The sequence below is a fragment of the Sarcophilus harrisii genome, chromosome 1 (genome assembly GCF_902635505.1).
Source record: "Sarcophilus harrisii chromosome 1, mSarHar1.11, whole genome shotgun sequence".
In the NCBI taxonomy this organism is placed as follows: domain Eukaryota; kingdom Metazoa; phylum Chordata; class Mammalia; order Dasyuromorphia; family Dasyuridae; genus Sarcophilus; species Sarcophilus harrisii.
In genome coordinates this window covers 414,010,382-414,154,560 of record NC_045426.1, presented here as the reverse complement: position 1 = coordinate 414,154,560, position 144,179 = coordinate 414,010,382, and the positions used below count along the sequence as shown (strand labels likewise).

At 32.5% G+C, this 144,179-nt stretch overlaps 1 pseudogene; it reads right to left on the bottom strand.

The window, feature by feature from the left end:
- Window positions 1-60,303: 60,303 nt before the first annotated feature.
- LOC111719558 lies at window positions 60,304-112,526 on the bottom strand (annotated as a pseudogene).
- Between the last annotated feature and the right edge of the window lie 31,653 nt (window positions 112,527-144,179).

Genomic DNA, 144,179 nt, shown 5'->3' with positions numbered 1-144,179 from the left:
CAGGAATGCAAGGCTGGTTTAATATTAGGAAAACTATTAGAAAAAATGACTGTTTCAATAACCAAATTATCAAAAACCATATAGTTAGTCATCTCAATAGATGCAGAAAAACATTTGATAAAATTCAACATCCATTCCTAATAACACTTGAGAGTATAGAAATAAATGGATTTTTGCTTAAAATAATCAGTAACATCTATTTAAAACCACCAGTAAGCATCATATGTAATGGGGATAAACTGGAACCATTCCCAATAAGATCAGGAGTGAAATAAGTTTGCCCACTATTATCATTGCTATTAAATATTGTATTAGAAATGCTAGCTTCATCAGTAAGAGTTAAGAAAGAGATCAAAGGAATTAGAGTAGGTAAAGAGGAAACAAAATTATCACTCTTTGCAGATGATATGATGGTATTCTTAGAGAACCCCAAAAATTCTACAGAAAAGCTATGAGAAATAATCCACAACTTTAGCAAAATTCCAGGATACAAAATAAATCTACATAAATCATCAATTTGTGACAAAAGAAGAACTAGAGATCATTATTGATTTCAAAAAAGAAAATTTTGATTATATCAAGTTAAAGTTTTTTGTTCAAATAAAACCAATGCAGTCAGATTAGAAAGGAAGCAATAATCTAGCAAAACATTTCTATAGTCAAAGGTTCTGATAAAGGCCTCATTTCTAAAATATATAAAGAATTGACTCTAATTTATAAGATATCAATCCATTCTCCAATTGATAATGGTCAAAGGATATGAAGAGACAATTTTCAGATGAAAAAATTGAAACTGTTTCTAACCATATGAAAAGATGCTCCAAATCACTATTGATCAGAGAAATGCAAATTAAGACATCTCTGAGATACCACTACCACCTCTCAGATTGATTAGGATGGCAGAAAAGATAATGATGAATGTTGGAGGGTATGTGGGAAAACTGGGACACTGATATATTATAGCAGGAAGTGTGAACGCATCCAAATATTCTGCAGAACAATTTGGTACTATGCTCAAAAAGTTATCAAACTGTGCATACATTTTGATCCAGCAGTGTTACCACTAGGTTTATACCCTAAAGAGATTGTAAAGAAGGGAAAGAGACCCTTATGTGAACAAATATTTGTGGCAATCCTATCTGTAGTGGCTAGAAACTGGAAATTGAATATATACTTATCAATTAGAGAATGGCTGAATAAATTGTGGTATATGAATGTTATAGAATATAATTGTTATGTAATTAATGACCAGCAGGATGATTTCAGAGTGGCTTGGGGAGACCTACATGTTTTAATGCCAGGTTTAAATCAGAAACTATGTTCACAAGTTCATTCCTGCCATTGTATATTCTGGTAGTAGACAAATCAATTTACCAATTAAGAAAAAATCTAAATTAGTGCACTAAATTCTACTCTGTAAATTTTTAAGCCTATTGGATACACTCATTCAGCAACAGGACTATAGCACCATAGTAAATATTATATATAACATACATGGTATCATCTAATCGATGAACTGAAAACTCATAATAAATCACAGCTTCTAGATGGCCCAGGAGATAGAGTATGTGCCTAGAGTCAGGGAAGAAAGGATTTCAAATTCATTCATACCTCTGGACAAATCACTAATTTCTATTTGCTTCAATTTCCTCATCTGTAAAATGGGGATAATGAAATGGCATTGTTTTGAGCAACAAATGAGATAATAATTTTAAAGTATTTTACAGAGTACCTAGTGCATTGTAGGAATTACTACAAAAAGGGGAAAAAATGGTAATGATAAATATTCAGATTTGAATTTGCAAAATCTAAGTTATTTTTGTTAGTGCTTAATTGAACAGGTTTTGATAGAAACAGATTATCTCAAAGGTCTTTTTTTTCCTACAATAAAAAATAAGATCATGGAATTGGAAGACACTTCCAAAAATAATCTATTTATCTTCAAGTGTCTCAAATTTATAAACCAGTCCAAAAGAGATAACCATATAATATACTTGAAGTTATAAATAATAAATTTCCATATCTAAATGAACTACCCATCCTTTTTATTAAAAATAAAGCTATCTTATCATTCTTTAAAAAATAAAAAAAGGAGAAGAGCTGATCACATTTCTTTATTAGCAGAATGTTTCCTTGTCTGAATATGGCAACGCATAATAGGACTATAGCTCAAAACACTCATTCAAGGAATAATATATAAATGTACTGCATAAACTCTGTAATAAGTCAGTTAAAAATGATTTTCATCAGTTTCTCATTTTGGGAAGGAATTATTTCTTGTCTATATCTGTGTTATTCAGTATTAACATCAGTAAAACATTGATGTATTCCAATTATTCCAAAAGCATTCTTTATTTGGAAAGATTAATCCTGAAAATTGTAACACAAGTACATTTCAGGAAAACAGTTTGGCTCATTTCAGTCTTCAGTGCACAGCCAATCATGTTTCATGTGGATAGCTGGTGATTGAATTGCTTAGAACACCTCTCAGGTTTTAACTACTAGTAAATAGTCTTTGCACTCTGTCCTTCTAGTAGTCAGCATGTTTTTACTTACTCCTGCTACATTAAAGTCCTGTGCTAAAGTTGTTATATGATTTTCTATAAGCTGTTATTTGATATCCAAAACATTCCTCATCATTTTTTATTATTCAATTGAATTAGTTATTTAGCTTCATTGAATTCATAATAATTTTTAGTGTTCCTTTGGCAGTGCTTATTTATGCACATTCTCCTTGATCTTGCCACTGAGCACTTTAATATTGCTATCTGTCATTGGAGCATATCAATCAGATGTTAAATACTGGGTAATTAATTTCAAAATCCTTTACCATAACACATGCAATAGGGTATTGGATATATGTTGTAGGTTTATCAAGAGAAGATAATGATAATTAGGACAGATTTTGCTTCACTCTGTTCCTACAGTTCAACCAGCTTTTTCAAATTGCCTGATTAGTATACAGTACTAATCATCAATATCAATTTCCAAGGGACCCATTTTAACCTGCAAATAGAAACAAAGAAACAGGAATGAAAAAATCTGGCTAATATTAGCATGGCTAATTTCATAAGGCATATTGTGTGTTTGTACATGTATAGGTTTATTTTATGTTATTTTTTTTCTCCTGTGGAAAATCTGAGGACTTTTTTTGGAGGTAATCTTGAGACCTTAGAAACACTAGGGCTTTGTCTATACTATATAATATATACCAGGTATGGAACCCTTAAATATTTTATTTTATTGAAACAGATATCCATGAATCCAAAGCAAACTTATAGGCTTGTAATATCATTGTTTAATCAGTTAGATAATGTTTGGAATACCTATCACCACTTCACTTTATTCTTTGTAAGTATAAGCCACAACAGCTCACCATAGGTCCCATCTTGGTGAAATTACTGTAAAACTCACAATTAAATGAATACTTTCACATTTGACAATTGATAACTTTTATGAACTAGTTAAGAAATATCGAAGGTAGGAAAGATCAGTTGTGAAACATTCAATTATAATTTGTTATATAAATCTACTACATTCCACCAAAATACTGATGTCCCCTTTTAAGGCTGTAAATCATCCTCTTTATCTTTTTCCTTAGTGGTTTTATCTCATGCTTTGTTTTAAAGTATAATCTCCATGTAATTTATCCCAAAATCCTTGTGTCTCTTCCTACATTTTATTCTGACTACCCTTCTACATCTTGAATTGAGTATTCAATATGAACCCAAAGTTCAACTTTTCAAAAATGAAACATTATTTATTCTCCAAACTGAATCTTCTTCCTAGCCTAACATTTTTATTTTGAGGGTACCACTGTTTTTTTGTTTTGTTTTGTTTTGTTTTTTTGCTCTCAAAGCTTTACTCTTTTCTCTCCCTCATAGTTCACACATCCACTACTCAGTCAGTTGTCAAATCTTGTTGATTCTTTTTTAAATGTCTATCTTGTCTGACTCATTCTTTTCATATACTCCTGACTACCAACATAGTTGTGAAATTCACTGCCTCTAGCCCAGAAATTTCAATAGCCTCTTCTTCTGACTTTGTACTTCTAGATACTTCCCATGCCAATACATTTGCTGCGCAGTTATCAAAATCATTATTATCCAAAGTTACTAATCATCTGAAGTCATTAATCACTCTCTGTATAAAAACTTTTAGTATTTCCCACTGTCTCTAGTATGAAGTAAACCTCCAGCAAGGCTTTTGAGACATTCTATAACATTTCTCCAATTTATTTTAGCAGTCTAATTTTATATTATGCTCTTCATACCAGGATTTTATCAAACTTGACTACTAGATACTCTCCAGACTCAATGATCTACCTTCCTCTCCATTCTGATTTACATTTACATATATTGGAAAAAAGTATTATCTATGTTTAGAATGAATTTATATCATCACTTTTGGTTCGTAGAATTTTAAACTTTCTTAAAATTTTCCTCCAGGTACAAGCTTCTGAAAGCTCTACTATAATAAAAAAATATTTATTCAATGTCTGCCATGTGGACAGGTTATGATGGTATACACTTGTACATGAGAAGGTCAATGCCTCTTGTTTACTTGACTTCAGTAGTTCTGAGCCTCATGGAGATGAATGTATATGAAAATTTCACACCAAGTCCAGCACAAATATTAAATTAAAGTGTTAATGAATATTAAGAAAGCCCATAAATGGTCACTGTAATTCTAGCCTATACAAGATAAGAAAGCCCAGCCCAAAAACAAAACAAAACAAAACAAAAACAAAAAAAAAAACCAAACATACAAACAAAATAAAAACCTGTCTTTAAAAGGTAGAAGAAGTTTTGTTTCGGACTTCTGGCCAAAATGGCAGAGAGGACTTAAGTGCCGTCTTTTCTCTCAGAATAATTTATCTCATGAAAAGCCTCAGAATTGATGCTTGACTAAAAACAAATTACCAAGAGATGATATCCTCAAAATTTCCAAGAAAAAGTCTGGTTTTGCTCGTGGGTGGGGACAGCTAGATCTGCTGACAAACTGCAGGCAGGCAGTGGCAGCACAGCAGACAAAGTAAGGCTTGCAGCTCTGTGGTGAGAGCTTTAACATAGTGTTGGCTACTTTGCCCTGGGAGCAAGGCAAGAAACAAGCAGAGAAGCTAAAAACACAGAGGGTGAAGATAACACCGAAAAGCTAGGGTTTCTTGGAACCTGGACACACCTACCTGGAGTGTCTCAGCATGCTCTCAGAGTCTCAGAGCACAGATGCAGCACAGCCATTGCTGTCCTGCTAGTGCCTCACTGCCATCCCCTTCAGTCAGTAGAGGAAGCTGGGTACTACCATCCAGCCCCTCCCCCCAAAAAAAATAGACTGCATTTGTTTTTCTTATTAGTTTGTTTTCTGTGACTCTCCTTTGACAAAATGAGCAAAAAATTTAAATGAACTCTATTGATAGCTTCTATATGAATAGAAAGCAGATTTGAAACTCTGAGGAGACTAAAAACAGACTGTCTCCAGATGAATCCCCAAAGGAAGATATAATCTGGTCCTCAACACAGATGACTCTCATAGAAGAAATTAAAAAGGCTTTCATAAGAGAGCAAGAAGAAAAATGGGAAAAGGAAAGGGAGGCTTGGCAAGAGAGTCTGGATAACTCATCCCGCTCATTTAAAAATAGAGTGGATAAAGAAATCAAATCCTTGAAAAACAGAATTAGTGAGTTGGAAAAAGAAAATAGCTCTTTAAAAATAAAATGGATGAAATGGAAAAAAAATCCATAGAACAAAACAACTCACATAAAAATGCAATTGGACGATTAGAAAAAGATATAAAAAAGTGAGTGAAGAAAATAACTCATTAAAAATCAGAATTAAACAAATGGAATTGGATGACTTGAGGAGTCAGCCAAACAAAACCAAAAAAAAAAATGAAAAAATGGAAAATAGATCTAGGAGAGACAATTTGAGAATTATTGGACTTCCTGAAAAGTATGATGAAAAAAAGAGCCTGGACACTATTTTTCAGGAAATTATCAAAGAGAACTGGCCAGATGTTATAGAAACAGAGGGTAAAATAGACATTGAAAGAATTCATCGATCACCTACTGAAGGGGACACTAAAATCAAAACTCCAAGAAATATAGTGACCAAATTCCAGAACTATCAGATGAAGGAAAAAATGCTGCAAGCTGCTAGAAAAAAATCAATTCAAATATAGAGGAGCCACAATAAGGATTACTTAGGATCTAGCAGCATTCACATTGAAGGATGGAAGGACCTGGATTATGATATTCCGAAAGGCTAAGGGACTTGATATGCTGCCAAAAATAACTTACCCAGACAAAATGATCATCTTTTTCAAGGAAAGAAGTGAATTTCATCTATTTTTGACGAAAACACCAGAACTAAAAAAAAAGTTTGATCTACCAATATAGAACTTAAGAGAAACCTAAAATGGTAAAAAGAAGTCTTGGGAACTATATTTCTGCTTTAAAGATATATAAAGAACACATGTATAACTTTGTTCTAAAAACTAGATATGGAAAGGAAATTGAACCTGGAAGGCTAATGTAGGGGTACTACATCTCATAAAGAGGCAAAGGAAACCTATTATATCTGAGAGAAAGAATGGAGGGGGGAGAACATAGTGTATAGCTTTACTGTCATCAGAATTGACTTAAAGAGAAAATTAGACATATTCAGTTTATGGTAAAACTTCTCCCACTTCATTGAAAAGTAGGAGGGGAAAAGTGAAAAGGGAAGGGGTAAGCTAAGCAGAAGGGAATATAGAAATTGTGAGGAAAAGGTGTAAGATAGAGAGAAGACCTCAAAGGTTGAGGGGAGGGATACTAAAAAGGAGGGCTGTGAGAAGCAAGTGGTGCTCACAAATTTAATATTGGGGAAGGGGGTAAGGAGGATGGAAGGGAGAAAAGCATGAACAGGGGTGGACAAGATGGCAAGTAATGCAGAATTGGTCATTTTAACTATAAATGTGAATAGGGTAAACTCCCCGATAAAGGGGAAGCAGTTAGCAGAATAGATTAAAAGCCAGAATCCTACAATATGTTGTTTACAGGTAACACACCTGAAGCTGGGAGATACATACAGAATAAAGATAAAAAGTTGGAAGCAGAATCTACTATGCTTCAGGTGAAGTAAAAAAAAAGCAGGAGTAGCCATCCTGATCTTAGATCAAGCAAAAGCAAAAACTGATCTAATTAAAAGAGATAAGGAAGGGCACTCTATCTTGCTAAAGGGTAGTATAGATAATGAAGGAATTTCAATATTAAAAATATATACACCAAGTGGTGTAGCATCTAAATTCTTAAAGGAGAAATTAAGAGAGCTGCAAGAAGGGACTTCAGGCCAAGATGGCATGGAGGAGGCACACAGCTGTGTAAGCTCCGCATTTTCTCTCAGAATCCATCTAATTACAAGCCTCTGAATTAATGCCTGACTGAAAAAAAAACCCACAAATAGTTACCAAGAGAAGACATCCTTGAGATTCACCAAGAAAGGTCTGTTTTTGCTTGAGGGCGGGATGGTTTTAGATTGGGCACAGGCTGAGGGCAGGGGCAGCAGGAGCTCGGCAGGCAGCTCACAGCTGAGCAGACCAAAGGGGGTTGGGGTGTGATCTCAGCCGTCTCTGCAGGGAGAGCCTCGCTACAGGATTGGATACTTTGCCCTGGCAGCAAGTCAGTAGCCCAGCAGAGAAGCTAAAAACACCGGGGGGTGAAGAATACAACCCCAAACAGCTGGGGTTTCTTGGGACCTGGCCACCCCTCCCCCACAGCATCTCAGCATGCTCTCAGAGTCTCAGAGCACAGGGGCAGCATAGTCCTGCTAGTGCCTCACAGCTGCCCCCGCAGTCTGTAGAGGAAGCTTGGAAACACCACCCAGCCCCTCCCCCAAAAAAGCAGATTCCATTTGGGGTTTTTTCCTTTTTTTTTTCTTTGCTAGTTTGTCTCTGATTCTTCTCTGACAAAATGAGCAAAAAGTTGAAAAGGACCTTAACGATTGACAGCTTTTATACGGACAGAGAGCAGACTCTAAAACCTGAGGAGACTAAAAACAGACTGTCTCCAGGTGAATCCCCACAGGAGGAGATCACCTGTTCCTCAGCACAGATGAATCTCATAGAAGAATTAAAAAGGCTCTCACAAGAGAGCTACAAGAAAAATGGGAAAAGGAGAGGGAGGCTTGGCAAGAGAGTCTGGAGAAGTCATCCCACTCATTTAAAGGCAGAGTGGATAAAGAAATCAAATCCTTGAAAAACAGGAGTAGTGAACTGGAAACAGAAAACAGAGCTCGCTAAAGAATAAAATTGGCAAAATGGAAAAACATTCCATAGAACAAATTGGACAATTAGAAAAAGATATAAAAAAAGTGAGTGAAGAAAACACTTCATTGAAAATAAGAATAGAACAAATGGAATTGAATGACTCAAGTCATTCTTGTCTCAAGGAAACAAGAAGAATCAGGCAAGCAAAACCAAAAAAACCAAACAATGGAGAAAAATGTGAAATACCTTCTGGGAAAAACAACAGACATGGAAAATAGGTCTAGGAGAGACAATTTGAGAATTATTGGACTCCCAGAAAAATACAATGAAAAAAAGAGCCTGGACACTATTTCCAGGAAATTATCAAAGAGAACTGCCCAGAAGTCATAGAAACAGAGGGAAAAATAGACATTGAAAGGTTATCCCGATCACGCACTGAAAGGGATCCTAAAATCAAAACACCAAGAAATATAGTGGCCAAATGCCAGGAACCCTCAAATGAAGGAAAAATACTCCAAGGGCTAGAAAACCCAATTCAAATATAGAGGAGCCACAATAAGGATCACCCAAGATCTAGCAGCATCCACATTAAAAGATCGAAGGGCCTGGAATATGCTATTCTGAAAGGCTAAGGAACCTGCATGTAACCAAAAATAACTTACCCAGCAGAATGAGCATCTTTTCCAGGAAGAAGATGGTGAAAAAAAGAACTTAACAAAGTTTGATCTGCAAATATAGAACCTCAAGAAAACCTAAAAGGTAAAAGAAATCTTGGGAACTATATTTCTGCTGTAAAGTTGTATAAAAATACATGTATACCTTGTTCTAGAAATTAGAGGTGGAAAGGACATTGTATCAGAAAAAGGGTAAAGTGGGGGAACTATATCTCACAAAGAGGCAAAGGAAATCTATTATATCTGAGAGAAAGAATGGAGGGGGATGAATATAGTGGGTATTTTGCTGCCATAAGAATTGACTTTAAGAGAAAAAATTTTGAATATTCAATGTAGGGTGAAACTTCCCCATCTCATTGAAAAGTGAGAAGGAAAAGGAAAGGGAAGGAATAAGTTAAGCAGAGGGAATACAGAAACTGTGAGGAAAGGAGAAGATAGGGAGGAACCTAAGGTGGAGAGGAGGATACTAAAAAGGAGGGCTGTGAGAAGCAAGTGGTCCAACAAGTTTAATACTGGGAAGGGGGGTAAAGGAGAAAGAAGGAGAAAAGCATAAATAGGGGTTACAAGATGGCAAGTAATACAGAATTGGTAATTTTAACCACAAATGTGAAGGGTAAACTCCCCATAAAGAGGAAGGATTAGCAGAACGGATTAAAAGCCAGAATCCTACAATATGTTGTTTACAGGAAACACACCTGAAGCAAGGAGATACATGAGAATAAAGGTAAAAGGATGGAGCAAAATCTACTATGCTTCAGGTGAAGTCAGAAAAGCAGGGGTAGCCATGCTGATCTCAGATCAAGCAAAAACAAAAATTGATCTAATTAAAAGAGATAAGGAAGGACATATCTTGCTAAAGGGTAACATAAATAATGAAGCAATATCAATATTAAACATATAGGCACCAAGTGGTGTAGCATCTAAATTCTTAAAAGAGAAATTAAGAGAGCTGCAAGAAGAAATAGATAGCAAAACTATAATAGTGGGAGATCTCAACCTTGCACTCTCAGAATTAGATAAATCAAACCACAAAATAAATAAGAAAGAAGTCAAAGAAGTAAAAAAAAAAATACTAGAAAAGTTAGAAATGATAGATCTCTGGAGAAAACTAAATGGAGACAGAAAGGAGTACACATTCTTCTTAGCAGTTCATGGAACCTATACAAAAACTGACCATATATTAGAACATAAAAACCTCAAACTTAAATGCAGTAAGGCAAAATTGTAAATGCATCTTTTTCAGGCCACAGTGCAATGGAAATTACATTCAACAAAAAGTCAGGGGAAAATAGACTAAAAAATAATTGGAAACTAAATAATCTCATACTAAAGAATGATTGGGTGAAACAGCAAATCATAGACATAATTAATAACTTCACCCAAGAAAAATGACAATAATGAGACATCATAACAAAATGTGTGGGATGCAGCCAAAGCGGTAATAAGGGGAAATTTCATATTTCTAGAGGCCTACTTGCATAAAATAGAGAAAGAGAAGGTCAACAAATTGGACTTGCAACTAAAATGCTAGAAAAGGAACAAATTAAAAACCCCCAGTCAAACACTAAACTTGAAATTCTAAAAATAAAAGGAGAGATCAATAAAATTGAAAATAAAAAAAACTATTTAATTAATAAAACTAAGAGTTTGTTCTATGAAAAAACCAACAAAATAGACAAACCCTTAGTAAATCTGATTTAAAAAAAGGAAAAAGGAAAATCAAATTGTTAGTCTTAAAAATGAAAAGGGAGAACTCACCACTAACAAAGAGGAAATTAGAGCAATAATAAGGAGTTACTTTGCCCAACTTCATGCCAATAAATCCAGCAACTTAAATGAAATGAAATAAATGAAATGAAATGAAAAATATAGCTTGCCCAGATTAACAGAGGGAGAAATAAATTGGTTAAACAGTCCCATTTTAGAAAAAGAAATAGAACAAGCTATTCATCAAACCCCTAGGAAAAAATCCCCAGGACCAGATGGATTTACATGTGAATTCTACCAAACATTTAAAGAATAATTAACAACAATGCTGTATAATTTATTTGAAAAAAATAGAGACTGAAGGAGTCCTACCAAACTCCTTTTACAACACAGACATGGTACTGATACCTAAACCAGGCAGGCTGAAAACAGAGAAAGAAAATTATAGACCAATCTCCCTAATGAATATCAATGCTAAAATCTTAAATAAAATATTAGCAAAAAGATTACAGAAAATCATCCCCAGGATAATACACTATGACAAAGTAGGATTTACACCAGGAGTGCAGGGCTGGTTAAATATTAGAAAAACTATTGCATAATTGACTATATCAGTAACCAAACTAACAAAAACCATATGATCATCTCAATAGATGCCGAAAAAGCATTTGATAAAATCCAACATCCATTCCTAATAAAAACACTTGAGAGGATAGGAATAAATGAACTTTTCCTTAAAATAGTCAGGAGCATATATTTAAAACCGTCAATAAGCATCATATGCAATGGGGGAAAACTGGAACCTTTCCCAGTAAGATCTGGAGTGAAGCAAGGTTGCCCATTATCACCATTATTATTCAATATTGTATTAGACACACTAGCCTCCACAATAAAAGTTGAGAAAGAGATTAAAGGAATTAGAATAGGTAATGAGGAAACCAAACTATCACTCTTTGCAAATGATATGATGGTATACCTAGAGAACCCCAGAGATTCTACTAAAAAGCTATTAGAAATAATTCATAACTTTCGCAAAGTTGCAGGATACACAATAACTCCACATAAATCCTCAGCATTTTTATACATCACCAACAAAATCCAACAGCAAGAGATACAAAGAGAAATTCCATCCAAAATAACTGGTGACAGCATAAAATATTTGGGAATCTATCTACCAAAGGAAAGTCAGGAATTATATGAGCAAAATTACAAAAAACTTTCCACACAAATAAAGTCAGACATAAATAATTGGAAAAATATTAAGTGCTCCTCGATAGGCCAAGTGAATATAATAAAAATGACAATACTCCCTAAACTAATCTATTTATTTAGTGGTATACCAATCAGACTTCCAAGAACATATTTTAATAATCTAGAAAAAATAACAACAAAATCCATATGGAAGAACAAAAGTTCGAGAATTTCAAGGCAATGAATGGAAAAAAAAATCAAATGAAGAAGGCCTAGCTCCATCTGATCTAAAACTATATTATAAAGCAGCAGTCTCCAAAACCATTTGGTATTGGATAAGAAATAGATTAGTTGATCAGTGGAATAGGTTGGGTTCACAAGACAAAATACTCAACTATAACAATCTAGTGTTTGACAGACCCAAAGATCCTAACTTTTGAGACAAGAATTCATTATTTCACAAAAACTGCTGGGATAACTGGAAATTAGTATTACAGATGTTAGGATGGACTGACACTTAACACCACATACCAAGAGCAAAATGTGTCCATGATTTAGGCATAAAGAGCAAGATTATAAATAAATTAGAGGAACATAGGGTAGTTTATCTCTCAGACTAATGTAGGAAGAAGAAATGTGTGACCAAAGATGAACTAGATATCATTATTGATCACAAAATAGAAAATTTTGATTACATCCAATTAAAAAGCCTTTGTACAAACAAAACTAATGCAAACAAGATTAGAAGGGAAGAAACAAACTGGGAAAATATTTTCACAATTAAAGGTTCTGATAAAAGCCTCATTTCCAAAATATATAGAGAATTTACTCTAATTTATGAGAAATCAAGCCATTCTCCAATTGAGATATGGTCAAATGATATGAACAGACAATTTTCAGATAATGAAATTGAAACTATTTCTACCCATATGAAAAGATGCTCCAAGTCATTATTAATCAGAAAAATGCAAATTTAGACAACTCTGAGATACCACTACACACCTGGCAGATTGGCTAAGATGACAGGAAATGTTGGAGAGATGCGACAAAACTGGGACACTGATGCATTGTTGGTGGAGTTGTGAATTAATCCAACCATTCTGGAGAGCAATCTGGAATTATGCCCAAAAGGTTATCAAACTGTGCATACTCTTTGATCCAGCAGTGTTTCTACTGGGCTTATACCCCAAAGAGATACTAAAGAAGGGAAAGGGACCTGTATGTGCCAAAATGTTTGTGGCAGCCTTATTTGTAGTGGCTAGAAACTGGGAAATGAATGGATGCCCATCAATTGGAGAATGGTTGGGTAAATTCTGGTATATGAATGTTATGGAATATTATTGTTTTGTAAGAAACGACCAGCAGGATGAATACAGAGAGACTTGGAGAGACTTATATGAACTGATGCTAAGTGAAATGAGCAGAACTAGAAGATCATTATATACTTCAACAACTATACTGTATGGTGATGTATTCTGATGGAAGTGATTTTTTTTGACTAAGAGAAGATCTAATTCAGTTTCAATTGATCAACGAGGGACAGAAGCAGCTATACCCAAAGAAAGAACACTGGGAAATGAATGTAAACTTGTTGGCATTTTGGTTCTTCTTCCCAGGTTATTTTTATCTTCTGAATCCAATTCTTCCTGTGCAACAAGAGAACTGTTCAATTCTGCACACATATATTGTATCTAGGATATATTATGACATATCTAACATGTATAGGACTGCTTGCCATGTAGGGGAGAGGGTAGAGGGAGGGAGCAGAAAAGTCGGAAGTGAGTTCAAGGGATAATGTTGCAAAAAATTACCCAGGCATGGGTTCTGTCAATAAAAAAGTTATAATTATTTTAAAAAAGGAAAAAAAAATGTCAGATCTAATCATTTGGGAAAATATCAATTTTTCATGGGTATGCTGAACTAACATAATAAAAATGACAATTCTGCCTAAGTTGATCTATTTTTCAGTGCTCTATCAATCAAACTTCCAAAAATTTATTTTATAGAGCTAGAAAAATTAATAACAATATTCATTTGGAAGAACAAAAAGTCAAGAATATCAAGGAAATTTTTGAAAAATTACAAAGAATAGTGGTTTGGTACCAAATCTAAAACTATATTATAAAGCACCAATCATCCAAACTTTTTGCTACTGACTAAAAAACAGAATGATGATCATTGGGTTGAATTAGTTACACACAACAGAATAATGAAGACATATCCCCAGACTCCAGCTTCTAGAGTAAGAACTCACTATTTTACCAAAATTGTTGAGAAAGTAGGAAAATTATATGTCAGAAACTTTGTATAGACCTACATCTCACAACGCATACCAAAATCGTGTCAAAATGGGCACATGATTTGAGCACAAAAAATGATATCATAAATAAATTTAGAAAGCAAGGGATAATTTACCTATCAGACCTTTGGAGAAAGGAGGGATTTATGACCAAAGTAGAAGTAGAGAACATTATGAAAGGCAAAATGGAAAACTTTAAATTAAAAAAGGTTTCCCACAAACAATACCAAAAAAAAAAAAAAAAAAAAAAAAAAAAAAAAAGCTTAAAAGGGAAAAACAAAGATGGAGAAAAAATCGTTATAGCCAGTGTTTTTGTTAAAGGTTTATTTCTTAAAAATATGAAGAACTTAAATCAAATTTATAAAAATACAAGTCATTCCCAGTTGATAAAGGACCAAATGACATGAAAAGACAATTTTCAGATGATGAAATTAAAGCCATCTACAGCCATTTACAGAAATGGCAATTTAAACAGTTCTGAGCTACCACCTCACATCTCAGATTGGCTAAGATGACAGGGAAATATAATAATAAATATCAGAGGGGATGTAAGAAAACTGGTATACTAATGCATTGTTGGTGGAGTTATGAAACCATTCTATCACTCTGGAGAGCAGTCTAAAAGTATGCTCAAAATGCTACAAAACTGTCTATACTTGGGTCTATATCCCAAGGAAATAATGAAAGAGGAAATGGAACACACATGGGCAAAAATGGGCAAAAATGTCTGTAGCACTTCTTTTTATGTTAACAAAGAATTGGAAATGGAGTGGATACTCATGAATTGGGAAATGGCTGAACAAGCTGTAAACATAATGGAATTTTATTGTTCTATAAAAAAATGATGAGCAAGGGGCAGCTAGTTGGTGTAGTGGATAGAGCACCAGCCCTGAAGTCAGGAAGACCTGAGTTTAAATCTGGCCTCGGAGGAGGCTTAACACTTCCTGGCTGTGTGGCCCCCGGGCAAGTCATTTAGATCCAACTGCCTCTGTAAAAAGAAAGAAAGAAAGAAATGAAGAAAGAAATGAAGAAAGTGATTGTAGAGAAGCCTGGAAATATTTACATGAACTGATGCTGAGTGAAACAAGCAGAACCAGGAATACATTGTACAAAATAATGGCAAGAATGTTTGATGATGGACTATGAAAGCCTTGGTTCTTCTCAGCAGTTCAGTAATCTGCAGCAGGTTTTGGACATAAAATGCTATTTATTTGTATCCAGAAAAAAAAATATCTAAGGAGACTGAATGTAAATCAACACATGCTATGTTCACTTCTTTTTTCTGGTTTTTTTTTTATCTATCCCATTGTTTTCCCTTTTGCTCTGATTTTTTTCTTCCAATCTGATTCATAAAGTAATGTCTATTAAAATAAATAAATTTATTAAGAAAAATAGAGTATATTATGATACCTATGTGTAACCAAAAACATGCCTCTAATGTTTATGAAGAGTTATACATTCCATTTTCAGATTGAGGATTTATTAAAGGATATTTTGAGTGAATCTGACAACTAAAGTCAAAGAAAAATCTGGAATTCATCACATTAATTCATGTTACCCACTATCATATTATTCACAAGAGATCATATCCAGAGGGTCACAAGGTGGCAGCAGGATACAAAAAATGCATATAGAAAATAACATGTAAAAATAGCTAATATTCATGTAGATCTTCAAGGTTTGGAAAGTTCATCACAAACACTACATAATTTTACCTTCTCAACAACCCTGGGAAATAATTAGCTCTTATGATATCTTTTTTTTACAGAAGATAAAACTTAGGTAAATAGATATTAAGTAATTTGTCTAGATACAGTCAGCTATTAAATGTCTTAACCTGGACTTGAACTTAAATCTTTTTGTTTCCAGGTCCAGAACTTTATACATCACCTCACCTACATACTTACAAATACAACAACAAAATGGTGGCCATAGAATGGGGAGAGACTTTTGGCAAATTATTTAACTTTTCTTGGCTTCAGTTCATCTCTTAGAAATGGGTATAGTGATACCTGTGTAAGCAGGAGGTATCATAGTGAAGAATTAGTTTGAATGGCTGGCTAATAAAGAAGAGTTTTCTTTTGCCAATGATTATGCTTAAAGATTCCATATTTGCCATTGTTCTCCCCCCACTTTCTTTATTCTTGCTACAGTCCCTTGACTCAGAAAAGGGAATTTTATCAACCTTACCTATATACAATATATTTTCTCATGTTCGGAGTTAATATACCAGATTCACAAAAATCCCTTCTCTGCTCTTTTGGGGAATTTATAAAATTATTCAAATTAATATATTTTGAAATAGATAGACCCTTAGGCAGCACCACACTATAAAGGATAATTTCTAACCAGTTATACCCTATGAAGCTAAACAATCAAATCATGTCCTACCACACTTTTTGACCATAGTTAAAGATCAATGTCATTTTTCAGCTATAGAAATTTTGATTAAAAATGCTTTTCCCTTCCCCCCTTGAAACAATGAAGAGAAGCTTAAAGTGAAACAGGAAATTTTAGATTTAAATCTTTATTCTTTTGAATGAGAGAGAACAAGAGAAAGAAAAGTAAAATTTGAATGAATTCTCCAGCAGCAGTTTAGTTTTATGACTTGGGAACAGTTCATTAACATAAGGCTTACATGTTCCCTTGACTCTCATTCAAACATTCATGCCTTGGTAAAATCACCCTGCTATGTAAAACTATGATAATTCTGTTGAGATACTAACCACATTTCCCAGGATGCTTAGCTACCATTCAAACTACTTCCCTCATGTCTGTTTGTACTAGGTTAATAAGCTTATTTTATTTGATTAATATTTTGGAGACTTCTATTAATTTTTCAAAAGACCAGTGAAAAAATTTCTATGAATCTGGGACAGTGGTTCTGAATATAACCAGTGTAATATAGCCAGATATATAAAATTTCTAACCCTGATTTTAGAAGAGAGAGAGATAGAGAGAGACACAGACAGAAACAGACAGAGACAGAGACAGGGTGAGAGAGAGAGAGAGAGATGACTGGCAATGTGAACTTCTTAATCAAAATTCCTGCCTCTACCCTAAGAATATGGGATGAGGGAATTGGAGAACAGAGTACATTACCATATGACATCTATATTACCAACTTCATAGGGGCGTTGTAAGGATCAAATGAAACAATACATAGAAATATATTTATAGAAAGAACACCTTGTGAAAGCATACTCCCTCTTTCAGAAATAATAAGAAACAGATATTTCTTCATTTTGAATTCTTCTCCAGACACATATGAAATAAAGAAAACCTTAGCAGTTTTTAATCAAACATCTATAAAAGAAATATCACAAACTGAATTATTTCATGTTGGTTTTTTTCCCAAAGAAGCAGTACTGTTAATAGAGTTAATAGAGGATCTGGGGTCAGAAAGACCAGTTAAAATCTGACGTGTGGAACATACTATCTATGTGAAGCTGAATAAGTCATTTAACATGCCTGCCTAAGTTTTCTCAACTATAAAATGAGGATAATAAAACCTTCCTCTTAAGGCCATTTTAAGACTCAAAGAGGTATTTGTAAAGTGATTAGAACATTGCCTGGTACATAGCAGACACTTAATAAATGTTTATTGATATCTATACATAATATAACCTTTATGTTTTTCATAAACAGTTTATAAAAGGAAGTCTGAGATAACTTTCCTGAATTAATCAGGATAATAGGTAGACTGAGAGAAGGAAGAAGCATTTGTTTACTTTGGTAATTGGAAGTATCTAGTAAATTCCCTTTAAAATGAGGTAAAATAAAATACATAGAGGAAGTGGCTAAAAAAAAAGATGGGGGATTAAATGGTTTTCAGAAAGTGATTTTTTAGGAGATGCTGATACTTTGAGCAACTGTTCTTCTTCAACCACTTCTTTATTTTAATATGATTATGGAATTTTACATTATTTGATAATATTTTAAACTAGAACTCTAAAATAATTGTTTTGGAGATATTTAATTCCACAACTGTCTTAAATAGAGTTTCATATTTACCAGATGCCAAACAGTTGTAAAATGTTATGTTTGGTTTGGAAAAAGATTAAGACATATCCTTGACCATATAAAGGTTAAAGTCCAGAGGAGGGAAGGTTAAGACCCAAACATGGAAAACACACAATAGCACATGAGAAAAACCAAAATAATTTGATTGTTACCTCGATGTTACAATGTTACAAACGTTACCTGAACTCTGAAAGGGGAATTTTTACATACATGACCTTGACCTATTCTCCCTGGGCCTTGATTTTCTTATTTGAAAAATGAGGAGGCTGAATTATGAAGGTTCTTTAAATCTAAATCTAGAATCCTGTGGCCAAATGCTCCCTCTGCTACTACAACTACCAAAATGAAATGATGATGTATTTATAATCCTTTCTAGAATGACCTTGATATATCAAAAGAAAAAAGTATTATGTTTTTGGTTAAAAATATGAAAAGACTCATGATACCAATGGCTAAGAAATTCTTTTAGAAGACCAGAATCAATTCTCTAAGGTATATAATAATGGGATTATGTTAAGGGCAATTACTTAGTTGGCACAATGAATAGAACAATGGGTCTGAAGTCAGGAATTTATATTCCCAAGTACAAATCTGCTTACTTAATAGTATATATATATATATATATATATATATATATACATATAGTTATAGTTGTTATAGTTATATACTTATATACTTCCCTTGGTAAATCATTTAATCTTGTTTGCCTCAGTTATTCATGTACAAAATGAGCTAGAGAAGGAAATGGCAAACTATTCCAGGATTTTTGCCAAGAAAATTCCAAAATAGGGACATGACTGAAATGACTAAACAGTAACTTTAAGGTGGTAGGTACAGTGTGTATATATATATATATATATATATATATACATATATATATATATATACTCTTGCTTGTTTGTTTGTTTGTTTTTGCTGTGGTTATTGGGGTTAAGTGACTTGCCCAGGGCCACATAGCTAGGAAGTGAAGTGTCTGAGACAAAATTTGAACTCAGGTCCTCCTGACTTCAAGGTTGGTGCTCTATCCACTGTACTATCTAGCTTCCCTGTTTATGTATATATTCGAGGAAATGTGATGCACAATGATAATATTGTTTTCTTTGACTTAATGAGTTTGAGTTTCTGTTGAGTTGCACAATTTGAGGTGCAATTTTGCATAGAATCATTCTATTGTAATTACTTCAGTCATTTCAGAGGCCTATTTCTTGCCTCCTAATAACTAATATCATAACAATACTGGCTTTTTATTACATTACTACATTTACTACATAAAGGACTTTTGACTTGAAAAGGAATTGATTTGACATGATCACCCATTTCTGGGTGCTGGACAGGCAACAATTACATTGATTTTTAAAAAATGTAATTCTTTCCAATTGTAACATTTTGAGGCTGTTTATACTAGTAGTAATTTAGTGATGCCTTTGTGTATGATAGCTGACAGTTAAACAACACTTTTATTACAGGTCAGTGCTGATAAATACTTAGCAATCAGCCCTCTAGGGGAAAAAGTTATACATGACATCCTTTTATATTTAATCTTCATTATTAAGATTTTTTATCACTTTCTTAAATATGAACAATAAACAAAATAGTAAATTAATCTCTGATGCATAAATCTGCCAATGTTCAAAGTATAAATGCTCACATTGAAAATGAAACAATCTGCATTCATGAGTCAATTTGAGCTGGCTCTCAGACATCTCCTGATTTTATGATTTACAAAGTACTTCATCTACATTTTCTGATTTTATCCATGCAACAACTTTCTCGGAAAGATATTATAATAATTATTGTTTCCATTTCACAGATGAATAAATTAAGTGTCAGTTAAATTGAAGAAATGGCTCAGAGTTATATATCTAATAAATGCTACACTTAGGTCTTCAATTCAGGTTTCATATGACTGCTTCAAGTCCAATGTTTTTTCCACTGCACCACATTTCCTCCACAAATACCATAATTGGCATTGGTATTGGTATTAATTTTCAAAGATGCTAATCAAAGAGTATCTCAATAGTGAAATAGTTTATTTGTCATATAAAATGAGATTATTTGACAAAAAGATTGATTCAAGTTCAAAAACTCTTGTTTCTAGCTATATATTGAAGAACTTTTCTTAACCAGTTTAATCACTGCATCTAGGATTTCCTATATTCTCTAAACTTGTTCATAAAAAAATAGGAGAAATCTTTAGAAGTATTATAATATATCCTTATGCATATAAAATAAAACTATCTTTAAACTTATTTTGATTAACTTATTGTACTATTATAATTGTTGTTTTTATTTCAAATCTTCAAAAACTATGCCTAAATATGTGTATTATACTCAATTAGTGATTCACAATCCTTATGCTTGAACATTCAATTTTATATTCCTCTTATTTTAATTTTGGTCTATTCTAGTCTCCATTTATTCATTGGACAAAAAGTTTGTCAAAAGTTTGCCATGAACACATACCTGAGTGGGGTAATGTACAGAACATTTGGCGTAAAGTCATGAAAACCTAAGTTCCAATCTAGTTCCAGATAATTAATTAGCTATGTGACTCTTGACAAGTGACTTAATTTGGTTTTCCTCAGATTTTTCCTCTGAAAAATGAGCAGGACAAGGATATGACAAACTACTTCAGTATATTTCTAAAAAGTCTTTAAATGGGGGCACAAAGAGTTGAACATAGCTGAAACAACTAAACAAAATCATAACAACCGTGAAAAATAATGTTATGCTCAGGTTTTAAGGAAATACAAAATTTAGTTAAGACATAATCCCTACCATCATGTAATTTGTATTCTAGATAAAGAAAAGTAAAACACAAATCTACAAAATAATAAAATGCAATATTGCATCAGAAATGCAAAAAAGATAATGATCCGACTTCTGAAAAGGAAGGTTTTTCGTCAGGATAGGAATAAAAAAAAAAAAAGATTCTGGAAACCTGGCATTTGAATTATGCTTTAAAGACAGAGGAGAATGAAAAAGATGAACAAGAAAAATGAGGGAATTTCAAGCGCAATAAATAATGTGGAAAAGTAAAAGAACAGGTCTTGGCCTGATTAAGGAGTATGGTGAATGTAAATGATATATTAAGTAGATGAATTGTAGACAAATTTGACTAATCATATAAGTGTAATAATTTGTGAAAAAGCAGTACAATAAGTTGATTTTCAATTGTAGTAGGATTTGAATATTGTGCAAAGGAGGGTGAATTTTATTTAGCAAAAGATAGTGAAAGCCCAAAATGTTTTAAGAAGAGGAGAAACATGACCAAACTGAGGCTTAAGAAAGTTTACACTGCCAATACTGTTATGAAGAACAGATTGGAGGGAGAGACTGGTGAAGAAAGGTATAGTTAGACAGTTATTGTCATAATACAGTCAAGTAAAAAAATGGGGTCATATTATGTGTTAGGGTCATATCAGTAGAAATCAAGGAAGGCAGATTGAAGTAGAGCTGATTTGTGGATATAACTAACTGAACTTGAGAGATAAAAGAAGTGTATCAGAGATGAACAAAAAGTGGCAAATCTGAGGATGGCATCATAGAGAGAAACAGATGAAGTGAAGAGAAAAATGGGATTTCAGGGGAATGCTAAGAAGTTTGAATTTGAACATGTTGAGTTCTAAGTGCTGATAAAACATCTAAATACTAATATTTCTGAAGGTACATGGATATTCCAATCTGACATTTAGAAGAGAGGTTAAAAAATGTCCTATGAATTTAGGACTCATCTGCATAGAAATGATAGGTAAAAACAATAGAATGGAATGAGATTGACAAAGGTAAAAAGAGTTATTCATGATCACATAATCATTGCATATATGATTCATGAATTCCAGTTTTCCTGGAACATACCAACTATTTTTCAAATTTGATATTGTCTTCAGCTTCTGTGCATGGGAGAAATCCTCCCATTTAACACAATTTCTCACCTCTCCTTTTCTGCCCTTCAGAATGTTTTTTTTTTCCTTTCAAGGCTTAGTTAAGGTGCTATCTCTCTTATGAATCTTTCCTTGATCACTATAGTTTTTAATGTGTTTTTTCTCTTGAAGTCACCTTGTGTATTTTTTAATTGTATGCAGTGTATTGTCAAGATAGCAGTCAGTTGGAATCCCACTTCAATTACATAATTTATTAATGAGTCTCAGTCTCTTCCAATATAGAATTAGAATAATAGGACTTTCTTCACAGGGTTTCTATGAAGATCAAATGAGATTTTTATATGCACATATATTCATTTTATATGCATATATACTATATGTATATATAACATATGCATATACATATAGCTGTGTGTTTACACCCACACACATACACACACACACACATATGTACATACATACAAAACACAATAGCATTTTGTGCCAGTACTATTTATTTATCTAGATATATAATGCTTTACAGACTTTAAAAACTACATTAATGTTATTTGTGCTGATGATGATAATGATGGTGATAAAACTAGTATGTCCTAATTCTTAATAAGATAAACTCTTTAATAGCAGAAACTGAATTATTTTTGCATTTACATTTTCTTTAGCCTTCCTCTTTATCAACATCCTCTGTCCATATTGTCTATGTCATTACAATGAAAATATGCTAATAATTTTATCTTTCTTGATTTTGCCAAACTATTGAAATTGTTCTCAAAATGCATGGATATAAATTCTTCAAAGAATATATTTGTTTATGCTGTTATCTCATGTGGTTTATTTTTTTTTAATTTTTTCAAGCAGTTCAATTAAAAACCAGCTAAGATTTTGAGTTCTTCAGAGGATAGGCACTATGAAAATCTAACAAATCAATGCATATGGTTATCATTCAAACAAGGGAACATATTCAGTAAAAGATCCTCAGAGAAATTCACCAGAAAATGGAGATATTCACTACTTGATACCATGCATATGTTTTAATATAAAAATAGTTCTAGATCACAATGAAACTAAAATTTACCTTTTTTATGATGTCAAACAGTGGAAGAAGTTTGTGTACTTAAGACAGAAACAATTAGTTAGGGTGGAAGCAATTATCTGTAACCCTTATAACTTCTGGAATTATTTATTCAACTTTCTCAGTTATTGGAATCAGCAATCTGGTTACCAATTCTGGTGCCCCAGAGCAAAACTGGTTAGTTACATCCCACCCTGTCTCAAATTTCTTAGGAATACCTTGAATAATACAATTCTCATGCAACAAACTAAAGTTCTGATTCTGGTGTATTCTCCTCATACTAATTGCAAGTTATATTTAATTTCATCCTTATATCATTAACTAGTCCAGTTAATTTAACCAATTTGTTTTAACAAGGAATATTTACTAAGAAGACATAGCAAGAACTGTACTTGTATATTGTACCATACACATTTTCTCTCAGCACTTAAGGATACGCTGTTTTTTTAAAACACCTCAATTTCTTCAGAGTGGACTCAAAGTTAAAGTAGCTATTCCAAGGCATTTGGTTCCACAAAAATCACCTCTGAATGTGGTATAGTTGATAAAAGTTGCTCTTTCAGTTGCTTCAATCCACTGCTATATTGTGTTAGGCAGGTCACTTAGGAATTTCTTCTTCATTGAGCCCAACTATCCACAAACTGTAGCCTAGACTCGTTTCAGAGGTTCTTGTTTGTCCTTTATTCTTGAAGAAGACCATGTAATTGGTAAATATATAGTATAGAAGTTCCACTGTTACTCAGTTCAGGCTCTGCAAGTATTTGCCCTAAAGATGAAACTAAGCCTGGAGATGTAAAAGATTTTAGACTAGACCAGTATATAACCTTGAGACACCTGGCCAGTTCTTTAAGGTGAAAATATCTTGAGTGATTTATCTTCAGTAACCTTGCCAGTTCACTGAAAATAAACAACTTGTGAGGAGGCTGGATATCTGCCTGATGTAGGCACCTGGGAAAATTCAGCTGAGAGCCTTCTTGGTTGGCGATGGTATCTTTTTCTAAAGTAATATATAAGTCCTTTAAGACAGTGTCTCTTTGGAATCTCACCTATAGAGAGGTTCTGCCTGGGACCTTCCCAATAGGGACCCTGAAAGCTATGACCTAGGATTGCCAGCTATTTGACTCAGATATTGCTGCTTCTCTAGATTGGTGATGGTTTTCTTTCAATATTATTACTTTTCTTTTTTCTTTGATATTTTAATTATTTTTTAAATATTACTACTCTGTTGTAACTGTAGGAAGCACTAAAGATGATTATTTATTATTATTATTAATCATTAAACTATCTGAAGAAGCTGAGTAGTGGCAATGAAGGAGCTGATCCAAACCTCATAATTTCTTTCTCAGACACCATGACATCAGGGAGGTGATGCCATGAAATACAAGTGATTTATAATTAAGAGAGAGAGGCTATGTAAGATTAACTGCCTTACTTTTCCATCCAGAGCTATTTGGGTGTAGTGACCAGATATACATCTAGATCACTGGAGATGGCCCTAGATGGCCTTTTTAACCTAAGGTCTTCAATAGGTGTTAGTTTGACTGAGGCTAAACCACTCAGTGATTAAGGCTAGAATTTAGGCAAAGAATCTCCTCTTTCAAGTAGTAAAATAATAATAATAATAATAATTTAAATAAATTAATACTTTTCTAGGCTGGAAGTGTAAGATAAAAGGTAAATGAATCCATTGATCACCTCCTGAGATCCATAAAATCCATAAAATAGTCTCCTTTAACTGGCACTGTGAGAGCCTGCTTTTCAGACATACCATCTATATTACCCACTCATCAAAGAAAGAATAAACAGAACAAAGACAAAAAGAAATAGAGGACCATGATGACCACTATTTAATTACTTACACAAACATCTACAGATGGTTATCAGCAATACTGTGTGTGAAATTCAAGTTTCTTTTGTATCTTTATGTCCTTCATTAAGTTATATAATCTGGATTTTTCCTAATGACAACTTTTATTTTCTAAACATTTTCCTTTCTCTTCCTTCCCTTTACTAGTCTCTTCTTTGTTCAAAAATGTATATAACTTGTTTCCTCTTTTGTAAAGCTATAATCGCCTTATTGAAATGCTAATTTATGCTATTGGTTGCTATTTGATTAAAAGACTTCTGGTCAAATGAAATAAATTTAGGTAAAGTGTTTTGCAAAAGCAAAATGATATCAATTGTTATTTAAAAGTTTTTATTGTTTTCTTCATAACACTTTTTTGGTGATACAATGCTTCCCAAACTAAAATGTGCCTAAGGTTTGGCTGTTGTAGAAACTAAGTCAAATGCAAAAGATATTTAGGACCACTTGATGGTCTTTTAGAGAAGTCCTCCTAAGAGCCAATTTTGCATTGGCTACATAGTGCTCTAGGGCTAACTCTAATTATGAAAAAAGCAAAAGAGGATAATGATCTATCCTTTAAACTTTAAAGTTGATTTGGGGTGGAAATTATGTTTAAATTGCTGTTTAATCAACTAAACATTTTCCAAGCAGAAATAATATAATGATCTTATAACAACACTATGTTGAAAGCTTTTGGATAAAAATAGTGGGGCATTTTTTCTTAGCCAAAAACCTGGCTGAAAATACAAATAATACTCTTCCACAGAGAAATTCACTTGAATGTGTTCATTCAAATAAGATTATAGTGAAAGAATACCTAGCAGTTTACATTAAACAAATCCCTGTTTATAAACAGTTAGAAGCAAAACCTATACTTGCAAAAGAATATTGTATGAATATGATAAAATCTATGCATTACTGCTGACTCACCTTTTCTTTTTTCCCCTATACCATTTTCCTCAGTCATAGAAAAGATATTTGTACTTTGTTGAAAGACTTATGAACAGATTGACAATTGCACATTTTATAATGAAAGCCAAAAGATTGAAGAGGAGTAAAATGAAATTATCCAAAGTATTCATAAAATTAATAGCAAGAAAATAATGTAATTTGAATCTACTCGCATCTTATATATTTAGTTTCTATTTTTATAGAGGTATAAGGAGATGTTTTACACAGAGGTGTCGGTGTCTGTGACAGGAGTTTTTGCACTTTCTCAGAACTTAAAAAAAAAATCTCCTAATCTATGAAATATTCTCTGAGCAGTTATAGCTATGAAATGGAAATTACTTTGTGCATTCTATAGCTTAATTCCATTGTATGTGTTCATCAAATGGATTTCTCACAATACTACATAGAAAGGAGAATTGTTACCATAAGGGTTTGTGAAGAATGTCTATTTACTACTGATAGAACTTGCTCTGACTAGATTCACTGAAATTGTCTGTTGAATGAGATTCAGACTTAAAATTTAGCATTTAACCCTGCTGAAAGGTATTCTTCATATAACACTGTACTGATCTCAGAGGACAACAGAAATTACTGGGATTCAAGATATAGGGAATCATGAAATGTTATAAATTATAAGGATCTTAGAGATAGCCTAGTCCAAATAATTCATTTTATAAATAAGAAAATTGAGTCTAGAGAGACTAAGTGACTTATTTAAAGTCACATTAGGAACCTATGACAGATGTTGACAAAGCACCCACATTTCCTGATTTTAACTCTATTGGTGCATGTCACTTCCAAATTCTCCTAGAAGCCACAGATAAACATGTTGAGAAATCAGAATTCAGTAGGAAAAAATGTTTTCCTCAGAGCCACATATTAAAAAGTGTCAATATTTGTTATATTTTTCTTAGCTTAAAAAAAACTTAGATACACAGATAGTAATGTATTTTTTTATTTTTAGAGTATAATCTCAAAAAGAAGGACAGACTACTAGATTTGTTTTATATGATGAAAAGAAATTACTTAATATCATTTGATTTGATGGAACTATTAGAAAATAACTTTCTTATCAGTTATGACTTAGAAATTCAATGTTAAGCTCAAAGACTAAAAACAAAATGGGTTTGATTTTATATTTTATTTTACTTTTTAATGGTAAAGTGAGAATCTTTATTCTATTTCAACAAAAGACAGTAAAACGAGCTAGTTTACTAAGTAGATTTATATAGATTTTCAGTTTGAGGGTGAGCTTGAGAATAGTATTTTGAGAGGCAACACAATCTAACCATGAACAAACAAATCTGCCTTTTACTTCCCTGAAATCAAGACCAAAGTAGAAGTAGCCTAAACTCCTCTATTCCATTATAAGCTTCTCTATGTTCTTATTTCTTTTGATGTATGTTTTCATTTTTAATTCTTTCTATTATCATAGAGTCACAGAATACTAGAGCTGAAAGAAACTTGAATCACTTCGTATTGTTGTTGATGTTTGAAACTGATTCTCCCTATCTACTTTTCTAGGCTGGAAGTGTAAGATAAAAGGTAAATGAATCCATTGATCACCTCCTGAGATTCCATAATGAAAGCTAGAGGAAATATTATAATCAAAATCCAGAATTCCCAGGTCAAGAAGAAAATAGTGCAAGCAACAAAAATAATTTAAATATCAAATTCAATCTAACACAAATTTAGCAGCTTCTACATTAAAGTATAAAAGGGCTTTGGATATAATATTCTAGAAGGCAAAGGCAACCAAGAATTACCTGCCCAGCAAAACTGAATATAATTCTTCAGGAAAAAGGAATATCCAATGAAATTTTAGTGTTCTTTCAAGAATTCTAAATGAAAAAACCAGAACTATTTGATTTTCAAATACAAGATTCAGGAAAAGCACAAAATGGTAAACAAGAAAAAAATCATATTCAATAAAGAATAATTCCTACATTGAATGATAGTACTTGGAATCCCTAAGAACATTATAATTATTACAAAAGTTAGAAAGAATGTGTGTGTGTGTGTATATATATATATATATATATATATATATAGAGAGAGAGAGAGAGAGAGAGAGAGAGAGAGAAATGGCATGGTATGACTTGAATATGATGAAATGAATGAGATGTATATGAATAAAATTAAGAGGAGAGAAATATATTCTGGGAGAAGAATAAGCCTTTCAGTGGTGTCACTGAGTCAAATGGTATGGAAAGTTTACTGATTTTGGAGGAACTGTTTCATATTTCTTTTCAAAAGTACTGGAGAAATTCATAGCTTCATTGATGTGCCTGTCACCCCCAAATTCATATAGCAATTACCATTTTTATATTTTGTCATCCTTGAAATTTCCCAAATTTGAAAGGCATTTGATATGCATTATAAGAATGATATATTAAAGCTCCACCCAATAGATTCATTTTTCTTTGTTTCCCTTTAAAATGTATTGAAATTGCTCTCAATTCTCAATCTTCCAATCATAGACTGCAACATGACCAATAGAGTCACAAGAAGCCTTCATATACTGATCATTTATATGCTTAAGGAACATTTTTTCCTATTATGCTTGAATAGATATTATATGATGACTGTTAGATGGAGTACATCTCCTTGTTTTTCTGATCCTGAGGTTTCCAAAGAGCTTAGTCAGACATGGACCAATAACACAATAGTTTTTTTTTTTCTTTTATTTAATTTCTTTGACATACTCTTATAATCTTTGTAGTCAAATCATTTTTTTTCTCTTTCTCTTTCTCTTTACTTGTACATCTTGCATAGTTTATGTCTTGACATCTCTGGATCTATAAAATTTCTTTATATTGTTTTTGTTTGGTAGCATCTGCCATGGACATGACCTGCCTTCTTTACTCTTGGAATGGTTAAAACCTATTTTCTGAACTTTATTTTGTGAGTTTCTCTTGCTAGCTTACACCTCTTTTTTGTATATATCTTTATAAAATGTTTGGCCCCTTTGGATCATTCTTAGAGGATTTTAATTTTAGGGTCATCTAATGTTAGGAACCTATTATGTGTAATCCCATTAAAGCTTAATCATTGGAGTATCCCAGGCTGTCTGCCCAATAAGAAAGCACCTCAAACTCTTGGTATCACTAGAGTATCTCTGATAAGAGCAATGGCAGGGAATCAATTTATTTGCTCTATAGTTCTTCTTACTTCTCTAATGCAAGCTCTCTCTTTGTTATGTGGCTATCTTCTTTTGTTACTCCTCTTCCTTTTCTTTCTTCTTTTATTATTTCTTATGAGATACTTGTTAAAGCACATGATGGACAACTGACTTTATTTATGACCTATCATACCGCCATCTAAACTAGAAACCAAATGATATATTTTGAATAAATGATTTGCATTGTGAATATACATAGGCTAGAATTAAATGAGAGTATCAGGTACTGGATTGTACTTTAGTTAATTGCATATTAAATTACCACTCTCTTCAATTATCAGGTGCTTTTTATTAATGAGGGCCGAAGAGCAGGAAATATCAATTCCCTTGGTAGTTGTATACTCAATCCAACAACAGGGAGTGATCAAATATTTCTTTACAATTCTCAGATACCTATTACCTCTGTCTCCTAACTGGGGCCTTTTATGAGTAGCAGTTAGCTTTGCTATTATGTGTGGGAGTATGGACTTAAAAAAAGTAAAAAAGTTATAAAGATAATTAGCCATGCATTTTGCCAGTAAGACACATTGCCCTCTAGGATAACCTATGGAAATTAATTTAAGTAAATCATGTGAATACAATTTAATGTGATCAACTGTAAAGTTGATCATTCACAATCAAATCATTTAAAGTTGTGTGTGTATGTGCAAACATAAATGCATGTTTATGTATACATACTTTATATACAGAGTATTTAGGTAAATGAAATATAGCCATGCATATATATGTCCATGTGCATCTATAAAAAACATGCATTTGTATACCCACACACAAACTCACAGCATGGGCTCCAAGCTTTTAGCTTTTCCTCAATGTGGGTCAAGCAAGCCAGTCTAAAGGTATACTGCAAACTGTCTTCTAGATACAATACATTTGCTTAGGCTTTTCTGCTAGCCTAGCCTTACCACATTTAAAAGTAAATGTTCCAGATCTTGGGTTTAGAAAACTCCTTTAAAGCTTCCTCACTTATAGATTTATTTTTCCTCATTGTCTTTTAAACTCACAAATTTTAAAAGGTCAGGAGTAGGTGGGGGAATTTAGGAACCTGGGCAAATTGACTTGTCATTGACTTTTCCTCAAGGGCAATTATTGGCACTATGTATTCAGCTGCTCACCTCTAGTATCAACTTTTTAGGGACTCAGGGTTTTTCTGTGTTCTGGAGTTGCTATTTCAGTTCATTGTTCTTGGTTCAACTTCCCATAGGGAAGTATTGACTCACATTTTCCATTGTTCTTCAGTGGCCTTAGAGAAACATATTGACATTGTATTATCAATAGACCAATTCTTATCCTCTCAATCTTGTGTTATCTTGTATTTAAATTTTCCATTTTGGTACTCTTTTACACTTTTAAAATATTATTATGGATTCCTTAGCTAGTTTATATTTCAAAGCTATATAGGAGGAATGAACTAAAATATAGGATACATAATTTTTTCATTCATCCTTCCTAACTTCTATTGAAGTATAATAAGGAATGGTTACTGCAAATTATTTTAATAAACATAAGCTTTTCATCCTTAAAAAAGGGGGAGGGGCAGCTATGTGGTGCAGTGGATTGAGCACCAACCCCGAAATCAGGAGGACCTGAGTTCAAATCTGGTCTAAGACACTTAATAATTCCTAGCTCTGTGACCCTGGGCAAATCACTTAACCCCAATTGCCTCAGCAAAAACCAAAAAACCCCAAAACAAACAACACTTCTTTTTTAAACTTTTAAGACCAATATTCCTCTGGTTATGCTATGTCTAAAAGTCACCAAAAGACAATTTTTAAAAGTCTGTATAAAAAACAAATGCAATGTGTTGCTTGAAAGACAAAAAAGTGATAGATTTATTTAATTTCTATATCACCATTGAAAAACTATGAAAGAAAGGTAGAGGTAAGATGGTAAAGTAAAAAGCAGGGACCCATCCCAGCTCTCCTACAAATCCTTCCAAATATTTTAATAAGGTTCATCTATTGATATCCCTACATGAAAAGATGATACCTGTGAATCATTAGAACTTTCCCATTGTTAGGGCAATTAGAAGGAGTATATATGTATATGGAGGGCACAGATAAGAACTGAATATGAAGCTTATATAGTGGAAAGGAAGATAGGGAAGGAGAGGGAATGAGTGAACTTTATTCTTATCAGAAATGAATCAAAGAGGGAATAACATACATATTCAATCTATCTTGCACTTTAGGAAAGTAGGAAGGGAGGGAAGGAAGGTGACAGGAGGATATAGTGGGGAATGGGGTAGTCAAAAACAAAACACTTTTAAGGAAGGACAGAATATAAGAAGAGAGAGAATAAAATAAATTGGAGAGGGAGAATATGATTAGCAACAGTAATTTTGAAAATAATTTAAAAACAAGTTTCTTCAATAAAGGTTTCATTTCTCAAACATATAAGGAACAGTGTGAAATTGTAAAAATAAGAGCTATTCCCCAACTGAAAAATGTCAAAAAATTACAACAAATTTCAGAAGGAACAATAAAGCTTTTCATAGCCATATTTTTAAAAAGATTCTCTGTTGATTGGAGAAATACAAATTAAAACAATTCTGAGATTCCATCTCATATCTGCTAGATTGGCTAATAGGACAGAGAATGAAGCTGACAAGTATTGAAGTGAATGTGGGAAAAAAATAGACATTAATGCATTGTTGGTGGAATTGTGGGCCCAACTAGCACATACCTTTTGACCTCTTTGTGGATATGAATGGTAATTCTTATCACATATCTATTGTAATAGCTTGAATGACCCCATTTTTGAAAAGAGCAAAGTCTATCACAGTTGATCATCTCATAACCTTGTTGGGTTGTGAACTGATCCAAGTATATTGGAGAACAAAATGGAACCACAATCAAAGAGCTATCAAACTGTGTATACTCTTTAATCCAGGATGAATGTGGCTCTTTTCAACAGTGAGGTTATTCAGGCTGGTTCCAGTGTCTTGTGATGGAGAGAGCCATCTGCACGCTAAAGAGAACCACAGAGACTGAATGTGAATCAAAACATAGTTTTTCACTTTTGTGGCTGCTTGCTCACATTTTATTTCTCTATTTTTTTTTTCCTTTTTTGATCTGATTTTTCTTATATATATATGTATGTACAATTCATATATATATATATAGATATAGATATAGATATATAAAACATATATAAGGTTACTTTCCATCTGAGTGGAGGAATGGGGGGAAATGAGGGAGAAAAGAAAATATGGAACACAAGATTAATGTAAAGGTGAATGTTGAAAACTATGCATATATTTTGAAAATAAAAAAAAGTCTTTCATAATTGATAATCGCACATTCTCACTGTTATTGTGTACAATATATTCATAGTTCTGTTTATTTTGCTCAGCATCAGTTAATGTAACTCTTTCCAGACTGTTCTACAATCAGCATGTGCATCATTTTTTATAAAACAATAATATTCCACTATCTTCATAAACCACAACTTCTTCAGCCATTCCCCAATTAATTGGCATCTACTTATTTTCCAATTATTTGTTAGCAAAAAAAATGCTATAAAGATTTTTGCACATCTGGTCCATGTTCTCGTCTTTATTATTTCCTGAAGAATTCCTGTTATGAAACAAATATAATGCTGATACCACAATCAAGAAGAGCCAAGGCAGAAAAAGAGAATTATAGACAAATTTCCCTAATGAATGATGATGCAAAAATTTTAAATAAAATATTAGCAAAGAGATTTCAGCAATTTATCATTAAGATAATATACTATGACCAAGCAGGATTTATACCAGGAATGCAAAGCTAGTTCAACATAAGGAAAACTGTTAGAACAATAGATCATATCAATAATAAAGTAATAATTTTGATTACATTAAATTGAAAAGTATTTTCAGAAGGGAATTCCATGCAGCCAAGATTATAAGAGAAACAAAAAACTGGGGAACAATTTTTACCACAATGTTTTTACAAAAATCTCATTTCTAAGATATGTAGAGAACTGAGATAAATTAATAAAAATGCTAGTCATTCCCAATTGAAAACTGATTAAATGTTATAAATAGAGAAATTTCAGTTGAAGAAATTAAATCTAACTATAGTCATATGAATAAAAAATGCTCCAAACCTTTTTGGATTGGACAAATGAAAATTAAAACAACTCAGAAATACCACCTCACATCTATCAGATTGACTAAGATGATAGTAAAAGGTAATGATTAATGTTGAAAGGAATGTGGCAAAACTGGGACATATTCATTTTTGATCAAGTTGTGAACTGATCAAGCCATTTGGAGAAGCAATTGGAACTGTGCCTAAAGAGTAATGAAACTATACATACCTTTTGATCCAGCAGTGCCTCTAGTGGGCCTGTATCCTCAAGAGAACATAAAAGAAGAAAAGGATTCACATGTACAAAAATGTTCAAAATAGCTCTTTTTGTGATGCTAAGGAATTGGATATTGAGGAAATGCCCATCAAGTAGGGAATGACTGAATAAGTATGTATGTGAATGCAATGAAATGTTATTGTTCCTTAAGAAATAATGAACAGGCAAATTTCAGAAAAACCTGAAAAAAACTTATATAAACTGATAAGTTTAGGAAGCAGAACAAGGAGAACATTGTACACAGTTAACAGCAAGATCATATGATGATCGACTATGATAGACTTAGCACTTCTCAGCAATATGATGATCCCAGATAATTCCAATAGATTTGAGAAGTTTTTTTATTTTTTTATTCCTTCCTTGAGGAAACTGGAGTTAAGTGACTTGTTCAGGATCACACAGATAGGAAGTATTAAATTGTCTGAGTCTGGCTTTGAATTTAAGTGCGCCTGACTTCATTGCTTGTGCTCTAACTGCCCCTCTAAATGCCATCTAACTGCCCCTCTAATAGACATGTTGGAAAACGCCACCCTCATCAAGAGAAAGAAATATGGAGACTGAATGTGAATTGAACCATAATATTTTCACCTTTTTTTTGTTTGTTTGTTTTCTTCCTCATGGTTTTTCCCTTTTCTTCTTTTCTTTCATAATATAACTAATGTGTAAATACATTTAAGGTAATTATACATGTGTAACCTATATCATATTTCTTGCTGTCTTTGGGAGAGGGTGATAAAGGTAGGAGGGAGTAAAAGGGTTTGGAACTCAAAATCTTAAAAAAATAAATGTGGAAAACTTTCATGTAACTGGGAAAAAAATAAAGTACTATGAAATTTAAAAAAAAAAAGACCACCACCAACAACATTGGCTAGGTTGTATGAAAGAAGGGATTAGATTTTATTCTAACCACAGATACAAAAATGATGCAGGAAAAGAGCATGCCTGATTTGTGATCAGTATCCTTGATGGAAGACTTATCAGAAAGATTATCATATAATCCTTAATTAATCATTATGTTGATTATTTTTGAGTATTCTACTATATATCTCAAGAATTATCAAAGACAAGTAAGTAATCCACCCATGAAGAACAAGCTAAGATAATTTAAATATCTTATAGTAAAACTAATAAATTTAGATCCATCGTAAACTAACTGCAAGGTCTCATCCTACCACAAAAGATGTGGAAAAAGCTGCCTCGTACAACTATATTCCCACAATACAAAAATTCACAATAAATATCAATGGAAAGACTCTACAGAAGCTAAGAAATAATTACACCAGAATCAACAGAGTTAAATCTTATAGCTATCATTAGCCGTTATATATTCTGATTCCTGTATTTAACAGATAAAGAAAAAGGCACAGGAAGATTGTGACTTGCCAAAAGTTACATAAAATAAAGTAATAAGGTGTCAAAAGAAATTCATATCAATGTTGTCTGAATCTAAACCCCCACCCCCCTACACACACACAGAGTTTATCTGGCTTAGTAGTCAATTTATGGCAATTTCTGAAAAATAATCAGCTATTGTAACTTAGTAACTTGCAAACAATTGGAATTGAAATAATGTTATTGTATATCAGTCATTATCAGCATTTTGCAGCCATTTGAGAAACTGCTTCTGATTCTGGAAAACTTGGATTCAAGCCCTGTCTCTTAGCCATAGTAATTAAGTGACCTTGGAAAAATTGTTTAGTCAGTGCCTCACACAACTTTCTAAGGCATTAATATACAGAAGTAGTTTGTAGTCTTTATTAGTAGAAGACATTTCCTCATCTAGAGTTCACTGTACCAATAACTTCATAGGTTAAAGGGGAAGGAGGGCAAGTTTGAGGTGTACTTTTTTTTCTTAATAAATGATTTATCTAGATTTATCAAACTATGTTATATTATTGGCCATCTTATGGTTTATTTTAATTTTAGTATTTAAAGAGTTGTATGCAGTTTTAACACAAACAATCCTACACATTGGACAACATCTTGAAAGTGAATATATAATGAAGCAAATGTATTCATAGAATAGGCTAAAGGAAGTTAAGGCTTCAGTATACATGACTTAGTCTAAGTCCTAATACCTAAGTCCACATACCCTAGTTCATCATAGTTTGCTTTTCACAACCGCAAAATTCTAGTCTAAAATTTTGGACATTCTCTTTTATACAATAAATATTTTATTGCATAATACAAATTATATTGTATAATATGTGTATAACAAATTTTATATTGTATAAATATAATTTGTATAATAAATATATTTATTTTTACTATTTAAATATTTAAGTATTACCTGTATTTCTTTGGAAAAGCCTATTATCTCAACTTGCATTATTTTTTCTTCTTTACTTTTTTTCTTGAAATCTAGAGAAATGTTGTATGGTTTCCTTAACCTTTGGCTCATGTAGTTTAATGTTCCATCTGTTACTAATAAAACCACTGTCATGCATGACTTACACAGCAATGAGACATCTGAGTTCACCTGCATTTCTGAGGCCTAACTGAATGATTAGGTTGGCCCAAATTCAGTACAGATTACTTTAGCCAGTTACTCAATTTATTATAACCCTGAGATGGTGTGAGCAAAAGTAGTTGTACTTGAAGATAAACTATTGGCAGTTGCTGGATTGGCTCTATTTTAAAGGGTATTATGTCTGTAATTCTGCATTTTGACATATTACCAAAAAACTATTTCTCTTAAAGAGATTTGGTCTATGTACCCCCATCCTGTTTCTCAAGGTTAAATCTATTATGATGTGTCTATTTGTTGGAAAACCATCAAATCAAAAATCATTGAATTCAGTGCTTTTAATTCTCAAATAATTAATTCAGATACTAGTATTTGTTGACTCAATTATTTCTGCCCTTTAAAATAATAGAAAAACAATTGAATGGTCTGCACAAGAAATAATTTGACGTTTAAATGAAGACACTCTCTTAATCCAAACTAGTGCAACATTTTATACATTTATTAAGAACCCTAAATTCTAATAGTTTTTGCATTTCAGCCTTTATCAGTACCTTATATACTCATACTATAACATTTACTACTACTACTAATAATAATAACTAGGTTTTTATAGTATCTTAAGCTTTGTAAATCACTTCACAAATATATTTCACATTATGTTGAAAATAACTCTGAGAGTTAGGTGTTATTATTATCCCCATTTTGTAACTTAAAAAACAAACAAACTATAATCATAAATGATTCACCCAGGATCACCTGGCTACTAAGTATTTGAAGATCAATTTGAATTCAGTTCTTTCTAGCCCACACTGTGTTTACTATGCTGCTATTTTACCTGGCAGGGAGGTAAACAGAAAGTATCTCATACCTCATTGTATCATCATAATGTATTAATAACATCAGGAACATGGAAAGTCAGAAAGAAGAACTGACTTACTAACATTTAGACCACAACTAAATGTTTGATCCAGGCAAAAGAAGCTGTTCCACATAACAGAAAACTGACCTTGGAATAAAGATGACTTGGGTTCAGGTCCTATCTGTGACATGTTGTTGTTTATTCTTCATTTACAAAGAGAACCATATCATCAGAGAGGTGATGCTATGCAAATATATCAGAATTAAATGAGGGAGGATTGCACAAAGTCATCTGCTTCACTTCATCTCCAGAGCCATGTGAGTCCACTGGCCAGATATAGATCATCATAATTGAAGATATCCCTGAATGCAATGGAAGACGTTGGCCTTTTTAGACTAGTTGTCTTGTCATAGGTAAGTAAATTCTTTGTATCCTACTGGATACAATAATGACAAAAAAAAAGCATTATATTGCAATATTGTACAAAATATGTGCAAAATATGGGAGTTGTTAATTTTTAAAAAAGTCCTAATTCACAAGGAATTTACTTTCTGATAACAGGAGACAACACACACCTATAGGGTATTGTCAGATAATTGTCTGATAAATGTCCTAAAGCAGACATAAAGGACTGGAATGATTGCAAAGGGCTGGAACTCTCAAAACGTGTACTTGAATCTAAGACAGCAGAGTACTTAAGGTTAAGTACCTACTCAATGTGAGACAATGGTTCCGTAAACACATACTTAGAAGATAATTTGATGTGATGGTTCTCCTCACTATTGGTGCCTGCTGAACGTGTGGTGAGGGAAGAATTGGAGGGTTTCTCTGACTCAGCAGGGAAGAGTTTAGGTTCCAGAGTCCAAAGTCCTTTGCCTGACTCCTTCACTTCTCTTCCTAAAGACCAAGGACTTTGATTGATCCTGTCTTGGACTGATCCTGAGGCCCTCCAGAGAGCTTAATCTAGACATTATAAGCAGATGGTAATGTACATTCTTTAACATGATTTTTATTAATTCTACTGTATGCATCATTAAATCATGTTGCAATGACAAATACTCAAAAGTCTTTAATAGCTATTGTTTTTCAGAAACAAGTTGTACACAGGTTACTTTCATGCAGATTTTTTTCCCTGTAGGATAGCTGTAATGTCTGAATGGGAAGCAAGGCTGTGGGAAGTAAGGTGATAGAAATCCTGTTATTCCAAGGGGTGTTGGGCTTATGTCTATAACAGGTTATCATTTGGTAGTATTTGTAGAAGTAGGTATAAATTATGTACTCCTTCTTGGAAAAAAAAATTCTAGAATACTGAGTGTTTCTATTCAGGATATTAAGTTGCAAAAATGTCACTGATCTAAATAGTTTGAGGGAGTTTACATGAAGAAAGTTTTTTTTGTGCTCTTAAGTTTTCTCAATTATATATAAAATATTTTAGTTTTTAAAATTTTAAGTTCCAAATTCTCTCTTTTTCTCTTGCCCCTCCTTTTTCATAAAATATATATATAGAGAGAGAAATATTAAACATGTAATCATGAATAAATATTTTTGTATCATCAATGTTTCAGAAGGAAACACAGACCAAAAATTTTAAAAAGGAAAAATTTTAATATAAAATTTAAAAAGGAGAAAAAGGAGAGAGAGAGAGGAAAAAAGGACAGAAGGAAGGAAGTGATAGAGGTATAGGACAGAAGGAAGGAAGAGAAAGAAGTGAAAGAAGGAAGGAATCAAGTGAAGGAAGGAAGGAAGAAAGAAGGAAGAAAGGAAGGAAGTGAAGGAAGAGAGGGAGGGATGAAGGGAGGAAAGGAGGGATGAAGGAAAGGAAGGAAAAGAAGGAGGGATGGAGGAAGAAAGAAAGAAAGAAAGAAAAAAAAAAGAAAGAAAATGTTGTATTATAGTAAGAATGGCAGAGAAAAGGCAGGAATTCATCTGAGCTCTCCTAAATTTCTCACTAAATAGCTTTAAATAATGCCTCTAGACAAATTGTTTAATGTTGCAAAAATAAATATTGAAAACTAGGTATACATACAATTGGAAAAAATAAGATACTAATAAAATACTTTTTAAATACTAAAAAAAGGGGGGCAGAGCCAAAATGCCAGAGTAAAGGCATGAACTTGCACAAACTCTCCCTCAAACCACTCCAATTTTTTTTAAATACCCTAAACAAATTTTAGAGTATCAAAACATGCAAAAAGATGAAGTAGAATATTTTCCAGCTAAAGACAACTTAGAATAGCTGAAAAGGTTTTTGAGGCCAAAATGGACGTCCATCATGCAGTCCCTGTGTCATGACATCAAGTCCAGAATTAGCCTCAGCCCTCACCTCTGATTCAGCAGCAGCACTGAGGGCATCCAGAAATCTCAACATAGAGACATCAAAGAGGACATGGAAGGTCAGCACAAAAAGTATGTGGAACCAGGTAATGAGCCTAGTGTGCAATCACAGAGCAGAACATGTCAGTACAGCCAAGCCTGTCCCCAGACCCACCCAGACCCCAGCACCAGCAAGGCAGGGCCTCTGAATCAGCAACAGTGCTGAAGGCTTCTCAACCTTTTGGCCAGGGACATCATGGAGGATTTGGAGGATTTGGAGTAGCTTCTACATTAAAAGATCAGAGGGCATGATATACAATAGTCCAGGAAGCAAAAGAGCTGGAATTACAATCAAGAAGAACCTATCCACCAAAATTGAGTATAATGCTACAAGGAAATTCTATTCTATTAAAACAAAACTTTCAAACATTGATGATGAAAACACAAGCTAAATGGAATACTTGATTTTTAAATATAAATTCAAGAGAAGCATAGAAAGATAAATAGGAAAGAAAAGTTATAACAGATTTAAGGTGAATCTGCTACACATAAAGATGATACTTTTAACTTGAAGTAAATTTCTCATTTCTAGGGCAGTTAAAATGGAGTACATAAAAAAAGGGCTTGATTAGAATAATACAGAATGATATCTTACAAAAATAAATTAAATTAAATAGTGAGAAAGAGGAATGCCCTGGGAGAAGGGGGAAGGGAGAAGTAGAATTGGGCAAATTCTTTCACATAAAAGGATATGAAAAACCTTTTGCAGTGGACAGAAACATGGGATAGATGTTAAACTACAGAAATTGAAAAGGGGAAAAGAATAATAAGTGTTGGGGGAGGAATTGCTGATTAGGAGTTTGGGGAAAGCAGTTCAGGGGGGGAAAAAGCCTTTGAGGATCAAAAGGGTAAAAAGAGAAAGAAATGCATAAATAAAGAAAAAAATAAGATTCAGGGAAATTTGTAATCAAATTCCCAAAAACAATTTACAGGACTGATCTCTGATAAAGAACTCATTTCTTACATATATAGACAATTGAGTCAAATTTGTAAAAATAACAGTCATTCCCAAACTGACAAATGGTCAATATATATGAATAGATGGTTTTCAGAAAAAGTAATCAAAGGCATCTATAGTCATGAAAAATTGCTCAAAATCACTATTGATCAGAAAATTTTAGATAAAATAACTCTATAGTGCCATCCCTCACATATTGGCTAATGTGATAGGAAAAAAATGAAAAACGTTGGAGGGGATATGGCGAAATTGGAATATTAATGTACTGTTGTTAAAGGTGTGCAGTGATTCAAGCACTGTTTAAAACAATTTGCAACTATGGTCATAGTTATAACATAAAACTATTCATACCCTTAGATTCAGCAACATCACTTCTAGGTTTATATCTAAAATATTTTTTAAAATGAAAATATGATTAATATGTGTGTATCTAGATCTATCTATAAATAGATAGGCAGATAGATGTATAGATGGATGGATGGATGGATGGATAAATAGATAATTAGGTATTTTAGTAGTGGAAAAGAATTGGTATTCAATGAGTTGCCTATCTATCAAGGCATGGATGATCAAAATATGCTATAGGGATATGAACTGATGCAAAGTGAAGTGAGCTAGGACCAAAATATTTCATTACAGTAACAGAAATATTATGTAATGATTGGATGATGACTTAATAATAGCTCAGTAATAGAAAAAAACCTAAGACAATTCTGAGTAAGTTATGAAGAATTCTATCCATTTCAGGTGGGTGCTGGCCTTCCATTTTTGAAGAGAACAGAAGTGATATCACCATATTAGAATTGAGGTAAAGTGTGTCTAACTGTGGCTAATGAGACCACAATGAGCCTGGAGTGCTCTGCTACAGGTCAGATACAAATAGTCCAAATGAATATTTGGGATAGCTTCTCCAACTTTGCACATTTTGCAGGTCTTCTTTATAATTGGGGAAAATAAAATGTTAAATAAAAAAAATTAAAACTAAATGCATAATTTTTGTTTTTCTTCCCAGGTTATTTTTACCTTCTGAATCCAATTCTTTCTGTGCAACAAGAAAACTGTTTGGTTCTGCACACATATATTATATCTAGGATATACTACTACATATTCAACATATATAGGACTGCTTGCTATCTAGGGGAGGGGTTGGAGGGTGGGAGGGAAAAATCGGAACAGAAATGAGTGCAAGGGATAATGTTGTAAAAAATTACTCTGGCATGGGTTCTGTCAATAAGAAGTTATTATTAAAAAAAAAAAAAAAAAAAACCTAAATGCATAGTTCATTCCATCCTATTTCCTCCTATTTATCTTCACTCAATCTCTTTTTTACACTGACCCCCCTCAAAAATCCATTTTGCCATCAAAGCAAATATGATAGAGAAAAGACATGGAATTACCTGAACCTCCCCCTTGTTTCTCTCAGAAACAACTTTAAATCTAAACTCAGAACATACTCTGTAGTGAAAGAAACTACAGAGGAGTGAAACAATTTTCCAGCATAGGATAGCTTGGATCAACTTCAGGGAAGATCAATCCTTCAGTGAAAAGGTTGTAAAATCAATCGAAGATGGTAGCCAGGCAAGCCACCAAGAAGTTCTGAGCCACAGCACAGACCAGCAATTGAAATACCTCTATCCTGGCACAAAGGGACAGAAGCATAGCAAAAGGAGTAGTGGAGCTTCCAGCCCCAGCACAGAAGGCATATTGGCAACCCTGTTAACCAGACAAGAGGCTCTCCTAAAACAGTATCCTAAAACATTAGCAAGTGACTAAATACTTAACATCAAATTGATCAAATCCAATAATGTTACAGAAGAAACTTGGAAAAGAAGCAAAAGTCAACTATAAAAGATGGGAAATAGGAGGAAATCTGTAAGAAACAAAAACAAATCTTGACCATAGAAATCAACTGAACACATTAAAAATCAAAATACCTTAGTGTTATGGGCCAGAACTCTGTACTTAAAACAAGGATTCTAACAAGCTGTTAAGTCAGTGGAATTGATGAGACAATGGTTATCTAATTTAGCACGGTGATTAATAGTTCTCTAAGTTCGGTATGATTGATTTAATCTTACAAGAAATACTGGTTTTCTAGTGATATAATGATTGGTTTATACAAAGTGTAGAACATATAAACTGGGACAAACTCAGCCAGGGTCAGAGCCATATTCATTCACTTCATCTCACACCACAGTGGTGGGCTGGCCTCCTGTACTTCCCTCACTGAGAACAAGGCAGGTCTGAAAGACTCTCCAGAAAGCTGCCCAGCCCGAGGCAAGGACACAATAAAGAATTTGTTCATTATCCCTGGCTATTCTCATGGTGATTATTGAACTGAAAGAAGGCTGCTCCAAGACCTCCAGGAAGGGAACAAAATGCTTATATGTGCAAATCTCAAAGAGAAATGTGAATTGGTTCCAAGTTCAAAAAGTCTTCTTAGAAGAACCCAAAAAGGATGTTATAAGTCAAATAAATTGGAAAATAAATAATAGGTAGACAAAGAAAAATAGTTTGAGAAACAAAGGACAAAAATTGACTGAAGAAAAAAAAAAATCCTTTAAAAGTAAAATTAGCCAAATGAAAAAGAAGGTACAAAAACTAACTGAAGAGAGTCATCTCTTATAAATTATAATTGGACAAATAGGAACTAATGACTCTACGGCATATCAAGAAGCAGTCAAATAAATTAAAAATAATGAAAAAATGAAAGAAAATATAAAATACCTCATTGGGAAAACAACCAATCTAGAAAACAGATTCAGGAGAGATTATTTAAAAATGATTGAACTACCTGAAAACCATTATTAAAAAAAAAAAAAAAAAAAAAAAAAAAAAAAAAAAAAAAAAAAAAAAAAAAGATCCTGACAGCATCTTTCAAGAAATGAAGAAAAAACTTTTCTGATAACTTAGAATCAAAGGGTAAAATAGCCTTTGAAAGAATCCACCAATCAATTTCTCAAAGAGAACCCAAATTGAAAACTTTTTTTAAAATTTAATTTAATTTTTAAATTTATTATAGCATTTTATTTACAAATTATATGCATGGGGAATTTTCCATCACTGGCAATTGCCAAACCTTTTGTTTCAATTTTTCTCTTCCTTCCTCCCCTCCCTTCCCCCAGATGGCAGGTTGACCAATATGTGTTAAATATGTTAAAGTATAAATTGAATGCAATATTAGTATACATGTCCAAACAGTTATTTTGCTGTTCAAAAAGAATTGGATTTTGAAATAGTGTATCATTAGTCTGTGAAGGAAATCAAAAATGCAGGCAGACAAAAGTAGAGGTATTGGGAATTCTATGTAGTGGTTCATAGTCATCTCCCAGAGTTCTTTCGCTGGGTGTAGCTGGTTCAATTCATTATTGCTCTATTGGAACTGATTTGGTTCATCTCATTGTTGAAGAGGGCCATGCCCATCAGAATTGATTATCATATAGTATTGTTGTTTAAGTACATAATGATCTCCTGGTCCTGCTCATTTCACATAGCATCAGTTCACGTAAGTCTCCCTAGGCCTTTCTGAAATTATCCTGTTGGTCATTTCTTACAGAACAATAATATTCCATAATATTCATATACCACAATTTATTCAGCAATTCTCCAATTGATATATGATTTAATTTTATATTGACTTTCCAAACAAGGACATTTATCATTTTAAAAATGAAAAAAAAAAAAAAAAAACCCTGATACATGATTTTTTAAATGTATGGAATTATTCATGTGAAATTCCCCTTACTTATATGGATAATTAACCCTATAATTTACATAATTAGAGAGCATTCTGGATACACAAACTAAATTCTTTGCCTATGGTTAAAGAATTGCTTATGGGGCTGGAGCTAAGACGACAGGTCTTTATCTCAGCTATTTCTGATTTCCCTTAGATCAACACTATGTCAAACCTCTGAACTAATTTTAGAGTGACAGATTACACAAATATTTGGAGTATTACAAATTTCCAGCATGAAATATTTTGGAAGAACTTCAGAAATGGTCTGTTTAAACTATAGTAATTTAGTGTTTGAGAAACACAAAGACCCGAGCTTCTGGGATAACAATTCACTATTTGACAAAAAATGCTGGGAACACTGGAAAATAGTTTGGCAGAAACCAAGCTTTACCAACACCTAACACCCTATACCAAGATAAGGTCAAAATGGGTTCATGGTTTCTAAATCATGAGTGATATAAAGACCATAAGCAAATTAGAAGAACAAAAGGTAGTCTACCTCTCAGATCAGTGGAGAAGGAAGGAATTTATTGCCAAAGAAGAACTAGAGTACATTACAAAATGCAAAATGGAGAATATTGATTATATTAAATTAGAAATGTTTTGTACAAACAAAACAAATGCAGGCAAAATTGGAAGGGAAGCCAAAAAACTGGGAAAAATATTTACATCCAAGGGTTCTTAATAAAGGCTTCATCTCTAAAATATATAAAGTTGATTGATTTTATCCAGATGTATTGGGCCTCCCAATTCATTGAGTTTAACATGTTTTGAGTTTGAATCATGCTCTAGGATTGACGTTTTTTCTTATTGCTAGCTCATCACCACAAACTAATAACAAAGGTTTGGCTTTAGACTTCAATACAACAACAGAAAGACATTTGTCTTTTTCTCTTGGAAATATCAACACTCTCCATCAAATTTCATTTTCTTTGTAGTTTCAGTTTGTAGGATGTCATACTACATCTATTATATGTGTATAGTGCCACAAATGTGATTATTTTATTTTGATCAATGTTCTAATCCTGTATCTTGGATATAGAATACAGCCTACATTTGTATCATTAACTCAAGGTCTTTCTGTGTACTATAATTTTCTTAATCTTCATCTGAGATTCAATTTTTATGAGGATTGCTGATCATGTTTATGTGGATACAGGTTGGATTGAAGTTATTGTCTGTGATGATAAAGAAGTCTAAAAAGATTATCTTCAGTCATCAGGATCATTTCATCACATCTTGTCTCATCACTGTATCACTATAGTTTCACTGTGGTATTAATACTTTTTCAGCATGTACACTCCCAGACTTCTTAGCATAGACTATCCTCTGAGTAACTGCAATACATGCAATTGAACCATGAACATTTGACAAGAAGCATGTCTATCTATCCCATTGTGTACTTGTATGTGTCCTGTCTATCCTGTAATATCTCTCCAAATTTACATTATTATTAGATTCAATTAATATAAATTTATGTTGCTATGAAAAAGCTCCTAAATTTATTGAATTTCAAGTCCTGCCTGTGGTTGCATTGGCAGGGTCAGATCAAATGATTTCATGGGCTTTATACTGTCCATGGGTTGGACCTTCCCCACTCCTGCTTTAAATTCATAAAAGTGATTAAGAATCCTCCTCCAACTCTTTTGTTTTTATAGCATATAGACTTTTATATTAACTGTTAGAAATTAAATATTTTATATGAAAATAACTTTGAGCTCAAGAATCATGGCATAAAGGTCCCTTGGTGATTCTAACATTCAATTAAAAAAAAGTCATTTATGCCATAGACACAACCATATTCCTGCAAGGAATTTGTCTAATCCATCATTTGTTTTGTAGCCCAAGGGATGAAGAAGTAGACACACTAAGTAGTAATCAATGCTGAAATAAAATAATTAGAAGATCAATTACTACATAGAAAATATCAATCATTTGAAGCTTAATCCACCACTGGATAATATCATCAATAGTTATAACTTCAAATAAAGTTATATAGATACAATCATATAAATAGAATTAGTAATTCTCTATTCTATTTAGTTTGCATATGTAGCTGTAAAGTCTTTCTGCTTTAAAACAAAATCTCTCAAATGCATTATCTATCCTTTATGTAAAAATTATCTACAAATTGCTTTTGTATTTATACCAAAGTCATTTGGCCCCTACATTAACTTAAATAAATAAAAATAAGCAACTCCACCCCCCCCAAAAAAATCTGATACTCTGTCTCAAACTATATACAATAGTGTACACTGGTAAACATTTGTCTCTCTTCTATGAGTGGTACATATAATTTGATTGATTATCTCTTAACAGAGAACTTCAGTGATTTATCAATTATTTGGAATTTTACTTCATTCTAGATAACTTTTTTATTTATATTGTTAAGGTCATATACATATATATGTGTGTAAATGCAAATATGTGTATAATTTTCTTGGTTCTGTATCTTATTGTTTGTCTCAATTTACATATTGTTCTCCAAATTTCTTAGAATTTCTAAATTTCCTCTTTTCTCCTTATACAATGAGATATATTCATATAGCAACTTTTTAAAAAAGAAATAATGCGTGCCTACTTACTCTACAATTCTTTGGTAGCACAAAAGTATAGAAATTAATATTTTATTTCATTTTGGAGTTTTATTTCTAACTTTGACCTCTTTGAGGTATAAAACTAATGGTGTGATTATCAAGTCAAAGGATATGGACAATTTATTCACTTTTATTGCGAAAATCCAAGTTGAAATTTAGAATTACTTCACAATTACTTCACAATGTACCTATCTTCTTCACAGCATTGTTACTTTGTTCCTTCATTTCTTCCCATCTTTGACTATAAAGAGTTCCAAAAACCTTAATAAAGTTCTAAGTTACCAAAAAAGTGCACTGAGACTTTAAAACAAAGGATATTGACTTTTGGAACACCCTGTACTTGTATGTACTTGTACATATTATACAGATGTACATCTGTACTTGTAAATATTAGCAAGTATATGATATGTGAGATGAATGTTAGTTGTATTATATTGCATTTTGCTTCATGTTAGAAATTTGGAGCTTGGTTTCTCATAATTCTTTGTACTTTGAAATTTTAATCTCATATCCTTTGACTATATATCTATTGTGGAATGACTTTTGGTGGTAGAGATATATGCTGATTCTGTGTATGTTTAGATATACTCATTTCAATCTCACTTATTTGCAATATTTCCCCCTCTTATCTTTTCTCTTCCAATTATTTTGTTATTTTATTTATTCTAAAGTTTTAAAATATATAGTCAAAACACTATCTTTTTAATTTATTATATTTCTTATTGCTAATTGAAGAATACTGATCTCATTCTCTTCTAATTTATGTTATTGTATTAAGTTTGAAAGTAATTCTGAGTTAATTATAGAATGTATTATAAATCTTTGAGTTAAATGCAATTTCTACTAAGCTGCTTTCCACTTTTCTGATTAATCTTTGAAAAGAAAGGAGTCCTTTTGACTGTAATTTTTTTGTTCATGGGCTTATGAAACCCTGAATTATAAATATCTATTTTTTCTTCTGTTTCTTATTTATTTGATCTGTTTTACTAATTATCCTTTTTTTTTCTGTTTTCAACAACATTGTTTTCAAAGTGATTACTTGAAAGTATGTAGTTCAATATCTTTTTTATATTTTTTTTATTTTTAAGAGCTTTAATAATTAAAAATTTTTCCTTATGTTGAATAGAGATTTATACTGCCCTACTACTTTTTCCTAATTCTGTTCTTCAAGATGGGATGTCTAGACTTTCAGTTAAAATGACAACAGTTAAGATGACAAAAAAGTTCAACCCTCCCACATGAATTCCAAAAACAAAAAGAGCATCAGATTAAAAATATTCATTAAATTCCAAGAGAAGCAATAGTAAGTTCTGTCATCTAGAGTAGATTTGTCAAAACAACCACCAATTTATAAGCCATGGGCAACAGAAGAGATGAGCCAATAAGTATATAATAAGTGCCAGGCACTATGCCACCTACTGGGAGTACAAAGAAATGCAAAACCCTGTTAAGGTATTGGGGATCATGAGAGAATCAAATTGCAAATAAAAATGATAAACAAGATATATACAATATAAAATGCAATGCTCAGCCTAGGGAAGAATTGAAGGAGGCCTGGAAAAGTTTTTTTTTTTTTTTTTTTTTAAAGCATGACTTTTTATCTGGGTCTTAAAGGTAGCCAAAGAAGTCAGGAGGTAAGAATGAGAAAGGAGAATTTTCCAGACATGAGATAATGCTTAGAGTCTAAAAATGAAGTGTTTTGTGTGAGGAACAGAAAGTAGGTCCCTGAATTTCAGAGTACATGGTGGAGAAGACTGGAACTGAAGAGGGGCAAGGTGCAGGGTTTTTAATGTCACAAGAGGAGATTTTTATATTTGATCTTCATGATGATAGAGAGCCTGATTAGTTTAAGAATTAAGTACGTTTAACTCTGATAATTATAGTTTGTTACAGTATTTGTAAAAATGACCAAATTTCTTTCAAAAAGTTTCTGAATCAATATTTTAAGGATTAATAACATTTTGTTACTTTCCCAAGTAATTTATTGAAGAAGGGGCCAACACAGTCAGATTTCCTTTTTTAGGAATATTAATTTGACAGTGTAGGAGATGGCCTGGAGTGAAGAGAGTCCTGGGCTAAAGATACCAACTAGAAGAAGAATGTAATAGCTCAGGTATGAGGTGATGAGCTGGGAGAGGATTCAGATTCAATATCTTTTGCAGATTTTGGTATGCTTTTTTAAAAAAAAAAGTTAAAAGATCAATCAATATTTCAAAACTTATGGTTTTAAAATATTCACAGTTATTTAGTTGGACCATTTGGATATTCACCAGTATGGAAACATTTTGCAAATTATTCATGATCCCATTATTAGAAGTTATTATATTATATGAAGTCAGAGCTCCAGATCAGATAAATATTAAAAATAATGGCCACATGTCACTCTTGTGAGAGATGGGAAGTAAGATTATGTTCTGAAAAAGTAGGGGCCTTCTCTTTAAGTGTGGAATGGGAAAATGACAGGTTTGTTTCATCATCCAAGTATGGACTCTCATTCAGAATTCATATTGATATTCATATTGGTTTGATACTAGACTTGTAGGAGATAGTTTTCAGCTCGAGCATTAAATTGAAGTTCCATCTGCCTGCCTTTGGAAGTTGCTCAGGATGTTTTAAAAAACCCTCACTACTCTCCTTTAGAAAATGCATATACATATACCTGGTGTCCTGACTGACATTCTCTCTCCTTTCCCTGACTCTGAAACCAAATTATAGATTAATTGACACTAACATGAATGTTCACAGCAGAATACAAAATTTTGCTGAGTGCACAAAGACATCCACAGCTACCTTTCAGAAACATAATGCATTCCTGCAGAAATGCTGTTTTAATGTAGCATAAAATAATACAATTTAATCTCTAAGCAGGTGTGACTGTAATGGGGGAAAGTGTAGTGACAGTTCTATTACATTTGGTTAAAATATCTGTTGCTACTTTGCTTTATGGTAAAATTATTTGTGGATAAGAAAACTAGTTTATTTACTTAAAAAACTTCTAGTAAATTAGAAGTAAACAAAAGTACATGTTTAAAAGCTGGAAAGAAAAACATTTTTCTTCCACAAATTTTTAAACTTTTTTCTATGTAATAGTTGAAATGATAAACTACAAATGACTAGGTCAGATGTCCAAAGATAACCAAGAGAAAGGGATTTATACTGTTAAGCTAGGTTAGTAGCACAAGTGTTAAATTGGCAATATTCCTTATAGGGACATGTAGTAGCAAATAAACTTTCCCCCCTTATTTGCAATACTGTCAGAAATATTTATTATTTGTTTATTTTCTTTTGCTGTCTTTTTTTTTTTCTGGATAAAAGTGTGCCTATATCTACATTGTCAGCATATGTTCCTTATAAGAAGCATAATGCTGTTATTTCCTTTAGGGAAACTTATTATATTAAGTTTCCTTTGTACTCAATTTGTTTCTTTGTTAACCATCTATTGTTACTATAAAATATTTCAAAGTTAATTGAGAACTGAAAATAATGGGAACTGAAAATAATTTCTTCTTTTTACAGTGGTAATTTTTCTCTCCACAGATAGAGAAAATTATATACATTGTCATGTTTTTTTCATTGTGTTTAATTTACTGGAGTGTTTTTCTTTTCTTTTTTTTTCTTTAATTATTTACTTTTTCCTGTATAAGAGATGGCATATACAAAAATATTTGCATAAGGGAAGTGTTAGAGAAAGGAATACAAAAGAAAATGTCAATGTAAAAAAAAGCAATTTTTCAAAAAAATACATATATATGTGTGTACAAATATATCACTCTCTATATATACATGTATACATATACACACACACACACACACACACACACACACATATATATATATATATATATATATATACATATATATATATATATATTCTGAAGGGTTTTAGGTAAAAGGACTTATTGTTAGGAAATTCTAGTCCAGTAAGATTCCAGACACTAAAAGATGCTTGGAAAAGTGAACAAGGTTTATCTGAGAATGAAGCTTTAGAAGGAAAATCAAAGCCAACTCCTTCATTTTCTTGACAAGGAGAGCTGGGATACATAACAAATATTTGATTTTTTTTTTTATCTACCTCTACCTACTATTTCCTTCCACCCCCACCATCCATTCTCTCTATGCCCAGTCTTACCTTGTATCCTGTAAATAATTTACCACTTGATTGCTAACATCACTATAAGATTTTGACACATTATTACATTTCAGACATTTGGAAGGAAGAAGTGAATAATAATGCTCCTCAAATGCCCTACCCATAAAATCATCGGAGGTATGATAGAAGTTGAAATGCCAAAGGTGGAGTTGTTTAACTTTAACTTTGGAAGTTGTACTTCCAAACTTCCTAGGAAGATGAGGAATAGGGTAGAGAGATTCCAGCAGGATAGCACCTCATTAAATGTTTATAAAGTAGTGATATGGTCATAGAAACAATAGAAATATATATATATATTTCTTTTTCCTAATGCAGTGCTCCAAATAGCCATGTATTTGTTAATCTAATTAAATATTCTCTACTTCTTTCTGCCTGCTTGTCTGTCTCTGACTATTTCTATTTCCTCCTGAATTCTGAGTATTTTGATGTTGGAAATGCAACTTTAACCCAGAATTAAGATTTCTCTAATATTTGAAAGTCCAAACCTGAATTTTGGTGAAAATTTTTCTTTTATTTCTATTTCTATTATTCTTTTATTTCTAACATAAAATAGGAGAATCTGCTTTCTAAATTTGCTAACTTGTTTTTGTTAAGCTAAACATTTTATACTTCCTGTAAATTTTAGAGGTTGAAAACACTATTTCCAAAATTAAAGTAGGTATAATTTGTATAATGTTGTGAGGAAAACTACTAAACAACTATATTTTGAAATTTTATTAGTATTCTTAATTTTAGCCAGAAACCACAGGGTTCTTTTTAATATTTATTTTACTAATACTCCACTTGTCCATGCTTAAAAGTAGTGCAAATCAAAAATAACATGATTAAAGAATGGTAAATCCAGAGTTCAAACTATCTAACTCAGCCATGTGCTTTCTGAAACCAACTCTCTGATACAGAGAATCAGTTCTTCAGTTATAAATGTAAGCTCTTTTACCTTCGAAATAGATAAATTCTATAAATCATGTGTTGGCAGATTGAGTTTTTATTGTCTAGGCTTAAGAAAATAATAAAAAAAAATGTAAATTAAACTTAATTGCATTTTATTTCTTTTCCCCTGAATTTTTTTGTCCTAGTCCGTTGCTAAACTCTTACCAGCACGTTCATGACCAGCACATACAACTTTTCTCAATTACATTTTTCAAATAGTTTTTCACCATATACACGCAAAAATAGTGTTTAATGTTCAACTATGCAAAACCTTGTGTTCCAGATTTTTCTCTTTTTCTTCACCCTTCCCCAAAGACAGGAAGCAATCCAATATAAGTTAAATGTGTGTTCTTCTTCTAAACATGTTTTCATATCCATCATGGTGAAATAGGAGAAAATCAGATCAGAAGGATTGGAAAAACACAAGAAAGAAAGGAAAAAAAAAACAAACAAGCAAACAATCACAACACCATCCCAAAAAGTGAAGATACTATGCTTTGATCCACATTCAGTTTTCATAGCTCGCTCTCTCTGGATGTGGATGATAGTTTCCATCACAAATCTATTGGAATTGTTTTGAATTATTTCACTGTTATAAAGAGACAAGTCCATAGCAGTTGATCATCACGCAAGCTTGTTGTTACAAATACAAGCTACAAGTTGTACACACAAATACAACTATATACAACGTTGTCTTGGTTCTGCTTAATTCACTTAGCATCAATTTATATAAATCTTTGTAGGCCTTTTTAAAGTCAGCCTGCTCATTATTTTTCAACAATTATATTCCATTACATCTATATACCATAATTTATTCAGCCATTCCCCAACTAAGAAGCATTCCATTTCCAATCTTTGCCACTACACAAAGGACTGCTACAATCAAGTCATACTTCTTAAAGTACAAACCAACAGTAAAGGAACTAAGGTTTTACACCAAAACAGAATGAGGTTTTCTGCTCTTATTTCTTTCTTAGCCCACTCAGCATTTTTTAATCTTCATTGACCTGTATAGAGTTTAACACAATTATCTTCAGAAAACACTCTACATTGGTGTCAGACACCTTCATTAGATCATATGTATAGTATTTTAATAAAGCTTACATAATAACATTGGATTACATTTTCCTAGAGACAGTAATTTATACTTTTCTGTACTGAAATTAATACATAATATTTAGTCAATGGAAATATTTCAATAAAAATTTTCTCATAAAGAATGCATATGAATTTCAGGCCAAAATGGCAGAGAGGACCCATACATCTACTTAAGCTCTGTGTTTTCTCTCAGAATAATTTAATTCATGACAAGCCTTGGAATTAGTGCTCGACTGAAAAAAAAAAAAAAAAAAAAAAAACATAAATAATTACCAAAAGAAGATATCCTCAAAATTCACCAGAAAAGTTCTGTTTTTGCTCATACATAGGGGATGTGTAGATCAAGCACAAACTTAAGACAGGGCAGTGGGAGCACAGCAGACAGAGTAAGGCAGGCAACTCACAGCTGAGTAGACTAAAGGGGGGTGGGGTGTGCCCTGAGCCATTTCTGTGGAGAGAGCTTTAACACAGTGTTAGTTACTTTGCCCTGTCAGCAAGCCAGTAGACAAGCAGAGAAGCTAAAAACCCAGGGGATGAAGACTATAACTCCAAAAAGCTAGTGTCTCTTGGGACCTGGCCACCCTTCCCCTACAGTGTCTCAGCACACTCTCAGAGGGCAGGCACAGCACAGCCATTGTGGTCCTACTAGTGCCTCATTGCTGTCCCCCTGCAGTCTGTCCAGGAAGCTCAGGAATACCATCCAGCCCCATCTCCCCCCAAAAAACAGACAATTTGTTTTTCTTGTTAGTTTGTTTTCTTTGACAAAAGCAAAAAAAAAAAAAAAAATTAAAGCTCATTCTAACTATTGATAGCTTCTATATGGATACAGAGCAGACTTTAAACCCTGAGGAGACCAAAAACAGATAGTCTCCAGATGAATCCCCAAAGGGGGTTATGATCCGGTCCCTACCACATAAGGCTCTCATAGAAGAAATTAAAAAGGTTCTCACAAGAGAGCTAGAAGAGAAATGGGAAAAAGAGAGGGAGGCTTGGCAAGAGAGTCTGGAGAAGTCATCCCACTCATTTAAAGATAGAGTGGATAAAGAAATCAAATCTTTGAAAAACAGAATTAGTGAACTGGAAAAAGAAAATAGCTCTCTAAAACATAAAATTGGCGAAATGGAAAAAACATTCCATAGAACAAAACAACTCACTTAAAAACTCAATTGGACAATTAGAAAAAAGATATTAAAAAAGTGAGTGAAGAAAATACTTCATTGAAAATCAGAATCAAACAAATGGAATTGAATGACTTGAGGAGATACCAAGAATCAGTCAAGCAAAACCAAAAATATTAAACAATGGAAAAAGTTGTCAAATATCTTCTTGGGAAAACAACAGACCTGGAAAATAGATCTAGGAGAGACAATTTGAGAATTATTTAACTCCCAGAAAAATAGGATGAAAAAAAGAGCCTGGACACTATTTTCTAGGATATCATCAAAGAGAACTGCCCAGATGTTATAGAAACAGAGGGTAAAATAGAAATTGAAAGAATTCATCTATCACCTACTGAAAGGAACCCTAAAATCAAAACTCCAAGAAATATAGTGGGCAAATTCCAGAACTATCAGATGAAGGAAAAAATACTGCAAGCTGCTAGAAAAAATCAATTCAAATATAGAGGAGCCACAATAAGGATTACAAAGGATCTCTCAGCATCCACATTAAAGGATCAAAGGGCCTGGAATAATGAAAACATGAAATAGCCTCATGTATATATGTATGTATGTATGTATATTACATGATCCTTCTTTATATTCTTTTGGACCAAATTAATTGTAACTCTTTCCATTTTTCATAAGGGGATAGTTTGAGAAAGTAGAGGGAATATGAAACATATACACATACACACACACATGATGGCCTTCACTAATATTTCTCATTTCCAAAAGCACATTTTTATATATCTCTCAGCTTTCTTATATTGTAACATTGACATTATTTCCTAGATTAATGTTCACATTATTTACATTTTGAGGTGTTCTTGCTTCTTCCTGACCCTATTATGCTCAGTCTTATTTAAATGAAATTAAGTGGCTACTTGTGACAATTAATTTAATATTGTTTTAAATAATTATGCTAATTAGATACTGGACCAGAGAGTATTTCAAGAAAACAAGGATCATCACTATCTTAAAATAGCACTGTAGCTACCAATTTTGAAGAGGTATGTGTATATGAATATGTGTATAGACACATATGCCTGTACACAACACATGTACAGGTAAGTGTGTATGTATATACACACATACATACACAAACTTTCTGTTTGTATATACCTTTGTATGCATGTATGTATACATGTATAAACCTATATACACATATAAATATGTGCATACACATATATATTTGCATACACACATGTCTATATATTATTTTTATGTTGCTTTAATTTATTTCCTTTATGATTATCACAGATACCCCTCAGTAAAATGTTCATATGTCTCAAAATTACTTTAAAATTTGTTGGGTGATTGCTGTTCTTGATGATAACTAAAATGATATCATTATATTGGAATAAAGATTCAGTATATGCCTGGGGCTGAGCAATAGACATATATAGGTTTGGAAGATTCTATCCTTTCTCAGGCACAAATAGGCCATATGATTTTAATACTACAGTATGACCAACTCAGTCAGGTCACCCCAGGAACCCAGGAGCTCAATCATAAAGGGGCCCAGGAACCCAGTCACTTCAGCTCAGGAATAAGAATTGCAGGAGTAATTTATTGCAGTGACCTACATATATACATCATCCAGGTTTGGTCAAATCACAGTGAAATTTTAAATGATATGATATTACCTCTTTTATATTAGGTAATGTTTACAAATCAAATGTTATGCATGTCTATTACCAGTACTTAGATCAACAGCTGGAGAGAGTATTTTCCCTGAAATCAGGAAGAGCTGAGTTCAAACTGCTTTAAATATTTAAGCTGCCTCCAACACTAATTAGCTGTGTTGCCTTTACCATATCTCTTAGACTCGATTTTCTCATCCTTAAGATGAAGATATTATGTATAGCACCAGGCTGTTGAAAGAATGAAATAAGTTGTAAAGTACTTTTTCAACATCAAAAAGGTATATAATATTACTTATTATATAAATATATTACTTTTAAAATATAAATAATATTACTTATACAAAAACAACAATAGAATACAAGAATTTATCCCAAAATAAAATTAGACATAAAATGGAGATCAAGTTGAATACTCTTAAAGATGATGATTATATAAACTTAATAGAGGGGGAAATTTCCCTTTATGATTATTGTGATAATTGTGTGTTGAAATGCCTATAATGGGGATCTTCTAAATAAACAAGACACAATTTCAGCCAATGCCAATCAAGATGAAGTCTACAGAAATCCAAAACAAAAATAAAATTAGAAAGAAAGGTAAACTTCAATAAAGAACCTGACAACATATAACCAAATCCAGACCTCAATAACTACTTTTCTTGTAAATATCTCTGCCCTCATTTAAGACTTTAGAATTTAGACTTCTCACCACAGCCAAATATTGATTTTCTTCTATAATAATCTCTTTTTTGAAGTTTATTTGGACTCTGGGCACTCAATTTAATTGAGTTAACTTGAATGAAAGCAATATTTAAATTCCTTCATTGAGGAATATAAGCACAAATAAACATATTGATATAAATATAATAAACTAAAATTTGATCAAACATACACAAGGTCACTAAAATATGTCAGTGGTAATTTTCAACTTCTTTTTATTATCTCTTAAAGATATCACTAATATTGAAAACAGAATGATTTCTCCATAACTAAACGGTAGTAGGCATAAGAAAATAATGGAGGGAAGAAATCACAATGATTTAGGATATTATGCTAATGTCCTTCTTTAATATGCCATTAATTATGATGGTAAATCATGTGCATGATATGTCATATGCATTTACCTTGGTATTATCATTTTAATTTTATAATATATTAAAGTCTTCCCTTTCATTTTAGAAAAAGAAATTATTGAAATATGTGTAAATATGCTTGCATTTACATATTTTACATAATATATACATGATATATTACATGTTCATTTATGCAGTGATAATATTAAAAAATGACAATTTTAGAAACTGGAGCAAAACTGTATTTTGTAGAGAAGAAAATACCATTATTTTTCAATTTTTTCCTTTTTGCAGTTAGAAAATAATCAAAATAAGAACATCACTAGTTGATGGTCTATACCTCTTCTCAATTAGCATAAAAACAAATTGAAACTTTTGCTTGAGGGAACCAAAGAAACAGCAAGGAGCTGTTTTCTTCCTGCTGTATTTCCCTCTGTGTCATCTTTGTGGAAACAATCTTTTGAATCCCGGGCTTTTTATTTTCATCCCTTTATGTCAGGGGAAAAAAAATACAAAACATTTTTTTCCTTCTTAGTAATTCTCTGTGTTCTGTTAATGCTACAGGTGAAAATTGTATTCACTGTGGGTAGCTTTAATGTAGATAATTTGCCTTTCACTCAGTCTCCCCCTGTTATCCATCTATGTAGGTGGCCTTTAGTTAGGCATATAACTACATTTCAAGGGCAATGATAAAAAACATGCCAGTGTTGGGCTTTCTTAAGCCTAAAATGCCTTTATTCAGTCTAAAATCTGTTAAATTAAGTGATTTTCAGCTTTAGCACAAACTGTTTGGAAACATTTTGGGAATTTTAGTGTTGGATAAGTGATTCTTTTGTATACATTCATATACACAAACATGTATATGTACAGATCTATGTTTGTGTGTATATGTACATATGCATATATGTATATATGTGTGGGTATCTGTAGATGTATATATACACATATACATGTGGCTAGATCTGCCTGTTTATGTTATATGTGTTTATATGTATATAGAAAGAAAGACAGATATAATCACAGATGTGTGATAAAAGATAACTTACCTGGAATTTGGGGTGCTTTGAAAATTAACATACCAAATATCTAGGAAAAACAATAAAATTGTAACATGGATTTTGTATTCTTAACTCTACTGACTACTAAATAATTGAAAAAGAAGATTCTTTTCTTTTTTGTTTGTTTGGTTTTTATAGAGATAAAAGCTAGCTAGGCTGTAACAGTAATTGGTGCACTTTATTGGATTATACTAGCAAATAATAAGGTTATATGGAAAGTTATTGCATTGTAATGATAAGCCCATTATTATGTAATTAAAGTATAAAAACAGAATGTTGGAGCATTAATCATATTTTGTGACTATGGTTTATTGAAATACTTATATTAAACATTCAAGAATAATTCTGAGAAAGAAACGAGCAACAAATGGTGACAAGGTAGAAACAGGAATTTTTTAAATAGCTCTTAGTCTGACTATTATTACATAAAAATTAGTTTCAGCTTTTTAAAAATTTTAAGTTACAAAGTAATATTTAACATATTCAGGATAGTTACATAAGTACAGTAGCAGAGGAACAGACTATATAGACTTTCTGGATCTTCATTTGAAAAAGAAATGCAGTAAATGCTACTTTAAAATAATTAAATTTTAGATACTAAGAAGATTAAAAATTTCTGCTGGAAAAGGAAGAAAGAAAGAAAGAAAGAAAGAAAGGAAGAGAGGGAGGGAGGAAGGAAGGAAGGAAGGAAAAGAAAGAAAGAGAGAGAGAGAATGAATGAAAGAAAAGGGGGAAAGGGAGGAAAGAAGCAAGGAGGGAGGGAAGGAGGAAGAAGAAGAAAGAAAGAAAAAACATATAAAAAATAATGATCTATTTGGATGCTGAATCATTTTCAGGAGGATTTTCAAGAGTTTTATTCTCTATTTCTATGCCAGATTTTCAGTATATTTATGATACTCTTTTAGAATCATTTGAAGTTAGGTAAGAAATTATATTAGTGGAATAGATGGAATTCTAATGATGCAATGGATAGAGCTATCCTTAGAATTCAAGGTAACAATTTCACAAATACACACACACACACACACACACACACACACAAATAAGGTAAGCGAGTTGACCAGATGCTGAAATCTTCCCCTAGCTTTTGAATATTTTTTAAATAATCAAATCTCACTTCCTTCCAGAGATTTTATACTTGTTCCATGATTTTTAAGTTTTTATACAAAACAACTTACCCATAAACCTGTAGCAGGGTCATTCCAAGAATTGTACTTCCTCTCCCACTGATATTATGTAAGAATGCTGTGAACAACCCCCTTCTTGGGCCCTTCCACTTTTGCTTAAGTACCCTGAAATGCAACTTTACTAAAGATCATAATTTTTTGCTGTTTTGGTGTTCTTTTTAATTCAGGTTGACAAATGGATAAAGAAAAAGATAATAGATAAATTCATAGATAGATAGATAGGCAGATGGATACGATCCTTCCCTAATCTTACACTTATCTATATTTTCAGTTTAATTTCAAACATTAATTTTTTTAATTGACTCTACTTTGCCAGCAAAAATGATCCATTAGGGGCTCTCCAAATTATTTCTTCCACTTTTGTATATTTAAACAGGTGATTCTTCATGCTTAGAATGTATTGCCTCAGAACCCTTAATAAAATGTTATCTATTAAAAGAGAATGTTATATTCCTTCTTTCTTACCTCTTATCTAAATATTCATGATTATAATTAATTTTCATGATCCCCAGTACCTTCATCACTCTGATTCACCCTTCTTTTTCAAATCCTAAAATATTGCATCCAGATTTAGGAAATTTTTTATGTGTGTGTGTATGTATGTACACACACACACACATATATATACCCACACATATATGTATACATATGTATATGTAGATAGATCTAATATATAGATATAACTATAAAGAGATGTATGTATAAATATATACACATAACTTCATAAATTATCTGAAATCAACATAAAACAATGTAAATACAACCTTTCTTGTATTGGATTCTATAACTCTCTTATTCACCCTAGAACTACATTAACTTTGGGGACATGATTTCACAACATTTATTGATATTAAGCTTTCACTCTACTAAAATCCTTAGATCTTTCTTTAAATGGTATCTTTCAATATCTCCTTCATTTTGTGCTTTTGAAGTTGATTTTTTTAAATGAAAGTGTGAGACTTGAAAGTGTCTTTTTAAATTTTTCATATTTACATTTTAATACATGATTAAAATTTTATGTAAGCTTCATATTTTTATGTGTTATCATAACATTATACAACTATATAAGAGTATACAAATTTAATTTTATTATATATATGTATCTTTACTCTTAAAACAGCTGTCTACACACAATGCAAACAGTATTCATGTGATGGGACACATAATTTAATTTGGTACATATTCTGTATTGCAGAGAAAGAAGTTAATAGCTGTGTTATTTAATTTCAGATTAGTCCAAATGTTTTAGTAGTAGTTCTAAAAGTTGTTTTCATGATTTATTTCTCCATATGGAAAGTCCCTGTTTCACTTATTTAAATGACAAATTAACATTTTAATAATTGCTTATAAAAAGACATTTTTTACAAAAAGTTGATGTAACTCTACACAAGAGAACTAATATTGACCTTAATGCTAAAAGCAAATTGGGCACAGAAGTCCTCAATAGCTGATTTTTAAAGTACAAAATTTTAAAGTGATTCTCATCACAGAGGAAATGAAGGTAATGATAAAAAGGAACAAGCAAACAAACCAACAAAAAAAAAATGAAATCCTGTCAGACTTTTAATATTTCAAGATCATTCAGATGTTTATTTTTGTTTTTCACTTGATTTGCTCTTTTGTAGATACCCTTCTTGATCAGAATAAACTGAAAACCTTTCAAAGAAAGCAGTGCACATTTCTTTAAAATTTTTGTTACTTATGCTATCGTGTTCTGCTCTATACAAATAAACATCAATAAGTCCCTTTGTGCTCTTTATATGTACTCTTCTACAATCTTCTTTAGGAGTTGGCACTTCCAGTGTAATTTCTTCAGGAGCCTTGTTGTAACAACAATCTGTTCATGGAAACCTTGATTGATGCGTCATATAAGCTAATCTCTCATATTCTTTGTCATTTCCTAATTCAAGTAGCTGCTGAGCATGATCCTTAATTAACCCATCCAAAGCTCTTTCTGTCTAATATATTGGTGAGTTTATATGTTCTTCAAATCAGTGCTCCCAATGCTGTTGCAAGTTCACTTGAATCAAGAACTCCACTAGGAGCAGATTGAATGAGTTCCATTAATTTGTGAGTTAAATAAGCCAAAGAAACATCATAATGAGGCTTTGCCAATCTTAATGCTTTTCTAACATTTCTATGTTACAATGTACTTCTAAATTAACCTTTATTTTTTATCTCAGGAAGTGCAAGGAGATTAAATGATTTGTCCAGGCAGAGAGAGAGAGAGAGAGAGAGAGAGAGAGAGAGAGAGAAGAGAGTATTACTATATATGTTGTGCAGCACTAAACAGATAAACTGCTAAAATCCATAACGGAAGAGAAGAAAAGTCAACACAATCTGAATGTTCATGATTAAAATGTTTGCAGGTTTCTAGCTTGTTTACCTAAACTCAATTGAGTTTTCTTATTGGGATCCCCTACACACACATATATGTATATATTTTTTCTTTTAATTATTTGAAAGCTTTCATTTATTACAAAATGTACCCCCTAAAGTGTTGCATTCTATATTCGATTTCATGATTAATAATCCAATGCCCAAGAGCAAGTATCTATACTCATTCAATTCTAATTCATTCTCTAACAGAGCAGTATGTTTTAAATTTATATGTGTATTAGAAAACCACATATAATGCTAATCAAAAGTAGTAAATAGATCTTTTTTATATTTAACAATGCCTTGTTTATGAGATTGTACTGCAAAATCATGGATCTGAGAAAATGAAAAAAATATGTTTTTAAAAAATCCTAGGACATATATATTTTTTTTCCTTGTGGTCCACTAGAGATTGATTTTCTTTTTTAAAAAAAATATTATTTTACAGTAACATTACACTAAGTATAATTTAAAACAATTGTAATTTTGGGATACTATTTGCATTGCAATAAATGAATTTTAGCCCATAAAATATCACAGCAATTTTTCTTTGCTTATCATGATCATTTTTTTTTCTTTTTTTTTTCACTTTTCATCTTAACCAGCTTTAGTTACTTCTCTTTGGACTCTGATGACTGGAGGAGAGATTGATGCTTATAGCTTTGCACAACTCTGCCTCATTTAAATCCAACTCACATGCAAGTCAAGATATCACTCTCAGGATGTCATTGGTCCTGAGAGAAACAACAAATTACATTTAATATGAATTATGTTTTAGTTCTGCAATAAACAAATAAAAACCAAACAAAATATTACATTTTATCCTAAAGTAATGCACTATTTCTTTACATTCCTCATTCTTATCTATTTTAATTAAATTACAATATTCAATTATATAGCAAATTATTTGATGATTTCTCTTATGTTGACTGTTTAGTTTCTTCCAAATTTAAAGTAATTCTGCTATTAAAAATATGGAACAAATGACACTTTTCATTATATTTTCTAGGCATATTGTTCACAATAGAACTACTGGGTAAAAAGCTATGATTTTTCTTAACTCCTACTGCATACTGTCAGATATTTTTCCCCCCAAAGAAAATAGATTCTACTAGAATGCAATTCTATCAGTAATGAATGAGTATAGAATCATAAAAGTTTGGTGCTATTAATAATTTTTGTTGATTTAATGATGATTCTTCAAGGTTGTTTTAATTTACATATATGAATTTTAGGGAGATTGATTTTTAAATGATTATTAACAATTCATGTGGTCTGCTTTAATATATTCCTTGGTTATTTATTCTCTGTGGACTGGAAGTTAGAACTGGGTATCTACATATTTCCTTCTGTATTTTAGATGTCAATATTTTATGATCCATATGATTATTAACATTTTCCCATCATCATTTTTATCTTATTGTTTTTGTTATATAAAAATTTAAAGAAAAAAATTTGAGCACATATATCTTGTCCTTAAAATGTCCTAACTTATTTGCTTAACAGAAAGCACATCATCTCTTATAAAATGTAGAAAAATTACACTATTTTATTCCTTGCGGTTAGAATTCATATTTTCAGGGTGTAATTTTATTAGTCATCTAGAATTCTTTGAGGTATATGGTGTTAATGTTTATTTAAATCCATTTACTGAAAAAATTCTTATTTTCTTATATAAACTTCTACAGAATGAATCATTTTGTCAGTTTTTATTTATGTAGGTTTGTTGGATGTTAAACTTTTGCATACTTTAATGCTAATATTTGATATGTTGTTGTCATTATAAATGAAGTTTATTTTTTCTAAATTTTATTGATATTTATTACTAATAAATAAGGATTTAAATTATTCAGTTAATATAGAACCTGGTATATGTAGATACATAACAAATAATTCATTTATTGATTTTGTGAACTAGACACCTCTATAGTTTTAATATATGTCTATATATTATAATAACTATGTATATATATATATATGTATATATATATATATATATATATATATATATATATATTTGTGTGTATACTGACATAAATTTAATGTCTTGATTATACCTCCATTCTGTATATGTGCATATCTATATGTGGGTATATAAATGCATGCATATTTGTGTATCTATATGGATAAAGAAAGGAGAAATAATCAGAGGTAGAGGTACTATACTGTTAATCTTCTTCTGATTATTTCCTATTCTTTGATATTTCATGACACTTTTCTCCTTAAGTTCTCTTTTAGTTTAACTTTTTCTTTTCAGTGTTTTCTGTTGAATTATCATCCATGTCCTACTTCCTATGTTTGAATGTCCCTCAGTGCTCTATCTTGAAACCTCTTTTCTTCTCTCCAAAGTCCATTTCTAAATTTCTTTCCTTTTCTATTTATGTGTCTGTCTCTGTATCTTTCTCTGTCTCTGTCTCACTGTGTATCTCTCTGTCTCTCTGTCTTTCTCTGTCTGTCTCTCTCTTACCTTTATAAAGTTTTTTATCTCCTTAATTCCCCTGGGTTCTATGTATCCTGAACCATTTTCCCAAAATATAGTCTTGCCTTATTAATCTTATTTCTGGGCTTTACAAGCTGAATATACTACAGACAACTTGAACTAAACATACCAGAAATTGAATTTATTATTATTCTCCCTATTTATCCCCACCAAAAAAAATAATATTTTTTCTAATTACTGTTTCTACTGATGTTATCATTATCTTTGCTATCACCCAGTTGCATAATAATGGTCTTGACTATGTCATTTCCTTTTTTTGCTAAGTCTAATTAGTTGATTTTGCCTCCAAACTGTGGTGTTTTTCTTCTTTAAAATATATATGATTCTCTCTGGGTGTAGGTTTCTTGGGGAGGTTTTCTTGAGGCAGCCATAGTTTCAATTAAAAGTATTAATCACTCCAAAATACAGCCAGCTGATAAAATGCAAATGTTTATTTTCTCCTTCCAAAATAGCCTGGTTAGTTTTTCTTAGAGGCCTATCTTTCTTCTTGGTTCCAAGAGATCTTGCAGCTTTGTCCTTTGCTTCTGCCTCTGCTTTCTTCAGCCTCCAGTCAGCACAAAGGTGAATCTGTCTTGCCTCCGAGAGAGGGCTTCTGGCTTTCAATCTCCGACTCTGACAATGTTCTGAAGTAACTCCTTTGAAGCTCTAAGAGCTTCATATATATATATATATATAGATATATATATCTATATATATATAGATATATATATATATATGATCTCCCAAAGGTTGACTCCTCCTGATGGAGGGATTAAGGGAGGTGTGAATTTTTATATCTCATACTAAATCCTGAAATCTCCCAAATGTGTGAACTTCAATGAGTACTTAAATACTTCTTGCTTATATGAGCTCACTAAAGGTGTGAACACAAGCATTGTTTCTATCAGTTGTACTTAGTACCTTGTTTCAAGTTCTGTCCCATAACATCTCTTCCTAGGATCAGATCAATCATACTGAACCATGCTAAATTAGATAATTATTGTCTCTATCAAGTCATTAGAGTTGACTTGAGTAGATTAGAGTAGATTAACAATTTGTAAAGATTCCAACACCAAACTATCACTATATTGGTTTTAGTGTCATTTTCTTTCTACTAACACAAACTCCATTTTGCCTTAGGTCTTTTCTCTAGGCTATATTACGATGTAAATGTTCTCTGTAATCAATTTGTCTCTTTACTCTTTAACTCATCCTCAGAATTCATACTTTCAAAATGTTTATGCCTTAAGTAAATAAAAACTCTAAATTTTAAAGTATTTAACAATTTAAGTACAGTTTACCTATCTAGGCAAATTTCACATTGCTCACATTCCTGCTTTCAACATTTTTGCCAAATTACCTTATATATTTCTTATTCCACATACATGAAATCTAATTTTCCATATCCACGGCTTTACACATGGTCCCAATGTTTAGAATATTCTGTGGTCTCATCTCTACTGCACAGAATTCCTAGTTTCTCTTAGATCTCTTTCTAGTTGCTGCTTTTACATAATACCAATCTTGTTTTCTCAATTGATAATGCCTTATCTCCAGAAAATAATTATTGTAAAGTATTTACTTACCTGATCTCCCTATCACACACACACACACACACAGAGTACACATACACAGACATTCTCTCTTACTCTGTCTCTGTCTTTCTGTCTGTTTGTCAAGATTTGTGTGAAGTCATGCTGAGCAAAACAAGTAGAACCAGAAATACATTGTCCACAATAGTAGCAAGAATGTGTGATGATCAACTACGAAAGGCTTGATTCTTCTCAGTGGCTTAGTGATACAAAGCAAGCCCACAGACTTTGTACAGAAAATAGCATCTGCATCCAGGAAAAAAAAAAAAAAAAAACTAAGGAGAATGAATGTAAATCAACACATGCTATGTTCTCTTCTTTTCCTGTTCTTTTTTTCTCTCTCTTATTGTTTTCCCTTGTTTGCTGATTTTTCTCTCCAAATTTAATTTATAGAGCAATATGTATTAAAAAATAAACATACTTACTACAATTAAAAAGATAATTGCTAAAAGAAAAAATAAAAGTGATGTCTTTTAAATACATGGTATTTGATAAGTTTGTGGAAAGAAAAGTTCAACTTCTCATCAGTCACATAGTCTTAAAGATTACTTAATGCACTAGGAGGTTAAAGAATAAACCCACAGACATATAAATAGTATATTGCAGAGAAAGAGCTTGAATTTGTGTTTTGAGTTTTTAATTGACTCTATCCCTTTTTCTACACTGCCCATTAGTAAGAAAAAGCAAATGAAATAGCAAAGTGTGGTAGTTTCAAACAATATCTTTAAGTTTCAATGAAGCATTAGAGAAAGGCTATATAGGAGTTGAAAGAAAGAGAAATGAGACAAGATATGATCCATATAAGTAATGTTCACATTCATCTGGTCTTCCTACTCTAAAGTAAACAGAGTAAATCACAAAATATCAATTTGATCTGCTCTTAATTTTGTGTTTTGTATGCATTTTTGTATCAGTCTTACATATGTTCCCTTTGAATTGTGAAAATAATTAAGGATTATATCACAAAAGTCTTTATTAAGGCCACAGATATCTACAAGTATTGAGAATTGAAATTCTAATTCTTTCAAAAGTTACTATTTGTTATGTATGGGGGTATTGATTAGGAAATTTTTAGTCAATTTACTGATCATTTCAATTAACTCATTAAGTTTATAGGCTTGATACCTTGGTTTCAATGGCATGGAGGTGGACATGAACTCTAGGAGGCCCTAAGATTGGAATACTTTTTTTTTCCTACCCTCTTTCCTATCTCCAGTCTGGGAGTAACAATGTTGATTTTCATAGAAAGCATACTGTTTATATCTTTATTTAGATATCTATTCTGATATAGGTGTTTGTGTGTGTGTTCATGCATACATGTGTGTTTGTTTTGCTTCTTGGATACTTTGTGCTTGTTTCTTTTTTATGAGGACAGGTCAGAAATCATAAGTTTTGTAAGGATGATCTAAATATTTTATTGTTGTGATGGAACTTTCCATGCCTAAGATATTGCAATAATTCAACCCCAATTCCAACAGGAATTCTCTCAGAAACATAGTACAAAATTAAATATATCTCTACAGCCTGAAATAAGAGATTCTGAGAGTGGACATTGATTTCTTTGGATAACCAAAAAATCATATGTGCATGTAGGAATTCAATGACTTCAACCATGTTGGCACTATAGCACTTAGAGAGAGGGAAAATGATCTTAATGAAATGTTTCCTAAAGAAAGGGGTTTCTAAACAAGTGGTTTCATTTGTTTTGTTTTATGTATGTGAGTGTATGGGGGAGGGATGGGGGGGTATGGATCTGGGTGTGGGTGTAGGTGGCTGGGTGGGAGGGAGTTCTAGGCATTTAAACCTTGCTAACCCACTATTGCTAAGTTATTCAGATGTTTAAATAAAGGGGAATGCTCCTTTAGCATCTTTTGAATTTTATTTAACTTTTGAAAAAAAGTGTAATGGGCAGAGTATTTTCCCTTTTTGGGGTCATCTATGGGCTCCTGTACGAATTTTGCATAATATGGATTTTCTGAAGAATAATTTTAAATGATATTGACATATACCAGATATCTATATTGCATACTGTGTTCCTCTAAGTTATTTAGAGGTTCTGTTATCTAAACATCAGAAACCTAGCCACAAACTACATCTGAACTTTGTTAGAAATGTCCCTGGACAAAAACTGTGGATTGAGAGCAAAGGCCAAAGTGAAAAAAAATACTTTTTTTGGAGGGTATAAGCCCCAAGAATTAAAACCTTGGTCAATATAAGCAAGAGGTTTTGGTTCCCTTAGACCATGGATCATAAATGTTGCAATGTTAAAATAGAAAACAAGTATTTTTCTTTTGAGCAAATTTAGGAGCTAAATATTCTCCTTTAAATACTCTTGAGATAACTCAAGAGAAATTTAAATGAAGAAAATAATGAAGAAAAAGGAGAAGAAGGAGGAGGAGGAGAAAAAAAACGATGTGGGATTCTAAAGCCATTTTTTCTTATGATACAAGAAATCATCATTGTGACTCACTTAGCTACCTTTATTGTGGGGAAGCTCAACATCAATTTGTTATTTTTTGTTGCTGTTTGCTTTATGTTTTCTTTTAACATGACTGCTACTGACTTACTTTTAAAGTAAAGTTCTTTAACCTTTCTAAGACAGTATAATGAGGTCAAAGGATTTGATTCTTGGGATAAAACAGTTTTTTGAAGTGCATTGTCTATCTTGACAACAGTGAAAAAGATGGGGATTTTGACAACTGTAGCATAAAGAATCAGGACAAAAATAATCTCAGAGCTTTCATAGTTCTGTCACTCTCAGTGAAAGACTACAGGCAGAAAATGGAATGCAACTATATTGATTGAAACATATCATTTGATAAGGGGTACTGTTTTTGAAACCAGACAGTCTTCCCCCCCTCACTTATGTTTATTTCATGAACATGATTCAAGAGTGCATCATATTCAGAGGAACCTTACTTCTGGCTAAGAATGACTGTGACTGTGAAATATTGTTGATCAGCAAGTTAGATATTTCTTGACTCCATTCTGATAAAAGCTTTAATCATTAGTGGAATATAGCAAAAAAAAAAACCCTAAAATATAAAGTGATGACATGAAGGCATCAGCCTCAACACTAGCATCATTAGATATATAATGCCAGGCTTCTTCATTTTGTGTCTTCATTTCTATTTGTTGTACTGATTTTGCAATTACATCTATCCCATCCATTCTTTACACTCATTCAGCAGGATTCTTATATAGATGGTCATTTAGAAAAGGCCACATAATGTATTTGGTAAATGTTATTCCCATTTATCATTTCTCAATTCAATAATATTTCCATATTTATATTTCTTATTTAATATAGAATTAATCATTCTATCACTCTTTTTGTAAGCCACATGAACCACCCAGCCAAAAATTAAAATGGATTAATAGGGAGGCAAAAGTGGCAAGAAACTGGAAACTGGCATCAGTTGGGGAATGACTTAAAATGTTATAGTATATGAATATTACAGAATATTATTTTACTATAAGAAATGATCAGATGATGATTTCAGAAAGGCTGGTAGAGACTTATATGAACTTATGTTAAGTGAAGTAAGTAGGACCAAGAGAATATTGTGTTTAGCAACAAGAAGATTACTTGATGATCAATTTTGATGCATGTTGCTCTTTTCAACAATGAGGTGATTCAGGCTAATTACAATAGATGTGTGATGGAGATAGCTATCTGAAACCAGAAAATGGATTGTTGGGACTGAAAATGTGGATCACAACTTAATTTTTTTTCACCTTTTTGTTATCATTTTCTTGCTTTTTGTTTTCCTTTTCATTTTTCTTCTTTTTGATCTGATTTTTTCTTTTGGAGCATGATAAATATGGAAATATGCATAGAGGAGTTGTACATGTGTAACATATATTGGATTACTTGCTACCTAGAGGAGGGGATGAGGAAAGGGAGGGAGGAAATTTGGAGTACAAGGTTCTGCAAAGGTGAAAGTTAAAAACTACTTTTGCATGCATTTTGAAAATGAAAAGTTATAAGGTTAAAAAAAGAATTTGAAAAAAGAATGTTCCTCCAAGTTCCATTGATTAACAACTCTAATGTAATGATATTGGTTGTATAAGAGGTATATATTCATATTTAAATTAAAACCATGATTTTTTTTCCAAATAAAAAAAATAGGGAATACAAATACAGGTTCTTATTTCTTTTATCATTTTTTAGAAAAGGAAAGATGAAAGTATATATATTAAAGTGCTTATAATAGGAACAACATGGGTGATATGAAATATTAAAAATCATTCAGTTATTTTCAACTATTTCAAACTATTTGTGACCTCCATTTTTTTTATTGTGGCAAAGATTCTGAGTGACTTGGAATTTTCTTTTCCAATTCATTTTACGTATGAGGAAACTGAGGCAAACAGGCTTAAGCTAATTTGTTTAAGCTAAAATGTGTCTGAGATCAGATTTGTATCATCCAGATAAGTATCTGTGATTACAAGGCCAGTGATCTATTGACTATACCATGAATACATACATACACACACATACATATTTGTTTGTTTATATATATATACATATATATATACTTATATATATGTATATATATATATAAAATCACTACAACAAAGATTGGGAGAAGAATTTATTTTTAAAAAAATAGAGCTATAATCATTGATCTCAAAGTCAAACTTAAATAATCAAGAGAGAAATCAGTTGTCTGGATCTCTTGTTTTACTTATGGAATGTACAAAATCTATGCTATACATAAAATTTTACAGGTTTTCAGAATAAAAAGAGATATTATAGTGAGAGATATCATAGGTGATAGGTCTTAATGAATTGATAGAGTTTATTTTCACAGAGAAGAATGGTAAACCAAACAGGAGAGATTGGCATGAATAAATCTTTGAGACAGAGATGTGCAAGGCATGTCAATGTGCTGTGGAGTGGATCAGTCTGATTCACAAAGCAACAAACATACAAAAGAGGAATGTTATATCAAGTAGAAAATAGAAGATGGTTTCATATAAAAGAGACTTAAAAGTTGTAGTACAGGAGGGTAGATGCAGTATGGTATAGGTGCAGGAAGAAGTGATGTCTTTTCCTCCCCATAAAAAAAGCAAAAACAAACAATAAAATCTCCTCCAAACATATCCAGAAAACTCACAAGACATAATTTCTTAATCCAAGAAAAAATCACAATGCATCATTCTGCAGTTCAGATGAATCTAGGAAGAAAAACGATGATCTTTGGACATTCAAAGATGGGATCTGGCCAAAAGCATGTAGTGCAAAGAACTCCAGTACAGGGAGAGGCCCTGCGTTTGAGCAGAACTATATAAAGGAACTACAACCTCATTCATGGTTTTGGAACAGGTGACAATTAGGAGCTTTGTCGCCCATTACCTAATTCTGGCTCATAAATTCAGGCTTTACTAAAGAGAACACCTACAATTTGTAGTGGCATTCCAGGAAACCCATGGAGCCTTATATCAAGAAAGGAACAAGTTCAAAGTATTACTTAGATCCCAAAAAAATCTCAGTTCTGACTTTTAGCCCAAACTGAAGTCTTTAGACTGATAAAGCAATAATCCTAGGCCAAAAGTTGTCATTCTGAAACTAGCATAGCTTCCCAGGGCCCTGAAAGTGACTAAGTCTAGCAGCAACATATCCCATTCAGGAAGGTGAAGAGCTCCAACAAGAGTGGCAGCAATCAGATTTTGCCCTGATTTAGCTTATTTGTTGAGCACTGAATGTTCTCCTGTCCTCAGATTGAATTGTCCTTGAGAGCCTCAATTTGGAAAGATCCTAACATTTAATATCCCAAGAAAACAGCAAGAGGATCAGATAAGATCTTAACTTTAGAAATGCTTCAGTCTGTAACTAATATCAAGTCTAAAGTCAGGAGTGATTGGAAAAAATAAACAGCAAAAATATAACTACATTCACACATACACACAATATTATGTTAATAAAGATGATGAAGTCATAAAGCTAAAAAAAGAAAATTATTCCAAAACTCCCACAAAGGCTAAGATAAAAATGCAACATTGATGATATTTTATTAGAATGCCTAGAATAGATGAAGCAAGAGGTTTTTTAAACAAAAGATTGTTTAATTTTTTTAAAATAAATAGGATGAGAGCCAAAAGGGAAAGATACAAAATAAATGAAAAGTACAGAGGAAAGATTTGGGAAGGGAATTGTCCTGAGGTAGAGAAACATAAGCAGACAATTCCTTACAAATTATAAAGGATGACATAGAAGAGATGATTCCATGAAACAATAAGAAATTTAATTTAGATAGTTACAACCTCTTTCATTTCCATATAGAAATTTGTCTGTTTAGAAAGGTGGGTTTTCATTATTTCAACAAGCCCTTATTAAGTGCCTACTATATACCAGGCAAAGGGTTAAGGACTGGTGTTACAGAAAAAAAAGGTAAAAAAAAAAAAACAGTTCTTATCCATTAGGTGCTTAAAATATGTAGAGAAGATATTCTGAAAATACAATATATATGAAATAATTAGAAATAACTTAAAAGAGAAAGCATTCAATAATTAGGAAACAAATAATTTTGGTTAAAACCTGAAGAAAGCCCAGGAAACCAGAGAGAGAAGTTGTATAGGGAAAGAATTTTAAGTAGGAAAGCAGTCAGTGAAAATGAAGTCATAAAAAGGTGCTTATGTAAGGAAAAACAGGGAAGTTAGTATCACAAGTGACTTGCCAAATTTTAAAACATCCAACAAATCCAAATACCCCTGACTCCATATACATAGGAATTTTTATGTTGTTAGGTGATCAAGAAACTATGATAAGTCACAGTGTATCACCATGCCAATCAAGTCCTGGCTTTGCTGATTTTTAGGAGGGAAAATTAGCCTAATCACTGTTATGTGGGAGAGCAGATAACCTTACTAGATCTTTGCTTTATCACAGAGGAATCATATAAGACAGGCATTCTGATTCCAAATTTGGCTTCCTTTCCATACATCTTCTGTATTTAATAGATAAAACTTTGACATCATTTTTGTCTCTTCTTTGTCTATCAATCTTACACAGAGTGATCATTATCCCTATTCCTCCCTCACTCTTCAAAAAGATTCTCCAAAGCCTCTCCATATTCAGTCATCCCACCCTCAGTTGAACCTTGCCCATTAAAAAAAAAAGAGATTTAGGAAAGAGAAGAATAGAGGAATGCAGAAAATCCATGGATAACAAAGCCATTTTGGGGGGTGTTATTCAGAGAATATGAAACTTCAAGTCAAAGAAAAATCAAACTGTGCAGAGAAAGAACTTGAAGAAAATGCATCAGTAAAGAAGTCAAGAAAAGGGACAAAATATGATATGGTCAATAAAATATTCTAAAATACAGAAGTCATTTTTCTTGTTTTCATATTATAAAAAGATACCTTCTTTCAATGTATCTTTTCTTTGTGCTGTCTGATTTCTTCTAGTTCTTTACTGATAATAAAATGCAAAGGAGTTTAAGGAGAAGAAAAAAGACATAGTTCAATTTTCCTTCTTATTAGGTAGAGAAATTATATAGTCGTGTTTTAGAGCTGAAAGGGAACTTAGGAAGGACTTTTATACCATAGTAAATTATTTGCTCAGAATCACAAAACTAGTTAGCAGCTAAGCAAGTACTAGAACCAAGTCTTATGCATGTTTTCTCATTCTTAAATGATGAATTTTTCAATAGTCTACTATATTATTTTACATAAATGATTTCAAGGAGAGGGGGGGCATGTGTAGTTTTAGATAAATACTGTAGAGAAATACAGATATTTTAGAATTTTCTACACAGGAATAAAATTGACTGGAAGATGAAGCTTGAGATAACACAGTATGAATTTTGATTATCTTATAGAATGAAAGAACTCAGAGGCAATTTTATCATTTTTCTAACTTTAAAAATAAATATTCTCTCTAAAAATAGAGAAAATATTCTATACCTATTTCCCAAGCTAATAAAAACAAAGACATCAAATAAAATGTGCTTCAAATATAATAATATTATTGTAGGTTATGAAATAACACAAAACTCTATAAATTGTATTCTCTGCACCAATATAATATGTCCATTATTCTATCTTTCTCAACGTGCATATGACTAGGCATTCTGGACCATATGAGACTTAATTATAAATTGCAGTCTTTTGAAGAACCACCTCATCTTTTGTGACTATTGTCCAGCAATTTACACAAATTCATTTAAGTAAATAAAGAATTTTTTCCAGCGTCCTGAAGATTTTCTTCACTTTGTTTAAAATTTCACAAATATCAGGGCAACATCTAGACAGCATATCACTTATCCCTCACTTTTGCTCCATGTTTTCCACACCTCCCTTAATAGTTAACTCTGGTAATAATTTTTTTTTCTTATGATGAAGTTGACATCAGTATGTGTTAACAAGTATATCCTCAAAATTTTGTCAATGTGTACTTTCCTCACAATCAAAAAAAAAAAAGATAAATAAGAACTATGTCCCCTTTTCCACACCTTAGAGGCTTATTTTAATGTTTCTATACATCCAAATTCCTGTTTCTCTTTAGAATTAACTTGATTTCTCTTATAAATTTGAATATGGTACTTATATTTTGTGTTTATTTACATCAGATGACTGATATATAACCTATAGCATTTTACTTTCTAAAAAGAGATTTGTTTGCCTCTTAGATTTTGATGAAAGCTATATAATTTTAACTTTTAAGATCTGTGATAACTTTGAAGAAACAAAGCCAGTGTTTCACACTAATCAATTGCTTCACAATGGTTTGGATTCACTAACTAGATTTTGCCAATGATTCATGTGATGTTATATTATTTGAAATGTTTTCCCCTCTATCTTGCAGTGATCTAATCTCAAAATATTATTTAGCACTTGCTAAGGGATGTCTTACTCTTAGACTTTGTTACTCTTGGCTCAGACCACCAAAGGCATACTGAAGCACTATATCATTTAAAATAATTTGATTGGATGCTTTTCAAGATCTTAGTGACTTTGATTTTCCATTTAATGTCAAGTGATGAAACAACTCAAAGTTGACCATGAAATATGTGACATTATTTTAACATGCATAAAAACACAAACCTGAACCACAGCATGTAATCTGGTAGATTTTTTAGAAGTATGATTTCATGTTGACCTGCTTTGTCAGCAATCCAAAACATGTACATGATGTTATATTCTATAATTGTGCAAATCAATATAATATTGTAAAGCATGCTGTTTAGATGGCAAATTTTATTTATTTTTTAAAATAGCTTTTTATTTACAAGTTCTATGTATGGGTAGTTTTACAGCATTGACAACTGCCAAACCTTTTGTTCCAATTTTTCCCCTCCTTCCTCCCATCCCCTCCCCTAGATGGCAGGATGACCAGTAAATGCTAAATATATTAAAGTATAAATTAGATACACAATAAGTATACATAACCAAACCATTATTTTGCTGTACAAAAAGAATCGGACTCTGAAATGTTGTAAAATTAGCCTGGGAAGAAAACCCAAAATGCAGGTGGGCAAAAATATAGTGATTGGGAATTCAATGTAATGGTTCTTAGTCATCTCCCAGAGTTCTTTCACTGGGCGTAGTTGGTTCAGTTCATTACTGCTACATTGGAACTGATGGTGGTTCATCTCATTGCTGAAAATGACCAGTTCCATCAGAATTGATCATCATATAGTATTGTTGTTGAAGTATATAATAATCTCCTGGCCCTGCTCATTTCACTCAGCATCAGTTCGTGTAAGTCTCTCCAGGCCTTTCTGAAATCATCCTATTGGTCATTTCTTACCAAACAATAATATTCCATAATATTCATGTACCATAATTTATTCAGCCATTTTCCAATTTATGGGCATCCACTCAGTTTCCAGTTTCTGGACACTACAAAGAGGGCTGCCACAAACATTCGTGGACATACAGATTCCTTTCCCTTCTTTATGATCTCTTTGGGATATAAGCCCAGTAATAATACTGCTGGGTCAAAGGGCATGCACAGTTTGATAACTTTTTGAACATAGTTCCAAATTGCTCTCCAGTATGGTTGGATGTATTCACAATTCCACCAACAATGTATCAGTGTCCCTGTTTTCCCACATCCCCTCCAACATTCCGCATTATCTTACCCTGCCATTCTTGCCAGTTTGACAGGTGTGTAGTGGTATCTCAGAATTGTCTTAATTTGCATTTCTCTGATTAATAATGGCTTGGAGCATCTTTTCATATGGTTAGAAATAGTTTCAATTTCTTCATCTGAGAATTGTCTGTTCATATCCTTTGACCATTTATCAATTGGAGAATGGCTTGATTTCTTATAAATTAGAGTCAATTCTCTATATATTTTGAAAATAAGGCCTTTATCAGAACCTTTGACTGTAAAAATATTTTCCCAGTTTATTGCTTCCCTTCTAATCTTATCTGCATTAGTTTTGTTTGTACAAAAACTTTTCAGTTTGATATAATCAAAATTTTCTATTTTGTGATCAGTAATGATCTCTAGTTTTTCTTTGGTCATAAATTCCTTCCTCTTCCACAGGTCTAGGAGGTAAACTATCCTGTGTTCCTCTAATTTATTTATAATCTCATTCTTTATGTTTATGTCATGAATCCATTTTGACCTTATCTTGGTCTACAGTGTTAGTGTGGGTTGATGCCTAGTTTCTGCCATACTAGTTTCCAAATTTTCCAGCAATTTCTGTCAAACAGTCAGTTCTTATCCCAAAAGCTGGGATCTCTGGGTTTGTCAGATATTAAATTGCTATAGTTATTGATTGTTTTGTCCTTTGAACCTAACCTATTCCACTGATCAACTAATGTATTCCTTAGCCAATACCAAATGGTTTTTGTAACTGCTGCTCTATAATATAATTATAGATCTGGTACAACTAAGCCTAGGTGGCAAATTTTAAAGAAAGCTTTCAGTTTTGTTTTACTACTGAAAAATTTTTACCAGGTAAAATTCCATTAGTTTCCAAAAATTCCAGAAGTTTCCATTATTCCAAGATGATATGGTAAAAGTTTCCATTATTCCAAGATGATATGGTAAAAAGAGTGTGAAACTGGTATGCAGAAAACTGAATTCTAGTTGGATTCTAATCTCTTCTAGATGTTTATATGCATAAAATAGAGAAAGAGAAGATCAGTGAATTGAGCATACAACTAAAAAAAAAAGAAGATCTGAACAGACAATTTTTACATGAAGAAATTAAAACCATTTATAGTCATATGAAAGTCAAGATCAATTGATATTGATCAGGGAAATGCAAATTAAGATAACTCTGTGTTACCACCCCACACCTCTTAGATTGGCTAAATGACAGGAAAAGATAATGATAAATGTTGGAAGGGCTATGCAGAAACTGGGACACTAAAATATTCTCAGTGGAGTTCTGAACTGATCCAACCCTTCTGGAGAACAAATTGGAATTAAGCCCAAAGAGCTATCAAACTGTGCATAGCCTGTGATAAAGCAGTATCTCCATTGGTCCTGTATTCCTAAAGAGATCATAAAAATGGGAAAAGGACCTATGTGCATAAAAATGTTTGTAGCAACCCTTTTTGTAGTGGCAAGAAACTGGAAACTGAGTGACTATCAATTGGAGAATGGCTCAATAAGTTATTGTATATGAATGCTATGTAATATTGTAGATCTATAAGAAACGATATCATCTGAGGATGATATCAGAGTGTCCTAGGGAGATTTACATGAACTGATTTTATATGAAGTGAGTAGAACCAGGAAAACATTGTACACAGTAACAAAAAGATTATATGATGATCAATTGCAATGGATGTGGCTTTTTTTCAACTGGAAAATGATTCAAGCCAATTCCAATAGTCTTGTGATGAAGAGAGTCATCTCTACTCAGAAAGAGATCTGTGGCTACTGAATGTGGATCACAATATAGTGCTTTCACTTTTTTGTTGTTGTTTTTTTGCATTTTGTTTTCTTTCTCATTTTTTTTCCTTTTTGATTTGATTTTTTCATGTGCAGCATGATAATTATGGAAATATGCATAGAAAATTGCACATATTTTGCATATATAGGATTCCTTGTCGTCTACGGGAGGGGATGGATAAAAGGAGGGAAAAATTATCAAAAATATAAATTGGTATTCTAATTGGGAGGTAGGGAAATAGACATGACTGAATAACTGGATTGCCTCCTCTGTACATCCTAATATAAGTCACTTTGCTTATTCTTTGTTCAGTTTGTTTTTTTTACTTAAAGAGAACAACCATTCACATTAAGATTTAACATTATGAAAGTACTATACAAGGAAGACATGAATTAAAAGTTTATAAATTTGTTTTCTTTCACCTTCTTTAGGTTTGGGATATAAATTGTGTGGTGGGTTGTTTTCTTTTCCTATTTCAACTCAATGTTGAAATTTTCCAAAATTTGCTGGCAAATTGAGAGCAGGACCATAAAAGCATCACCTTAGAGAATTTTAAATAGTTCTTCTGGAATTCTCTCTACACCTCCACTAGTCTTATTATTAACAATGTTTCCTAACACCTATTTTACATCCATTTTCCAGGGTATTTGCTCTAGATTAATGGTGGTTGTCAGTAATGTTAATATTTTTCTTGTATAGATTTTTCTGTATATTCTTGAGACTTTTTCTTAATCTCTTCTACTTCTATAAGTCTCTACCATTTTTGTCTTTTGTCCTGCCCATTTTTGCATGAAATGTTTCCATGAGATGTCTAATTTTCTTGATGAGATCTCATCTTTCCCATTCCTCTATTTTCTTTATTTCTTTGCATGGCTCATTTAAGAAAACATTTTTTTGGAATTCTCTTTTCATTTAGCTTTATCTCTCCCTTTTATTTTTACCTTTCCCCTTCCTTCTTTAGCCATTTGTAAAGTCTTATCAGGTGCTCATTTTGTTTTCTTGATCTACTTTTATTTTGAAAGTTTTTGTTCTTGTTGCTACTGTTGCTGCTGCCTTCAGAACAGTATTGCAAACCAATGTCCATAGTTTTTCAGGCTCTCTATCTATAAGATCTAATCTGTGACATTTATTTATGACCTCTACCATTAGGGCTGCTATTGTGATCACCTTAAAAGGTCATACCATTTTTGCTTTGACATGGACTCTGGGCCAGCTACCACAATAGTGTCATGCACTTCTCCCTCCAATATCCCAGGTTATCTTGGGGTAGAAAAAAAATCTCATCGCAACCTTTTGTTTGGTCTTCCACTCACTCCAGAATTCATTTTGAAATATAATTTTATAATAGTCTAGAGGGGAATGTTGGGAGAATTCAGCTGTTTGCCTTAATGCCTGATCCTGCCTTGAAGCCTAGAAGTCTAATCTCTTGTACTTTACCATGGTAAAAAAATATTTTATTAAAGATTATGTGTAATTTTAGGAAAATTTTAAGAGATGTATTAACTAAAACATTTTAGAATAAGGAAACCAGAATGATCAGGGAATTAAAAATGCTTTCATAGTCAGACTAATTGGAGGAAATTGACTTATGTTGATTGAAAAGTCAATGATTTTTAAAATTATAATCTTTATCTTCAAATATTTAAAAATTGTCTGATGAAATAGTTGCTTATTTGGTGAATAAATTAGGGAAAAGGAATACTCTTTTAGGGAGGAACATTGTGATTTAAAATACAAGAAAACAAACTAATAATCTCAGAAATTACAACAGTATATTTCTCCTATATAATCATTACCCTGTTACTAAAGGCATTCCAAGAATGTTCTAAAGATTATCCATAGCATTCTTGCTTGTATTCCATTGAAGTACCTTTAAGGTTTTTTCAACTTGATATCATATTTCTAAGTATAGCAATCAATATATTATAGTACTTCTATCAATGAAAAGGTAGATCACCATAAGTTGTGTATTAAAAGTTTTACAGCACTAAAATTAGCATTCTTTACAATGCTAATGAAAAATAAATTCATGAAAAGATTTTTTCAAAAGTATTAATTTTTTTCAATTATTTATTATAGAATTTTTAAAACTCACAACTTCTAAAATGAAAACATAAAAATTCCTTCCAGTAGGATTTAATTTAAAGATCATAACATTAGCTTATTTACTATATTAAGTTCAATGTAATAAGACTTTGTATTTTTCTTTTATAAAATGTATCTATTTATTTCAGCAATGCAATGATTAATGAAATTATAAATTACTACAGAAAATGTCCTACTTATCTTTCTTTAGCAGTTTTTACTGGAACATGTTTTCCCTCTTAAAAGAAAAACATTCATAAATGTGTCCACTAATAGTTGAATACCATGTGATAAAAATGTAATTATGTAGAGAAAACAAAGCTTTCTGTGTTACTGGGAGCTTTGAAATTATTAATTCTCTTAAATATCAGCTCACTTAGAGTTGAAGAGCTCATCACATTGATGACAAACTCATATGACTGGAATTCCAAATAATGTTCTGCATAGCTTTTAATCATAGTTGAAGGCTCTCTTCCTTCCACAAGTTACATGAAGTGCTAAGTGGAAGTGAAAATATTTTCACTTGTACATTAAAAAAAAACTCATAATGAATTTATTTAATGTGACCAAAATATTCTCCATTCTCTAACAAAAAGATCATTCTTGAAAGTCAATTCCATGCATTTTTGCAGTCATTATTAATTATACCAATATGTCAACATATTTTCTTGGATGATTTATATTGTCCATAATTCCATGACTTCAAATTGATCAAGTTTTGATATTGAAAATTGTACTTTTTCTTTAGACAACCAAGTATAATGTAAATATGATTTTATATTTTTTGTATTGTCAAGCTGTAATAACTTTAGATGACTGAAGCTCAAAGTATAAAAATGGAGTGAAATCATATTTAAAATAGAAATGGTTTAATATTGTAATGTAGTTAAATAAGTTATACAACTAGATCATTAATTTGAAATTAATTGTAATTAGTGTTGTGGATTGCATTTTGCATGTATCATGTGAAGAAAGTGCTTTTGAGGCTTATTGAATAATACTAGAGTGAATAATTAAAAATTCCAGCATTATTCTGTGTGTGTTTGTGTGTGTGTGTGTGTGTGTGTGTGTGTGTGTACTCTTCTAGCAAGACATAGATACATCCATTTGCTTGTTATTCAGAAAAAGTAACATGACTCCAACCAATGCATCTAGAAGAAATTCTTCCAAATGGTGATAAATTTTTGAATGATCAAAGAGCATTGTTAAAAACAAAAATACAACTTTTCACTTTCTCCCTCTTTTTGCTCTGCTTTCTCCTTGGGCCTCAAAAGCTATTCCCATTGTGGCAAAAAGGATAGTGATGGTGGATGCATTCCAGATTTTTTTCCTTTAGAAATTCTTTCTTTCCCTTTACAAAATCATCTATTTCAATTCTTTGGATTCAAAAATCATACAAAAATCCCTGGACAATGTTTGAGTTGTATTTGAATACAGCACCAAATTTCGAGACTGATGTAATGGGCTGAAGCTCGAGTTGATGCACTTAGGTCCCAAGCACGTGAGGCTAAATAGTAATTGGACCATACTTTGTTAATATATATGCTTGGAGAAAGAATGGCTCTCGCCCATTTTTTGTGCAAGTCCTGATGTTATGATCCATTAGGGAATAGAAGTACAAAATGTGGAATTCACTGTATAAAAATTGATTATCTATGTGCACAATATATATATTTGTATATATTACACACCTTATGCTAGTATGTATATATGTATGTATACATATATACATGTATATAAATACATGAAGTATTATATCATTGGTATAGCTGAGTGGCATAATTGATAGAGTACCAGTTCTAAAGTGAAAAAAAAAAAAAACCCTGAATTCAAATCTGGCTTCAGAACAAGCTGTATGTCACCTTGGGCATATCTCTTACTTTGTTTCCTTCAGTTTTATTATGTATAAAATAGGGATATAATAGCCCTAAATCTCAAGGTTGTGACATTCCAATAAGATAATAATTGTATAACATTTTGCACAGTACCTGCCATATAGCTCCTTCTTTAGCCCTCTCCTTCTCCTTTTTCTTCTGTCCCTTCCTCTCTTTCTTCACTCCCTCTATGTCTACGTACCTCCCACACCCTTTCTCTACCTATCTCTCTGTCTCTGTGCATGCATGATTTTGTGTGTGTCCAAATATATGTAAGATTTTATATTCCATCCATGTATATAAATATATTATAAAAGAAACTCCAAAATAGGAAAGACATTTTGAAATGTTAAAATTTATGGACACTCATTATTAATCAGAGAAATGCAAATTAAGACAATTCTGAGATACCACTACACACCTGTCAGACTGGCTAGAATGACAGGGAAAGATAATGCAGAATGTTGGAGGGGATGCGGGAAAACGGGGACACTGATACATTGTTGGTGGAATTGTGAACACACCCAGCCATTCTGGAGAGCAATTTGGAACTATGCTCAAAAAGTTATCAAACTGTGCATACCCTTTGATCCAGCAGTGTTATATCCCAAAGAGATCTTAAAGAAGGGAAATGGACCTGTCTGTGCCAAAATGTTTGTGGCAGCCCTCTTTGTAGTGGCCAGAAACTGGAAACTGAGTGGATGCCCATCAATTGGAGAATGGCTGAATAAATTGTGGTATATGAATATTATGGAATATTATTGTTTGGTAAGAAATGACCAACAGGATGATTTCAGAAAGGCCTGGAGAGACTTACATGAACTGATGTTGAGTGAAACGAGAAGGGCCAGTAGATCATTATATACTTCAACAACAATACTATATGATGACCAATTCTGATGGACCTGGCCATCCTCAGCAATGAGATGAACCAAATCAGTTCCAATGGAGCAGTAATGAACTGAACCAGGCATACCCAGTGAAAAAACTCTGGGAGATAACTAAGAACCATTACATTGAATTCACAATTACTCTATTTTTGCCCACCTGCATTTTTGATTGCCTTCACATGCTAATTGTACAATATTTCAGAGTCTGATTCTTTTTGTACAGCAAAATAACGGTTTGGTCATGTATACTTATTGTGTACCTAATTTATATTTTAATATATTTAACATCTACTAGTCATCCAGCCATCTGGGGGAGGGGGTGGGGGAAGGAGGGAAAAAATTAGAACAAGAAGTTTGGCAATTGTCAATGCTGTAAAGTTACCCATACATATAACCTGTAAATAAAAGGCTATTTAAAAAAATAAAATAAAATAAAAAAATAGAAATTTATGGACACAGTGGAAAGAGATATTTGCTTTCACAATATAGGCATTTTTGGCTTTATTATTTTCTGATATTAAATTTAAAATAACATATATTTGAATATATTTCTAGATAGATAAGACAGGATAGAATGAGATGAAAGAATTTTGGAAACCATTATAGTAGACAGTTAATTTTCAGGTCTCATCTTAGAAGAGAAGTCAAAATGAGAGATAAAGCTTTAAGAGTCACCATTCATATTGTAGTGGTAATGAAAGCCGTGGGAAAGGGGAAAAATAATTAAGAGAGGAAATACAATCATTGAAAGTAAGAAGATAAAGCATAAAGTTTTTTTTTTCTTCTTTTTTTTTAACTTCTAGCCACACAAATGAGAAAAAAATGAAGAACCAGGGAATATGGAAAAGGAATGGTTAGAGGTAGAAAGAAAGCCAGGAAATATAATGTTTCAAATGCTGAGAACAGAGAATTCAGGAGGTGAAATTGGTAAATCCTATAGCAAATCATTGTTATTAACCAAGCTTGTGAAGGGCCATGAGCCCCCAAAAGAAGTGTGAAAAATCTCCCTTATCTTTGGGGAATTTACAATGTAGGTGGAGTGGTATAAATATGAAAAATTAATGATACATGTAAGTGAGTTCAAAGTGACTGATACTTTCCTGTGGTGATCAGAGAAAACTTCATGAAGAAATTAAATTGAATCTGTGTCTAAAAACAAAACAAGGTTCTGTTGCATTCCATTTTTTTAAAGAAGAAAATAATTAATATCTTTGGGGATATATTTTATTTTTACAAAAGAAAAGGAATATAAATACTGTGATTCAATAATTTCACCCTAGATATTTTGACAATTTTTTTTAAAGTATGAGGACCAAGAAAATACTAAGCATATAAGACCAGTTTATTTTTATATGAGTAAGGATTACTGGGAATAGAAGCCCCCTGTTCTTTCCAAATTATTACATGATAGTTTATCTTAATGTAATTCAGCATGCATTATACACAGTAAATAATAAAGCTATTTTCTGACTTTTTAAAGGAATTTATTCAATATAATCAGAAGATAAAAACAGCGGAATGGCCTGAAGATAAAAATATATTTTTCACAGTATTCTAAATCCTTATTCTACATAAACCAACTCTGTTTCTATTTTATTTTTATGCTATTTTAAAAATCATTTAGCTGAAAGGAAAAATCTAAAATCTTAGGGTCGATTATTATTATTTTTTAGGATAATGTCTGGCAGTGATAAAACGTTTCTCTCATATAAATATTATTGCCTGAATTTTTATGTATCATAAAAAGCTAATTAAAATTTATTTATGATCATTACCATTAAAATAGGAAGCAAGGCTAAGTCTGACAATTTGTAGCTATAAAAATGTTAAAGTAAAAAGATTATTATCAATTAAATTAAATGGTAGAATGAACTATATGAATCTCTTTTTTTAATATATATTTTGAAAAATTGTGGGATAATTTGAATTGACCTTATTCCATTAATGTGTATTGACAGTAACAAATTTTAGTGAAGAAAAATGGAAATGTCGTATTGTGATCATTATCCTTTGGTTTAGTTCTAAGCTTTTTAAGAAAAGCATATTAATATATTTGTAAAAATCCAGAAAATTATATGCTTTGTACATATGTTAGAGAACTAATTGGCACAGTAGATAGACTACCTATTAAAAAAAAAACAAAAAACCTGCATTCAAACTAATCTCTGACACAAGTTGCATGTCTGGCCAAGTCAATTAATCTGTTCCTTTATCCATAAAATGTAGTTAATAATAGTGCCTACCTCCCAAGGTTGTAGGAATTAAATAAATACTTAACACATATGTTGGCACACAGTAAAATCTATATAAACAATATTTGTTGTTCTTGTAGTTGTGGTTCATAGTAGATTTATTTATTTTAAGGAGGGAAGTGGGGATTTAAGGGACCTATTCTATAGACTTTGTTACTTTTTTTTTTAAATAAAGGTTAAATAGAGCCAATACTGATTACAGGATATCTAGGAATCGAATTAAAAGTATTTGACTGAGAAATGGTGTCATTTCTAATCCCCATATTACATATGTGTAGTCCATCTCTATACCCATTCATATTAAAAACTAATGTTTATTATATATTTAAAAGGATTAGTAAGTTGTGCATAGTACACTTGCAGTTTCATGTGCAATCATCTTTTATATTATACTCTGTTATGGAAATGCATGTTTTATTCCATAAATTAAAAATAAATATGGAAAAAAAGAAACACCCCCAGACAAACAAATCATGGAAACCAGATGCCTGAGTACTTTCTATTATATCCTTATCGCTGAAATTATTTAAAAAAAAAAAAAAAACCTGACTCTGAGAGGGATCTATCTGTTGTTGAGAATAAAAATTTGATGTGCTAGAGGATTATAATATGTCTAATAGAATAAACAGGTAGATTTAATCATTCATTTCTTTTTGGTCACATTTAGAATGCATAAAGATGAATAGGATAATTTTCTTTACGTGCATTTTGCTTTTATATTTTAACAGATTGACAAAAATGAACAACTGACTTCTGCTAATTGTTTGTACATACCTAGATGATTCAAACTGATAGTACAGCATAAATATTTGTTTTATTGTGGTAGTGTCTAACTATCGAGGAGCACTAATTTTTTTTTTAATTGCCAAATAATCTACAAGAGAATGCATTGTCATCTGTATACCAAAGTATTCTGTTTTTCAAAATTTTACTTTGATGTTTTATTTGTGTCTCTCTATCTCTATCTTTCTCAGTCTATCTCTATCTCTGTTTATCTATTTTTTGTTGTTGTTCCATTATGTCAAATACTTCATGATCCCTTTATTTTGTTTGTTTGTTTTTTTTGTTTTGACAAAGATGTTAGAGTGGTTTGCTATTTCCTTCTACAGCTCATTTTACAAATGAGGAAACTAATGAAAACAGCATTAAAGACATTGACCAGATTCACACAGCTAATAAGTGTCTGAGGTTAGATTTGAATTAATGAAGAAGAGTCATTTATTAAGTACCTACAAAGTGCCAGGCATTGTGCTAAACATGTTACAAATGTAAATAGCTCAACAACTAAGCAAGAGAGATGTTTTCATAATCCTCATTTTATGATTAAGGAAACTTAGAAAGGCAGAGGTTAAGTCACTTGCTAAGTGCCTGACAACTGATAAATATTTTAGGCTAAATTTGAAAAAAAAATCTTCTTGACTCCAGGCCTAGTACTTTATCCACTTTGCCAGGTTACTCCCTTTAAATGAAAAGGCTGAATTACAAAAAAAAAAGTCCCTAGAAAACCAATATTTCCCTTTTTTCCTTTTTTAAAATTTTATTTCTTTTCTGGGCCCAACTCTGTGATTTTTTCAGTGTGGGAAACTGCATATGGAAAGTCCTTCTACCAATGTACATTGCCAAATGTTCTAGCCTCTTTTGTTTGAGAGAGTTGACTGAAATATTGGGAATTGAAATTACTTTGTAGTCAGTGGTCATAGAATTAATATATGTAATTGCTTCTAATTCAATTCAGGTTTTACTTTCCCTAATTTCTTCTAAGACTGATCCTCTATTCACAAGGTCACATTGGTTATATTACTTCTAGCTTTGTAATATTACTAAAAATAGACTCCTTTTAACAAAGTTGATAGGTCAGGACCTTTGGGGACTGCTTTAATTAAGGGGGGAAGAAAATTGTAATTTTTTAAAATGTAAATGAACACTTTCAAAATACTTCAGGAACATAAGAGACTTAATCAGGAAAATCTATGGTGAATCTGAAAAGATTGTTTGTTTTAATCAACTTGTTGAGATAGATATCTTTCTGAAATCCACCGACATGGAAATAGACATATATCCTGTCTCATTTTAGCAAAGATCAACATCTTATAAAAGGATGGAGGGGGCAGAACCAAGATGGTGGAGAAGGCACACATCTTTTTCTAAGCTCTCCCCACAACCCTAAACTCTAACAACAAATCTATTATCTGAAATTGTTTTGGAGTGACAGAATCCATAAATATTTGGAGTGTAACAGATTTCATCAGAAGATAATTTGTAAGATACCCAGAAAAAGATATGTTAAAATTGGGCGTGGAGGAGGTGAATGAATGCAGGCATGTCAGGTATGGGTGGCAGAGTGCAGGCAGCTCACAGACCCAGGGACATGTAGGCTCCAGTGTGCTTGAGAATCTACTGGGAGAAATCTACACCAGTTGTGGTTACTCTGTTCTGATTGCAAGCCAATAAATCAGAAGATCAGTTGTAAAACATCCAATGGGAATTCAAAAAGCAAATAGAATAAACAGCAAATAAGAAATAGAATAGCAGAAATAGAAATAGAATAGAATAAAGTAATAGAAATAGAATTTTTCCCAGAATATCATGGGACCTGTTCAAACATACCCAGCACTGAAAGTTATCAGCACTGACCCAACATAGCCATTGTTGTTCATAAAATAAGCTCCACATAATCTCCCTTTTTTCCCTAAAAGCAGACCTCAACCTTTAAAAAAATGAGCAAAATAGCAAAGAGAACTCTGATCATAGATAATTTTTTATGGAGAAAGAGCAAAACAGATTTTAAACCTTGAGGACACTAAAAGCAGATTATCTCCAGATGAAGTCACAAAGAGGTATATGAATTGGTTCATATCTTACAAGTCTCTCTTCGAAGAATTTAAAAAGTATCTTAAAAGTGAATTTAAAAAAATGGGAAAAGGAAATTATAATTTTGCAAGATAATTTGGAAAAGGAATCATAGAAATTATCTGAAGAAAATTCCTTACAAAATGGATGTAGTGAAATGGGGAAAGCATATAATTCCTTACAAAATAGACTTGACAAAATGGAAAAGAAAACCACTCCTTAAAAATAAAACAGAATTTGTAAAAGAGAAAAAAAAATGCAATGAACAAAGCACTTCATATAAAAGTTTAATTGTGAAATGCAAAAGGAGATAAAAAGGTAACTGAAGAAAATAATTCATAAAAACTTACAATTGAATCAATGAGAGTGAATGAATCAGTGAGACTTCAGGAATCCATCAAACAAAAACAACAAAATGAAAAAAAATAGAAGAAAATGTAAAATATCTCATTAGAAAAACAACTGACCCTGAAAATAAATCTAGGAGAGCAATCTAAAAATTATTGAACTTTCTGAATACCATAATGAAAAAAAAAAGAGCCTAAACATCATCTTTGATGAAATTATCAAGGAAAACTATCTGAATGTCCTAGAGTAAGAGGGTCAAAGAGCCACTGAAAAAATTCACCCATCACCTCCTAAAACAGACTCCAAAATGAAAACTCCAAGAATCATCACAGCTAAACTTCAGAATTATTAAATCAAGAAGAACATATTGCAAGTAGCTAGAAGGAAACAATTCAGATATTGAGGAGCCACAATAAGGATTACTCAGGACCTAGCAGCTTCCACTTTAAAAGATTGAGGAGTCTGGAATTTGATATTCTAAAAATCAAAGGAATTTGGAATACAGCCAAAGATAAACTATCCATCTAAATTGAGCATTATCTTTCAGGGAAAAAGATGGGCATTCTTTGACATAAGTGAATTTCATTTATTTCTGATAAAAAGATCAGAGCTAAACAAAAAATTTGACCACCAAATACAGAACTCAAGAGAAGCATAAAAAGATAAAAAGGAAAGGATTCTTGAGAACTGTATCTCTGTTATGGATATGTTTAGAGAGCATAATTAAAATTTGATTTTATTGTGATAATATAAAAAAGAAACGAGGTGGAAAGGGGATTGAACTGAAAAGAGGAAAATGGAGATAAAATGAGGGAAATTACATCTCATGAAGAGGCAAAGAAGACACATTATAATTGAGGGAGAGAAAGGAGGGGGATGAAAAAGGATAGAATAAGCCATTTTGGTTTCCTTGTGACAAAGGTGGATTCCAAGATTAGTAACTGAGAATGAGTGATAGGGACTACATGGGCTAATTCAAGAGTTCGAAGGTCCATAGCTCAAACCTTACTTCTGTTAATTAATACTTTTGTGACTTGAAAAGCTACTTCAACTAAATTGGGTATCATTAAGTTCATTTGTAAAATGATGGGAACTCAGCTAAAAAGCCTCTGAGTGTTTTTCTATACCTATTGTAAGGGTCTGGAGAGGAACCTCACATAGTGCAATGAGGAAGTAAAAGGTTTTGATGCCTGAACCACCCAGATATGATCTCTGAAGCTAGCAGGGAAGGCCTCGTTTGCAGGAACTCTGGTCACATTGAGAATGCATCATCAACGGGAGATGTCTCCTTCTCTTATTGGCTGTGTGTGTGACTTCATAGACCCAATATAAGTAGTGGGGACCAGGAAGTAGAGCAGTGAAGGAGAAGTATGAGTAGTACAGGATGTGATCACATGGAATAAAGACTTGAGCTCACAAGCCTCTGTGTTCAGGCTCTTTATTGAACAAAGAACCACTCTTTTATGAGGCAGTAGCAAGAGATTTCCAAAGGTCTGGGATTAGGCAAGACTGGCAATCAGTAACCTTGGAGGGAGGTTACACCTATCTCTATAATCTTTGTGTAGGGAATCAAAATTCCCCATGTAAAATTCACTTGTGAAAAAACTCAGGTTTCTTTTTAGCTCAGTTTTTTCTCCTTTGGTTTTCTAGACTGGAATGTAATAAGGAACAAGGAAGTGAGAGGATTTTTCTTTCACCAAACACAGTAAAAAACAGTGATTGGCAGGTGAAGCATATAGTAAACAATATTAAACTATAGATAGCTGAAGATTCTAGAATTCCAGATTATTGTCACCCTCTGACATTGTTTCTTTTTCTCAGTGTTCAGAAAAACAATATTCCTGAGAATAGCTATTCTATGACCAAGATTAATAATCAATTGTCACTGATGAATTTCCTATAAAATGTTTAATTAGAATAATTTTTAATAAGAGATATGTTGTCAAGTAACTTAAGAAGAGGGGAAAATATATTGAGAATGGACTCTCCTATTCTTTGAAGTTATATCACAAGGAATTCCAAATTTTAAAACTGTAGACTGCTCTACAAGTCCTAAAAGATCAAATGATGTCAATTCTAAACACTGAACCATTTAGAAAAAAAGAATTCCTTCTTTTATTTTAATTAAAGTTTTTTTTGTTTTAAAAACATATGCATCAATAATTTTTCAACATTGACCCTTGCAAAACCTTGTGTTCTAATTTATTTCTTCTTTTCCCCTACACCCATACCTAGATGACAAGTATTCCAATATATGTTAAATATGATAAAATATGGTAAAAACATACATTTTGAAAATAAAAAGCTTTAATAAAGAAAAATAAATGCAATGGGGAAAATAAATTTAATGAAACACAGATAGCTTTAAATTTTAAAAGTAAATGACTCCTGTCCCCCAGTGATCCTTATTTTAGCATTATTGGCCACTATTTCTGTTTGATTTATCACATTGTTCTAAGTTTCATACCAATGTTCTAAGCTATGAAAATCTCTTCATGATCCTGGTCACTTTCCTGTTGATGAGATATAACTTGTTAACACCTTTCTAAAAATGTGGCACTCAGAACTGATCACTATATATAAATATGGATTAATTAGCCAAACAGTTCTAGTAACTATACGTAATCAGCATCTTGCAAATCTACTGATAATAAATCCTTTTATGATACTTTCTTTAATAGTATTTACAGCATACAATATTTATAGTATTCTCTTTGATTATAAGTAGAATTTTGATTTTATAAAGACAATTCTGGTTTTGTCTTTTTGTCCATAACATAAAGGAGTCCTAGAAGACAATACTAAACACAATAATCAGGTCATTGCTATAAGTATCTGTGTGATCTTTTTAACCAACAAAAAATAGGTGACTGTCTTTCCCCTCTACTGCTAAATTTTCTACAAAACCTGTTTGCACTTATACGCTCTTCAACTTACTAGATGTTGTTTGTTTTGCTTTGTTTTTGTCCTAACATTGTTGTTGCAGTTGCTGCTGTTCAAATTTTTATTTGCTTTTATATTTTTTAGTCTACCTGAAAACAAACTGGTTTCCAAAATCACTAATGATGATTTTTTTCAATGGATCAATGGGGCCTCCATTTTCATCTTCTTTGAACTCTCTGTAGCATGTGACCCCAGTAATCACTCCCCTTTTACTGAACACTCTTAGATTTGTACATTTTTTCAATGTGATCAAAAATTCACTTAATTTGTTCTCTTAAAATTGTTTTTCCTCATCATTTCACTGTTTTTGTCAGTGAAATCACCATTTACCCTATTTCCTAGTTATCTCTGGATGTTATCTTTGATTATACCAGCTCTCTTTCTTTTCAAATCTAATAAGCTACCCATCACAAATCTACTTGACTTTTTCCTAATTGCCCCCAACCAATTCCCTCAATAGACTTAAGTAGAACCTGATAACCTCTCAACTGTATTACATATACTCACTAGATTTTTACAGATTTCCTACTGTTAAAGTCTTCAAAACTGTGGATATAGCTTATCTCCTGATATTAGCACCCAAGAGTCTCCTGGGCCTTTCTACACTTATAACTTCTGTAGCTTACAAATAACTTGGACTTTGTATATGCACTAAATTTGATTCTACCATATGTGTTGTCTATCCTATTTATTTAAAGTAGGAATTGACTTTTTATTTGCATTCCACACGTTGTACAGTATTATATAAATATTTTCAATTTTTCTCATTCTTCTACTCATTGATACTGTAATGTTCTATTTGCAATATGTTTTGATACTATTTAAAAGCATCCTTCTTAAACATTTTCTGTATCACAATACATAGGGATATTTCCCTCTCTGTTCATAAATTCAACAGCATTTTAAGCAATAACATTTAAACAAATTTGTTTGTCATTCAAAGCCTATATAGATAATAAGGCTCAACCTTTTCACCTTTACCTCTTACTATAGGAGGGGCAGGATAGTACCTTAGAAAATGCACTGTCTGTAGTCAAGGAATCTTTAATCAGACACCACATGTATTCACATTTCTTTAATGATCTCATGCACATTACTTAGACTTCTTTGCTCTCAGATTCTCAATTTGTAAAATGAGGGAATTGGGCTAGAAGTTTTCTGATATTTTTCTAGCATCTGTGCTTTCAGAGAGAGATTTGTTTTAAATTTGAATTTTATAAGGTCAAGGACTGATCTGTGGTTTATTTTGGCAAATATTTTTTATCCTTTTCACCTTGCATATTAAGTTCTAACTGAACTAGATTATTTTCTAGTATATGTTTTTAAAACTTTGTCCATAAATGGTATTGTAATGAAATTTCTATCATGAACAAAAATGTCATTTGTTCCTTTTTAGTATAACCAGCAATGGTTAAATTCACTTTCTCTAAAATGATTAAATACACATTCAGAAATTAAAATTTTTGTCACCAGTTAGAGAAAGTTGATTCCTAAGCCATCCTATCTTTCCTATGTAGTCTTCTCATTAAAAGTGGCCAGACTATGTGAGTAGCAGATGCTTATGCAGTGTGTTTAGTAGAGCAGCTATAAACTCGGTCAGTATCTTGTTTCCTATATATAATGCTAGCACACACACACATGCATGCACACACACACATAGAGTTTTTTATTTATAGAGAAAAGAGTAGGGACTTCAAGAAGCTATCATTTAAGATATTTTCATTATAAATGCAAATATTTTATTTGAACAAAATATGTTGATTATGAAATTTATTCCTTCATTTTTTGTTAAAGCATTTCAGGCACAAAACATAACTATAATAATTGCTTTATTTATGATGTAAAATATATTTCCATTTTAATTTAATTACTATATGTTAAAATGTAATTTAGGTGACAGTTTTAGCAAAATATAGCTTATATCCTTCTTTGCACTGATAATGAAGTACAACACATATATCTTAAATACATTTTCTTATCTGTTAGAATATTTACTGCATAAATTAGTAAATAACTTGCAAGTTAGGGTTAGGAGCATAAATACAATATAATATATAAATATGATCATTATTTTTACCTCACTATTTTATAGAACAGTTTTCCATCAAATATTGCCCTTCTTAAAAAATACACATTTGTTGTCAAGGTGTGTGTGTGTGTGTGTGTGTGTGTGTGTATACATAAACATAAATATACATATACATATATATGCACATAATGTTACAAAAATAAGTTATTTAAATTTCTATTTCTCCTTTGAATCTATCGTCCTATCATCCTTCAATCAGAACTTGTCTTACTCTTCTTTGAACAGGCATAGGATTTTTTCACTTATGATACACCATATTTTACCTTTTGTTATGAATCTTTTGGTATATATCATTTTTCCTGCTAAAATATAAGCAGTTCCACGAATCTTTTTATTCATCACAGAGCCATTTAACACAGTGTACAACGCAGTATGTGCCAAATAAGTAGGTGCTAATGGAGAAAGAGACTGATATCTCATCAATCTCTCATAATTATTGCTTGATAATAATAATTTTATGAACATTTCAACAAAATGATTAGGGTTCATTCTCAAGTGGACTTCTTTTATGTATATAAATATAAACTTTCATATTTATGAATATAAATTTTCATGCATGTGAATCCATTTTTCCCAAATATGTACATTTATTTATTTGAATTTTATGTCATTGCTTTGAAATAAGAATATTAAAGTTAATATATTCTTATTTTCTATAGTTTCAAATATATGCAGATTCTTCAAAATATTGAAGAAAATTTTATTTAAAAATTCAAATTTATTCATGTTGGGAAACTTTGCCTCTGCATGACAAATTTACAACCATTTTTGTAAAGTTCCACTATTAGCTGACATCATGTAAATTAATGTTGAAATTGGAGTTTAGTCAATATAAAGTCTAAGTGGACAACTAAATATGGACATAATTCATCCTAATATTTATGCAGGTGGGCTGTGATTTGAAGTGTCCTGCCAAATATTAGTTCTAAATTGAACCACCTCAGTAAATGACTTATCTCTCTGTAAAAATCACTTTGCTTTTATCCCTGCATTTAATCAAATCTACTTTCCTTTAAATATTAATTTCACTTGGAAATATGAATATGCATCACAATCAGCTGAAGTGAACATATTGTGTATCCCTGTTGATGTGTTAAATGATTCAAGAATATTGCCACTATAATTTCTTCTTGGTCTAATTATGGAAGTAAAGATTTCTTTGGGAGTAGGAGTCAACTTCCTGTTTCTATCTCTTTCCTTTCTCCCCTTACTTTGTATTTTGTTTCCTTTTCTTCTCTCTTCTTCATTTCAACAACAGTAAGTTTTCATCTCCCACTGAATAGATTGAGAAAGATGACAAAAGAAAAAATATAGCTGGAGAGATTAGGGGAACACAATGAATAAGCTCACTCACACACTTTCAGTGAAATTGCAAGTAGGTCCAGTGGTTCTGGACAATAATTTAGTAATATGAGACAAAAATCACCAAAATAATATTTTTGATTCATATATTTAGAATATATATCACAGATATAGGCTGCTATTGGATAATATATCCAACTATCTAGCTAGCTAGCTAGCTAGCTATCCACACACACAAGCATAAGGCAGAAAGACTATATGTACCAAAATATTTAGAATGAATACATAGTGATCAGGGAATGCATGTTCAAATTGTCATATGTAATTTAATTGGCTATAATTGTCTCACAAGTTTCTATGAGTAAAAGGAATTCAGAGAACTATAAGAATGTTCACACACTTCAATGCAGAATAAAATAAGTAAAGCCAAAAGACTAGAAGAATGAAATAATACAAAATAAGTAGAAAATTGTAAATGAATAGAACACTGGAACGAAGTAGAACAATAATTTTTTTAATGTAATGGTCATACTTGCTACTAATAAAAAGATGGAAAATATTTCTTTATCCTTTTGTTGTGGATCTCGGGGATTATATCTTCAGAATGTTGCATGTTCTGTCCTGTTGGACCCTCATATTTTTGGTTTCATTTAGTTCTCTTTGTTATGAGGGAGCATTTATGCAAAGTGTTTTTGGAGCATATATCTACATGTAATTGTGATGTTAAAAGATTCAAAAATTAAGCTTTTTATTTAAAAACTATCAATGACATCTTTCTAAATTCGCTTCCTCACCTCCTCATAAAATCTTCCTGGATACAAAGAAATAGAGTTGTATAAAATCAGTCACTCTGTTTATAATGACTATTTCTGACAGTGAATACACTATTTCACACTTGCAAATTTCCATTTCCTTACAGAAAAGGAGAGTATATATAATACTCTTTTACAAGTTTGTTCTTTACTCGAAATAAAGTTAAAAATTGAGATGGGGGGAGAGAGAGAACTATATAAAATATATAGTGTGTGTATTTGCGTGTGTATTTATAAAATACATACACACTATATATATATATATATATGATATGTGATTATATATGTGTGTGTGTCTATAGATATGACAACTACATTCATGAATATACAAATGAGAAAAATGTAATGAGAATGTTATCAGGATAAAATTAGTTTCTTGATATACTTGAATCATTTCTGAGTTACTTTCACTTATATTTTAAGCTGCGGTATGGATTTCAGTGATTTAGGATATATAAATTCCATTCATTACCAAGAAACATATATCTCTACTATAATACACTTTTCCTCATTCTTTGTCCCTTCCTCTTTCCTAGGTAGTGGACTCACACAACTAGTATCAACAGTTTGACAAAACACTTGGGACATAAATATTGCAAAATAGAAACAACAAAATGATAATTTATAAGTTGCTTTGTAGTTTGCAATATACTGCCAAAGATTATCCTTTTGTCAAAACAGCCCTGTGAGAAGGTCCTGTCATTCTGAAGACAAGGAAATGGAAACAAATACGATATATATATTTTTTTAATTTTACAGAATCACACAGACACATAGTGTCTGAATCCAGATTTGAACTTGGGTCATCTGAACTCCAGTTTGATCACTCTATTCACTGTGCCTCCTCAACAAATAAAATGTGAGGACAGAAACATTAATTGTAAAATGATTACTTTGTGAAATTCACAAATGCCCAAGATCAAAGGATTATTGTATAACAATGAGCACAGTAATTAACTAGGGACCTAGATGGTGCTGTGGGTTCTTTCCTGTACCTGGCCCTGGAGTCATACAGTCCTGAATTCAAATCTGACCTCAGATATTTGCTAACTATGTGACCCTGGGCAAATAATTTACCCTTGCTTGCCTCAAACACTCTGGCAGTTAGATAAAGACTGACAAATTTTTAAAGACAGGTAAAAAGGTTTTAATAATACTTGTTAAGATGACATAGAAAGATAAACCATTTTTGTGTACTTTATTCACATGAACATTTACTATGTTACTATCATCAGATTATAAATGGAAAACCCTGGTTAACAGCTGGAATAATAAATCATTGTCCTCTTTTTCTTTGTTAACAATACTTTTGCTTTGGCATAAGTATAATCTCACCATGTATATTTAATATGTCCCTTAGGTAGCTAGCTCAGAAATGGTAAAATTATTATCCTCTAAGTGTTGAGATCAGGCATCTATTCTTTAATAAAAGATAAGGCAATGAGATAAGAAAAATTAAACCTATATGAGACTAAAAATTAAATACGGAATTTTGTTTCAAAAAGAATAGTTATGCTATTAAGAAAAAAATCATTCATTTCCTTTTATATTCTTTTAGGCTTTAAATTATATTTATCATTTTCTATATGACTTCAACCTGACTAACAAATATACTGATTGACACAAGTAGCAGTAAATGAGCTAATGGTCTCTTCTTTCTTTGCTTAAATTATGTGAAAAATTGTATTAGCATAAAAATCACAGAGTGGCAGCATTTAGAAATGTCTTTAGACCTTTAGAAATTTAGGAAGAGCTTCAGAGAAACAGTGGAAATGCAAATAGTGCCTGCATTTAAGCTTGTTAATAAGAACAAATTACAATTAGTATAATCAACCAGTTCTGCTGTTTATTTCTTAGGTGAAGCACACATAACACACATGTGCACACAGCCATCCACCCACACATATCACCATCAGCACTACTACTAACACCACCATCATCAAAATCTAAGGCTAATTTTGAAAATATATTAAACTACTTCCTCTCCACTCACAGCATGTGGGTTTTATTTGGCACAGACATTTAAAATCAGGAAATAGTGTATTCAATCTCAATTTGTTAATCAGCAGATTCTTAGAGTTTAGGATTCCCTGCATAATACAGCATGCAAGATATTTAACATATTCAGAGCAAAATCCACTACTCTAAGCTTAATCATGCTATTAAATGCTAGACTTAATTTGAAAATAATTGTTCACAGCAATTAAGTAAATGCCCCAATTTCATTAACAGACTTTCTAATTAGAACCTACAACATAAAAGTGCTAATGTTGCTTCATTAGGTTTGATTTACTATATCTAATACTTCTTTTTTATTATCTTTTTCGTTTTAACCTGAAATTGTATTTCAGGGTTAATTATATTTAATTCTGTTAAATACCAACAGGACTTATGACTGAATTAGAGAATAGAAATATCTAATATTAAATTTTCATTTTAACTTCCAATTTTAAATGTAGATTGGGACTAACATTTTGAAATCTCATTGTAGAATAGTTGAGATCAATTAGGGAGAATTGCATTTGGCTTAGCTTGTAAGCAACAGGGTTTTTAAAAATTGAATACATTCTTTCACATATGGAATCCAATTGTATTACATAGTCATAAGCAGGAGTTAAAATGTTATATTCTTCCTCCATCAAAACTGTATCAGATTGTCAAAGGAGGGGAGTCAAAGGTGTGTTATTGGTATCATTGTCACAGTATAATATGGTATCATTAGCAGTCCACATTTATACGAACTATACTTTCCAACCAAAGAACATGGGTTTTGATATAACATTTTTCTTCAGCTTAATGTATTTTTACAAAAGGAAAGTATCCTATATTCCTACATTTTCAAACAATATAATATGATATTTATTTGAAAAATCATGACTGTTTCCTTATAATAATGACACATTAATTAAAGCATCTATGAAGTTAGTGATGTAGATACCTCCTCCTCATTCATATATATATATATATATATATATATATACACACATATATGTGCGTGTGTGTGTGTGTGTGTGTGTGTGTATGTGTGTGTGGTAATAATTAATTACCTTGAAATTCACTTGATAGTGAGTTTCTTTATTACTAAACCCACACTGAAAAGTTTTCAGTTTTGGAAGAACATAATAAATAAATAAAGATTTTGCTCTTCTGCAAATAGTAGGCTTAGAAATACCAAGTTTACTTGCAAGCCTCAATGAGGCATTAAAGTAAAGTTCTGCATGGGAAAATGGTATGTAATAAACAATCTATGTATGGTATGCATACGGTATTACATAATGGTATATAATAAATGGTAAAACAATAAATTTGATATCCATGATGCTAAAGGGCTTTTGTGACATTACTAAAATATAAATATCTTAAGCATAAAATATGTCTGTTACTGTAGGACGGTTATATTAGGATTTTTTAAAATTTATTTTATATTTATATTTTTATATTAGGGTGACAGCTATCTATCTGATGAATATTACTTGTTTAATTTTGCACTCATTCCTTTTTTTAAAATAACTTTTTATTGGCAGAACTCATTCTTTATTTAAAACAACTAAATAAAATTAAGAAAAAAAGTTTTTTTATGAAAAAATTGATTTGCAGTAATCCCAAATTGGTTGTGTCTGAAAAATAAGTAGGTCAAATGTTGTACTCTGGCCAAGTTTCCAGTTGTCCTGATCCTTAAATCCCTCTACTTTTAGTTTTAGTTCTTTCTAACTATAATATCAAAACTAGAAATGTATTTTTAAGCAAGAGACTATCTCTCTTTATATTTCCTTTCATCCTTATTCATCCCCTAAAATGACAAAAATAAATAAGGACATATATATATATATATGTCCTTATTTATCATATATATATATATATATATATCAATTAATACTAGAGATTTAAAATTGCATGAGTTAGCAGAAAGCTATAAACCAATATTATTTCAAAAATGATTTATGCTTAGGTCATACTGTAATACTTTCTCTAAAAACTGAAGTTATTCTAAGTACTGCAGCAGTACATTTTGAATAAACTTTTAGTAAAAACTCATGTGCAAATTAATAATAATGCATTAAAAGCAAAAAAGGTACGTGCCTTCAAGGAAAGGCCTCCCTCAGATGTTGAGACTTGACTTCAATATTTCAGAATGCCAGAGAAACTAAGGCAAAGATGAATAGGTAATAAAATCCAAGGATGGGAGTTAGTGAAAAGCTACTGAGGTAGGAGATGGAATTTCATGTGATACAATTAGGAAGAAAGCCATTATAGCTAAATCATAAAGATGAATAAAGTACAAGAAAATTGAAATAGTAGGGCCTATCTAGGATATATATCTGTCTGCAGTATATGTATACATATGTTTAAGCATACATATATGTGATATTGCAGACTATAGCTATATTCTAACCTTCTCTATATGTATCTCTTTATCTATCAAATCTGCCATATATCACTAACTGATAATTATGCAAAAGACACATTGATGGGAATATTCAAGTTTTGGAAAAGTCAAAGATAAACAGTTGTCAGATCACATGCTATCTAATATGCATAAAATATCACAAGATCTAAAGAATATTCCTGGACCTTGGGAATGGAATCTTTGTGGGTGATTTATGGAAAGACATATGATAAGACTAAGTATTAGCTGCCATTTATTTTGTATTGAAATATCACACACATCATAGAGTGGCTATGAGGAAGTCCAAATTTGTTCTTCAGTGGTTTCAAATCTAGTTTGTGCTTTTTAGTTCACAGGGGAAATGCTGATCACTTGAAGAACTCCCAATTGGTGTCGTGGATTCTGAGTGACTCCAGGAGAATAGGCTAGTTAGACTTAGCAAACACAAATTCTTAAGTTTATTACTCTTTGCATTGAATTGTTTGTTATTCAGTCATTTCATTATGGTCCAACTCTTCATTACTCCTTTGGGATTTTGTTAGGAAAGATATTGGAGTATTTTGCATTCACTTCCAAAGCTCATTTTAAAGGTGAGGAAACTGAGACAAACAGTTAAGTCACTTGCCAAAAGTCAAAAAGCCAGTAAGTGTCTGAGGCCAAATTTGAACTTAGTCCTTTATGACTCCAGCCTAGCACTTTAACCACTGTTCCACTTACCTGGCCTAACAAATTACAGGTTCTATTAAAGACTTGAGGTTTAAATTTAGAAATATCTAATTGCAGTACATCTACAATTTCCCAGTAAAGATCAGTATAATAGTAGTTCTTCCCACTCTCACCAAGGCATTATTATTACTTCAATATGGAACAAAATGTTTCTATGGTATAAAACCCAAAAATTATGAAGAATTCATAGTATTGTTGAAGATACTACCTGAAGCAGAACAAAGTAAGAAGAATAAGGAAATAAATTTCAAAATGAGCATAACAGTGTAAATAGGAGGGGGGATATTTGGTGATCATAATGAACAAGGTTGTCCTAGAGGACAACTGAGAAATTCCATCTCCCACCCATAGCTACAAAAGTGGGGAACTACAGTGGATAAGAATTCAAACACTAATTGACTTGTTCCTTATATCTTAAAGACTTATTTGATTATGTGATTCCAAATTCCCTCTTCTTCTATTGATTATTTTTGATTTATGCTGTGTGTATATAATGTTTATCCATAATTGTTGCCATCTTGTATCCCCCATTAGACATTAGACTGAGCTACTCAAGATTTATAATAAGGTTTTATGTCTGGTACTGCTAAGTCACTATTCTTTGTAAATTTTTTTTTATTAAATCTCTTAATATTCTTGACCTTTTATTTCTCCAGAGAAGTTTTATTATTACTTTTTCAATTTCTATAACTTTTGGCATTTTGATTAGTATGGCACTGAAAAAGTGGATCAATTTAGGAAAATTGTCATTTCATTATATTAGCTCAGCCTATCCATAAACAATTGATATTTTTTCCAGTTTTTTAAATCTGACTATTTGTTTGAGAAAGGTTTTGTTATTGTGTTTATATAGTTCCAGGATTTGTCTTGGCAGTTTGATACCCCAATATTTTATTTTGTCTATGCTTATTTTCTTGTATTATTATTATAGCTTTTATTTACAAGATATGGGTAATTTTTCAGCATTGACAGTTTCAAAACCTTTTTTTTCCAATTTTTCTCCTCCTTCTCCCCACCTCCTCCCCCAGATGGCAGGTTAACCAATACATATTAAATATGTTAAAGTATACGTTAAATACAATATATGTATACATGTCCATACAGTTATTTTGCTGTACAAAAATATTGGACTTTGAAATACTGTACAATTAACCTGTGAAGGAAATCAAAAATGCAGGCTGACAAAAATAGAGGGATTATGAATTCTATGTCGTGGTTCATACTCATTTCCCAGAGTTCTTTTGCTGGGTGTAGCTGGTTCAATTCATTATTGCTCTATTGGAACTGATTTGGTTCGTCTCATTGTTGAACAGGGCGACGTCCATCAGAAATGATCATCATATGGTATTGTTGTTGAAGTATATAATGATCTCCTGGTCCTGCTCATATCACTCAGCATCAGTTCATATAAGTCTCTCCAGGCCTTTCTGAAATCATCTTGCTGAATATCATTTCATAACATTCATATACCACAGTTTATTCAGCCATTCTTCAATTGATCGGCATCTACTCAGTTTCCAATTTCTGGCCACTACAAAGAGGGCTGCCACAAACATTCTTGCACTTAGAGGTTCCTTTCCCTTCTTTAAGATCTCTTTGGGATATAAGCCCAGTATCTACTGCTGGATCACAGGGTATGCACAGTTTGATAATTTTTTGAGCATAGTTCCAAATTGCTCTCCAGAATGGCTGGATGTATTCACAATTCCTCCAACAATGTATCAGTGTCCCAGTTTTCCCACATCCCCTCCAACATTCCCCATTATCTTCCCTGTCATCTAGACAATCTGACAGGTTTGTAGTAGTATCTCAGGGTTGTCTTAATTTGTATTTCTCTGATTAATATGACTTGGAGTATCTTTTCATATGGCTAGAAATAGTTTCAAGTTCTTCATCTGAGCATTGTCTGTTCGTATCCTTTGACCATTTATCAATTGGAGAATGCTTATGCTTATTTTCAATGGATTTTTTTTCTTTCCATCTTTTGCTGCTAGACTTTGTCAGTAAGAAATGCTGATGATTTTTGTGGGTTTATTTTGTATTTTGCAACTTTGCTAAAGCTGTTAATTGTCTCCAGTATGTTTTTGGATGATTTTCTATGATTCCCAAATATGTATATCAGCATATCACCTGCAAAGAATGATATAAAAATAAGTTAAAAACTTCCTAATTGCCTGTTGTGCTTCCTTTAATCTCCATTTCTTTACTTATTGCTAAAGCCAACATTTCTAGTAAAATGTTGAATAACAGTGGAATTCAGTAGGATTCTCTCCATTACAAATAATGCTTGCTCTTAGCTTTAGAGAAATGGAAAACTCCCTTTTTCTCTATGTTCTCTAGTTAATGTCAAATGCTTTTGCTACATCTATTGAAATTATAATATGATTTATGTTAGTTTTGTTATTGATTTGGTTGATTATGGTAGTTTTCCTGATAGGGAACTACCAATGCCTTTCTGATACAAATCCCACTTGGTCATAGTGTGCTATCCTACTGATAAGTTGATGTTATCTCATTGCTAATGTTTTGTCTGTAATTTTCTCTTTCTGTTTTGGTTCTTCCTGGTTTAGGTTTTAGTATCACATTTGTTCCATAGAAGAAATTTGGACGAACTCCTTCTTTACCTGTTTTTCCATTGGAATTAATTGTTCTTTAATTGCTTTGTAGAATTCACGTGTAAATTCATCTTGTTTTATGCAGTTCATTAATGACTTTTTCATTTTTCCCCTAAAATAGGAGTATTTAAGTAATTCATTTTTTCTTGTTAATCTGATAGTTTATAGTTTTGTAAATATTCATTCATGCTCTTCCAATTTATTTTAGACTTAAATTTCTTGAAGTTCTTCCAACCTTTCTTGAGCTTGAGAGTATTCTCATTTTTTTAGACTCTTATTTCAGAGTCTTGGTTTCATGTTGCTTTTGAGGGAAGCAGGAAGACTTTGAGAAACTTCAGGGCTGCACTCTGCTGTCTTGGATTTACTCCCAGAAGTTTCCATAAAAGTATTGGTGTAGAAATTAGAAGCTAAACTGGATTTTACATACATCTTGGGACTTTATGAGACAGAAGTGAAAATAAAACTCATTCCAAAAATGAAAAATGACAATGATATAAAAGTTCAGGGAAGCAGTGTCAATCAATGGAAAGCTTTTAAAGTTACTTTTATCAGAACGAGGATTCAAGGAAAGAGAAAATCTGAAATAAGATTGACAAAATGTGGTAGGTGGGACAAAAATTATAGAGGATGCCAGGCTGAAAAATGTGTATCTTCTCCTAAAAGTTTTTGAAAAACATTGTTGAATTTTTAGCATGGTCATGTAATTTCTGTTTTAGGAATAACATTTTGGCAGCTATTTGAAAGATGAATTGTAAAAGGGAGAGATTGTAAGTTGGGTATTATTTCTTACTTTATTTAAGTAATGTTATGATTATGTATGACAAATATAAAGATGCTCCAAATAAATATAAAGTGAAACATAGGTTGATGGAATCATACTAAAGTTAAGAAGCATTAAACATTTTACCGACTGTTCATGTATTTAGACTCTTTTACTTTTCAATATGGTGAGAAAAATTATTTAATAAGAACTATCTACTTGCCAAGCTTTGTTGAAAATGCAGGGGCTATGAATATAAGCAAAAAGAGAAGCAAATACCAACCTTCAAAGTGCTTACATTTTAGTGAAGAATGACAACATGCAAATGGAGACTGAAAAGTGAGTAGCAAAGGGAAAGGAGGGGTGTTCAAGTCCAGAAGTTCAGAAATAGAACTAAAATGAAAAGCAAGGTTGTCCTTTCTCATTCAATTTTCAAAATGGAAACTATAGAGATAGACACTGATGCAGAAGATGTCACCACAGCAAAAATGACTTTCCAGTTGTATCTTTGTCTTCACTTCTCCTTTTAATCAACCAAGAGGAGACAAATAACCAAAATGGCATTTGAAGGGATTAACATTATTGTAGAATTGACAATATATTGTTTTGTTGAAAAGCCATATAAAAATTTTTGTATTTTAAGTGAAATCTATGCATTTAATATTCCTATTAAGTCAGTGTCTCAGACTCTAAAATATGATTTATAAAATTATGAATATAAATCATAATTCTTTTGGGCTTCTTTTAAAATTTCATTTTTATCATTATATTTTAAAATCATGTTATTTTATTCATACCTACAATTTCATGGCAGTTATTACTGGATATGGCTGTTAACAGACAGGTCAATTCTCCAAGAGCCTCCACAGCTGTGAATCATAACATCTGAAGGCATTGCAAGGCAGCCTTTGCTGACACAGGTGTTGTGGACTGGGAATGAGATAAATTGGAGTCACAGGGAAGAAGAGAGTTCATACAATGCAACGGCTTCTCAATCAGAGAGGTAAGAGAACAGCAACTGCCTCTCAGTCTTATTGTATCATTTTCTCACAAGAGAAGATCTATTCTGCAGGTCTGGGTTGAATCTCCAGTAGCAACTATTAGGTAGCGCCTGTGTATTCCAACAGTTCCAGTACTCCAACATATGGCCTTTAGGAGAATGAATAGTATACCAAAGGGAAAAAAAAAAGATTAATGGGAGACATCCATCATTCTTATATTATCCACCATTTTCTGATAGATGTAGGTTATAAGAAGTGTAGAACATTGAATTTCCCTTGTAGTTCCTCAAAAATCCTCAATGTGTAGTATCTTTAGTGTATTTCAAGGACCGTGTCTTTTTTTTTTTTTAATTAGGGTGTAATAATAATTAATGTTTGTATTTTAAATTACAATTTAAAATATCTTTTTCTAAGAAGGGTGTAAAGTAGAAAATAGATGTGTTGCTATGCCTATTTTATTGAGGAAGAAAATAAAACACATATTATGTGATTTGTCACAATCCAAAGTCAATAAAAAGTGTTAAAGCCAAATATGTAACCTGATTAACCTGCATTCATTTCCAATGCCTTTTTCTATGTAGTAGGTTTCCTTTTATTATATTCCTTTTAAAAATTTTTATTCTATCCACCATATCTCCAAGCAGGGTGATATTTAAGCCATTAGGAATTCATGTTTGTATCTATTCATCCACATGTAAGTTTCTCATTCACTCTCTGAAATTATAGGACTGAGAATCTAGTTTTAAAAGTCAAGTATAACAGAAATGTGTAAAGAAAGAAAGAAATTTCATATTTTTATATTTTAAAAATATTTAATATTTTGTTTTTTTCTACCTATGTGCAAAACAAATTTTCACATCCACATTTAAAACTCTGAATTTCTAATATTCTCCCTTCCTCTCTTTCCACTCTTCCACATTGATAAAGTTAGCAGTTTGATATAGATTATACATGTAAAATAATGCAAAAATTTACACATTAATCATGTTGAGAAAAAATTAGAACAATAAAATAATCTTAATAAAATTAAAGAAATTTTAAAAGGAAGGATTCTGGGAAGTTAGTGGAGTAATTCAGAACATTTCAAGCTCTTCGGATTTCCTGCACAAACAGAACAAATTTGGTGAACATAGACTGGTGAAAAATAAAATGTTGGAACAGAACAGGGATTTTCCTGGGATAACCCAAGATGAAAGAAATACTCCAAGATAAAGATGAACCAGCGGGAAGTGCAAACACTTCCAGGCTAGCTCCACAGAAGCAGGAAGTTGAGAATTCTGGGGTTAGCTGGGTTTGGCTAGAGCCTCCACCTAAATCACAAGAACTTTCACATACTGGACAGAAGGAAAATGAGGAGGTCTGGTCCAGAGAATGAGGGAAAGTTTGCTGATTAGGCAATATAGACCCACCTATAGTGCTGAAATAGGGCTCTGGATAAGGGCATATTTGTTGAGTGCAGAAGCAGTGGAGCAGGGACAGTACTAAAACTTGCAGGAAGGTAGGGCTTTTGTCTGGGGTTTCAAGTCAGAGGGGAGAGCTGAACTAAAGTTAGAGGCACCATTCCCCCTTCTACCAGGATTAAAGAAGCTTCCACTAATAGTTTATTTTAAAAAATAATAATGAACAGGAAAAAAAAAAAAAAACAATGATTCCAGTCATAGGAATTCACTATGAGAATATGGAAGACTAGGGTTCATCTTTAGAGGAGGACAGTGAATAAAAAAAAAAAAAAAAAGCCAATTTTATCACAGAGATTGAAGAAAAGCTAAAAAAATAAAATAAAATAAAAACCCTTTGAGTAAAACAAGATTACGAAAAAGATAGTTAACCATGTATAGAAAAAAAAAGATTGATGGTCTAAAGAACATAATTCTTTGAAAATTAGAATTAGAAATTGTGGTATATGAATACTATGGAATATTATTGTTCTGTAAGAAATGACCAACAGGATGATTTCAGAAAAGCCTGGAGAGACTTACATGAACTGATGCTGAGTGAAATGAGCAAGACCAGGATCATTATATACTTCAACAACAATACTATATGATGACCAGTTCTGATGGACCTGGCCATCCTCAGCAATGAGATCAACCAAATCATTTCCAATGGATCAGTAATGATCCAGCTACGCCCAGAGAAAGAACTCTGGGAGATGACTAAAAACCATTACATTGAATTCCCAATCCCTATATTTATGCCCACCTGCATTTTTTCTTTTCTTCACAAGCTAATTGTACAATATTTCAGAGTCTGATTCTTTTTGTACAGCAAAATAACGGTTTGGTCATGTATACTTATTGTTTATCTAATTTATATTTTAATATATTTAACATCTACTGATCATCCTGCCATCTGGGGGAGGGGGGAGGGGGTAAGAGGTGAAAAATTGGAACAAGAGGTTTGGCAGTTGTTAATGCTGTAAAGTTACCCATACATATAACTTGTAAATAAAAGGCTATTAAATAAAATAAAATAAATAAATAAATAAAAGATAAAAAAAAAAAAAGAAAATTAGAATTAGGTTAGGGAAACATAATGAAGGTATGAGACAAATATAAAATATAAAATGAAATACATATACATATATTATACATTGAATATAAATATAAAAAATGAAAAAATAGAACAGAATGTGAAAATCTTATTAAAAGAAAAACATACACAGATGTGGACAACAGAACAGATCAAGAAAAGATAAGAATAATTGGACTACCTGAAAGCTGTTACTGTAGAGGGCTGAAACTCTGGAGACATATACTTAAAACAATGTGTTAACTCAGTGGAATTCATGAGATAATGGTTCTCTAGTTCACATATATACTTAGTACTTAGTATGGTGATGCAATGTTTCTCTAAATTCACACATAATCAGTATGCTGTAATGATAATTACAATAAGATGTATAAGGGCTAAGAAGGATTGAAGATAAATATTCTATTGAACAAAAAATAGATAATTTTGATTATATTGAATTAAAAACTTTTATCCTAATGCAAAGAAGATTAGAAGGGCAACAATAAAGTGGAAAAATATTTTTACAGTCAAAGGTTCTGATAAAGGCCTTATTTCTAAAATATATAGAGAATTGATGCAAATTTATAATAATTCAAGCCATTCTCCAATAGATAAGTGATCAAAGGATATAAACAGACACTTTTCAGATAAATAAATTAAAACCATTTCTAGTCATATGAAAAGGTGTTCTTAATTACTATTAATCAGATAAATGCAAATTAAGACAACTCTGAAGTACCACTGCACACCTCTCAGATTGGCTAAGATGAGAAGAAAAGACAAGGATAAATGTTGGAGTCTTGTGGGAAAGCTGGGACACTAACACATTGTTGGTGCAGTTGTGATCTGATCCAACATTCTGGAGGGCAATTTGGAACTATGCCCAAAAGGCTATCAAACTATGCATATCTTTTGATGCAACAGTATTTCTGCTGGACTTATATTTAAAAGAGATCTTAAAGGAGGGAAAGTGACCAACATGTGCAAAAATGTTTGTGGCAGCTTTTTTCATAGTGGCAAGAAACTGGAAACAGTGGGTGCCCATCAGTTGAAGAAAGCCAGAATAGTTTATGCTATATAAATGTTATAGAATATTATTGTTCTATAAGAAATGATCATCAGGATGATTTCAGAGAGTCCTGGAGACACATGAACTGATGTTAATTGAAATAAGCAGAACCAGAATGTCATTGTATACTGCAACAGTAATATTATTTAATGATCAATTCTAATGGACGTGTCACTTCTAAACAATGAAATGATTCAGGTTAGTTTCACTAGCCACCTATACCCCAGAGAGAGGACTCAGTATGGATTGAATATGAATCACAACATCACATTATTACTATTTTTACTGTTGTTTGCTTGCATTTTATTTTCTTTCTCGTTTTTTCCTTTTGTATTTGATTTTTCTTGGGCAGCAAGATAATTATATAAATATATATGCATATGTTGGATTTAACATATATATATATTAACCATGCTTAACATATATAAGTTACTTTTGAGGGGAGAAAGTAGGGAGAAGAGGGGGAAATTGAACACAAGATTTTTCAAGAATTAATGTTAAAAAGTTATATCCATGCTTATTTTTTAAAATTTAAAAAGCTTTAATAAACAAAATAAAACAATAAAAAAGAAAAATGCATTAAGAAAAATAAAAAGAAATTATCAAAGAAAACTCTTCTGGAGTGATAGAAGAGGAATGAAATGTAGAAATTTAAAAAAAGATTAATGGATTATTTTCTCAAAGAGATTCTCTGTGGAAGGCATATTATTGTCAAATTTTGATACTCCAAGGTCAGTGAGAAAATGCCCATGGAAGGGGGTGTTGTTTGGGGGGAGGTGCTGGTGGTATCACTGCCATTTCTATTCCTCCTCCTCCCTCCACTCAGGAAGGTGAAATTGATGGGGGAGGGTCAAGAGCCTGCTTGGGGGTAGGCTGAAGTGAAGGTAAGCTGTGAGAGTGAGAATCACCACACCTTTTAAATTCACTCAACTCCCCATGCCTTTTGGCTATTTTTCCTTATCCTTCCCCTTCAGCTCCTCTTTTTCTTCATGATTTCTTGTCTGGCTGTTCTTCTTAAAACTTTTCTTTTTTTTTTTTTTAGAATTTATGGTAATCTTTAAGCCCAATTGTATTATGTTGCATATATAGAATGTTTCTTTAGCAGTTGAATCAGGACCATTATCATTGTAATATTCCCTTAACTGCTCTCCTACTAGTTTCCAATTTTCTGCCTCTATATCTTCTTCCTTGAAGAACCAAGGGGACATGCATTCTAATTTTTCTGAGTCCACCACTCTGCTCCCAAATTACAAGCAAATCTTGTCTCTTTATTAACCTAAGTATGCTTTCTATAGAGCTCCCTCAAGTTGGGGGTTTGGGAGACTCTTTTCCTAGTATCTGCCCCATTTCAGCCCTTAACAAAGTTTCCTGCTTGTCTATTTTAATACTCCCCCTACTTTCTGATCACAGGGACTTCACTGAAATTACAATCAAGCTTCATGCAGGTTCTTAGTCCACATTGGGGCACCAAACATAATGTCCAGGCTAGCTCCCTGGAGGACCTCAGGATCAGTTAGAGTCAGGATCAATCAAAGTCCTTGGTCTTCAGGGTAAGAAGTGAAGAAGGCAGCAAGCTGCCACAAGGCTTGCCAAAGCTGTATCCTGAATTCTGGACTCCAAAGTCTCAAGCTTCTTTCCTCCTCTTCCTGCAGCGAAGTCACTCTGACCTCTCTCCCTCAGCCCTCCAATCCTTGCCTATGATTACCTCACCACCAAACATTCAGCAATCGCCAATCTTGAGGAGAGCCATCACATTACTACACACACACACACACACACACACACACACACATATATATATGTGTATATATATATATATGTATATGTATATATATATATATATATATATATACATATACATATATATATATATATAGAGAGAGAGAGAGAGAGAGAGAAAGAGATTAGTTCACATCAAATAGGTAATTAGCCTTAAGCGCTCTTCTGTCTGATTCAAGTACACCTTTTCAGAGCTTCAGCCCTCTACATGTGAACTTAAAACCAATGACAAATTAAAGCCATATTTGGAAGCTATTTTGCCCAACTGTATGGCAATAAGTCTGACAATCTAACTGAACTGGAGGAATTTTTGCAAAAATATAAATTGCCCAGATTTACAGAAGAGAAAATAAATTACTTAAATATTCCCATTTTAGAAAAAAAATAAATTCTCCAAGAAAAATCTGCAGAGCCAAATGGATTCACAAAATGAATTCTACCAAACGTTTAAAGAATAATTATTTCCAATACTACACAAGCTATTTAGGAAAAATAGATCCAGAAGCACTACTGCCAAATTTTTTGTATGGCACAAATATGGTACTGATATTTAAACTACAAAGAGCTAAATTAGAGAAAGAAAATTACAGACCAATCTCCCAAATGAATATTGATGCAAAAATTTTAAATAAAAATGTTACCAAAGAGATTATGCAATTTACCAGCAGTATAATATACCATGTCCAAGTGGAATTTATACCAGCAATGCAGGACTGGACCCATTTTAACAAAGATGTTTGTAGCAGCTCTTTTTGTAGTAGTAAGGAATTGGAAAATGAATAGGTGTCCAATATTGGAAAATGGTTAAACAAATTGTGCTATATTAAGATAATGGAGTATTATTGTTCTATAAAAATGATGAACAAGTTGATTTTAGAAAGGTCTCAAAAGATTTGCATGAACTGATGCTGAAGAAACTAAACATAACCAGGAATATATTATATACCATTATAGTAAGAATGTAATCCCAATAGACTTTGCACACAAAATGCCATCTGCCCCCAGAAAATGAACTAACAAGACTAAATGTAAATTGTTACATGCTATGTTAACTTATTTTTTCTATTTTTTTAATCTCTCTCATGATTTTTTTTCCCTTTTGCTCTGATTTTTCTCTCTCAATATGATTCATAAAATAATGTGTATTAAAATAAATAAATTTACTCTGAAACAAACAAAATGTTTGAAACTACTCTATTTTTTTTTAATATTTATTATTTCCCCTGAAGCATTATACTTAGTCTTGCCAGAAGGTAATTTGGGTGGTAGTGCTATCTCCTTTGCCCTCTGATATCATATCATATTTTATGCCATTCAAACTTTTTTTCATTTAATGCAGAAGCTGCTAAATCTTGTGTTTTCTAGACTGTGGCTCCACTACACTTGAATTGTTATTTTCTTGCTACTTGCAATATTTTCTCTGTGACTTAGAAATTTTGAAATTTGGTTATAATAATGCAGAAAGTTTTTGTTTTGGAATTTATTTCACGAAGTGATTCATGAATTCCTTCAGTTTTTGTTTTATCCTTTGGTCCTAGAATGTCAGGACAATTTTCTTTGATAATTTCTTGAAAGATTATGTCTAAGGTCTTCCAAGTAGTCCAATAATGGTAAAATTATGTCTCCTGGATCAATTTTTTTCTATATCAGTTGTTATTCTATGAGATATTTAGGACATTGTCTTTTTATTTTTTCCTTTTTTATTTTTTGCTTCCATTTGCTAAATTCATTTTTTTTTAATTTTTTGACTAGGTAATTGGCATTAAGTGATTTTACCCAGAGTCACAAAGCTAGTAAATGTCAAATGCCTTAAACTAAATTTTAATTAGTTTTTTTTAAACTTTAATTTTAATTTTAATTAAATTTAATTAACATTGTAATTTTTAAATTAATTTTATTAATTTAATTTAAATTTAATTTTAAATTAAATTTAAAATTAATTTAAATTAATATTAATTAAAATTTTAATTAAACTAAATTAATGCCTTAAACTAAATTAAAAATTTGAATTCAGATTCCAGGGCCAGTGCTCTATTCATTGTGTTACCAACTGCCCCCAATTCTAAATATAAGAATTTTTCTTCCTAATATATTTTTGTGCTTCATTTTCCAAAAGACCAATTCTGGTTTGTTGAGGCATTTTTTTATTCTCAATGTCTTTTTGAGCCTCTATTATCTTTTTATTTTGTTTTGTTTTCCTTTTCTTTCTTTCTTTTCTTTTTTTCTTTATTTATTTTTTTTTTTTTTGGTAAGGTAATTGGGATTAAGTGACTTATTCAGGGTCACCTAGCTAGGAAGTCTTACATGTCTGAGATGAGATTTGAACTCAGGTCCCTCTCACTTCAGGGCTGGTATTCTGTCTACTGCACCAACTAGCTGCTCTTTCTTTTTTTAAGGAGTTATTTTACTCAGTATTTTTGTGTGTCTTCTTTACAAAGCTGTTAACTAATTTTTAAATAATTTTGCATCATTCTCATTTTCTACCCAACTTTTCCTCTCTTCCTTTATTTTTAAAATCCCTTTAAGCATTTTCATGGGCTAAGACCAATTCACATTTTTCTTGAAGCCTTTTTTCTTGGTAGCTTGTAAGAGCTTCATCTTTGTTATTTTTTCTGAGTGTGTGTTTTTTGTTTTGTTTTGATTTGTTTTTTAGTTTCCTTGTCCTCATATTAACTATGTTGTTTGCCCATTTTCTTAAGCTATTTCTTGATTCTTAACTGTTTCTTAAAGTTAAACTCACTGTTGTAAACTTTAGGAGTTTTGTGCATCTGTTTTCAGAGATCTCTTTAACTTTTCAGATCTTTCAAGGTAATATCTTCTAGGGAGAGGTGTTTTTGCTATTCATATGGGCTATATGATCTGTGATTGACCATGACTTTTTTTCTGCCTTGGAAGGGTCTCCATTACACTGTGGGTTTTGCTCCACAGGAACCATAAGCTTTGGTCTACTATTGCTCCTCCTCTTCCTGGGGTTTCCAGCACTGCAAGTCACAATATGGGCAAAGGAACAGTCCACCCTCACACTAGCAAAGATGCCCTTACATTTTTCTTCTGATCAGTTTCTCAATTTTCTTACAGTCTGTGCTTTATAAGGTCTTAAAACATCTTGTACTGCTGCTGACCGAATAGCTCCCACGTTCTGATCCTGGTTTGCTACTGTTAAGGCTGCGCTGGTGCAGCCTGCATTGAACTGTGCTCCCATCTCACCCAGGTTTGATAGACTTTTCCTGCTAATTTAAGTAGTCTTTGATTATTAAATCATTTAATCTCATTACCCATGCTACAGAACTTACTTTATAGCATTGTTTACAAGTTTTTGGAGGGGTTTGGAGGAGTGTTTAGGCAAGTCATTGCTTTTTCTCTGCCATCTTAACTTAAAATGAAATATTTAAGAAAAAAGTAAAGGGAGATCAAGTAAAAAATCAAAGTTTTCAAGACAAAAAATATTACTAGATATCAGTCACCAAAAAGACATAATCAAAGCCTTAAGGATGGTGATCTTTAGAGCACAATAAGTAAAAGAAAACAGATTCATGAATGGTATCTGGAAACAAATCCCTCACAGTTAATACAGCTAAATTGTCAAAGGTTTTTTTGTTTGTTTGTTTTGTTTTGTTTTGTTTTTTGTCTAATCAATATGTAGGCCTTCTGAGGTCCTGTAATTTCCACGAGTCTGCACTTAATGAGATATGCAAGATGATTGATAGATTCTGTATTCAGAAGGTTGGGAATTTGTTCCTATGTTTCTATTTCAGTTCTTATCTCTGAAGCCAGAAGTGGTGGTATTCAAGAATTTGGTGATGAACCCACAATCCCTATTATTATTTACTCAAATGTTCTGTCGTTCACATTCAGATATGGGCATGGATTGTGCATATCATAGGATGCTAGAAATGCTCAGTATGCATTGACTATCTAATGAGACTTGTTCATGAAGGAGTGTGTATGTGTGTGTATGTGTGAATGTGAGTGAATAAGAGTGAGAGAAAAAGAAAGATAGAGAGAAACACAGAGAAAGAGAGACAAAGAGGGAGGGAAGAAGAGAAGGAGGAAGGGGGAGGGAGATAGAGAAAGACAGAAACAGAGATGAATGGGATGGGGCATATGGATGATTGGCAAGGAAGGAATGTCATATAGTGAGGGAAAGAAGGGGGTTTGAGGTGGAGAAAGCTTATGTATAACTTCTGAAAAGCTGAAATAACTTATAAACATAAATAAAAGTCATTCCCTGTGCTATGTTTAAACTGAGATGTGAAGGAAAATAAAATGACTCAGATGAATCTTTGAAACTAATAAAAGGAGGTCATAATTGGAATATAGGTTTAACATGCCACATTCTCAAATGTTTATTAAGGTCCTATTATGTGCAAAGTTAAGGACAGTATAGCAAATATATAGATTTTGCACTAGTAGAGAAGAAAAGAATTTAAATATGTCCTATAACCTAATAGAATATTTTTTGAGGAAGGAAAGGCATTTAACCTCAATGAGGTACAAAAATCTCACTAAACGCTATGGATAAGTAAGTTTAAAACATAGTACAATATGTTAATGAAGGAAGATAACGCACTAACAAAATCTCAGATCTTTTGTTAATAAAATAATGTGTTGTTATTCAATGAAACATGAAGTTGAAGAAGTTACCTCCTCTCTATTTTCAGAAAACTTGTCTTTGAGAGAAATAGATGAAAGTATTGAAAGTCTTTAAAAGGAGATTTCCTCACAGGCCATCCTACCATTAAACAATTCTCACTTGCAGTAAATTTTCCCTTTTACATATCATAAAATATATTTACTAACTGTTGTCATTTCTTCCATCTAAATATAAGTTTCAATTTTACCTTTTCCTGTGTCCTAAGAGAATGAAAATTTCTAAATTGGTTCATAGCATATCTATTTGGTCCAAGGATATAATTTTCAGCCATGATATGCTTTCTTGATTTGATCAACTTTGCTTCTTCTTTATTCTGACTTAGTTTACTAACAGTCACAAATAGCCTGCCTTCCAATTTCCAACTAGAATCTGTAATTATGTGAAATATAAAATATTCAAATAAAATGCAACCAACAGACCTTCACACATAATGATTTTTAAAAAGAGCAATTTGTGTTAAGTCCACAAAATGACTATATATTCTTAATTCTTTCAAATGTAATTAACAAATTTACTTTTAAAGTATATGCAAAGTCAGTTGTATAAAATCATTTGAGTTTATAATAGCTATTTACAATTTGTTTATTTTATCCTTTTCTGTTAAAAGAGACCATATTTCTCAGTTTTCTTCATTTTGCCCCAAACTCTTTAACTGCATAACAATACTCATAAACTATCCTTATTCCCTGTCTTGAGAAAACAAAATTTAGCCCAAAGAGATGAATTGCAAATGGTGGATATTATTTGAACACCTGGGTGAGGCAGATTAGCTTCTTCATTTTTTCCCCTCTAGTCACACTACTTCAAACTAGAATGTTTTCAAAGCAGAGTAGTATAGACCCATCATTTTTATGTCAGAATTCATTGCCATACCTGGCAATTTGAAGATAGGAAACCATTTGGAGATTGAATTAAGTAATACAAAGCAGAAGGATATGGCTGCTGGGAACACATTCTGAGCCTCCTTGCAGTTCCTTCCTACCTTCTCAGATTATGTCCTTTTTTAAGACTATTTGAAATTGAGCTGACTGAATCTATTTCTAATACATATTTTTAATGAGAACAACTCATTCTCTAGATTTACTTTATTAAACTCTAAAATGATTGCTGGATAATGTCCTACTCATGGAGACATTTTTCATCTAAACTTTCATAGTTTATTAAATGAAAGCTCTCTAATTCATAAGCCAACTTCTGCACAGCTACCAATAACAAATTATAGTAACCATAGAGATTTTAGAGGGAATGAATATGGAATTAAATTAGCCATTAAATGACCTGATTATATTAGAAACTGACTTTCTCTTTATACATAATCCCTGGGTCAGACAGGTTGTCTACACATAAATGAGATAAAAGAATAATTATTCTAAATTCATCTAAATTGGTTGTTTGGAGTAAAGCAATGGGGGCAAAAGGATAGGCAGGACGGAATTAAATTTTAAAAAAATATTAAATTGTTCTTTGTCTAAAATAGGCTCTTTATTCTCCACCCTTCAAGCCCAGCCACAATGTATTCTTAAATTTTTTCAATTGTCTATTAAGTACTATATTGTCAAAGAGAAATTACAGCTATAAAATTTTTATCAATAATTACAATTAAAATTTCAGTCAAATTTATTTTCAGTTAAATTCAGTTATATTTTAATTGTACTACTACTTAAATGCCAGGCAAAGTGTAGTTGTATTATGTGCTCTTCTTCGTGTAGTACAGTTTTTTTTTTCAAATTCTGAATTAATTTTATTTTCAATGTACATGTTTCCTCAGGCTTCTTAAGCAAAAAAAAAAAAAAAACAAACAAACAAACAAAAAAAAAACCAAAGGAATTTTAAAATCTTACCTCGTTTTTACAGAAAAAAAGTTGGAATCGTGGGGAAGGGAAAGAACAGACAAAGAAATAAGCATTGTATTTATATTCTATGTGTCTGGCACCATGTTAAAGTGCTTCACAAATGCAATTGTATGGAGATCATTAAAGGATTTTCCACTTATGTATTAAATCAAATCACAAAAGATTATTTCCTTATAAAACTTTTGTAAAGTGAACATTACTGAAACAGTTTAGAGCTACCCTGATTAGTTTTTAGTCCTCAGAAACTCTTTGACCTCTATTTCTAAAGATTCCCCCCCTACCCTTTTTCTTTTTGGTTAATAAGAATTTGTTCAGCATTATTATCTTTATGCATATTTCTTGTAATGGATAATAAATCTATTTAAAATTGTAACACCATCTAAATACACACACATACATACATATATATGTGTATGTATGTGTATATATTTATGTATGTATGTGTGTGTGTATGTAATTAAACTTTGAAATGGTATCAAAGTTGTTCCTCTAAAAGAGAAAAAAAAAATTATGTCATGTTTCATTCTTCTGAAAAAGATGTAACTTTTATCAGCTTTCATTCTTCATATCCTTGTCTACCATGTTTTTGTATTCCTTTTTAACTTGCTGCATTCTATTCATTAGCCATGGAGAGGGGTGTCAAGCACAAAAAGATACATCTTTTTTGCTTGCATTACTGAAATAGTAGAAAAAGCTGAATTGGTGGGTGAAATTTTCTAGCCATAGTAAGCCCTTGTAACAGAACAGTGAATTCAAATTAATTCAGTAATTTAAATTTACTCCCAAAACACTTAAATGCCTATGTTGCACAACACCTATTTAGAAATCAGATTTACAGAATTCTTGAAATTCCAATAAGGTGTACTAAAATAAGGTACAGAAATAAATAAAGTTTAGTAAATGATGAACCTGAACTATGTTAGTTGGTTTGGCTCTTTTGTATAATGGAAAAGACATTGAATCTGGGCTTAAAAGATAAGAAATTGAAATTAATACCCAGAATAGAAAAGCTAAAACAATAATAATAATAATAATAATAATAATAATAATAATAATAATATGTAGAGAGCTGAAACTCTGAAAAAGGTGTGCTTGAATCAGACAAGAGAGCACTTATGGCTAATTACCTATTTGATGTGAGATAATGGCTCTATAAGCATATATTTAGATGATAGCTCTCCTCATGATTGGGGATTGCTGAATGCTTGATGGAGAGGTAATCCTAGGCTATGATTGGAGGGCTGAGGGAGAGAAGGCAAGCTCACTTGGCTGCAGGATGAGGAGGAGACAGGCTGGAGAATCCAGATTTCAGAATCCAGGATACATCTTTGGCAAGCCATATGGCAGCTTGCCTGCCTCCTTCACTTCTCCCCCTAAAGACCAAGAACTTTGATTGTTCCTGAGTCTGACTGATCGTGAGGCCCTCGAGGGAGTTAGTCTATTAATAATAATAATAATAATAATCTCTAAAATGAGATTGGATTAATTTTATCCATCCAATAAGCACTTATTAATAATCTACTATGTTTAAAATAGTGTGCTAAGTGATGGGATTATCAAAAGAAGAAGAACATATTTTTGTCCTCCAGGCAACTGAGTGGCACATGGAACATTAGATAGAATTTGTCTAGAGCAATTAACATTGATCAAGAAGATCTAAGTAAAAATCCAAACTCAGAAATAATCAGTAGACCTCTAGGCAAGTCACTTAACTTCTATCTGTCTGTTTCCTCAACTGTGAAATGAGGACCATCATAACACCTAATCATTCCAGAGTGATTATGGGATAAGATAATGTTTGTAAAGAACTTAGCTCAGTATCTTTCAGGTAATAAGGTCCTAATAAACATTAATTTCCCTTGTTCCAAGAGATTTTATAATATTTTACCAGATAATAAAGTTATATTTTGACGAGGACAATAATGAGATACAACAGGAAAAGCTACCTCTTGGAATAGACATCTAACTTATACCATAAAGAGACTGAAAGCTTTTAGAGATGAGGAGATGGTAAATTCCTGTTATGTGGCCAGGGGATAAGATATGGAATTTTGTACTTTGTGCTTTGTTCTTGCGGATCACTTTGATGAGAAAATTATGTTCATTAAAGAGAGAGAATAAGTTGACAAATACAGACCAGATTCAGATAGTGAAAATCTTTAAATGTCAAATGAAAAGTATATATTTTAACTGAAGAAAAAAAGAAGGGCCACTGTATATTCATGAGCAAAGTTGCCTTGTATCCTGAGGCAAGAGCAACACAGCCTGAATCACATTAAAATAGTAATTGGGGTGGGCAGAGACAAGATGGCAAAGAGAAACAGGGAATTTGCTTTAGCTCTACCCAATTTTCCTCATCGAAAAATAAAAACAAAAACCAGTAAATCAAGCCTCTGAACAGATTCTGGATCAGCACAACCTACAAAAAGATGAAATGAAACAATTCACCAGTTTAAAATGGCATGGAAGAATTGCACGAAAAGTCAGTTACACTGGGCTGAAAGAACAGTACAGCCCTCCAGAGATGGTTTCTGAGCAAGACAGCAGTAGGCTCTTAGCCACAGCATAGATCTACAAGTGAGATTTCTTGGCCTTCCTTCATCCTCCAGTGATATCGCAGGCCAGTGGTTGAGCCTCCAATACAAATGCAGAAAACAAATTACCAGATCCAGAAAAGAGGCAACAACAGGTATGGCTTCAGCACTCAAAGCTAATGACCCTACTGGTGTTTCTCAGCAAAACAAACATGGAATAGTACTCTTTGTGCCCCAGGAGCAATGTCAAGTATAAAAGACACAAAATCCTTCCCCTAAAAAACCAAACAAACAAAAACTCAGAAAAGAAGAAAATGGCCCCCTAGGAAACCTCAAAGGGGAGTATGAATTATACTCAACACCAAAAAGCTTTCTTAAAAGAGCTCATAAAGGGTGTTAAACAGGAACTAAAACTCAACCACCCAGCAAAATAGAGTGTAATGTCTCAGGGAAATTAATGTAAACAGGGAACTTTTAATCATTTCTGTTGAAAAAATCAAAAGTAAACAGAAAATTCCATTTTCAAGTACAAGATTCAAGAGAAGCCTAAAAAAGATAAACAGAAAGACAGGAAAATGTTATTCAATAATATTAAACTGTTTATATCCCTTTATGGAAAGATGATACTTCAGACTCTTGAGAACTGTATCTTTGTTAAAGCAGTTAGGAAGGGTGTGTGTGTGTGTGTGTGTGTGTGTCTGTGTGTCTGTGTGTCTGTGTGTCTGTGTAGACAGAATTTTGGGGCATAAGTTGACTTTAATAATATGATATAAAAAGGAATTAAGTAAAGGGAAAAGACTTGTACTGGGAGAAGGATGGAGGGGCATGGCATAAATTAGATAGCAGAAAGAGGCACAAAATTCCCATTACAGTAGAGGAAAAGAAGGAACAAGGATGAGCATTGCTTGAATCTTAATGTCATTGCATAGTGCTAGAAAAAAAAACAATAAAATTATCTGGAAGAAGAAAATATCAAGAGAAGCAATGAAAAAATGCAAAGAAAAGGTATAAGCAATACCAAATATAAAACTGTATTATAATTATCAAAATCAGCTGGAACTGGCTAAGAATTAGAGGGGTGGTTTATGATAACAGATTAGGTACACAAGAGACAATAGACAATGACAACAGGAATCTATTGTTTGGTAAATCAAACAATTACAACTTCTGGGATAAGAACTCACAATTTTCATACAAAAACTGAGAAAACTAGAAAGTAGTATGGTAAAAACTATGAACTAATATCTAATGATGTATGTCATTGTAAAGCCAAAACAGGTACAACATTTAGACATAAAGAGTAACATTATGAGCAAATTAGGAGAGGAAGGAATAGTTTACCTGTCAAATCTATGGAGAAGGAAGGAACTTATGACCAAATAGAAGATAGAGAACATTATAAAATAAAAAACAGATCTTTTAGATTATTAAATTTTTATAAAAGTATTTGCACAAATAAAGCCAAGAAACCAAAAATAGAAGAGAAGCAGAAATCTGGCAGCAATTTTAACAGCCACTGTTTCTGCTAAAGCATCATCCCTAAAATTTATAGAGACCTAAGTCAGATTTAGAAGAATACAAGTATTCCTGCATTGATAAGTGGTCAAAGTCTCTTCTAGAAGAAATTTAAAAGAATTTCAAAATAGAGCTAGAAGTAAAATAAGGAAAGATAAGGAAAAGTTTGCAAGAGTTATAGAAAAGGCATGTAACTCATTAATTAAGAGGTAGATTTGATAAACTGGGGAAGAAACTCCCTGAAAAACAGAATTTGTGAAATGGAAAAGGTAAAGAATACCCAGGAAAACAGAATTTGTGAACTAGAATTGGTAAAAACCTCCCAGGAAAACAGAATTTGTGAAATGGAAAAATAAAGAACTCCTTAAAAAACAATTTGTGAAATGGGAAAGAATTCAATAGAACAAAACAACTCATTTAAAAATTCAATTGGATAAGTACAAAAAGAAGTTTAAAAAAAGTAAATGAAGAAAATAATTCACTAAAACTCAGAATAGAACAAATGGAAATGATTGACTCAATGAGACATGAAGAATCAGTCAAGCAAAACCAAAAGAAGAAGAAGAAGAAGAAAAAGAAGAAGAAGAAGAAAAGAAAAAAAAATGTAAAATACCTAATTGAGAAAACAACTGACCTGGAAAATAGATCTAAGAGGCCATTGTAAGGATTATTGGTCTCCATGAAAACTATGATAAAAAAAAAGAGCCTATACACTATTTTTTCAGGAAATCATGAAAGAAAACTGCCCTGCTTTAATAGAATCAGAAGGTAAAATAGCCATTGAAAGAATTCACCAAACATCCCTTGAAAGAGACCCCAAAATTAAAAGTCAAAGGAATATTGTAGCTAAATTTCAGAACTATCACAATAAGGAAAAAATATTACCAACAGCTAGGGAAAAAAAACAATTCAAATACTGAGGAGTCACAATTAGGATCACCAAATATAATGGGCTTGAAATATTGAGTCAATGCACTGAGGTCAGGACAGCTGAGCACTTAAGGATAATACTCTATGGGCATATTCTTGGAAAATGATCGCTCCCACTATCTTGTACTGCCTTGATGATTGGTGTACACAGAGGATTGTAAGAGGGACAAGGGGGAAGAGTAAGATTAGCCAGAGTCACTTTGGCGATAGACGAGGGAGAGGGAAGGTTGCGAAGATTCTGCTTCCATCCAATTCAATCCTACCTCTAAAGACCAAGAATAAAGACTAAGGACTTTTGCTCATCCTGACTCTGGCTGATTCTAAGGTATCCAGGGTGCTAACATGGTCATCATAACCAAGGTTCTAGCAAGTTCCACATTAAAGGATCAAAGGGTCTGGAATCTGATATTCCAAAAGGCAAAGGAACTTGGAATGAAGCCAAAAATAAACTACCCCACTAAACTGAGCATTTTCTTTCAGGGAAGAAGATGGGCATTCAATGAAACAAGTGAATTCCATGCATTTTTAATGAAAAGACCAGAGCTAAACAAAAAATTTGATCTGCAAATATAGAAGTCAAGAGAAGCATAAAAAGGTAAAAAGAACTCTTGAAAAATTTATTTCTGTTATGAGTATACATAGACAGTGCAGGTATACTTTGATTTTAATGTTATAATATAAAAAAGGAACTAGAGGTGGAAAGGGATTAGTACCAGAAAAAAAGGGAAAATGGAGGTAAAATGAGGGAAATTGCATCTATGAAGAGGCAAAGGAAACCTATTACATTTGAGGGAAACAAGAGAGGGGGATGAACATTGTGTGAATCTTACTCTCATCAGATTTGGCTCAAAGAGAAAATATTAGATATATTGGTTTACAGAGAAACTTATCTAACCTTATTGAAAAGAGGAAGCAAAAGCAAAAAGGGAAGGGGGTGGGCTAAATAGAAGGGAAAACAGAAATATTAGGGGAAAGGTATAAGGAAGGGGCAGAGAATCTAAAAGGGTAGGGCTGCTTGAGGCAAGTGATGCTCATAAGTTAAATACTGGGGAGGAGAGAAAGGGGGAAAAGAAAAGGAAAATTATAATGTGGGGATAATAGGATTGCAGAAAATAGAGAATTAGTAATTTTAACCATAAATGTGAAAGGGGTGAATTCTCCCATAAAGCTGAAACAGATAGTAGACTGGATTAAAACCCAGAATCCCACAATATGTTGTTCACAAGAAACACATTTAAAGCACAGTGATAAATACAGAGTAAAGGTAAAAGGCTGGAGCAGAATATATTATGCCTCAGGTGAAGTAAAAAGAGCTGGGTTAGCCATCCTGATCTCAGATCAAGCAAAAGCAAAAATTGATCTAATTAAAATAGATAAGGAAGGAAACTATATCTTGCCAAAGGGTACATAGATAATGCAGCAATATCAATAATAAATATATATGCACCATATATAACCATATACAGTGGTATAGCATAGAAATTCCTGAAGGAGAAGTTAGAGAAATAAAAAAAGAAATAAACAGAAAAACTATAATAGTGAGAGATATCAAATGTGCTCTCTCAGAACTAGATAAATAACCACAAAATAAATAAGAACAAAGTTAAAGAGGCAAATAGAATACTAGAAAAGTCAGGTATGAGAGATCTTTAGAGAAAATTGAATAGAGAGAGAAAAGAGATCACTTGTTTCTTGGCAGTTCATAGAACCTATACAAAAATGACCATATATTAGGATATAAATACCTTAAAATCAAATGCAGAAAGACAGAAGTAGTAAATGCATTTTTTTCAGATCATGATGTACTAAAAATTACATTCAATAAAAAGCCAGGGAAAATAGACCAAAAAGTAATTGGAAACTAAACAATCTCATCCTAAAAATGAATGGGTTAAATAGCAAATATTAGAAACAATTAATAATTTCATCCAAGAGAATGATAATAATGAGACAACATAACACAATTTATGGGATACAACCGAAGTAATAATAAGGGGAAATTTTATATCTCTAGATGCTTACTTGCATAAAATAGAGAAAAAGAAGATCAATGAATTAGGCTTGCAATTTAAAAAGGTAGAAAAAGAGTAAATTAAAAACCCCCAATCAAATAAGAAACTTGAAATTCTAAAAATAAAATGAGAAATTAATAAAATTGAAACTAAAAAAAACTATTGAATTAATAAATAAAACTAAGAGTTTTTTTTAGGCAAAAAACTAAGAAAGTAAATAAATCTTTAGTAAATTCCATTAGAAAAAGGAAAGAGAAATTCCATTAAATAAATGTCGACAGTGTAAAATATTTGGAAATTTATCTGCCAAGGGAAAGTCAGGAAATTTATGAGCAAAACAACAAAATGCTTTCCACACAAAGTCAGATCTAAGCAATTGGAAAAATAGCAAATGCTCTTGAATAGGTTGAGCAAATATAAGAAAGATGACAATACTATCTAAACTATTCATTTATTTAGTGCTATATCAATCAAATTCCCAAGAAACTATTTTACTCTCTTAGACAAAATAACAACACCTGGAAGAACAAATGTCAAGAATTTCAAGGGAACTAATGAAAAAAAAAAAAAAAGCAAATGAAGGTGACTGAAGCTGTAACAGGTTTCAAATTATATTATAAAACAGTAATCATCAAAACTATTTGGTACTGACTAAGCAACAGACTAGTTGATCAATGAAATAGATTAGGTTCACAGGACAAAATAATCAATCACTATAGCAATCTAGTGTTTGACAAATCCAAATTCCCCAGCTTTGGGGATAAGTGTGAAGTATGGGTTAGCAACCTGGAGGCCTCAGAATCAGCCAGAGTCAGGATAAGGAAAAGTCGTTTGTCTTTAGGGGCAGCAGTGAAGGGGATCAATAAAACTGCCACATGCTCTGCACCGATTGACTTCCCTTGTCATCATGCTCCTCCAAAGTGACTCTGGCTTGTCTTATTCCACCCCCTAATCCATCCTATGATTATCTGTGTACACCAAAAGATCAAGCCAGCACAGAATAGTGAGAACGGCCATTTTTCCAAGCATATGCTAATAGAGTATTGGCCAATAGGTAATTAGCCTTAACTGCTCTATTGTCTGATCCCAGTGCACCTATGCAGTTTCAGCCCTTTACATCTCCTGCTTTCTTTTGTTTTAGAACACAGATGGTCATACCATCCCTGACTTCTCAGGGGGGTGAGAACCCCAAAAAAGGAGGTGAACATGCCCTACCTGACTTCTCAGGAAGAGAGGTGAAAAACACCAAAGGGAAGTTGGGAATCAAGCCAGATATTGTTAGTAGATTTCTGGGCTGAAGGGTCTTACTAGAAACAGGTATGCACAAACCCATCAGCGCGGGAGGTATTACACAAGCACATAGCAATAAAGCACATAGTATTAGTGATGACTCTCCCCACAGCCGGTGCGGTCTCAATGTGGTGTAACAAACATGAATTGTACATGCAAGTAGTGATATAACAAATAATAAAAATCAACATGGTTTTGTAAAAGATTTCCAGAAGTCCTAAGAGGGGATGTAAACAACAATCACACATACGCCTCCTTTAGCAGTGAAGAGATAGTCCAAAAGCAATCTATTGTCCATTGCTTCACGTGTCAGGGAATCCAGTGATCGCTGCAAGTTTTTGAAATCCTGCAACGTCTTTTTATGTGTTAGGAAATCCAATGATTCCTGCAAATTTTGAAGTCCTTCAACAATCTTCTCATTTCTCAGAAAATCCAGTGATTCCTGAGGGTTTTCAAGTCATACAACAATCTTATCATGTCTCAGAGAATCCAATGATTCCTGAGGGTTTTGGAGTCCTACAACAGTCTTATCATGTCTTAGAGAATGCAATGATTCCTGAGGGTTTTCAAGTCCTACAACAATCTTTTCATGTCTCAGGAATTCCAATGATTGCTGAGGGTTTTGAAGTCCAACAATTTTTGATGTGCATGAGTCAAATGCCATAACTGCCATGCTCTTTCAGTGGTGGATACAGTCAGCAAAGGAAGCACCTGATGTTTCTTGGATCTTCTCCTTCCTTTCAGGGGTCTGCTCCATCTCTCTCTGATGGACAAGGTGAATACGGCTCATTGGCACCCATCTCATTCCTTCTCCATCTGTAGAGATAAAAGCAAATCCTCTTCCCCAAGCAGTTAACCTATCTGGTCCCTTCCATTCACTACATTCTGGGATCTCTCCACATCACTTGAAGATTATCTAATGATAGGGGAGCTGCTCGCACTGGAACAATGTCCTTCTGGTGGGTTATAAAACCTGTCTGAGCCAGAGCATCTTTGTCAAAAATCAAGAAGTTAATAGTATAGGGCTAGAATTAGAAGTTCTCTAGGGTTACCTGTGGCTTCCCCTTTCTTTTGTTTTTGGAGGAGCATTTTAATGTCTCTGTTTCTCCTCTCTCCTATTGCCTGTTCTTGAGGATTAAAGGGTATGCCATTAGTGTGTAAAATCTTATACTGTGCACAAAAGTGTGCAACATGTTTAGAAGAATATGCAGGTCCATTATCTGTTTTTATTGCTTGTGACACACCCATAATTGTAAATGCTTGTATAGAATTCAGTGACCACTCCGACTATCTCTTTTGCTGCTGGTATTGCAAAAGTGAATCCTGAAAAGGTGTGTACCACAACATGGATAAAAGACAGACAACCAAAAGATTTATAATGGATCACATCCATTTGCCAAATTTCATTAGGTCTCAAACCACAAGGGTTCTTTCTTGGAGGGAGCATAGGAGTGTGAAAAGAAAGGCATGCTCCTAGCTTTCTCTTTTGTTATTCAAAATTGTAATCGTAAAGCTCAAGCAACTTGATGATATTTAGAATAAGATTCTTGGGCTGCTTGAAATAAAGGAGTATTGGCCAACATAGATAGAAGGCTATCTGCCTTTGAATTACCATCAAAATAGGACCTGGAAGTCCACTATAAGAATGGATATGCAAGATATAAATCTTACCTGGATGCTTTCTCACTTTTTTTTGAAATTGCTTAAAGAGCTGATATATATTAGAGGTTAAAAATTTCATTTGTGGCTGTGGCAATTCTTTGTACCACACTTACTGAATAGGCTGAATCAGATGTTATATTTATATCTCCTGGATAATAAGTAAAAACTATTATGTTTGTGTACAATTTATTCTGCTGAGTCGACTAAGGAGTTCTGACTTCTCTCTTTATCGTTAAGTCATGAGAGTATATAGCACAAATATTATGTTTGAATTCATCTGTAAAGATGGTTGGTCCTTTAAAAGGAACTTTAGAAACCTTTTCTTCAAGAATCCATGGCCAATTATGTAATAGTCTGATTATCTTTAATGGAAACCCTGTGTAAAATTTGCTGCTGTGGCCAATAAAATTTGCTGTATACTCTCATGATTGCCACTTGATAAATGATCAAAGGAATGAACAGAAAATTTTGAATGACAAAATTGAAACTATTTCTATTCATATAAAACGATGCACCAAATCACTATTGATCAAAGAAATCCAAATTAATAAAACTCTAAGACACCACTACATACTTCTCAGATTGGCAGGATGACAAGAAAAGATAATGCTGAATGTTGGAGGGCATGTGGGAAAATTGGGACACTGATACATTGTTGGTGGAATTGTGAATATATCCAGCCATTCTGGAGAGTAATTTGGAACTATGCTCAAAAAGTTATCAAACTGTGCATACCCTTTGATTCAGCAGTGCCAGCTACTACTGGGCTTATCTTCCAAAGAGATCTTAAAGAAGGGAAAGGGACCTGTATGTGCAAAAATGTTTGTGCCAAACCTTTTTGTAGTGGTTAGAAACTGGAAACTGAGTGGATGACCATCCATTGGAGAATGGATGAATAAATTGTGGTATATGATTGTTAGGGAATATTATAATAATATAATAATATATAATTATATATATATATATATATATATTATTTATTAGTTATTCCCTATTATATGAACAATAATGGGATCTAAGCATGAAAAAATATTCATTTTTAATCTGAATTTGTGGTCAGATTCCTATTATAAGCAAATAGGCAAAATGAGTTCTTAGGTATACCATCTATAAGACTATGCATATCTTACTCTTTCAAAATGATTTGAGAATAGTAGTTTCCATCAAAAAGGTACTAAAATAAAAAAAAATTAAAGTTTTAAATTTAATGGAGAAGTAATCTTTGAGAAAGCAATAAGATTTTTTTTTCTCTAAGAAATATTGTGTGTACACATGCATGTGTATAATACATACACACACATGCACAAACACATACACAAACACAGTGGTATATCTATAGTCTATCTATCTCTACATAGATAGGAAGATAAATCCATTGCTTTATGTAAATGTAAGTTATTAATCTTGTTATTTTTAACCATTTTATTTGATTATGGGAACATGGTCTCTCTTCCCTTTCCACCTTGGCTTACAGCATGTATTATTGGAAGAAAAGCAATAGGAAGATCATGGCAGAGATTGCCTAGCCCCAGATTTCCAGTGAATTATGGTATATTTTCTATAAAGACTTTGATTAATATATTGTACAGAATACTTAGATGACAATACTGTCCATATGTTCCCAGAAAAATTTCATTTCCTAAATATTCTATACAGTAATATAGCTATTATTCAGTAATTTAAATATTCATAAAATGATTTTTAAAAAGAAAAATAATTTTATTATGAAATATAATCTCTATTCATTTTTCAAATTAATTGATACCTTTAAAGTTTATGCTCAACATTCAGATAAGTTGCTATACTTTTAAGAATTCTTTTTGTTAAAATTATTTTTTTTACTTTTAGATAATGATACCTGAAAATGTTCTAGTTACCTTAATTGCATTTGAGGGAGTCAGTTAAGTGATTGATATTTAGAAGTTAATATTATAATATCAGGGTTGGGATCAAACTTAAAAATATATATTCTTTTTATAGGGTTCAACTTGATAATATTCTTAGGTAATAAGACTTCCATTCTTCAGAATATAAAGCTAACCTGTGGCCAGTCTTTTAACCCAATTTCTTGTCAAGCGATAGTATATAAAGTTATAGTGGAAGTTCCTTCATAATAGGGTTTGTTTTATTCTTCAAATTAGAGTCCCCACTGCCTGGAACTTATCAAATTAGTACTTTCTGATTGATTGCATTTGTAGGGGAAGGTAAGGTTTGAAGAAGAGAGTATATTTGCTTTGCTAGATCTCATTTTTTGTTGTTGTTGTTATTGTTGTTGTTTGTTTGTTTGTTTCTTCTGTAGTGTTCTAGGAGGAGACCAGCAGACATCAAGTAACAGTAGGTCCCTGAGAAATTATTATTAAACTGAGATTCTTCGAAAAGTTTATCTTAATTGATTGTGCAACAACTTTACCCTATCAGGTAGTAAGACTTAAAAGAGTCAAGTCCTGACCTACTATAGATTTGAATAATTCATTATATAATTTGTCTTAGTTGCATTAAATATAATTATATTAAATGTATTTTAATGGTTTAACTTTGTTTCACAATTAAATGTTTTATTATTTCAATATTATTCTTTAACTGTGCATTGTGAAATTAAAAATTGATACCCTAATTTATTTTGAATTTTTCTAATAAGCTTTAGTCAATATATTATATATTAATGATCAATCCACTATGTAGTGAATGAATACCTCATTATGTCAATTTTAATTCTCTTAAGCCTGTTACTCAAACACATTATTTTAGATGTCTGTGAAAGTATGAAAGTTAAGCTAGTCATAGGATTTTTGTCCATCACAACATTTCCAAATGTGACTTAATCTGTTGATAAGCTGTGCTCTCATATTTCTTCACAACTGTTAAATAGATTACTCCTGAGTTTAACTCTACTTTTTGAATAAGTACTATGTGTATTGTGGGGAGGAATGGATCAGATTCTTCAGAGAAAGTTTTGCATTAACTCTTTTTATCTTGTTATCTGAGAGTAGTAGTAGCTGCCATCTGGAAACTTACCTGACAATTTGAACAGAAATTGAGCAATATTGCTAATTGCTTTTTTCCTCCTCCTGCTCTTGCTTCTGCTCCTCTACCTCTTCCCCCTCCCCTTCCTTCCTATTTCCCCTTTCCTCCTTTTCCTCACTCTCACCTCTTTCTCTCCTTCCCCCTCCTTAATTTTTTGGTATTTTCTAATCATACTAATACATTGACAACACTAGGATTTTGTGCCTCAGTTCCTCTTCATCATAGATTTTTATCTTGACATTCTCTGATAGAATGTAAGATTTTTAAGACTGTGTGATTGGACAGAGGAAAAAGAGGCAAGGAATTTCATATTAGAGAAAAGAATAAAGTTGAATTGATTCACCAAAGGTTTTTGATGGGAAAAGGAGAAGAGGATAGCCAGTATAGGGATAAAAGAATGGAGAGGTACAAAAAAGTTCATGGTAAGGACATAAAAATTGGTTTAGAAGTTCTAAAGCAGAAAGAAAGGTAAAATGATAAAGATTATAAAAAGATAATTTCAGAATTCATGAAAATGAAAGCAGAACACTGAGGAGAGTGGCAAGAGTCAAAACATTATCATCTCTGCCTGTGACTAAGATAGAATGTTAATATAGGTCTTGGGATGTTCATTGATTGAAACATGGGAAATTTAGGGTAGTTGATAGACGTTTAATATACATGTTGAACTATGTGGGCGGAGCAGTGGATGGAGTGGTAGTCCTGAAGTCAAAAAGACTCATCTTCCTGAATTCAAATCTGGCCTTAGATATTTAAATAACTATGTGGCCCTGGGCAAGTCATATAACCTTGTTTGCTTCACTTCTTCATCTGCAAAATAATCTGGAGAATGGTAAACCACTGTAGTATCTTTGCCAGAAAAGCCCCAATGGGATCACAAAGAGCTTGATATTACTGAACAACGAAGGCATTCTGTAGAAGTTTATATATATATATAAATTTTGTGTGAGTCTCAGTTATTTTCAGTTGAATTGGGGAGTTATCTTGGCAAAGATACTGGCTTGGTTTATCATTTCCTTCTTTACCTCATTTTTCAGATGAAAGAAATGAGACAATGGGTTAGATGACTTACCCAGAGTCACATAGGTAAGCAGTCCAGAACAAGACTCTAGAAGATAAGCTGTCCTGACTTCAGACCTGGTACTTTATCCACTATGGTTTGTCTCAAAAGAAAACAGATTGCTAATTGATTGGGAAGACTTGGGAAGAGGCAAAGAGAAAGCAATATTCTGAGTATGTTGTTAATACCTTTCTATGAAAGAGAAGAGAGAACATGTAGCCAGTACTGTAAAAGTCAGATAACAATAGAAGGGAATATTATCCAGAAAAACTCAAGTCTTATATAATACTGGGAGTGAAAAGAACAAAAAGAGGTGTGAAGAAGTAAGGCCAGACAAACTCAAATAGAAGAGAGAACTGTTCTAAGCATAAAGCTACCATAGGAAAATAAGAATAAGATCCTTATATCTGCAGATTGCAAACAACTAAAGAGACAATTTTTATTTTATTTTGATTTTAGTATGAACTTTTTTTTCTGAATCCAGAATCTCCCACTCTAGAGTCAGTAATTTTACCCTTGTGCTATGTTGCCTCCACTATTAATACATCGGTTCATTTAAGAAGGTAATGTGCTCATATTATGGGTAAATGGATGGCCTAAATACTGTATTACATGCTTATAAAATTTATATCTAGACAGATAGATAAATGATAGATGAGAGATAAAATGGTCCCTTCTATAGGAACTTGCATTAAATTAACAGATTACAACATATAAAAAAGTAAATACAGGAATACAGGGTAGGTGGGAGTGGGAGAATTCCTAGGTTTGATGCAACTCATCAGATCCCAACTATCAAAATTTGCTACCACCCCCCTCCAGGTTTAGTTATATGACATACATCCTTCCTGATATGTTTTCTCAGTGAGACTTCCTTAGGCAAACTCCCCCAAGAGCTGAAAGAAAGCCTTTAGATTTTAATTGAGTATCAAAGGTATTCTCTCATTTTAGAAAAGATCTGAGTTTTGAAAAGCTCTATTGGATGAAAAAGGAGTTTGACAATTAACTTGTTTTTAGTGCTCAGAATTCATTCATGACTTTATCTACAACCATTCAGCTATAGAAAATTCCCAAAGGAGTCTGGGAGGTAGAAATTACTGAATTGAAACAGATAATCCTAAAGCAAAATGGAATGGTTTACCAAGGGAAAAGACTTGTGCCAGGAAGTATTTGTTGAAAAGGAGAAGCCAAATTTTCTCATCTCCTGACTAGATGAGGCAAACAATTTTGGTGCCAAGACTCTTATTGAGCTTTGCCCAGGAGTTTACTGATAAATGTTTAACAAATAGCATTTAAAAATTATGCATGATAGACATATAAATTTAATATGCATAATTAATATTTTCTCCATTACTTTCTTAAGATGTTGACCTTCAGCAAAACCACACATAAAATGCTCATTTGTAGTCTTTGGTGATTTCCAAGTTGTAAATGTTCATATTGAAAATTTAAATGTTCATGCTCCAACATACTCTAGCTTCTGCCAATTTTAAAATATTGTCATTGCCCTAGTTAAAAAAAAAAAAAACATTCTGTAGTTCTTAAGCAGAAAAGAGCACAAAAACAATCTAGCAATGAAGAATGCTATTATAAAAGCTAAAAAAGACTAGGTTCTTAACAAAGAGTGTAAGGAAACATTTACCAATGTTGATGCATTCTCAGGTTCCAGGCAACCTTTGAACCCCAACTTGGCTGCATTTAACAGATGACTGCAGTGATCTGCTTGACTAGTTTAGGGAAGATTGACCCATACACCTAAGACATGATGCCTCATTATTATGCAGACATTTTTCCCCATAAAACCTAGAACAGGTAAACTGTGGAACAATTTGTCCAATCCCAGTACTAAACTCCCCCTCCAATGTTAAAAGGATACTTCAGAAAAAGAAAGAACATCAAAATCCAACAGTTCCAGAATGATGAGTTGCCATGTCTATTTGTATCTCTTATATATGTGACACACCTTCACTTTTTCTTTCATGGATATAACTTTTTACTCCAAAATTCTGGGTATATTCATAGTAGAGTATGTCCTTAGTATTCGGGGAAATATTCTGTATCTATGGTTCTTGCTGTTGAGACTAGAAAAGTGTGGAGGGTTGGAACTCTGGAAAAGTATACTTGAAACAAGGATACATACAACAGAGTGTTTGCGCAGTGTGATTGATGAGATGATGATTCTCTAGTTCACATATATTTAGAACTTAGTGTGATATGGTGATGTAATGGTTCTATAGTTGGCACATGGTCAGTATGCTGTAGTGATTAATTGTCCTAAGGTATTTAAGGGCTAAGAGGACTTGAAATAAGCAGAGTTGAGTAAGAAAGTATATTCAAACTCAGACTCCAGACTCCAGACTCCAGACTCCAGACTCCAGATTCCAGACTCCAGATTCCAGACGCCAGACTCTATCCCTGACCGTCCTCATGGTGACTCTCCTGCTAAGATCAAGGCCTGTCCAGAGATCCTCAAGAAAGCTAGCCTGGACATTACATTTTGGCACCTGATATAGGGCATAAGCAGCAGCACCTGAGAGCTGAAGAAACCCAAGGTGAAGGAAAGAGAGAAGTGACCTGGTAGTTGCGGTAATTAAATGAGCCAACACATCAAAAGGCTGAGCCAGGAGACTGATGAGAGACTTAAGTGCCTATTCTGACTATAGTCCTCTTCTCCATTTGAAACTTTGCCTCCATGACGTCTCACAAGATTTAACACCTGCTATAGCATTTCAGAGGTGATAGTGCTGCTTGCATTCCTCAGTGTAGGGATTCAGATAACAGTAAATGCACAAACTTTCTTACCATGTTGTAGGTGTGGGGATATCCATAGAACAAAACAAAACAAAATTAAACTAAACAAACAGGGGAATTGTTAAGGACCATGCCTAAGTGAAAGGGCAGGTCAATTCTCCAAGAGCCTTTATATCTGTGGATCATAACATCTGAAGGAGTTGCAAGGCAGCCTTTACTGTCACAGGTGTTGCTTATGGACTGGGAATAAAATAAATTGGAAGCAGAGGGAAGAGGAGAGAAGTGAAACAATGCAACAGCCTCTCAGTGGAGAGGTCAGAGAACAGCCAACTGCCTCTCAGTCTCCTTGTATCATCATCATCATCCTCTCACATGAAGGGACCCATTCTACAGGTCTGAGTTAGCTCTCCAGCTGCCACTGGAAGGTGGCTTCCATATCACAACAGAAAGGGGACCCCAAAAGTTTGGGATTATAGGAGTTGTGAGTTGTCTGAAAACAATTTACAAGTTTAGCCAAGGGGTAAATTTTATTGTAATTGTAATACCATTACAAAGCAGGCTGAATTTTCAAAAGAAATTATTGGAGAAACAGAAGCAACAACACATATTTATCCAGCTTTTGATCACTAATATGCTAATTCTATGACTCATAGGTAGGAAGGTGAAGTAGCCCTCTGAATCTGGTTCTCACTGACCAACAGATTATCACTATTATTTCAAGAGTTTAGTCCATAGGATATCCTGAGGCCAGAAGCTATCTGATAATCAGAAATGAATTGAGAAGTGTCTGATTCAAAATCAGACAGATTGTTGTTTTTGGATTGGGAGGGTGAGAAATCCGTGAGGCAGTCTCCAAAGCCAGATGCTTTAGGATTTAAGATTACTGACCTATTATTAAAACAGAAATCCCCCTAAAATCAGAGGACCACAAATCATATTGAATTATTTTCTCCTCTCAAGCAGTCAATCCTCAAATTCATTTGGGTCAAAGGAGCAGAGATTTCATCTTTTGGAGCTGCTATATATTGATATGGGACAATGTTGTCACTACCTAGTAGGGATCCAGACTTAAGAGGGGAGGCAAGATGGTGACAGCAGTATTAAGAGGGGTGGTAGGTATCAGAATCAGTTAGGCAATGGTATTCCTGGTGAACAAATAGGTGGAAGTTCATAGCTTAGAACCTGGAGGAAACGAATCTCACGAGTAGATTAAAAATGCAGAATCCAAATAGGAACAAGATAAATTAAAAGGGAGTTAGTAGGAACAATAGCCAGGGACCCCACCCAGAGGAAAGTTGGGACAGTGGTTGGAGGGATGGGATATGAGGATGTCATGAATGCCTCTCATCCAAACAGCTTTTCTTAAGATAAATACTAAAGAATGTTTTCTCAAAAGTATCTGCTTTTGGCTCCTTGAAGGGATGGAGCAATGTCTGAAGCAATAGTAGTATGCATAGTGAAAAGAGCACTCAGATAACATAGGGTGCAAACACCATATTTAAAAAGTGTTAAGCACTGGATAGAGAGGAAGACATGCAGAGTGGAGTTAATAATTAATCATAAATGGGTTTGATCTCCGTTGGCAAAAACCTCTGTGCCTTTTCAGTCTTACAAGGGAAGGCTTTTACTCAATTAGTAAATGTGACAACAAAAAACAAAAATCAATTTGAAGCCCTTGAAAAGGGACATGTGTCTGTTTAATTGTTTCCCTTGGTTTGTGACCAGTGAAAATGGATTTCACAAGGGATCAGAGAACATTTTTTTCAAATAAGTATCTTGATATAGACCATAGAAAAGTTTCTACTAGCTATCTGTGGTATTCAGAATGTTAGTTCTCAGGAGATTATGAAGAAGTTTTCAAGGAAGGTGGTATAGAAGAAATATGAGTGAGTTTGCCAGAACAATTTTGGAATGGATATCTTATAATTATCATATCTTTTCTGGCAAAAAAACAAGGTATAACCAAGTTAAAGTTATTCCCTGAGGGGGGGGGTAGTTAAACAAATGGGATGGCATCCAAGAAAAAAAGAAAGAAGCTAATTCAGTGAATAATATATGGCATTTTTGTCTTGAAGGGTGGGCTATTGACTTAATGATCAATCAAATTCAGAACTCAAAAAATATTAGTTACAGTCTCTAGAGATTTTATCTCTAATAGTAAATTCTACAAATCACAGTTTAGGGCTAGATACATGATTTTAAAAGTTTACCGGGACTTAAACCCATAAGAAATTTTGTTTAACATGTTTGATATGTTTAAATTTATTCTGATGCAAAGGATCAATCATTATACAGGATAAAGGGCCAGAATTTTGAAAAGGTATACTTAAGACTCAATATAATGGATGGGATAATGATTCTCTAGCTAATGATGTAATCACTCTAGTTAAGTACATATACTTAATGTGCTGTGGTGATGTAACACTACTATAGTTAGCACTTGCTGGCTACAATTGCTAACAATGCAGTTAGCACTGATGACTACAATTGTGCATGTTCAGTGTGATGTAGTGACATAATCATACAGGAGTATTTAAAGGAAGTCCCAGACACAGAAGACTCCTTCTCACAGTCACAGCTCTCAGCCACAGACACAAGAGAAGATGCTAGGTTTCAGACTCCTCTTTGATGAGGTATATAGCAGCTCTCCTGCCTCCTTCATTCCTCCACTAAAACCAAGGACTTGGGCTGATCCTGAGGCCCATGAGGGAGCTAGCCCGGACATTACATTTTGGTGCCCAATGGGACAAAAAGAAGCAGCAGCATATGAGAGCTTTTCATAAGTAGGATCCTCTCAGAGTCCCTTCAGTAACCTATGGGGAAGAAAAGTGAGAAGAGACCTGCAGTGACACCATCAGCATCATCCATGCAGAAGTTTTGTCCACGCCCATGACACTATTAAAAAGGGGGCACTAATTAAAACTAAAAATAAAGGACAGGATATATCTGATTTAAAAATAAAAACATACCCTGTGATTGAAGAGTTTGACTCTTCAGGTCAAGAAAAAACAAAAGCCACTCTATTTAATCTAGAAATTATCAAAGATCTGAAAAAGGCCTGCACTCTTTATGGGTCTACATCGTCTTACATTAAGATGTTATTAGAGAATTTGGCTTTTGAAATTGTAACCCCTAACAATTGGAAATCTATAGCAAGGACATGTTTAGAACCAGCACAAAACTTGTTATGGCTTTCTGAGTAGAGTGAACTCTGTAGAATAAAAGCCCAATGAAATAGGCAACCTGGAGTTAATATACCAATTACCTCTAACACCAACTAAGAGGTGTAGTTCGTTATGCAGACAATTTAGTGCAGATTAATTACCCTTTGACAGCATATAAACAAATTTCTTGTCCTGCTATCAAAGCATGGGGCACCCTCCCAGGAAGACAAGATAGAAAGGAAGCCTTCATGAAAATGAATGTATCATCATGAAAATGTATCATCATGAAAATGAATATTAAATGCTTCTCTCCGTTTCTTCTCTTGATGTCTTGTGTTTTCCTTCAATTTATTGCTTGTTGTTGAATTGTTGTTGAATCGCCTTTATTGCTTGGAGTTTAGCTTCTTCCGCTTCCTTTTGGACTTGTACGCATTCTTCTCTTTTCAACTTTTGCTGGTATTTACACTGTAAGAGTTGATGTTGTTGTTTCTTCCTAACTTCAGCCTCTGACTGCTTTCCACCTAGTTTATTTGGCTTCATGTGGACTGGTCTAGACCGTTCTTGCTGTTTCCATTTCTCCAAGTCTTCCAATTCTTTTTTAGCAGTCCTCATTAGCTTGTCTCTTCGGATTTGATTTAGAGCTATCATGGTAAACCTGGCCATGGGCTTTTGATTCTGGGATCCAGATCCAGAGCTCTCCATCACCCAGTCTTCATGGGAAGCTCCAGCACTCATTCTCTAGCCTTGGAGCAAGCCCTGCTCAGGGTTAGGGTCCAAACGAACCCTTTGCTGATTTCATGGGACATTTGCACACAGCTGCCATATGAACTATTGGTAAAAATGTAGCAATAGAAATTATGATAAAACAACTTGCTAAAGAAAATGCTAATGAGGTTTGTAGAAGAATTATACTAGGACTACACAAGGATGTTCCTTTAGAGGAGATCATAAGACGCTGTGCCACAGAGGGCACAAATATCTTTTATACCCAGGCTATGATGCAGATTTCTCCAGATCTGAACATGGGAAGGCAGAGTCCCTTTTGGCAAAGGACTTCGAGAGAGACTCATTGATGCTTTGAATGTGATAAAGTAGGGCATCTGAAAGTTCACTGTTGGCATAGAAAACAAAGTGAGAGAACAAAACCCAAAACCATATTTCCAAAATGCAACCGAGGCTTCTATTGGGCATCTGAATGTATATTAACTCAGGGAAACAGGAAGTGGGGCACAGCTCCAGGGCCCCAGGCAAAAAACATCTGGGGCATTATGGCAGCTGATGTTATACCCAGAGAGTCTTTAGAAGTTCAGGACTCAGACATGATCAATAAGCCAAGAAGCAATCTGATTGGAGAAAGGAATTACATGATCAATCAGCTGAGAAGCAATCTGATGTGAGAAAGGGATTGCAATTAGGGAGAATAGAGTGGTATGCAGCTGGGGCTACTGAGATATCCTCTAGAGAGGTGAAATCTGTCCCTGTCCGGCCTATGGATCCCTTGTCTCCGGGCACAGTAGGCTTGACCATTTCACCTCCTGAGAGTACTTACAAAACAGTGTTCATCCAGACACTGATTTGGGAAACTGGGGAATATGTAGCTAAATTCCAGTCATTAATATAGGTAGACAATGTGTGACTAATCACCCAGAAGAAGTAGTAGAATGAGGTTGTGTTAATAAAATTGTGGTGAATTGTCCCATAAAGCCAAGACTAATAGCAGACTGGATTAAAAGCCAGAATCTCACAATATCTTATTTAAAAGAAACACATTTAAAGCAGAGTGATACATACACAGTAAAGGTAAAAGGCTGGAACAGAATCTATTATGCTTCAAGTGAAATAAAAAAAAAAAAAAAGCAGGGGTAGCCATCCTGATCTCAAATCAAGCAAAAGCAAAATTGATCCAATTAAAAGAGATAAGCAAGGAAACTATATCTTGATAAAGGATACCATAGATAATAAAGCAATATTAACATCAATATATTCAGTTGGTGTAGCATCTAAATTCTTAAAAGAGAAGTTAAGAGATTTGCAAGAAAAAAATAGCAAAACTACAATAGTGGGAGATCTCAACCTTGCTCTCTCAGAACTAGATAAATCAAACCACAAAATAAATAAGAAAGAAGTTAAAGAAGTAAATAGGATAGTAGGAAAACTAGATATGATTGATCTTTGGAGAAAATTGAATGGAGACAGAAAGGAGTACACTTTCTTCTTGGCAGTTCATGGAACTAAACAAAAATTGACCATATATTAAGACCTCAAAATCAAATGCATAAAAACAGAAATAGTAAAGGCATTTTTTTCAGATGACGAAGCAATAAAAATTACATTCAATAAAGGGTCAGGGAAAAATAGACCAAAAAGAAATTGGAAATGAAATAATTACATCTTAAAGAATGAATGGGTCAAACAGCAAATCATAGATATAATCAATAATTTCAACCAAAAGAATAACAATAATGAGACAACATATCAAAATTTGTGGGATACAGCAAAAGTAGTAATAAGGGGAAACTGTATATCTCTAGAGGCTTACTTGCATAAAACTGAGAAAGAAAAGATCAATAAATTGGGCCTGCAACAAAAAAGCTAGAAAAAGAACAAATTAAAAACCCCCACTCAAATACCAAACTTGAAATTCTAAAACTAAAAGAGATCAATAAAATTGAAACTAATAAAGTAAAAAAAAAACCCAACTCTTTGTTTTACTTATTAATTCAATAATTAGTAACTATTGAATTAATAAATATATTAATAAAACTATTGAATTAATAAATAAAACAGAGTGGGTTTTATGAAAAAGCCAAAAAAATAGATAAACCTTTACTTTACTTGATTAGAAAAAGTAAAGAGGAAAATCAAATTGTTATTCTCAAAAAATGAAAAGGGAAAACTATCCACCAATGAAGAAGATACTAGAGCAATTATCAGGAGTTACTTTGTCCAACTTTATGCCAATAAATTTCAAAACCTAAGTGAAATGTAGGAATACCCACAAAAATATAGATTGCCTAGCTTAGTAGATCAGGAAATGAATTGCTTAAATTGTCCCATTTTAGAAAAAGAAATAGAACAAGCTTTTAATTAACTCACTAAGAAAAAATCCACAGGACCAGCTAGATTTACATGTTCTACCAAACATTTAAAAAATAATTAACTTCAATATTATATAAACTATTTGAAAAAAATAAGTGATGAAGGACTTCTACCAAATTCCTTTTATGACACAGACATGGCATACCTAAACCAGGTAGGACAAAAAAAGACAAATAAAATTATAGACCAATCTCCCTAATGATTATTGATGCAAAAATCTTAAAGAAAATATTAGCAAGGAGATTACAGATAATCATCCCCAGGATAATACACCATGACCAAGTAGGATTGATACCAGGAATGCAGGGCTGGTTAAATATTAGGAAAACTATTAGCATAATTGATTATGTTACTAATCAAATTAACAAAAAAATATTTGATTATCTCAATAGATGCAGAAAAAAATGATAAAATCCAATAACTATCCCTATTAAAAACAGTGGAGAGTATAGGAATAAGTGAACTTTTCCTTAAAATAGTAACTAGCATCTATTTAAAACCATCAGAAAACCTCAAATGTAATGGAGATAAACTAGTGCCATTCTCAATAAGATCAAGGGTGAAACAAGGTTGCCCACTCTCACCATTACTATTCAATATTGTATTAGAAATACTAGACTTGGCAATAAGAGAAGAAAGGGAGATTAAAGGAATTAGAATAGGTAATGAGGAAACCAAATTATCACTTTTTGCAGATGATATGATGATATACTTAGACAATCCCAGAGAATCACCTAAAAATCTATGAGAAATAAGCCACAGCTTTAGCAAAGTTACAGGATGCAAAATAAGTCCACATAAATTATCATCACTCATATATCACTAACAAAATATAACAGCAAGAGAAACAAAAAGTAATTCCATTTAAAATAACTGTTGATAATATAAAATATTTGAGAATTTATCTGCCAAGAGAAAGCCAGAAACTAAAACAAAATTACAAAACACTTTCCACTCAAATAAAGTCAGATTTAAGCAACTGGAAAAATATCAAGTGCTCATGGATAGGTCCAGCAAATATAAAAAGATGACAATACACCCTAAACTAATCTATTTATTTAGTGATACACCAATCAAACTCCCAAGAAACTATTTCACAGAACTAGAAAAAATAACAACACAATTCATCTGGAACAAAAAAGAACAAAAAGTCAAGAATTCCAAAGGAATTAATGAAGAGAAAAGCAAATGAAAGTGGTTTAATTGTACCAGATCTAAAACTATATTACAAAGCAGTGGTCATCAAAACCATTTGGTCCTGGCTAAGAAATAGCGAAGTTCATCAGTGGAATAAGTTAGGTTCATAGAACAAGATAGCCAATGACTATAACAATCTAATATTTGAAAAACTGAAAGACCCCACCTTTTGGGATAAAAATTTAGTATTTGACAGAAACTGCTGGGGAAATGGAAAGTAGCATGGCAAAAAATAGGCATAAACACATACCTAGCACCATATACCAAGATAGGGCTGAAATGGGTTCATGATCTAGACATCAAGAATAATATTACAGACACATTAGAAGAATATAGGATGATTTACCTCTCAGATTTATGGAGGAGGAAGGAATTTGTGACCAAATAAGAACTAGACATTATTATTGATTATAGAATACATAATTTGATTATATTAAGTTAAAATTTTATACGAAAAAACCTAATGCAAACAAAATTAGAAGGGAAGAAATAAACTGGGAACATATTTATATCCAAAGGATCTGATAAAGGCCTCATTTCTAAAATATATACAGAATTGACTCAAATTTATAATAGTCCAAGCCATTCTTCACTTGATAAAGGGATCAAAGGATATGAACAGACAATTTTCAGATGAAGAAATTGAAACTATATATAGCCATATAGAAAGGTGCTCCAAATCACTGTTGAACAGAAAAATGCAAATTAAGGCAATTCTGAGATACCACTAAACATCTGTCAGATTGGCTAATATGACAGGTAAAGATAATGATGAATGTTGGAGGGGATGTGGGAAAACTGGAACACTGACACATTATTGGTGTAAGTGTGAATAGACCCAAACATTCCAGAGAGCAATTTGGAACTATGCTCAAAAAGGTCTCAAGCTGTGCATACCTTTGATCCATCAGTGTTTCTACTAGGCTTATATCCCAAAAAAAATCTTAAAGGAGGAAAAGGGACCCACATTTCCAAAAATGTTTGTGGCAGCCCTCTTTGTAGTGGCAAGAAACTGGAAAGTGAGTGGATGTCCATGAATTGGAGAATGGCTGAATAAATTATGGTATATGAATGAAATGAAATACTATTGCTAGGTAAGAAACAACCAGCAGGATGATTTCAGAGAGCCTTGGAAAGACTTACATGAACTGATACAAAGTGAAATGAGGAGAACAAGGAGATCATTATATACAGCAACAACAAGACTATATGATGATGATTCAAACCAGTTCCAGTACAGTGATGAAGAGAACGATTCACACCAAGAGATAGAATCATTGGAACAGTGTGTGGAACACAACATAGTGTTCTCTCTGTGTTGTTATTTGCTTGCATTTTTTCTCAGTTTTCCTTTTTCTTCCTTCTTGATCTTATTTTTCTTGTACAACATGATAACTGTACAAATTTATATACACATATTGGATCTAACATGTATTTTAACATATTTAACATGGATTGGACTACCTGCCAGATAGAGGAAGGGTGGGGGGAAGAAGGGGAAAATTGGAAACAAAAAAGTAATATAATCCTTGCATATGCTTTGTAAATAAAAAGAAAAAGTCATTTTGTTCTATGGAATTTTTTCCATTTCACAATTTTTTTAAGCAGTTATTTTCTTTTTCCAATTCACAAATTCTCTTTTCCTGGGAGTTCTTTATCTTTTTCATTTCACATTTCTTGGAGCTGTTTTTTTTTCCCTACTTTGTCAAATCTTTCTTTTAATGAGTTATATGCTTTTTCTAAACCATCTTGCAGAGTTTTTCTTCCCTATCCTATTTTTCTTCTAGCTCTCTTTTAAAATACTTTTTAATTTCTTCTAGGAGAGCCTTGTGTGGTGGGGGTCAGGTTATACTGACCTTTGGAGCTTCATCTAGAAGCAATCTGCTTTTAGTCACCTTAGGGTTTGAAAACTGTTCTCTTTCACTATAGAAGCTGTCTATAAATAGAACTGACTTTGCCTTTTTACTCATTAAAAAAAATGGGATCTGCTTTTAAGGCAAGGAGGTTCCAAGCATCCTCTACAGAACAGGAAGTGACAGCAGCTGCCCTGGGAGTATGGTGAGTCATTCCCAGTGCTAGGTGAATGTGGCCAGGTCCCGTGAGATCCCGGCACTTTAGGATACACTCTTAACCTTTTGCATTTATGTTGAATGATTTATAACTTCTCTGCTGAGCTACTGGATTGCAACCAGGGCAGAGTAGTCAACACTGTGGTAGAGTCCTCCTCATGGATTCTCCACCCCATGAAGACTGCACCCCACTCCTGGTCTGCTGAGTGTGCTGGCCTCTATGTTGTACCTCCCTGCCTGCACCTGGCCTCCTCCCTTAAATCAAAATGGACCTATTCTGATGATCTTTGAAATTATCTTCTGCTTGTAATTTGCTATACTCCCAGTTTTCATGGATTCTGCCAGTCAAGCACTATTCCAGAGGCTGAATGTCATAATTAATGTGAGGATAGTAGGAGAACTCAGAAGGAAGCATGTGTACTCTCCGCCATTTTGGCTCTCTCCTTCTCTCAGTCATTTTTAAAACAATTGTGTTATTAGTATATATAATGTTCTTGATTCTTCACATTTTGTTTTTCATTATTTCAAACAAGCCTTTCCATGTTTTTTCTAAGATCACTGAGCACATCATTTCTTATGTTGCCGTAATATTCTATTACAATTATAGTCAAATTTTTTCAGGCATTCTGCAATTGATGGGCATCCCTGCAATTTCCACTTCTTTGCCACCACAAAGAGAACTGCTATAAACATTTTGGAACATGTAGATAATTTAATAACAGCATAATTCCAGATTCATCTCCAAAGTTTCTGGATTTCCACCAACAATAACTTGGTATTCCTTTTCTCGGCATCCCCTCCATTATTTCTTGTAATGTATAACATCGAGATGATATCTTGACTTGGGTATAGATTAGATTTGAGTGAGGCAGAGTTGTGTGAAATTATCAGATTAAATCTCTCTTCCAGAGTCATTAAAGTCTAATGGCAAAACAAAAGATAAAATCACTGGCAATGCTCACAAATACATTTACTGACCTTGGCTTCTTCAATGTCTGATCAAGACCTAAAGACTTCACAGCATCTATTACATCTTCATGACTGTTGGAACAAATTACTTTTTTTAAACTAGGAGTTCTGATACCGCCCAGAAGATTTGGTCCATTAGGATCATTATAATAGTACCATGCTTTTATTACTCTGTCTTTTATTTTCAGAGGAATTCAGAGAATTTAATCAAATAACTTTTAATATTTGTCATTGATCACTGTTAATGGAAGTTCAAAGAGAAATTTTCCAAAACTAAGATGATTAGAACAATCAGTATATGACTTTTTGGATCATGGATTCTAAGATGAATTATACTTGTATAGTTTAACATCCATTCACCTTTAAACCAGATTTGATCTATTATATTTCATTAGTCATGATTTTTATAAGTAGCCATTTCTATTTTCTGTTAACATTGCATCGACTTAACTAACATTAGCTGTTGGTCTTCAAGTTTATAAACCATGATTTTTCTATAAGCTTCTGAAATGTTTCTTAAAGAGACAAGGTAAAAGAAGGAATATGAGATAACTATGTGGAGTCTACTGGAACATAATTTCTATGCTTTGCATTATCAAATGAAAATAAGTAAAGTGCTCTTTAATTCCATATCCAAGAGCATTATTTCAGCATCTTAAGGATAACTAAATGTTGTTAGCATTGAAAAATATTATTAATTATTCACTCCAATATGTTTTGCATTTTATCACTTAAAATGGCAATTTTGAATGCTTTGTTGGAGAGTTAGTCCATTGTCTTTCTCTGTTTTAGAACTTCAAACTGCTTTATTATTATATTTAAAAAAACAAACATGACTTTATGAAATCATTCTATCACAAAGTCCTTTTGATAACTTCTAATAATTGCTCCCATTTTAAATTTTAGTCAAAATATCTTTCTTCTTCCATGAGCACACCATTTCAATAGTTCAGAAAAAATGCAGCATTAGTGAATCTTAAGAATCTATGTAATTACAAACATTCCTTTTAGAGACAATATGCCTTACATAAAATTGTAATAAACTTAGGGGATTTTTAAAAACTAATATCAG